General features: G+C 44.4%; 5 protein-coding genes across 5 annotated transcripts; 2 read left to right on the forward strand and 3 right to left on the reverse strand.

Moving 5' to 3' along the window:
- The first annotated feature begins 1107 nt into the window (after positions 1 to 1107).
- On the forward strand, positions 1108 to 25558 carry lmtk2 (lemur tyrosine kinase 2). Its single transcript, XM_084571068.1, has 14 exons — positions 1108 to 1903; positions 9651 to 9784; positions 9995 to 10148; positions 10393 to 10469; positions 11085 to 11203; positions 11453 to 11540; positions 15180 to 15310; positions 17803 to 17887; positions 18770 to 18891; positions 19471 to 19620; positions 19715 to 22751; positions 22837 to 22969; positions 23050 to 23308; positions 23409 to 25558. Exons 1-14 carry the CDS (start codon positions 1801 to 1803, stop codon positions 23428 to 23430), a joined length of 4614 nt encoding a protein of 1537 aa, XP_084427194.1. The 5' UTR covers positions 1108 to 1800; the 3' UTR covers positions 23431 to 25558.
- A 197-nt stretch (positions 25559 to 25755) lies between these two features.
- tecpr1b (tectonin beta-propeller repeat containing 1b) lies at positions 25756 to 36853 on the reverse strand. The gene is made up of 24 exons (XM_084571232.1): positions 36316 to 36853; positions 36043 to 36225; positions 35817 to 35939; positions 35602 to 35724; positions 34728 to 34902; positions 33989 to 34089; positions 33791 to 33892; positions 32548 to 32675; positions 31855 to 32468; positions 31441 to 31562; positions 31171 to 31326; positions 30933 to 31082; positions 30662 to 30819; positions 30350 to 30477; positions 29583 to 29676; positions 29387 to 29483; positions 29233 to 29312; positions 29092 to 29148; positions 28838 to 29012; positions 28609 to 28744; positions 28400 to 28492; positions 28215 to 28321; positions 27953 to 28072; positions 25756 to 27036 (listed from the first exon to the last, which is right to left on the reverse strand). The coding sequence occupies exons 1-24, from the start codon at positions 36538 to 36540 to the stop codon at positions 26896 to 26898; spliced, it is 3588 nt and encodes a 1195-aa protein (XP_084427358.1). The 5' UTR covers positions 36541 to 36853; the 3' UTR covers positions 25756 to 26895.
- A 3873-nt stretch (positions 36854 to 40726) lies between these two features.
- Positions 40727 to 46877, forward strand: bri3 (brain protein I3). Its single transcript, XM_084570560.1, has 3 exons — positions 40727 to 41531; positions 42895 to 43003; positions 45568 to 46877. The coding sequence occupies exons 1-3, from the start codon at positions 41378 to 41380 to the stop codon at positions 45698 to 45700; spliced, it is 396 nt and encodes a 131-aa protein (XP_084426686.1). The 5' UTR covers positions 40727 to 41377; the 3' UTR covers positions 45701 to 46877.
- A 47-nt stretch (positions 46878 to 46924) lies between these two features.
- baiap2l1b (BAR/IMD domain containing adaptor protein 2 like 1b) lies at positions 46925 to 74736 on the reverse strand. The gene is made up of 14 exons (XM_084570559.1): positions 74404 to 74736; positions 71645 to 71720; positions 71359 to 71445; positions 65494 to 65555; positions 64047 to 64118; positions 63183 to 63317; positions 58869 to 59021; positions 58441 to 58596; positions 57857 to 57971; positions 57052 to 57262; positions 53871 to 53933; positions 52765 to 52993; positions 47976 to 48022; positions 46925 to 47871 (listed from the first exon to the last, which is right to left on the reverse strand). The coding sequence occupies exons 1-14, from the start codon at positions 74452 to 74454 to the stop codon at positions 47799 to 47801; spliced, it is 1530 nt and encodes a 509-aa protein (XP_084426685.1). The 5' UTR covers positions 74455 to 74736; the 3' UTR covers positions 46925 to 47798.
- A 16802-nt stretch (positions 74737 to 91538) lies between these two features.
- nptx2a (neuronal pentraxin 2a) lies at positions 91539 to 102631 on the reverse strand (the record flags this gene model as incomplete). Its single annotated transcript, XM_084570088.1, has 5 exons — positions 91539 to 91766; positions 92349 to 92528; positions 97396 to 97640; positions 100275 to 100524; positions 102182 to 102631. 5 exons carry the CDS (start codon positions 102629 to 102631, stop codon positions 91539 to 91541), a joined length of 1353 nt encoding a protein of 450 aa, XP_084426214.1.
- Positions 102632 to 144179: the final 41548 nt, after the last annotated feature.

Here is a 144179-nt window from a genome sequence, read left to right on the forward strand (position 1 = left end):
GGCTGGAAGGAACTTTAGACCATTCCTCACCACTCAACGGTGTCAGTTATGATATGTTGGTGGGTTTTTCCTCGCATGAAGTGCTCACTTCAGGTCTTTCCACAACATTTCTATAGGATTGAGGCCAGGACTTTGACTTGGCAAGGCCAAAGCAATAATTTAGTTCTTCTTTAACTATTCTTTTGTAGAATGACTTGTGTTCTTAGAGTCGCTGTCTTGCTGCATGACCCAGTTTCTCTTACGCTTCAGCTTGATTACAGGTGTCCTGATGTTTTCTTTTAGAAATGGTTGGTATCATTCAGAATTGAAACTGCCCTGGCCCATGCTCCACTGACAGGATGAGGTACTGATTCTGAAATGCAGTGTAGTTTTGTCTCCAAACATGACGCCTCTGAACCAGATAATTCTACTTTGGTCTCATCTGTCCACAAAACTTTTCCCCAACAGTCATCTGACTTGTCCACATGGTGTTTAGCAAACAGCACATGGGCAGAAAAGTTCTTTTTTGGAGAGCAGTGGCTTTGTCCTTGCATCTCTGCCATGCACGCCATGGATGTTCTCCAGTCGTCTTAAATCTCCTCCACTTGTTTACAATCCATCTAACTGTGGATTTGTGGGTTCCACACTCTTCAGAGATGGTTTTGTGACTTTTACTGGGGTCAGAAAGCTAATTTGTACATGTGATCATACACTTTCACAAACATCTGCCGTGGCGACCAGACTGTGACAAATCTGTGATTTAAAAAACAAACAAAACAAAAACAGGGCACTGAACGACACCTGAGTCTCACTGCTTCAATTAGAAACAGATGGACATAACTTATAATCCGAGAGGTGCACTTACTTTTAGACCTCACGGATATATAATACGTAATTTACCTGAATGAACAAATACACACATTACAGTACACATTATAGAATATTATTTTAGTTTCATTTGTTTAATTGGGTTCTCTTTGTCTAAATTCAGGGCTTGTTTAAAAAAAATCCGCTGCTGTTTAAAATTATTTTACAAAGAAATGTAGAAAATGCTGATGGGAGCAAATACTTTTGTTTACTGAAGCCTGCGTCAGGGCATCAGGGTCCACCTGTAAAACCGGTAGTTTACGGTTAGCAGTAAATCCAGGGGAGAAAAAAAAGGACTTTATATAGGCGGGCCGTTAAGTTACTGATTCTTTCATAATCAGTATTGCGTGCCTCACATGGTTGTCGAGAAGGCTGGATGTGAAAAGCCGTCTTCAGCTTTGATACAAATCACAGGCTTCACATGACTGATAATAAAGCTGGAAGCTGATTGGCCGCGAGAGTTCGACGTGAAGGCATCCTCCGCCGCCATTGGCCCAAGTGTTTGTCAGTCATTTCAAGTTTCACGCCCCATTTCTCGATGTGACGTTTTACAGGAACATGGCGCTTTGGAGGAGAGGGGTATCCTGATAGTCAGGGCTGTTGATTAAATCCACTGTAGCCATGCTCATTTAAATAACGTCAGGGTACACACGCCAAATATGAACGGTCGCGAAAGGTGAACGCTCCCTTCGTCTCCATGGACACCGGAACACCACATTCCGTAGCTGTGTTTGCTGTCGTCAGCTGAAACTGTTAGCATCGGTATGCTAGCCGTAGCTAGTTAGCTGGGGGATAGCTAGTCGCTAAACCGACAGAAATATGCTATTCTTATGTAGCCAGCGTAGACGCTAGACGGTTTATCAATGATTAAAACACATTACTCGGCATCAAACCAACAACCTGCTTAAGACGACGATTTCGGTTTGCTAAGATTTCGGTGGCTCAGCGAGGAGGATGGAAAGCCGCCATGGATCTGTTTTGTTGCTGGCCAGTGCGATTTTTCTGTCGGCGTTGTGGCTGTCTGAAGGTGCCCCTCTTCAGTATCACCAAAGAACAGGTGAGACAACTGACTGCGAGTTGAAACACAGCCAAGCGACTGGTCACTCGCTCACTGTGCGTGTAGAAATATAGCGGCTGATTCTGTTAGCTTAGGTTTGCTAGAATGGGTAGCCGATGCTAATAGAAGCTAAAAGCTAACAACACCACCAGTGTTGTTGTATCTCCTGTTGACCTGTGAAGATTGCTGTCAGTGTGAGGGTGCTCGTTTGTTTGGTCACAGAAACCCCAAAGATAACACATTTGTTTTTTGGCAGTATCTGAAAGTAACTGTATGTCATTGTCACGGCTCCTCTTCACAGTCAGACATAAACAGACCTTTCCTCCTGCCCTGTCTAGTCAGATTGATATTTAACACCTGGTAACAGTGAGGTGTTAATATTAAACATCTTACTAGAGCTTCAGTCGGACTGAGATGATAACATTTCAGTAGGGTTACTCAAGTTATTGACCCGTAACCAAGTTTATGGCACAATATAGAGAGGATGTTGTCCTACCAGCATGGAAAGAAGACTCTCTGAACTTTGATTAATGTGTATTATATTTTCCCTACATCACATGTTTTCGTCGCAGATGTGATCTTGTGATTATATGAAGATTATATGAATACTGTTTGACATTTTGTTGTGATGAGAACATTTCATATTTTGATAAAGATACGCTTGTTCTGGACAGAGTTAAAGAAACGTAATGACGTTGACTCTTATCAATGTGACTTTTGAGAAATATGTGTTCTTAGCAGCTTGATAGACAGAACGTTTAGGGAATTGTATGATAAACTACTGACCAATCATCAGCGGATAAATCGGTTGTAAAAATAATCTTTGTTGCAACCCCGGTGATGTGGCTGATTTCAGTCCACTTGTAGGTACGTAGGGGTTTTGCCATTTTCCATATTCCTGCCGCTCAGTCTCGGTGTGTAACACATTCCAGTCTTATCAACATCAGTCAATGATTAGCAACAGTGTTGTTTGCTTAATCATAGTACAGCATACAGGAAAGTAGTGCTGCAATATAAGCCCACTTTTTATGCTTTTATTACGTGGCAACCTGCTCTTCGCCCCACTTTCGTAGTATTCGTTTACCAGCCCGTACAAATGTGGCACACGCATTCTTGATTGTTAAGTTTGAAGTTAATTATTGTGGGTGAGATCACGCATAGAAGAAAAATACCCGTGGTAGTCACTTGCAGAACCAGTCTTGAAGTGACTCGTGCTCTGTTTACGTACATCAGCTATGGGTAAATGTAGACTGTTACAGTTTAACGCAACTGCGAGTGGAGTAGCCAGGCGACGTTGGCATGTTTTGTCTCTTAGTCAGAGTGGACAGTGGTCTTTCATTACTCAGTAATTCAATGACTACTAGCATCCTGAGCAGTTTATCATTCATGCTGCTCTCGTAGGGACAAGGCTCTGTGTTCTGTGACACAACATTAAAACCACCAGCCTGGGAAGTGAATACATTGGTGATCTCATTAAGATGTAATGTTCTTTTGGGGAAATCTGGGTCTGTTTATGTGGTTGTTACGGCAGTGGACAGGGGTCAGCATGAGCACCCTGACTGGTCTGCAGTCCTGTGTGTTTGGACACCTTTCTGTTAGAACCAACATTTTAGCAATTTGAGCTACAGTAGCTCGTCTGTTGGATCAGGCCACCTGGGCTGGCCTTTGCTACCTAAATGCTGAGCCTTGGCCGCCCGTTCGCCGGTTGGACCACATTCGACAGCTACTGACCACAGGAGCTGCAGTTTCAGAGACACTCTGACCCTGTCATCCAGGCATCAAAATCTGTCCCCTTTCGCTCAAATTTCTCCACTTGTCCATTTTTTCCTAACACATCAGTTCAGAAGATGAACTGTTTACCTTGCTGCCTACAATATATCCCACGCACTGACAGCTGACATGATAACAAGGTAATCGCTTGACCATGTGATTATGGGTGACCTGTTCTGATTAGAGATTTTATTGTAACCGTTTGCAGGGATGCAAAGCGAAATTACAGGGATGCATTTGCATGCTCCCAAACTAAAAAAATAAATAGTAGTTATGTCCACTGTTTAGAGATGTAGCAGAAGAAGAGATGTTCTTTTATTAACATCACAGGATAAAGTCAACCGACGACGTTTTGTTCGCTTTTACAAATGATTTGCTGTTCTGTCTCACACCGAAACTCGTCATGTCACCTGAAGTTTACCCCACATGGGACTAACATGCACAAAATGACATGGTTATTAAGTGCTAATATTTCCCTAAACAAGGTATTATCAAAGATTTACACAGCTTCTCTCAGTGCCATGGAAAATTCCTTCCAATCAGGGAAGTTTGTTTCAAATTAGGTAGTTCAGAGACATTTTTGTTGTGACAGGGCTGCTGTTCTAATCGTTTTCTGAATACTAGTGACCATGTGAATGTACCTGCTGTTAATCAATATTGTTTTAAAAAGTTGAAGTGCATGAATCTAATATGGACCTTTACAAGACACAGATGGCCGCTGGTAGTGGCTGAGATACCTGGGCTTTTATTTGAGTGCAGACAAATCTCAGACTAACCCAGGCACATCTCCCAGACATTGCCGCTTGTCAATACATACATCCACCGCTGAGTGAAATGTTCAAAAAAATGGGGTCAGGTCCTCCTCTACGTAAGTGCCTACTGAATTATGCAGTGCGCAGCTGAAATAAAGCGTGGCAGCTCCCTGCCATATTGGTCCCAAAAAACAAGTGGAGTCATTTGTTGGGCCTGCCAAGTCATAATATGAACCCATGACTCAAATACAGCCTGACTGGGGAGAACTGATCCCATGGAGCGCTGCCGTGACCCAGCTCCTGTTTGTTTCTATCTGACTCCTGCTGCTGCTTCCTCTCTGGGAGTCCTGCGCTGCCTGGAACCCCGTTGCCCCGCTGATAGAGATGGAGGGTGTTTATATCAAAAAGCAGCCTGCAATTACAGCCAAATGTTTTTCACAGGATTGTTGTGAAATTAAACTCAGAAATTGTAAGGGGCAGAAATATTTGGTGCCTCACATTACATATTTTGCAGCCATATGAAACGGGACATTATGATTAGTTTGCTTTTAATTTTTGGGAAATTGTAGCCGATTAAGTGTATCTTATAAAATCTTTGTATTTCACATTAGGATGGTCAGATTCCAAGGGTTATGATTCATGGTATCTGTTTGAGAAATGTCATTTTCTCATGGTGTAGTGGAAAGCCCAGTGGATTCCCTGCCTCAGTATGGGACTGTGATAACACTGACCTGGTTGGGATGGGGGTGTAGGGTGCTGGGCTGTTGGCTGACATTAGAACAGGCCTATAAACGCATGCAGTGGAGTTTTTTTTTTTTTTTTTGCATTAAATTTATGGACATTTGTCTGTGAACTGTGCGGTATCAGCAGCTCGGTTTAACTGCCCCCACCTGACAAATTGCCGTGTTTGTTTGGCACACCGCAGGTCTTTGTTTGCCCTGCTAATGTACTTTGACACTGTTCTCTCCTATCAGACGCCGTTAACATCTGTAGATTGCTTGTTTTGTTCGTTACTGCTCTGATATTTTTGGATGTGTCGTTCGGCTTTTCAAGCTAATCGGCGCCTGATAAGTCTCTCCTTGTATTTTTAATCATATCGCACTTTTTAAAGCTGTTCTCTGTGGTGACTTTCCCACACTGATGCGCCAGTAACCAGCAATGATTATTTTCCAGAGCTTAAGAGGAGAGCAACTGGGACAGTGTAGCTTACATCAGCTAGGTGTGGGAGTTGTGGAAGTAACCAGGGTTCTATGATCACCATCTCTGGTGGTCTGGAAGAATAAAACATGATCTGGTTGCCCCAAGACATTCCTGATGCTTTGCGGAAAATCTTGCGATTCATTAACGAGCTTAAAGACAAACGTTTCCATTTGTTTTTTGTAATTCTTCTCAATGCCAAAAGGGAAAGCCAAAGGTTCCTAGCTGTACCTTTTTATATACAACTTAGTATTGTGTAGTCTGTGTCCTTGATCTAACACACACACTACAGAGAGACTTTTGTTTTATGTATGAGCTGGGTTCAGTTATGAGGAGAAATTCTTTTGTCATCTTCCTCATTCAAATTTCATGCGCTCAGAGGTTTTGACCGATTCTTGTTGGAGAGAGTCAGTCACGCTGGACTGTTGGAGTCGTCCTCTTGGGCCTTTCATTTACATCTGAACCACAAACGCTCAGACTTAGCGAAGCCCTTTCGTCTTTCATGATAAATGACATGCTAAAAAGCTGTTGTTAACACAAATGGCCATTTATAACTACATCCACTAGGCCTAGTTAATCTTTAATTCCTCTTCTCATCAATATTTCACTGCGGACGGTTTCTCCGTTGCAGTCTTTTAGCTCAGCGGAGAGGTTTGTAGAAGCAATCCAGGAGAAACCCGTCGTCTGTGATTATGCTGGCCTTCGTGGCGTTGCGAACTTGTTTTACATCACCGTAATTGACCTTTGGCTAAGCCCCGCCCTAGAATGTAGATTGACCAGTCACAGCCAAGAGAGCTCCCACAGGGGTCCGACACTTTTTCCACAGCGCTCCATTGACTTTAACGCAGGCGTCTCATATTTTCGGTCTCGGCAGGCTATACTGTCGGTATATATCCAGCATCCAGGGTATGGATAAGCCCAATGATGTGCGCGCAAAACCCTGTGGAGCTAACCAAAACATCACCGTTACAGCTTAAGTTGCATAGTTGTTGATACGCTAGCACACGCTGAAGAAATACAACGTTATACGTGCGTAACGTTAGTCCGTTTGCTTCGTAATAACGATTATAGAAGTGAATAGAGACGTACCCAGCTTTGCATGAACAGTGTTGCTCCAGAAGAGAATGTCGGACGTAGCAACAGTAACTAAGGGGGGCGGGGCTTAGCCAAAGGTCAATTATCTTTTGACTTTCCTTAAAATAAAGTTCAGTTAGACCGAGTGGGAGTTGCAGCGGCGCACAACAAACACAAACCAGTTTTGGGCTCACAGTTCAGTATATTCTGTGTAGCAGGGGAAAATATCAAAGAAGCAGACATCAGTGGGGGAAAAAAAGATCTAATGCAAAGAGAACAGCCATCTTAAGTCATTTTGTCACTATTGGCTTGGTGTTCCTTGATACTGAAATAAACCTTGATCGTGGCTGAGGCTTTTCATCATGTGTAATGTTCCCCATGGAGTTAAAATAATAGCTGCTCTGTGCCCTCTTCTCTCCTGATGTGCTGTGCTATCAAGATACTAGTGGGAAGGTTATTGCTCAGCTCTTGCCCCTTTACCTCTGGTTTGTTTGAAGGGAATATTTTATTTATATACATGTTTGTGTGGTCGGTTAAAGCTACAGTTTGGAACTTTTGTCTTCCCCTTCTGGCTGAGGAGATAATTACACAAACACGGTCAACCGGTGTCAATGACCCATGCCTGTGTCCTACTATGGTCCCTCTGTCCCTTCTTTCAATGCGCTCCAGTGAGATAAAGCCACAACAGTGGTGATCTGTGTTTGTTCTCCATCGATTGCTTTCTTGTTCAAGACTGTTATCCTTCCTCTGAACAGCAAGTTTTGTTTTCTGGAGCGTCTGAAATGTCTTGAATGCACGACTCTCCGTGGATCTTGAATTCACAGAACCTTTGTTACTTTTGTAACCTCGTGTTTTTACACTGGTTTGTACCGTAGTTTCTGTTGGCCACTCAGAAGCTCTGGCAAACATTGGTTGGTTCACAAGGGCTTAAGTGACACATCAGCATGACAGTGCAAGAATCTTTTTTAGATCTATCTCCTCTGCGCAGCACAAGGAATGTCTTTTGATTATATTTTATTGGTGCTGCATTTGTTATCGGTTTAGTTCTTTATCAGTTTTTGTGCCCTGGGAGCGAGCTGCAGCAACGGTGAAATGAAAATGAGAGTATTTGTTGAGTTTTTATTTAGATTCACATGGGAATTGGTGCTGAGATGAAACATTCCTCGATTCCCATCCCTGCACAGCAAAGGCTATTGAAATCAGTGAAAATTACATGTGTAGATGTAGAGCGAAAGATACATTTTCCTTTTATTTGACATTGTGAGTTCAGACCATTCGTGTTGTGGCCATACTCAAAACCTGGACCGAATACAGGACACCTAGATGTGGATTGGTATTCTGTATGTACAGTATTCAGCAGACATTTCGATAGGAGACTTGGCAAGTGTATAGTCCTGTTGCGGAGTGGCAGACAGGTTGTGCCTGACAAGCCACAACCAGTGGGAGACAGAATAAACACAGGAAGGAGAATAGGGAGGAGGAGTGTGCCACAGAAGTTCTTCGTATTATTTCGGTACACTCTCATTCACTCACACACGCAATGACATTGCGAAATGTGTCGTAGTAGGCTGATGTGTACATTTATGACAATACTATAAAATGTAGTGCAAATACAAAGTAACTGACGTGAAATGCTTCATCATCTTACTGCACTCAGTCCTGTCCACTTGCCACTTTCAAGACTGATTGACGGTTGCAATTGACATTTTATCCCGTTTCAAATTAACCGAACAAGGAAGGAACCTTTGCGGCTTCTTCACTTTGACCGTTCCGCCCCCGGCAGAACAATAACTCAAATAAATAAACGCATTCAGCAAGTGCTGTGAAAACAAAAGTGATATCCGTAAAAGATGACTCGAGCTGCAGGGAGGAAGTGACTTTAACGTCGTCTGACTGTTCGCTCGCAGCAGCGGTGATGACGAGAGGTGCGGCGACCGGCAGTCGTACCTTTCAAAATGAGCAGGTAGAAATGAGCCGTGACATTTGGAAAGCGGGGTGGACATGTGGTGGTGGAGGAACATCGTGATGGACTCTCAACGTTTTTTTGCCAGAATAACTGTGAACATGACGGGTGTCTTTTTTAATACATAGGCAAGGTGGTTTAGTGGTGTCTGTCTTTTGTAGGTTGATGTGATGTGTAGACCTTTGTTTGACACCGCACAACCAGATTTGTGTCTGAGCTTCTAGTTGTGTTCACATGTTGTGTAAATACGGATCTGACACCACAATTCTATCTCCTGTGTACTTTATTTATGTTACACACCTGAATATTCTGGGATAAACTGGGCCCCTGGACTATTTTGGGTGTGACACAATCTTCAGTACAGAAGATATTGTGCTAAATTGGACCTCAGATGCGCTAAAAACAGACAGCTCTTGTTGTATACGTGCTGTTCTGTGTTTGTGCGGTGAGTGAACGGCAGCTGAGCTGAGCGGGCCAGTGGGCGGGACTCAAGGCGCCTGTCAGCCCTGACACTTGAACTGCTGGGCCAGCAGCATCCTCACTAGAGCAGACCCACACCTGCTGTCACCGCTACTGCACCATCAGCCTCTAATTGGCCCGTGGACACCCCCACAACTGTCTCTCCGAATGGCTGATTAAGGATAGAAGTTGGTCGTGGTGGTTTGTGGATTGTCATGTCAGGTTTTCCAGAAATTGCAAACCTCAAAAAAAACAAACAAATTTTTATATGATTAAATTATTGTATGTCTTTAACAACTTGGTGTTTGTTTCCACTGCAGAGAAGCATCAAGCTCAAGAGGTTGCATCATAAGACCACCGTGCAGTTTATTTTTGTTCTTAAGCTTTGTTGTGGGTGGATTTAGAAGAATAAATAACACGGCTGTCAGGCACCATCCTTTATTCCCTCCTAAATTATTCTTGAATTTGTGAATCGGAGCCCCGAATGTGAATGATTCAGCACATTTCCTCTTGTGTTTTTTTGTCGTTTCAGGTGGAAGCACAGGGGACACTTTGTCTGTGTCTCTCTACCTGTCCCTGGTGGTGTCATTGACGGTCCTTGTGGCCTTGGTGGTGTTGCTAGTGAACTGTGTGACCTGCTGCAAGGAAAGGGAGATCAACTTCAAGGTGAGAATTGTGGCCGGCAGGAAGCCAGACGGACGGTCGCAGCTTCACAGCGTGACCTGATGAATACGCAGCGGTCGGACGGATCGTTCTGGGCTGCCTCTCAATTTAGTTTCCATTGTAAAAGATATGCACTACACACATTTGCTACGCTATCTTGGCACTGCTGTTGTGATCTCAGTATTATCATGCTTACCATTTGTGGTGTCTTAGGAGTTCGAAGACCACTTTGAAGATGAGATCGACTTCACCCCGCCAGCAGAGGACACTCCTTCTATGCAGTCGCCAGCCGAGGTGTACACCCTCGCTGTCTCTCCTGTGGCCCTGCCCGGACCCCCACACCTTGAACCTCCGGCTCGAATCTCAGGTCAGATACAACATGTACACATAAACAAACATCGCCTGTAATGTGCTTAAAGACACAAACAACATCCTGTATTACAATATAGCTTAGCTATTTAACCAGCAGCACTGAAACAGATCTGCTCTTTGACAGTCCCATTGGCCATAACGTCCGTGATAGCAAATAAGGCCTTTCTTTTTTTCTCATGGATTGGAGTCATTGTGGCAACAGACTCTTAATTAACATTGTTTTGTGTTTGGTGTCGCAGACGGATCCACAGGAGTCCAGGTAGCACGTCACAGCCTGAGTTACATCCAGGAGATTGGCAATGGGTGGTTTGGCCAGGTGAGATTGATCTTCAACATTAATGCTGTATTATGTGTAGTGCTGACCGTATGGCATATGTTTATTCTTTATTCTGAAACCCCCCAAACCCTACACCCTTGCACACAGCTTTGCGATTGGTCATAATATTGCAGGGAATTTGGATTTCGAGAAATCAGGAAATTAATAATGGAGCCTCAGCAGTGAGTGTGGGCACTGGCGTTTATTGCTGTTTTGTGTTTCATGTACCAGTGTACATGTATATGAATGATCATATTTGATTGAACATCTAGGCCACGCGTAGAAATCAATTCTTTAATGTACACACTGAGAAGGCTGCTCCCAGACGCCTCAGAAGGAGAAGGATCTGTGTGTGGGTAACATAACTGCAATTGGCCTCAGACTATCTTGTCTAACAGGTCTCGGCTCGATTTATTTGGTCTGGAACGGAGTGCGCTTGTTGTGTTCACGCCGGCTGAAATGAAACCACCTAGGTGTGAAATCACTTTCAAAGAAAGAATGTTGTGATCTGGGCCACTGACCGCACAGATGACAACCTAAAATGTTGATGCAATCTCATCCTTCCCCTTTTTGTTTGTTTTGTGCTTAGTCTAATGCGTTCTTTGGTGTCATCAGGTTCTTCTGAGTGAAATCTACACAGACCCTGGTGGAGCCAGAGTGGTGGTGAAAGAGTTGAAAGCTAATGCAAGTGCCAAGGAGCAGAATGACTTCCTGCAGCAGGGCGATCCGTACAGGTAAGCACAGGTTTCTTTTGTTTTTCTCATCGTTCAATTTCCCTCAGTTCATTTTAAAACACGATTGAATGGGAAGATAGAGACGGAGTGAATGTGGTGAACAAAAATAGCCGTGACATCCCTGTCATGTCAGCAGCACCCTCTACCTTTCCATTCACACACTACATCAGACAAAATCTCATCTAAAGTTTTTCTCTCATACACACTTAAACACAAAATCAAAAACCTGTTATGCTGCTTTGTTTTCAGAGTGCTGCAGCACCCAAACATCCTCCAGTGCCTCGGACAGTGTGTCGAGGCCATTCCCTTCCTGCTTGTTTTCGAGTACTGTGAAATGGTGAGTGAGCACGTGCCACACAGTTAACCGTGTGTGAATACGCAAAGAGTAGTTGAATTTGACGCTGTTATTGTTAATAATTCATGGGAGTCAGCTTGATCTCTTATGAATAAATGTGAAATCTGTCATTTTGAAACATTGTGCAGTTTTTTTTTTCTTTTGTTTTCCAGTGTCCTGTGATTTGGAAATGGTTGTACTACTTGGCATTTAGCACCTACTCACATAATTGGCTTCAATTAATTGAGAAGTCAGCAAAGTGGCTCTAGTCTGACAGCTCCCAGATATTTGGGGCAGTTGTCCGTTCCTCTTGTATATCGTAGGCGACTCTCCTCATCTACCATCTGGATTGAAAGCTTACTCTCTCAAACTCAAATGAACCCTTCACTTTATCTTAATATAGTGAAGTCACTCACACTCCCATGAGGACAGCTGATTTACTCTCTGTTTATCTTCATATATTCTGTGTGGGCCGGGCCCCGACTGAGAGGGAGCTCCCTCCCTCCCCTCCCTCCCCTCCCTCCCTCTCCTTCGCCTCCTTTCTCCACTTCTCTCCTGCAGCCGGAGTCGCGTAGTTACTCTAAGCCTGGGACTTCTCACATTCCCACCTCGCCCAGTAAAGCAACAGGCTCCATTTACGCTCCTTTGGTGTTGGCTCCACCAGTTGCTGTGTTTGTGCATTTTTATGGTCAGCACCTTGTGTTTGTTGGCGGCTGTCAAGTGGTCACTAAAGTAAACTAATGTGTTCCTGAAGAAGCCCAGTGCCAGTAATTAATGCAAAACAGTGTTACCACTTTTGTCTGTTTTATTTATCTAAGTAGGATAAACCTTAACTTGTACTTAATGGTTGTGTTGAGGGAAATCTTAATTTTATGTTAGCTCTCAGTTGCCTGGAACATAGAAGTTTACGCATCTTTCATGGGAAAGCGTAAATGAATTTCTGCCGTTAAGAGGATGTAAATGGATTGAGTTACTCCAATCATTTTTCTGACTTGGTAACATATCCCCAGTCCGGCTCTGCTCATCACGCCAGGGCCGGCGTATTGTCAGCTGTCCCGAGCTGGCAGGTGTCCTGGCATTGTGGATTTTCCCAGCCAGCTCCAGTAATGTCTCTGACAGGACATGGAAGTGACTCAAGGTGAATGACTTATCACAAATGCGTGCGAGTCATTAGGGAGGACAGCGCGATGAAGAGCGGGCCCTGTTTGTCGGAGGCGATAATGTGTGAGGGTAGCACAACTTGAGTGATCTCTATGCCCGCCATCCCTCTCTGGATGAATATGAGAGATTCAGCCGTGTAGAATGCTGTCTTGCACAATATGCGTTTCCTTTCTTTAGCGACTTGAAGTTGCTTTGCTTGCACATCGCAGCACCACTAAATAAAAGGCCTCTTGTCTGTGGCTTCGCGCCGCTCGATGCCGTGTCAATCATCTAGTAGATGTCGAAACATGAAACGCGACACCGCAGCTGCGCGGCGGACAAGGTGAATCCCCAAAAAAAAAAAAAAAAACGATATACTGTGACGTTCCCCCCGACAGCCCGTTGATTGATGGCGGTTTTTCCGTCTTGTATCACCCTGACTCGAAACATTTTTGACATCAAAATACATCCAGCAACTGGCGCAAGGGCTGCAGAATGTCACATACCGTCATCTGAGTGACGGCTTCCAGTGCATGGATTCAGTTCAGTTCAATTTTATTTATATAGCGTCAGTAACAATACAAATTGTCTCAAGACGCTTTACAAAACCCGGCCTGAAACCCTCAGAATATTGCTGATCTTCTTCATTTATCACGGTCGTCACAGAGATAATAAGTGTGACTGCTTTTGCTCTTTATTTTATTGACTTGGCATTTTTAAGCTGTATATTAGTGGTCTTGGTATGCCTTCAAGCATCCGAAGCATTTCAGTTCACCTTGTGGCCAAAGTTGCCGTCATACTGTTGGTGTCCTTTTTAATTTCCATAGGCTAATTAGCCTTTTCTAAACTGGCTTTACCAATAGAAGCCGTAATAATTAATATAATCTCCCCACAAAGATGCCCTTTTCTTTAAGCGGCCCACTCACTTTTAGGTAAGCAAGCTAACAGTAATCAGAATGCAGTCTGCCCAGTAGGACAGACTCTTAAAATAGATTTTTATTATTTTTTTTTCCCCCCCCGGATATTTTGATCGTGGAGCGGCTGGACGTGAATCTGGGCGCTCGGAACTTGGCACGTACCTGTCATTCATGGGCCAGACCCAAGCCTTAATTGTTTTGGCCTTTCACAGTTAATGTTATTTCATTAACAGCACTGGATTCCCACAAAGCCCACCCCCGCCCCCTACCCCAGCAACCCACCCACATCCCCCTCCCGGAACCCAAACCTAATCACCTGCTGCTGAACCTTCACAAATAAAGACAGGCATGTGGTGTCGCTTACCATACATTGAATATAGCTCTTCAGTGAAGACCCCTTCCCAGAGCTGTGGATCATTTTTTTTTTTTTTCTCGAGTCGAATGTGGATGAAGCAAACAAATAGTGCTTACGTAAGATGACCGATCTAAGCTGCTTTTGGAGAAATGGCTCGGGGGAAAAGTAAACCCTTTGTACACAGCACCACGGGCTTGCGCGCTCGGTGACTCCATTTGACATTTTTTTCATATTAAGCGACTCGTGGCGTGCGTACAGGGCTTCCTTAGTAGCTCATTCCTCAGGGGAGTTCCATTCTGCTGGCTAAACAGGAATCCCCTTCATTCCCTGTAAACACTGAATATGATCTGAACAGGACATATAACACACATCCCTTTGCTTATGCACTTAGGAAATCACAGTAAAATAAAACCTCAATTATTATTTTTTTATGCACCACATCATGGTGTAATGTCTGGAAGGCTCTACATACAATACACGCTTTGTACTGAAAGCTGTTCAACTGCATTCTGTTGCGTTTTGGTGAATGATAACCACAGGTGTCCACAGAATTTTCCGTCCAGCCCTGGGTTATGAACTTGCCCGCAGCTTAGACCTGTTGTAATTCAAATTTACAGTCTGTTCTGGTTCAGTCCGTCCAAAAAAACAATCTATCTGTAATCTGACGCTTCTGCTCCAGCTTCATTTTCATATACTGACTTCTCACGGCACTGCCATCATGTCACCGGTGTGCTGACCTGCTAGATTCTATCTCGCCCTCATGCGTAAGTTTGTTTATCGCGATGAGGTGTAATTAAAGCTCGAAGCGCCTTGACCTGCTTCCCTCGGGGGGAACCTTTTTATTTTCTACGCTCTTCTCGCCGGCTCCGAAACTCAACCGGATGCGGGGCAAGTTTATCGATCTGAGCGAGAGTTATTTTATTTATAAATCCCAGTGACACAGCAGAGAGGTCCGGTAAACAGCGTTACCCTTATTTGGCTGTGTCACACATCAGCGGGGGGGAGAAGTGCTGAGGAGACAAGAACAGGGGAGTGTGCTGCCTCTGTGTGGCAATCTCTGCAAACTGCAATGTAGTCGCATCACTTGTTCAATTCACAAGTCCCTTCAGTTTCTATAATGCAAAAAAATAAAAAAAGCAGGTTCTGCTGCATTCGTTGAATGTTTATGCTCGATGCTGTTGTGCTAACGGATCTGTGCGTGTGTGTCTGCCTTTGTGTGTCTCTTCGCAGGGAGATTTGCGGGGCTATCTGTCTCAGCAGGACTGGCTGTTCAGAAACGCTGAGTTGCTGCAGCTGCAGAGGATGGCCTGTGAGATTGCTGCCGGTGTCACTCACCTTCACAAACACAACTTCCTGCACAGGTAGCACTTCAGATCTGCAGCACTTAAGCAAGCGCACGGAGTTTTGACCCACTAAGCTAAGCATTGTTTTACTCAGCGCTCAATACAGCTGCTGTTTAGGGTAATGCACGCGCTGTTAGTGACAACCAGACGCAAAAACGTTGTGATTGTGTCATTGAATTGCATCCTCTAGTTGTATTTTTGTTTTAAATGGAGGAAAGTTGCTTTTGTCTCATCACATCCTCTTGTCCCTTCTCTCCTGTCCCATCTCTCTCTTTTGTTTCTGTCTCTCTACCCTGCAAAGTATGTTGGTTTAATATAATTAATCCATTGCTCATAACATGTTCAGGTGTAAACAGGGGTGCAGGTAAACCAGTCAGTTGTTTGGGGGGCCCCTTCCTTTCCAGTATTTTGCGATGACCCCCTCCTCCCCTCTCCACAAGCTTGGGAGGGCCCTTCAGTTCCAGTACTCCGTAACCTCCTCTAGAGGGTTGAATCTTCCTTGTGCTTCAACTTCACCCTCTGTCCCAGTATAATGTAAAAAATTCAACGTATATATTTTTTTCTCCATGAGTATTACCTCATTCTGTTCAGGAACTGTACAGAGCTGGTTCGCTGACACATACCTGGGGATTCCCTGGACCTTTACCATGTTACCTAGGTTACCCACACAGATTGTCTGTTAAATAATATGCTTCTGCAATGAAAATATAAATTTAGAACAGTGCTGCTGCCTTTTACAGACGTCCACCTACATAGTGACCAACTCCATGTGGAGAAATGTTTGCGATCAATGAAAAAAAAAAAAAACTTTTTTGCTGATATATGACAAATAGTAATTTTACTTGGTGTGTACATGTCAAGTGGTATTCACAACGTCATAAACGCTGTGTGATATAAACTTAAAGACACAGGTCTTCTCTAGTGCCGACTGTCCAACCAGTCTCAGGGGTACCAGTGTTCTCCAAAAATGGTGTGTACAGCAGAGAGGCTGCGTTTCATTTTCATTTTTACCCCAGCCAGTACTGGACGTCTGGCTGCCGGGCAGCAGGGGTTCAGTGGGTGTTGGGAACTCAGAGCTTGGGGGTAACATACGATGCTCTGCTCATCAGCTCTATTTTGCATGCTCAGAATAAGCTCACAAGGTTCCAATTACACAGCTCCCATGCATTGCCACAGTGTCAGCTGTCCGCTGCCAGAGGGATATGATGATTCTGCTCTTTGCATGTAAAAGGATAGCCTCATATTGGGCGTTGTGTTTTAATCCCTGTTACAACTCAAAGGCAGCTCTGCCAGCTTCGCTCGGCGCTGAGCAATTTATTTTACAGTCGTAAAAATATTTCCGTGGCACCTTTAACTCAGAAAAATGTGAAAGAAAGGTAACGCTGAGTATGGCCACGCGTTTGGCAGACGCGCGTGAGAGGCTGGTGAGGGTTCGGCGGCACAGACACAAAACCCTGGGAGCCGTGTGGGCTGATATCCAAGCCTGAAACCTCAGCTCTGTGGTGCAAGGGTGAGAACAGACCGGCAAAACGGCAAAACACATACTGTACTGTGTTCCATTAATATGTTTTAATCAGAAACTGTGGAAAGAAGTGTCTTACGCAGCAGTGTACGGTGACAGGTCTTCAAGATAAGTCAACATTCAAAACAGTCAACATGAAAAGTACACACATCGTTTTAATGATTCTTGAATGGACAAAGTAGTTTTGAGGAGTAGTTTCCATTTCCTCTTAATCAAAGAAACTGTGTGCAAGCTGCGCAAACGTCTTATGGTATGAGAATGATCACCCCCACGTGCCGTGCATTAGCCTTGTAGGGTTAAGATGTTGGGCTTGTTTCCCTACTGCTGTGGTACTGTATGTCAGGCCGTCAGCCAACTGCAGAGGACGGGAGACAGGGGGGTTTAAAATACATCTCCATTTATCTTACACGGGTTTCAGTGGGTCTGACAGCAGCTGGGCCGCGCTCACACAAGACCACTGGTGTCAGCAGCTTTTGTCGCTGGGTGGGTAAAAAGGACTTGGAGCTTGTGCAAAGGGAATGCCGCGAGGCCACGGAGCAACCAAAGTCCGCTTCTTTATTCACAATGCGTGCTTAATGCGCAGACGGAGCCTCGGGGATTCGTGACGCCCCCTCCTGGCAGACTAACAGAACATTTGCGTAGCCTGTGTTACCCCTCTAGAAACCATATCCTGCTGCTGCATGCACAAGTCAGGAATAGCCCCTGTATGGGGCTTGTTGCAATGTGAAGAGCAGAAACAAATGACAAGGCCCTTGTGCTAATTTCCTGTTGATGCTTTATCATTTGTTGTCCTTGCCAGACTCTCCTTGTGAGTCTTGAGTGGTAATCGTAGCTTTTGAGCTAAAACAAACAAACAAATGAGATGGTGGTATCCTTTATGACTTTAATAAAACTGGTTTTGTATACCTTTACCTTTAACTTCATCAGCTGAATATTTTCATATATCCAAATATATCTCACCCTGATGTTTTGGTCAATTCTCTCACAGTGATTTGGCTCTGAGGAACTGCTACCTGACTGCAGATCTTACAGTCAAAGTGGGAGACTATGGAATTGGACCCTACAGATACAAAGTAAGCAAACACCTCATTTTTAGATTTTTCTCGATGTAATTATTACCGTAATAACCTGCATAGTCTTGTCGCCAGGGGCTGGTTACACAAAGACGCAGGACGCAACCAGTGACGGTTCTGCGGCTGGTAAACCGTGTGAAAACATGCACACAACAAAGTGGCTCTTCAAAATCTGGCTGCCCAGTGGTGCAGCTGTTTCCTCTCACAGCGAGATGGTTCTTTAAAATCACTCAGAGTCTGTTCAAAGTACAGTATGCCAGGAATAACACTGTAAAAACTACTTCGTCCAACGTCTCTGTTGCACAGTTAAGTACAACAGTCAATGATAATGTTGATTACAATCAAAAAGACAGTGACTGAAGAGTCTCTTGTTGAAGTTTTGGGAACCTTGAGGTGTTCTCTGGGTCCTCACGTTTCTTTTTACCATTCAGGACTCGTATTTATATGTCCTTCTTAAGACGGTTAAAACTATTCCACTTTACAGATCCGATGTCTGGCTAGTTTGATCAGCCACAGTCAGAGTGTATCATTGTGCAACCAGCCCCAGATCATATGTCAGAAGATAAATAATTTTCATCAACCGTAAATTTCCCTGAAGAATTAAGATCATCCTCTGGTGTAACTTGACATGCTGCATATGTCTCAAGGCAGTTCTGTCTGCTGCATTCCTTAAATACTGCTGATCTGTGTGTTTGCCTGTCTGAATGTAATGCTCGTAAGATAAGGTCACCCAGCGAGTCTATTTCTGTGAAGAAAAGGGGGAGGCACTGCACCGCCTCAGCGAGAGCTAATAAACAGACAAATTTCCCTCCGCTGTAGTTTGTTTTTAATTAGGCCACGTTTCCGCAGTTATTTGCAGCATTTCTTCCCGTGTCCCTTTAGGAGGATTACATCATCACGGAGGATGATGTGTTCGCGCCCCTGCGCTGGTTGGCCCCCGAGCTGGTGGGTGAGCGTCACGGGGGTGTAATTACCATGGAGCAAACCAAGCCCAGCAATGTGTGGTAGGTACCACGTTTCAGCCCTGCACTGGCACTGGAGGCCAACGATAAAACCCCATAACGCATATTGAGTGCGTGTGAACCTGGATAATAGATATTCTAGGTCAGGTCCTGTAACTAAAATAAACACTTGTAAAATAACTAAAGTATCACATTAATGAGCCCATCTCTTTCCTGAGAAACAAGCCCTAATAACAGAACTTGTAAATTCTGGACACTGGAAACGACTCTGGCACTTCACCAGCTAAACGTCTCTCCACACTGTAAAGCCTTTACAAGCTCCTACCTAAATGTAGGGCTGATTCCCCTAATGCTTTCCAAACATAAGCTGTAGAGTTACATAAGGTAGAGCTATTTACAAGAACCTCATTTCCCCCCTAAAAAATGAATACGTTTATAAAATTTCAGCAGACCAAATGATAAAATTCTGAGTCTCGTTTCTGAGCTTGGATTTTCATAACAACGCACTGGTGAGGTTTTACGATTTTTCTTTCAAGCAAGCCACTGTAAGGTCATTTTCTGAACTATGATCCCTCCTGCAGTCAATTGTAACAACCTTTCCTTCTCGTCACCTGTCCGTAGGGCCTTGGGGGTGACTTTGTGGGAGCTCTTTGAAAATGCCGCTCAGCCGTATCCACATTTTTCTGACCGGGAGGTTCTCAATCACGTGATCAAGGAGCAACAAGTCAAGCTTTTCAAGCCGCAACTGGAGCTTCCTTATTCTGACAGATGGTAAGGCTTTGGAACATGGGTTCAAAAAGTTATTTGGCTATTAAAATGGATATTGTCTAAAAAAAAGAGATGTCGGTTTTCCCCGTACCTGCAGGTTTGAGGTCTTGCAGTTCTGTTGGCTGTCTCCTGACAAGCGGGCCACGGCAGAGGAAGTCCACCGTTTGCTCATATATCTGCGCATGCAAGGCCAAAAGGACATAGAGGAAGACTTCGAGCAACGCTGGGATGCGCTCAAGCCTAACCCGTCCACGCGGCAGACCACTATTAGCCACTCCTCTTTCCCAATCTTGGAACAGTTTGCCGATGATGCCCTGCGACAAGAGATCGATGAAGTTCTTACCGTCACTGAAACGAGCAAAGGACTGAGCTTTGAGTATGTTTGGGAGGCGGCCAAGCACGACCACTACGATGGTAACCACGGACGCTCGGGCATCGACACAACGCTGAACTACCACAGCATGTTCTTTCCTGTTTCCAGGGAAGACATCCAGGCCCACTTCCCCGATCCTTTAACCAGAGCAGCAGGGGCAGAAAGTCGTAACACTCCTTCAGGAATTCCTGGGATTGTACCAGTATTTGATGCTCAAAAGCCATCTAGTGGGAACGAATATTATATACAACTAGAAGAACAAGGGGAGAGCACGATTGGGGAAGATGGGAATAGAGGACAAGACCTGGGCTTCGGTTCAAGCCGGCAAGACTTTGTTGTTCTCCAAGATGTCCGTCTGGACGAGTCCAGCACAGACGCCGACTTTTTCCACCAAAGTATTGACTCAAAGGACTCGTATTTACCAGACAGCCACATCTGGTCTTCCCTTGAAAACGACAGTCCATACCACGCCAACATTTTCACCGACAGTGGATCAAAGCAAGAGGACTCTCCTGCCTGGAGACAGGGTTTCATGGAGCTACCGGAGCGCAATGGCAACCCCTTCCATGAAAGTGCACCTTCAGACGTCCAAGAGGTGAACACGAATCAAAGCTACGGGGATTCTTTTTTAGGGGAGCCCAGTAACTCGCCGGTTCCTGTGAAAGTGGAGGGGCAGAACGCGGACGGGAACAGTCTTCTGAATTCTGAGAAACTAGCTGATAACTTTGTGTTTCTCAAAGACCACAACCTGATGAAAGAAGGCTCTAGTTTCTTAACTGCACAGCAGAACTTTCTTTCACCTGGTATGGTCCACGAGCCTGAAGACACATTCAGAATGAATTCTTGGGACAAGCTTGACACCTTAGGCAGCTTAAACGCTACAGATAGTTATTTAAAACCTGCAGCAAGTAGCACATTCTCAAAATATGAACTCTTGGACTCTCCAAGTCCTACCTTGGGAGAGTTCCGCCAGTCTCCGGTAGAAAATGAAACACTGGTGCCTTCCATTACAGTGGTCGCAGAAGACAACGCAAGCAACCAGCCGACCATTAGGAATAGCTCTTCCACCGACGACCTCGTTCTGCTGCAATCCTCAGACAGAGGTGTAGACTCTGGTTTTGATTCTACCTCGGAGAGGTTTGAGGTTGGCGTTGGTAAAACCGATGGCCACACCGCTGCATTTTCTGACGGTGCCACTACAGACTCATGGTGCACAGATGCCAAAATTCCCAGCATTGAAGACGACACTGGAGCTTCAAAGGATAGTGCTCACCCCACAGGAGGTGAAACGTCTGAAAAATTGTCTCCAGATAATGGACACAATGATGACCTAACAAGTAATGATCTGCTGAGCGAGCTGATTGAGGACGCAGATATAGAACTAGAAACCACTCTGTCTGATCACGAAGAGTCGTTCATGGACGCTAATGGACCTACGGTTGTTAGATCTTCTCTCTTGGTTTCTGGTCCGTCTTTGGACCAGATCAGCCAGGACAGCTTACTGGAAGACAGCATGTCCACCACCGTCCCAACAGTAGACAATTCCGCTGAGACGCCAGACTCTTTAGACTCCCTCGACATACACAGGCTTGGGGAACACGGGGAGGACCTGAGTGCTCAAATAGCCCAACACAAACTCCAGCCTCCTTACAAGATATCAGACAGCGGGTACGAGACTGAGAACCTGGAGTCCCCCGAGTGGAACTCTCAGCCAAACGTCCAAGACAGCTCCCCCGTAAAAAATGGCACGAGCGTTACCAAAGAGCAAGAAGAGACGGACGAGCTCTCATCTGCGACAAGTCTGGTTCCACCAACGATCGTTATCTCTGAAGTAGAGGGTGCGCGGGAAAATCTCAACGGGGATCCCAGCGAAGACCAGGAACCGGAGGATGCGGCTCCGGCCGAGGAACCATGTATGGGCAGTAATTACAGAGACTCTGCCTACTTCTCCGACAATGAATCGGAACTTGATAAGAAGGCTGAGGAAGCGCCTGCGGAAGGTTCTGTTGAAGTGACGTGGCTGAGGGACTCCGCTGACGACGCTAGTGGGGCAACTGGAGGTCCAACACGGGAAGTTTCCAAGGAGAAGGATATTGAGTCTTTATTTTCTCAGCAAGAAGCACAGGCTGAGGTCGGGCCAACACCTGGGGCTCATGTTGTGGACCTACCTCAAGAGGCTTATTCAGACGTCGCAGAGAAACGAGAGAGCGAGGTGACGGAGTCCGCCGAGAGCCGCAGCGAAGGAGGAGATAAATCAGAGCTTTTCAAGAGCGCGACATTTCCTGATCAGCTGAGCCCAGCAGAAGATCCACAGACCTCAGCGCTTCCTCCCGCCGCCCCGTCAAAGCCGGAGAACGCGGTCCACGCCAAACTGGTCAGGACTTACGCCAGCGACGGCCATAAAATAAAAGAGCCGGACATGGAGGGGCGTTACCTGGGGAGGCGGGACGGCTCGGCTCTGGACGGACAGGAAGACGGCGTGGACGCGGACGAGGAGGACGAGAACAGCGACGACTCCGACGACGACATCCGCGCCTATCAGCTGCACAGCTCCAGCTCGGACAGCGAGGACGAAGTCGTGCACCCGGTGCCGCTCATCGTCTCAGATGACACCAGCGCGAAGAACCTGAAGAGCCTGCTGAAACCCACAAACCTCAACGTGGAGGGATCATCTTCCCCGTTTTCTGGGAGGCGCAGTGCAGACAACTCCAGAAGAGCTGTGTCTTTCTTTGACGACGTCACCGTCTTCCTGTTTGACCAGGTACAGTATCACTCTATAGTCAGTATCATTGTAGTTTTATAGGTGTAGCTTTCTTCTAATCAAATTCTGATGTGTGTTCATTTAGGAGACTCCCACCAAGGAACTGGGTGACCATTCCTCAGGCTCAGACAGTCAGGTCCCGGAGTTCAGCAGCCGTGTTCCAACTGCCAGCTACCTGAACCGCTTCACCAACTCTGAAAGCTCAACAGATGAAGAAGGTAACGTCCACGAGCCGCTCCGCGCGCACAGCCGCTAGAAATGCTCCGTGCCGTCTGACTCGTTTTTTCATGTCTTCCAGGCGGCGGATTCGAGTGGGACGACGACTTCTCCTCCCCTGCAGCTGCCTTCCTGTCCAAGACGGACAAAGACCCCGTATCTAAGGCAATGTCCTCCTCTCCGGCATCGAGCTTTTCCTCTCCGACCCCTGCGGTGGCTCGCGCGCTGGAGACCAGCTGGACCAGCTCCTCCAACTACTCCCGTTTCTCCATCTCACCGGCCAGCATCGCTAGCTTCTCGCTTACGCATCTTACCGACTCTGACATCGAACAAGGAGGCAAGTTGAGCAGCGTGACCGCATGTGCTCTCGGGATATTAGTTCACTGTGTCATGTTTTAGCAGCCTTAACCCTCTTCTTCCTCTTTTCTTCACACCAGGAAGCAGTGATGGAGAAAAAGACTAGCGTGGCGCGCGAAGACGTCCTTCATCATCCCACGACTGAGAAACGAAGCCGCGCTCAAATTTTTTTCGGGGAAGGAACGGCGGGTGCGGGCGACGCGACTTGTGTTGGCAAACCGCGGCTGCTTCTCTCAGGCAGGGCCGTTCCCCGCGGCCGAGAAAACGGACATTCAGCGAATAAGACGGACGAGGCCCCTGCCCCGGTCCGAGCCCTCACACCTCAAACTCCACTTTAAGTTCAGTGCAATTAAAATTCGGAAACAAACGAGAGCTGATTGCTTTAAAGACTCGTCACGTGCATTCCAGGTGTTCGGCTGCTTCTTCTTCTTTGTCAGGACGTTTGCTTCAACCCCCTAAAAAAACACTTTATTATTATTATTATCAACACACTAAGCGGGCGAACGTATCACTACAGCCAAACAGGAATAAGCTCTTTGATTTCAGCAGAACTAAAACTGAAAATCTTTTTTGCTTCATGTTGTGCGATTATTTCTGTGGTTGCCTTCGTTGGAAGATTTTTTTTTTTGTTTTGTTTTTGCGTAACTTCTTGCTGTGTGATGTGTTTAATCCCAATCTCCTAATCGGAGAGAAACTATGTGCTGTAGCAGCTTTTGGATAAAATGGTATGTGACTGTGACACCATCCGAGCATAGGATGTTTGGAAAACTAACAATCCCTCATCTACGGAGGCAGCACTCTCTATATATTCCTTTATTTATGCGTGAAAGGAGCATTTACGGCGTTTTTTTTTTTTTTTTTTTTTTGAGACATCTTATTAAAGATGGCGGGTGTTAATCTGACAAGGATTGTTTTATCAGTCCTTCACGTGGGTGATTCAACTGTAAGACAGTTGCGAGGAAAATCCAGCTATTGCTTTTTGTAAACCTTTTAATCCTCTGAAAATGTGCAGGAGGCTGCTCGAACGTTTTCATCTCAGCTGCTAGTCACTGGGTCTACCACTAAGGAAAATTTCAAATCGCACATTTAAGTGATTTTTTTTCTTCTTTTTTTTCTGTAAAAAGCCGAAGATTTTATTTTTAAAAGACGTCGCGACGACGAGGAATACGCCAGGAGTCGTTGGTGAAAGAAACGTGCAATTAATTTCGCCGATCGGTTCGGTCCGTGGGACGGCGTGGTGGTCAGGTCGGGGACTTTCAGCCTCACAAGAACTCACTACTAGAACAAAAAAAAAGAAAAGAAGAAACCTGCTGCTTTTATAAAGTGTCATGGAAAGAGTTGTTTGCCTTTTTTATTTTGTGTCAAATTTAAATTTAATTATCAAGTTAGTTCAGATGGCATTTGTTTTCCTCTTAAACCACCCTCGTCTGGTTGAAATTGAGGATTCTATTAACGTATCGTATCGTATCGTATCGTACGATACGATATGATACGATACGATGCATTAATCGTATCGTATCGTATCCGATACGATACTATTAATGCATCGTATCGTTCGTCCCTGTGGCTGCAGGAGGTCGGTTTGGGATGTGTTTATTATGATCAATTCCTGCAAATGCTTTTCCCTCTGATGTACAGAATCCATTTATATGAAACTGTAGCTGATACAGTTGCCGAACAGATCTTTACTTTTAAAAATATTCTGCCACCGACGAGCAGACGAACAGCTGCACTTCACCTGTAGTAGACGTCCATCTCACCTGCCCCCCCCCACACACAAGGCACTGTACCTTTGTTAACCTCTGTTGAAAAAAAACCAGCAGCCTGTGCTTCAGTTAAACTTGAACATCTATTTAAGGAAATCTTGTTTTATTTGACTACAGTATACATTTGCTTAATCTTGCACATTTGAAAAATGTAACTTAATGTTTGAACTGTACTGATGTATATAAATGTTAATTTTTTTTTTTTTTTTCGTCTGTAAATGGGAAATGATGTAACTGAGTTATAGGTATGAGGTTTCATTTTGTAACTTAAATCGGAGGAACATATCACGGTCGTCGGCTAAAAGCGGTTAAATTAAGACACACGGAGCGGATGTGAATTCATCCTGTCCTTTAAGACTTGTAGATTTAAAAACAAAAAAAATATTTTTACTTGATATTGATCATGCTTAGTGTAATTGAATGAAATGTTTATAATTACACTGTTTAATATGAAAATAAATGCAAATGAACTTCTAGTCGAGGAGGTGGTGGTGCGTTTAAGTTTTACAGGGCTGCTCCTGCGAGACGAGAGCAGGAAACTGAGGACAGAACGCGCAAGGGCTCAACAAGACTGGACAACAGAGATAATAGGTTTACAAATCTACTGTGAAATGACACCAGAATGACATACGGTGGTATTTTTAGACTTTTATTTCACATTTCAATGCCCTTGTAAGATGAATGTCCGGCCCGTGGCGACATTCAGACCTGCTGCAGTGTCAACAGTCGCAGTCATAGCAGTTCTACGGAAGGGGGGGGTGCAATACTAACAGGAAGGAAGAACTGTGTTTACTTTTATTGCAGGATGACCGGCAGGTATTATCTGCTGATAGAGAGAAGAGCAACGTGCACTCACTCGCCAGCTCATTAGGCGTCCTGATATAACGGCCCCGCTCTAAATGTCAGCTTTGTGAATTAAAAATAATGGAGAGAGATGCTGATTCAGCCGTGGTTTGTTGTTTCTATTATTTTGACACCCCCATTTTAATCAGCGGGCTGGGCTAAATAATAGAAACACCAGTTAAATAATCTCCTTTCTGAAGCTTAAGATTTAATGCAGGACTGTTACATCAGAATGCATTTGTTCTCCCTAATGTTTTGTACCTAATGTTTTGGCCAGTGAGTGCATATTATTTTTGTTGGTCCTTTTTTAAGAAGTATCCAATATCAGAAAGGCTTTTTGTATCAATACGGGCCAAAAAAAAAAAAAAAACACTTCATTGCAAACACGTAAGAGGCCAAAATAATAAATAGAGAAACTGAATAAATAAATAAAAATAAATAAATGAAATTCCATGCAAATGTATGACAGGCAAATCAGATGAGATTACTACAAACCACTACAACGCGGGCTACAGTGGACCTGTGTGTTTGAACTTCGTTTGGTGACCGAGCCTTAGCCCTTCGTCAGGATCCCACCCTCGGAGGTTTTCACAGGATACTTTATGTAAGAATAAAAGCTGTTGCTAGCCACCCAGAAGCCGAGTAAGAGCAAACACATGCACTCACTTTTTTTGAGTTTTTTTTTTTTATTTGTGCCATGAAGATCTACCCTTTCTGTTTTGAATACTGGCGTAAAATCTGCCTGGGGAACAAACCAGGGAGTAACGTTCGTCCATCGAACAAGTGTCGTATCCAGTGTCTAGACTCGAGTGGCGTGATTGTGCATTCCCTTTAACGCGAAGGGACAAGAGCCGTTTGGGAATGGTCTGAGGAGACGGATGTACAGAGAAGGTCCAGGCACGAAGAGGGCTGGGGCTCAGGAGGAGGAAGAGGAGGAGGAGGAAGGGGAGACGGGAGGAACGCTACACGCACACGGCGGTCCCGTTCGCTTGAGTCGGAGGCCGCTGGGGGGCGGGGCTGCGCGAGGGCCCGGCGGGAGCGGGGTGGGCGCCGCGGGGGGCCTCTGCGGAGTTCCCCCTCACGCTGACGTGCTCCCATCCGCCCTGGAAGAGAAGTAGGACAGCATTCACACATGCTGAGCACTAGAGGGCAGCGACTGGGCTGCAACGTGGAAGAAAGTGGACGAGGCACAGTTTGAAATCCTGCTCATAAAAAAAACTAAATTAAATACAGAAAAGAATTAAATAAATAAAGTGGACAATGTGTGATTTAATTAATTAGTTTGCAAGTAACGCCACTAGACGTCTGTCCTGCTCAACAGTGTTGTTCAGTGTGTACGTTGTTATTGAATATTAATCCATTGCTGTTGTATGATGCTTTGTGCTGGCTGTGTTGTCATTACTCCACTGGGCTCCACGACGGACGACCCCGTTCTCTGCCGCCTGACCTACAGCAGCTCACGCGCACTATTTTTTTATTTCACGGAGCCGAAACTCGCTGCTCACTCAGCGCCGGCTGACCCCCTCCTGGCAGGTGTCCCAGCTCGCCCGACGCTCTTTGTGGCCAGTCTTAAGAGTCTTTCTATTCTTGTTTCAGGAATTTTTCACTCACTCTTCCCCGCAGATCGCATCAGCTTCTGAGGTATTTTTAGGCCGTCTTGTATGCGCAGTATGTTTGGGGCCCCCCACCCTCACACACACACACACACAGATACTCAAACGATGTTTAAGTCAGGGGACGGTGAAGGCTCTTCCACAGGCTTGTGCTTCTTGAAGTACTGCATGATGGATCTCGGAGGACAACGGGACTCTAACGCGTACAAAAATGAATAATTTAGGAAATTCTGGGGCCTTTTAAAATAACATCTGACTTGTCTTGTCTGAGGATTTATCGTTAGGTTCCACTATTAGAAGCAAAAGTCACCTATAACAAGGCAGCTGTCCACTAATGATCATTTGTTTCTTTTCTATTATTAATGAAAAGCAAAATGAGAAACTAATATGATGACGAGGGACTCACCCCTATACCATAGTCCCAGGACTGTCCCCTGGGTTGCATGGGTCCCACGCCCAGCCTGTGGCAGACAGCTCCAGGAGTCTCAGCGGGGAAGCCCGGGACCCCATCTGCTACGATCCACACCTAGACAAAAAACACAACAGCGCTGAACTTTCACCGGCCACATCATTGGGTATACCTGTGCATTTACTAGTGGCATCAGGAAATACTATTTTCTAAAGCTCAAATTCACACTCAAGCCACTGGAGGCTGCAGTCATACCGACCTGGTCCAGGGGTCCCACAGAAACCTTGGTGACGTTGTTAGAGATGAGCTCCCAGGAGGAGCCCTGAGGGTAGCTGGGGGTGAGGCCTTGTCTATACCACAGGTTGCCTACGTTACATCAAAAGACAGATTGACATTGAACTCGTTCTCTCTCTTTTTAAGGACACAAATCAAATACCTACTCACCGTTTTCATCCACGGCGAAGACGGACGTCCGCCCGACGGACAGCTGTTTGAGCGTTTGTCTCGGGGGAGAGGGGATGTGGTACCAGCATTCTCCTGCAGAGGGACGAGAGAGAGCTCTGAGAGACACGTCTACAGGATGTTTATTTTCTCTTCCTGCAGCATTCATTTTGACGTTCTGGCTTGGCGATCGCGAGTCGCATCAAACTGACCTGCAGGGTTTTGTGGGGACACCGATCCTCTGTAGAACACCGCTCCGTCCCTGGCGATGGCCCACACCTGATTGGCTCCGCCGATAGATATGGACTTGAAGGGCTGGTCTGTGCCCACGTGGAGCCAAGAGCTGCCCTGCGAGATCACCGGGGTGAGAATTCGTTTTCAGAGATTGTAGATCTTTTCTCTTGCTCAAATATCTGCCGATTGTTTTAGCATCCTTCTCACCGCAGGGTCTTGTGGGCTGACTCCCAGGCGGCACAGGACGTCTCCCTTGTCACTGAGGGCCCAGACGGGAACCTGCTCCATCTTGCTCTGGGCCAAACACGGCATCAGAGAGATGTCACTCAGGCAGATGGGCGGGACCTGGAGCCACGGACTTCTCACTGTGATCTTACACTTCCTGTGGACGTGTCATTGTTAGGAGGCTGTAGAAACCGTGTGCCGCCAACCACCAACCACAGAAATGTAAGTGTGTTTACCTCGTCCATCTTCTGCGCCTCACGAAGTCTTTCATGGTTTTGTGGCCGTGAAACGTCCTGTGGGATGGAGACAAGTCGGACAATTGGCACTACTCCCTCTGTTAGGTTTAGTCAGGATCCTGAGATGTAATCGTTACGTACGTGGGGAAGTCTGCAGCATACTGCCAGCCCTCTTTGTCAGTTCCTCCAGGGACGTTGAAGTCCACGGCCCACTCTGACACCTGAAACAAGGAATGATGGAAAGAACCAAAGAACCAAAAAGAAACGTGCAGGACGGATTTTGGGATCCACTTACCCAGGACCACTGAGGGGAGGGTGGTTGTGTGTTGCCTTTGGTGCACTCCTTTAGTCCGCTCTCGTCGCTCCACATGGGACGGTCTGTAGGAAGTCCTCTGGAAAAGTGAGCCGACAGAAACACATTCTGCTTAAGGAGCCGCGTAAACTGGAATAAACATCGATTTTGAAACGCAAAGCCTTAAAGGTGGACGCACTTGTCGGTATATCCAGTCATAGGGTTCCATCTTTGATTCTCATACACGTGTATGCTCCTGACATCAGTCTGCTGATGCATCTGAACGGCATCTCCTGCAGTAAAACAAACATGGACGAAAAAAAATGAATGAATGAATGCAAGCTAATGAAGGCATCTTTGTGTATGTGTATCCAAAGGCTCTACAGCTGCAACAGACGGCAGAGTTGCAAGCAAATGCCCACCAAACTAGAACTTGTTAGCAAGTAAATAATAAGTGGACTCTTACTTAGCTTGTTAGAGAGTTAATCTCTACAAACTGACCCTTTGTTGAGTCCAGACTTCTTATGTTACTGTTTCTAGGTCAGACAAACTGTAGCAATGTTCCCATAGAAAAACATTGATCACCTATAGAGGTAACTTCGAGGTGAGAAAGCTAAAGCTAGCTAACGTTAGCAGACTTTGAAATAGTTACACGATTACGAGGGCTACAGGTTTTAACACTTTTCTGTTGAACCCCCTACATTGCTATTGTTTGTCTAACCTAGCAACGGTAAAGTAGGAAGTCTGGACTCAACAAAGGATAAGAGTCCTCTGGTTGGATGTTAGCAGACCAATCAAAATACCAACAAATGGTCACCTAGCCCTGATCATTTATTTATATTTCATCGCATTTTTTACTTTCTACTAGCTGGAAAGGACTATTTGGTACATCTCATACATAAAAGAGTCTAGAAAAGTAAACACAGGTGTAGGGAACATGGATAACCATCTACGGGACTTGTTTACCCGGGTTGGGTTGCTGCCCGTAACGCCCGCTGTAGACCCAGGCGGTGCCGTCCCACCCGATGCCCCACACCAGCCCCAGACTGTTAGACTCTACACAGCGCAGGTGGCCGGGGACCTGCCGCCAAAACCTGCAGCACCATACAGCGGAAGCACCCAGCGTTAGCGGTCGTACTGTTAAGCACACATTTTAGCAAACACAGACAAAGTGCAGCCACGCGTGAAACCCTCTTTAACAAGATAATGCAAGAAAGACAATGAACAGAAGTACTAGAGAGCAGCCAGACAGAATCAGCTAGCGGGTATCAGTCTCACATGAGGTCACAGGCCATAGTGTGTGCGGAGGCCTCCAGGGAGAAGGACGGCTCGTGGACCATGACGTCTCCCTTGGACGTGGTGGACCACAGGGCCTGTCTGGATGGGGGACCTGTGATCCCTCGACACTCGCAGCAACAGTCGGACAACAGGCACAACTGAACACACAGGGGGAGAAGAGACAATGAGGGGGGGATGTGTGATTAGCTTTAGCTTGTAAATGATCAGTGAATGCTCTACTTTAGCGTGCTTTCAAAAACAGAAATATTACCCAGTCATTCATGTCCTTTTCAGTTTGAGCTGCCAGGACCAGAGGCCACCTCTCTTTGGTCCTTTCGGCTGTGTACACAGCAAAGGCATAGTGGCAGTCCCTGAGCACCGGAACCAGCACCGTCACTTCATTTATAAACACATGAAGGTACTGCAAGAACCAAGAAACAGCCATGAACTGACCTCGACAAGCAAAAGGAGAATAAAATATGTAATTACACTCTTGGGGCCAAACTAACCTTTTTCTCGTCATACTGTGTGTAATAGACAAAGAATATACTGTCCTTCCGGCCATCAGACCTGGTGGATTGCTCTAGAGCAACACTCACGTCGACCCAGCGCTGCGGTTTCCAATCCCTCCACCAGCGCAGCGTTCCTTTACGCACCCACACCGACTAAACAGGAGAGGGACGGGGCCGGACACGGGACATTTGAGAGAGACAGGAGATATCATCAACCCGAAACAGAGCACAAGATAGCGTGTCAGATAGAAGCGAAGCTGCTCTCACGTTGCTTCTCTCCAGCGGTTTCTTGCTGATCTCGTCCCTGGGTTCCTGCTGCTGCTGCTGCGGCTGCTCGCTCCAGGCTGCTGACTGGACTGGAGTCAGCGACAGGGAGCTGGTGAGAGGACCTGACAGACAGACACACTGTACGAGTCAGACGTTTGGACAAGCGGTCGAAAACACAGAGATAACGAAGACAGTGTGTCTCTACACGCGTAAAAACAGCGCACAGACGCACGGGGTACAACATTCAGACACAGATATACAGATATAAACTGACATTCAACGAAATGAGAGTGAATTTGTGACATGTTGCACTTTCTTTCCCATGAGAAATTCCCATTATTTTAATATACCAACATCTCATCTTATGTTTTTTGATTAAATCTCAGATTCGGTACATCTCAGTTGTGCACGTACCTGTGGAACTAAGCCAGCTGATCTGCGTGCTTGCATCCACATCGCAACCTCCGCCGGAAATCCAAGTCCACACCGGCACGTCCTCTTCCCCGACGCCTTGACCGCTCTCCAGAGTCGCCAGGGCGTAAGTGGCGGCTGCGCTTCCGTCGCCCAGGGAAGGCCCCGCCGCCTGCGCGCTCCGAGCTGCCTCTGCGCCCTCCAGGTCCACGTTCATCCAGGGGACGTCATGCCCCGCGGCCTCGGGCGTGGGGAGTATCGGGGCTGGCCGCGGCTCCTCCGCCTCCTCCTGCGGTACCTCTGTGATGGACGGCTGCGGCGCGGAGGTTCTGTCGCGGTCGGAGACTAAGCTGTTGATGAAGCTGTCGCTGGCGGGGATGAAGGTCTTTGGGGCATCCTGCTGGGGAGCTACTGGGGTGTCTTCTGTATTCTGGGGAGGTGGAGGTGTCTCGGTTCTCCCTAAGGGGACGACAGCGGGAGCTTGTGCCTCTAGGACTGGGGTGTCAGTAGTGCTGCTTTGGGGGTCCGTAGTACCCAACTCTGAGTCTGAATCGGTGCAGCTCAGAACGGAGCCTTGCGAGGCCTCAGTCAGCTGGCCACTGAACTCACAGTCGTTCCTATAAAACAACACAAACACAGAGATAAGGGACAGAAAGAAATGGGAAGATTTAACGCAACTCAGTTATTTATACAGACCTGGGTGCGATAACTTTCTTACTACTACCCCACTGGGCAGAAACAGGGATCCACCCGTTTCCACTCGGTTCAGATGGGGTCACACCCATTCTGAAATACAGACCGCGGTCCTCACCAACCGCCCACACCTAAAGGAAAAAGATATAGAGTATAACATAATGTGCACAGGCACTGTTGTGCGCCACAAATTGGATTTATTTATTCAGCCGTTATATGAATAAAAGCTCAGGAATCAGAAAAGGTTTAAAATAAGGAAGCATGAAGAATGTAATTTGATAAATGTGACAAAATCCTTAATAAATATAGCATAAAATATGATCCAACTTTTAAATCCTTGTCGGGGCGCTAGCAGGACACATGCACTGTTACTTTATAAGGCCATATACTGTAACACTGGCTCCTGCCACCTCACTCGACACATACCCATAATTGCAGCCCTGAAATATGAAATATGGGATATGATGACGACGGCTTGGCCAGCTTCTAATTAGGGAGTCTCCCATATGTCAGGCCAGTAGGAATATAGTCTGGGGATATATAAGGCCGGGCCTGAGGTGCTACTGCGGGGACATTGGCTCGAACTGCCGGCTTTACTCGTGTTACAGGGCAGCAGCGGCAGGGCAGGAGGAGAGGCTAGAGGTAGATGGGCCTGAGGGAGTGGTGGCGCGAGAAGGGTGGGGGGGTGTGTTGGGGTGGGGTGGGGGGGTGAGAGACGGAAGGGGAGGAGGTGTGAGGTATGGGTTTGCAGTGCTAGCAAAGTCTTCAGCAGTGAGACACAGAACAAACTGTTTCTGCCTCGACCCCAGCCCTGATCTGGCTTGTCCTGAAACCAGATCCAACGGGAGGAGAGAGGGAATCAGCTAGAGGTACAGAAGAGGCGTAGAGGAGAAGCTGGCCACAGTGAAGATTAAACCAACTAGTTTAGAAAGCTCAAGTTAAATTGCTACATTTTATTGGCTAAAAGCATATCTTGATCTCCCTTTTGGTGTCAGGTGCAAGTGTTTCACTTTCCCTCTTAAGAAGGAAATGAAGACGACGTCTGTCATTATGAGGAATATTCTTCTTCTCCTCTTCAGCAGATATTATTACATTCATAGCTGAACCCAGATTAAATGCGTTGGTATTTTGGTGCATTAACAGAATAAAGTCAAAAAGCCGACTTATCGCTCATCCACACTGAATTCAGACCTAATCCCAATACCATGTGATTAGATAACGCAACTGTCAACACAAATCTCCTAACCTGGTCATTGAGTCCTATGTCCACCATCATCATCTCCCCTCCTATGCTGATCCAGCCCGAGCCACAGGGGTTGTGGGAGTTCACACCGCGCCTGAACCACACCTTAACGCACACACACACACATGGTCACTGATGTGTTAGCACCACAGCGGGCCGCGGCTATTTGAAGTATTACACGTGTGAGGAGTATTGATTCACCTTGTAGTCCTTGGTGACCACCCAGACCACGCTGACTCCGACGGCCACGTGGAGCGCTTCAACCTCCTTTCCTGGTGATTCCACCTCCATCCACGATGTGCCTGACAGAAGAAGAAAGCGACGTATGTTTACGGATGCAACACAGATTTAACCCAGTCAAGCAAATTATGCTGTAGGGGGATATGGGCTTGGCTTAAGGCTCTTTTGGGGTGCTGAGGGACATAGATGCTGTAACCTACGCACATAGCCAATCAATCTGGCTCGCTCTGTAAAAACACCCTCCAAACACTAGTCGGCGCTGTGTCTTTGCCAGTCGGCTTGATTTTTGTTTACACTTCCTGCCTCATTGTCAACAACTACCAATCACAGCTCTTGCGGTCTGTGTCGCCGCAGCGTGAAGTTACATTTCTGGGGAGGTGCATGTCAGCGACGCCGCTAGGGTCTGCGAATGCTCTGTGCTGTCGCCATAGCTACGGCGTCACATTGATGCAGAAGCCTAAACCGCCTATTACTCAGGGGAATTTAAGACCTTTCTATATACACCTTATAAACTACTGGCACCTTAAGTACTATTTAAAAATAACAAAAGAAACTGATCCTTAAATGGTGCAATCTTACTTTGCCCGACTTAAAGACTCATTCCTCTTCTCTTCAGACTTAAAAAAGCTCATCCATGCTTTTATCTGCATTTTATCTCGAGGACTTTATAGCTTGTTTTTATGGCAAAGTGAATGCTGACCAGTCGGGCTGTCCAGGGTGAGGCCTGTACGAACCAGCAGGTTCCCATCCCACAGCAAAGCCCAGAGCAGGTCTCCGGGTCCAGCTGATAACTGAGCCACCTCCTTGGGCACTTCTACCTCCTCCCAGCTGGAGCCCTCTGGGACGCGAGGATGGATGCCCTCCCTGAACCACACCTGCAGGGTAAAGATAATTAGATCACCGGGGACAGTGTGGAATATTACAGCATATGATACGCTTAAAATAAATACACTTTTCTTTACATACATACATTCGATTTCTTTAATTTTCTAACTTATCTTACCAAGCAAGCGTTGTTATTGTGTTTCGTTTGGTACTGTGTGTCTTTTGTATAACTTTGCATATCGCTCCTCTAATTAAATAGTACATTCAAACAAGGTGTAATAAGATCTGTGGCAGAGGTCACACAATTTTTTTCGTCACTGTCAATAGAGCATCAAACTATAATATTTATAATAAACTTTTAGTTGATGCATCGACTACACCAGAAATATTAGCAGAATTTGGCAGTGTAAATTATATGAGGTCATGCTGCCATCTTGTGGCCAAAAATGAAAAGTAAACCACTGGCTGCAGGAGGAGAGTAACGTTGCAACAGGATCTGGGTTTAATATTACAGTATTTAACAACATTTTTACGTGTGGGATTAAGAATTATGTCTTAATCCCAAAAAATGTAAAAATGTTGAAAAACAGTAAAAATTTAAATTAAAACCAGAGTTGTTGAATGGACCTTCTAACTCTAATTGTAAAGTTGAAATAAGAAAAGTAAATATGGTGCTGGTGGGGAAATGCTCCTGGTGTGAAAGCACATATCTTAACCTGAGCCACATGCTGCATGTGCAGCAGACTGACCTGTCCTTGCTGGGACACGCCCCAGAGGTAGGGATATCTCCCAGACTGGTCGCTCATCTCCCAGCCGCCGCAGCTGATGTCACTGAGCGGCAACGGGGACTTCCTGGGATTGTCCAAAGGGATCTGCAGAAGAAGAGCAGAGGCTTGGATCTTCCGCCTTCACCTACTAATTCTACACTGACTGTGTCACAGATATCCGGAAATACTTTCCGAACCTTTGCCCAAGAACCTTGTGCTGTGTATCGTCTGTAACGGATCCATCGTCTACGACGGACACATGAGTTCCACTTCTTGTCAGGGGAGAAGTTGGCTGGGAAATCAACGGCATACTCCCAACCCTATAGTCCAAGAAGTGAATCAATCAATCAAATTTAAATAACAGCAGAAGAGAGAAATAAGAAATACGTGAGGAGAAGTGGTTCTTATGTGTGTTTTTCTCACCCCAGTCTGGCTGGGTTCTCCTCCACAGCTCTGATCCACATACCAGTCTCCTTCCCACTCCCAGCTACGGGAGGGCAGCTCGAAGCTGTGGAGCGGTTGAGGATTCATCCCGGTCACGTCGCTCCACGGCCAGCGGTCGGTGGGCAGCAGCGTGTCGGTGAAGCCATCCACCGGGTTCCACCTCTGAAAGAGTACACAAGCAGAGCAGAGAGAGCTTCAGTATCAATAACATACAGTGCCTACGTTTTCAGACAACGTGCAACTTGGGCCGACCTGGTTTTCGTAGGTCTCTTCCCGGTAGCGGATGGGGGTCTCACTGGGCATCATATTTAGGTAGATATGGTGGTCACAGCCGACGCCCCAGCAGCGCCCCTTCCCCGCCGAGATGCGCTTCAGCTCCAGCAGCATGTCATCAGCACGCTCCCACCGCTGGCCGGCTGTGGAAAGGCTGTACACTCGGCCGTACACATCCACGGCCCACAGCAGCGTAATGGGCATGGTGGCCTCTGAAGAGAAACGGCAGGACGGCACTCATCTTTCCAAATGGTCTGCTATATATTTTATGACTCAGTGTACTTAAGGCTTAGATGCTGTTATGACTAAAGGCTGCATTTGCATTTTGACTCATTCTGGTGACTGGTGTTTTTCCACTCTGGTAGTTCACATCCTCATAATGAGAGAGAGAACCAGAACCACAGGAAAAAAAAATAAAAAACATCAGAGCTCTGAACTCTCTCCCCGCTTCAAAGACCCACTTACCTCCCCAAACACACACTCACACAGGCACACGCAGATTCAAAGCGTTGCACTTTTGCACTACAATGTACATTCATTGTCCATCCGCTACCTATTACAGCTGGAGTGGAGAGAGCCTTTGACACTGGGTGCACAAAGAGACATACAACCATTCACATTCACATGGCAGATTTAGACTTCCCAATTAACCTAACGTGCATGTCTTTGAAATGTGGGAGAAGAAGATTTCACAAAGGCACAGGGAAAACATGCGAACTCCACACAGAGAGGCGACGGTGCTAACCACTACATCACAATGTCCCACATAATGTAGAGTTCCACTTAATAAGTAAAGTGTTCGTGATATTTAGCACGAAAACACAGTTGAATACCTTGCAAAATAGCATAACCTTCGTGAAAATAAGTTTTAGGATAGGACAGTAATATTATAATGTATTTGTTTTTGTTTGCAAGGTATGATGATGTACATTTCTCAGGAAGAGCGGTGATGTTCCTGGGTCAGTTTGACAATTTGGGCATGTTTAATGATCTAAAAGCATCAGAAACCAAAACAATCCCAGTAAATATTATTTGTATCTCATTATTAATTCCATAACTGACCATTTCAATCAATATTTGTAGTAAAGGGCCTTTTTTTTTTTTTACCTCTCACACAACACGGCTCAGTGAGGATAATTCACTAGTTTTTTTCCTAAATAATGCATGTTAAAACTTTTTAAAATGTACAATGGAAAGACCTACATATAAAATACAATAGTTTTACTTGACATTGATTTTTTTTTAAATTTTATTTTACACTTTTTAAAATGCAAATATCTGAAATGAACCATTTTCATTTGACCAAACCAATCAAGCCGAGCAGAAGTTTCATGCCATAACTTTTCATTTTTTGATTTTTTTTTCTTTAAAATAGGTAAAGTAAATAATCATATGGATATTACCTGATAAATAATAATAGTTAAAAATAATAATAATAATAATAAAAAAAAAGAAAAAAAGAAAAAAAGAAAATGCAATAGTGTTTTAATTTGAAATTTTCTGACCGGAAGTCTTTGGCGGGATGGCTTGACACTTGCTCTGTGGACTGATACTAATCCGCTACAGTATTGACTGTTACTATGCCAAAGCTAACGCTGCCCAGGCCTTCGTTTGTTTGTGTATTTCTTTAATTTAAACAACTAATTGCACCAATTTAATTTAAATAAACAAAACTGCGGCTGTAAATAATGATAAACGCAGTAAATTCCTCTGACATTATTAATAAGGCTCCAGTTTTCTAGGTTGAACTTATATTATGGCTTAACAGGGACTGCAGTGGAGCTTCACGCGCACCCGTACGTCTGCACGCATTCTGGGATCAGACGCACCGCGGTCTCAAACAGCTGCCTACCTGAATGTCGGTATCCGATCCGCGGTTGTCAAGGGAATATCAACAGACGCGTCATGGCATCAGGTGCAACAGCCGATACCTGCCATCCCCCAGGCCAAAGCTAGGACACATTAAAAAAAAAAAAAACAACGTATCAAAATGAGAAGAAGCAGATAACGGCTACATTGTAGCATGATAACAGATATCTGATAAGGACTCGGAGTCTGTGCCGCAAAGTCGGCTATAAGCTGTTTACATCTTCAGGGGGACAGGCGTCTGTCAGCCGGCTCCACAAATGATGAAACCACAAAATATTTACTTACGCGTGGGGCTCTTTCACGAGCAACACTCCCTCTGCCGACAAAAAAAGTAAAGTCATTTACGCACACGGAGAAAAATTAATCCACAGTATTCTGGACCAGGGGAATGTCCTGTCCAACTCCGAGCCCACAACAGGAAATGGAGGAAGCGCCGCTCTGATTGGCTGAAACTCGGCAGGGGTGAGGGAATATCGTCCTCCCATTGGTCGAACCCAGGATTTTTTTTTTTCTCTCCCCTTCCCGACGTCCTCTGCTAATTAACGCGCATATTTCAATAATTTATTCAGCGCCGTCAGTATTAATTATTGAAACGCAGGGATGGTCTTACTTGTTTGGCCACAGTTCGGAATATTATACCACGGGGTTAAAGACCAAGAGATATCCTTTGTTTAACTTCTATGGTAGCCTATATGTAGGGCTGCCGTTGAAACAGCAAAGGGAATTTAGTTTGTGCACAAGCAAAGGTCAAAAGTGGTGTCAAAAATATAAACCAGAATCTACCAAGTTCTAACCTCAATTTAGACTTAGATAAACTTATTGATCCACAAGGGAAATTGCTTGGTCACAGTAGCTTAGTTGCACATACAAAAACACTCTAAGAACCACAAGCAAAAGAAAAAAGAAAATGTAAGTAAAATCTAGTAAAACAAAATAAAAATAGTATAAGAAAAAATGCACAGAATTAGCATATGAACAAATGTACAAGAAATAGAGATTTAAGAATATATACGACTATGTTCTGACCTGTAGGTGGACCAGGGGTACCCAGCTCCAGGTCAGGGTCCCCTCCAGAGGCACAGTGCTACTGACAAACTCTAAACTACAGCAGTGGCAGCGTGCTAAGTTTTCAATGAAACTAGGAGACCTCCCCAAATGGCCCTCGCCTGACACAAATCTGCACGCTCTGTGCCATTATGTGTAATTTGCATGAATCTTTAAAGTAGTTAAAGTGGCGGGGAAATGACTCAGATCCCAGCCGGCATACTAAGACTTTGAATCCATACTATAGGCAGGGCAGCAAAGTTATAAACAGGTCGGCTCCAATGTGAGGAAAAACTCAAGCATTCAAAATGTTATTTAAGTAAAAGTGTAGGAAAGTCAGCAGCATTGTTGATACTGATGCATCAGTGCACAAGTAGCAGTCTGCTGCTCCGAGTGCACACACCACACACACTACGGTGTGAACGAATGGATGGGTCAGATGCATAAAAAGATAAAAAGAAGATCAATAAAGTATAAATTATTATTGTTTTATTAAGAAAACACGCTTTTAAAACTTCATCTGTGACATTTATATTGAATGCAGTTAATCTTTTATATCTTATTTTTCCCCTGTCAAGCTCAGGAGCTGCACCGGCCACTTTATGCAACACTGGACTCACCTCAGTCAGTTTTATATTTATTGACTTTTTTTTTATTATTATTTTTTAAATCTCAGATGTTTATATTTCTAGTTTAGCGTTTAACTTGTTGCACCGTGGGTCTTAAAGTAGGCCTAATGCAATTTCAATCCTCTGTGTGTGCTGCACAATTGACAATAAAGCAGATTTTGACTTTTTGACTTTGAGAAATAAACAAAACGCGAGCAAATAATAATAAAAGAAGTCTTCATGAATTTGCCAACACTGACAGCTCTGCAAACACTCACTCACAAAGCAGGCAAATACAGAAACCATGCAAGCGGTGAAACCAGGGGTGTAGATCCGATGTCAGGATTGGGGGGGACACAAAAGTGATTTTTGTTTTTTGTCGGTATGCAACTCATACCATGGCACCATACCAATCATTTCTTTTTAGATGTGAATGTAAAATGTGAAGAATGTGAAGTCTGAAAATACATTTGTTCAATTTCGAATAATTTTTATTGGGGGGGACAATTCATGTTTTTCACAGATTGGGGGGGACATGTCCCCCCCATCCCCCCCGGGATCTGCACCCATGGGTGAAACCAACGGAAATGTTTCCACAAAAAGTTTGTCAGTCTGCAAATAAATTGTGTATATGTATTCAATAGCTAAAAGAATTAATAAAAATAAAATAAATATATATATAGCCTATATATTCTAATTCGCTTGTGTCTAATTTATTTACATGTATATTATGAAATTGCAGTGCGCTGAGCTCTCTCGGCCACCGTACTTTTGACGTTTTGTTCTTTCAACCCGAACATTACGCAACATTAAACACTATTCCTAACGGCAGCTGTGATGTAGCTCACAGTGTAGACATATTTAGGCTCAAACTCGGTGTCCGTGGACCAATGCATGTGATAGCACTGATTGCATCTTGGACATGTTATCATTAAAATCAAACCGGCACTTGAACGCAGCCTGTGACCGCGTCCCTCTTGTGATCATCACGCTGCGCTGCGCTGCATTTGCTCTGCAGTTGCTCTACAGAGGTTCACTGTCTCTTTAAGAAGCCTTTCACTGCGCAGAGGCGCTACAGCAGCTCATCACATGATGCCTCTCTTGTGACAATCCAGACAGAAAGGAAAAGCCTCTCTGACTTCCAGCTGAGTTACAAGGTGCTGCGATGACACATGATTGTTGTTTTGGTGCCACGGGACCAACTTCAAGGCGGAAAATGGAGTTAAGTTAACGACTACCAGACAGACGCAAGAGCATTCCTATCTTTTAAAGTGGACGTTGGGTGGAGATTTGGGGTTGTTGCGCCGCCGGGGACAAAGTTGGCGCATGGAGAGGGACGAAGTTTCATTTTTGCGCAGCGTATTTTCTTTGTTTTTGTCGCCACTGCGTGCCAGCCAGATTCGCACCGCCTTCCTGGTAGCGAAAGAGGAGTAGACCGAGTTCAGTTTGGGTCATTTATTGTCGCTGGGGACCTGAGAGCAGATAACCGGACAAGTTGAGGACGCACGACGTCGGGTGAGATGGTGGACAGCAAACCTATTCTTCACGACAGACCTCCCGCCTACAACGCCGTCCCGGCGGCTTATGATTACGGCCCGCAGCAGCCTCACCCGCACGGCTATGGGGCCATCCCACCGGCGGCCCCGCCGCCCTATCCGTACCCCGACGGCCAAGGCGAGTAGCCCCGTTTTACCAACATTTACTAGAAAGTGAAGTTACCTAACGGGAAGAGAGGAGTCACTCTTGCCAACTTCCGTCTTTCCTTTAAAGGGAATCTTCCCCGTTATAGTTCAGAATATTGTAGCCCTCTAACAGGCGCATGTTTAAACTATCCTGACTTTAGGTACAACCGTGAAAGGATAATTAGTTTAGTTTATCAGGCGCTTCAAGGTTGCGCATGCGCCGTGTGTCAGTACAATGTCTGTTTATGACCTTTTTTTTTTTTTTTTGCATACATTTAGACTGTGTGTCAAAGGTACAACTATGATAAGTGATCCATAAATACAGAGTAAACCTTAGTCACATGATAAAGTTACAGTGTCAGCTTATCGTTCATTAGCTGACACTGTTTTCATAGGAAGCAAATGTAAAATGTTAATGTTGAAGTTGTGCTGTTAATGCAGGAGCTTTGCAACATAACTTGCAAGCCCTCGTCTTGAGCCGTGTCCCTGCTTCAAGTGAGCCATGAGGCAGCGAGGGCCTCGAGGAAGTCCCAGAACGAGCTCTCGTTTCTTGTAATTGCATGTGATTTCCTGTCTGCCAAACCGCAGCCCCTTTTGGTCTCTCCTCGGTAGATTTCAGTCACTGCACCTGAATGAGGTGGTGATCAAAACACAGCGGCGGAGGTGCACTGCTACAGTTCAGTGTTGGGTTTTCAGTCACCCGATTGGGAGTCGCCTGACTGGGAGGTGCAGCAGGTGTTTGTGATGGCTCCTGCGGACGCAAGCTTAGTCATGGTACCAAAGTTCAGTGGGCCACAGGAACACAGCAAGAGAAGTAGGCAAGTGGTCAAAAGGTCAATGAGGCTGGTGACGTAGACTGTAGACTATCAACATGCTCATTATAATTCATCATAAACTACTGATTGACCTTTTCCAGCTATTTTATATTTGTTGTAACTCTTTTATCAGATTCTGTTAATCTATTAATCATCCCAGTTTCTTTACACCTGACATTCATGCCATCCTAAATGCACATAGGCTAGTGTGGGAACTCCGCATTTGGATGTCATTACGGGGCGTGTTTCAACCGATACGGAAGAGAAATAAATACCAATCACAGGCATTTTGTTGTGACCCAGTTCACCGTATCAATCTTCAGGCGACTACACCCTTGTTTAATCTTGTGTCAGATCTTCAACAGACCAACTTTCACCTACAAAAAAAATAAAAGTGTAACGTGGTGATGTACGTATTTTTAGATGATACTTGTAATTTGAAGTTTACGTCCCTGTTTTTTTTTTTTTTTTGTTGCTGACTACTTCCCCTCACAAAGCAGTAAATTGTAACGCGTGCCGTCTCCTCGTTCGATCCTGCAGGGTTCCCGTCGGCCCAGATGGCCCCTGCTGTTTCCCAGCAGCCCTACCCTGGGACTTACACCATCATCCAGCCTTCTGTAGTGGTGGTGGGAGGCTGTCCTGCTTGCAGGTGAGGACACACACACACACACACACGCACACACAAAAACATACTGGACTGTGATTGATGGAGGGCTAATATAATATAATGTGTCAGGGTAGTGACAAACAAGCACAATCAGTCTTTAAGCACAAAGGTCAAATGTTGATACTGGAGCTTTACATCCAGGAAGAAGGCAGCAAAGCATCCCAATAGCCAGATTAGCACGTGGTGGATAGCATGTGTGTCCCATGTGATCGCTGCGATTATCCACAGCATCGAAAACAGTTTCCTCTGAGGCCTAACCGACTTTTTTTGTCTACATGCTGTTTCACAAGCGCATCCTTATCGCCCCGGCGTACTGTACGTGGCCCCGTCAGGCCCGCGGTCTGACATAATGCTAAGCATGACTTTGTGTTTTGGGAAAAAGGGCACTTTCGCATTAGTTTCACAGCAATGAGTCAACGTCCTGTCAGTCAGATGATTTTCAGCCTCAGACATGTGACGGCGGCCGAAGGTGGCTGCGGGACACGGTTCACGTGGGTGTCAAGCGGGAAGAAGATGTCTCTCTGTGTGTGTCCTTTTTCCTGCAGATTCAGCAGGTTTGTTTATTTCTGCGTGGTGGATGCATATAAAAAAGGGGGCAGTTGGGGTTTGAATGGGGGTAAGCATGTGACGTTGTGTCATCAAACTGAGCTAGAATATGAGTCTGGTAACATGTAATTGGGATTTTACGGCGCGCTTGAGACGATTGTTACTTTTCTGTCCATCGTCGCCCAGACCATTAGATTGGCTCTGCAGATTTTTTCGGAAGTTCGGGCTGGCTTCCGGTCCAGCGAGGCGCCTGTATTTTCTCTAAATCGTCTCCGCAGTTAGTCATTCGGCTTGAATGTGATATAGTCACAAACATAAAACATCAGACTCATTCACACCGGACTTTCATTTCTTCTTTTTGTTCTTATCTGTTGGTAACGTTAGCACAGTCACTCTGCTAAAAGTAGACAAGATGGGGACACTTTGTGAGAATGGTGCAGTTTGCTTTGAACGCCTACGGTTTGGTAAAGGTTTCGTAAAAGCTGACACAATTTCGGTCGGCATTTGCATTATCTGTCTCGCTCGGGTCAGTGACAGCAGCAGTTTCGGTCACCAGCGTACAGATAAGTTGTGCAAACATGGATTGGCGTCCTGTCGTCACACGCCAAACCTGCACAGTTTGAGTCCAAACGCTTTTGTTTAGTCATAAGTTTAGGGAAATGCGTCGCTGCAGATTGATTGGGATCATTTCTAATTAACTAACCGCCCCATATAATCCACAGCTCCGTGACACGCTTGGGTAAAATGAGATTGAGTGTTTTCAAAAGTAGCTCTTCATAGCTTTGGTTAATTCCCTCTCGTCGGGGCCTCCTGCAGATTTGCTGGCCACGCTGGGCCAGACTGCGGGCTGCAGTCATGAGACCGTGGTTAACGCTTCGCTTGCTGTCACTTTCGGTTAAAGCCGCCCTGAGAACGGCGTCCGAAACGAGCCGCTCCAAGTTATGACCGACGACTGGTGTGAAATCAAGAACGCGAGCCAGATGCTTGGCATTATTCGCATCCGGAATTGTAGCATCTGTAGGAGCTTTGGGAAGATCTTGGGCCAGTTCATTGAGACCACCTGGTTGGATCCTCTTTTTTTTATTCTTCACGGGACAGATCAGCCCACTCAAGTAGGCTGTAGCATTTTAACAATACCCACTTGATACACCATCACCCCTCCAGGATGGCGTGGATCAGGATGGATCCGTGATTTTATGTCCCTTACACCAAATTCTGAACCTACCACCCAAATGTCTTACAGAAGAACGGGAGACTCTGATCATCTGTCGTCCAATTTTGGTGAACCGTTGGTAGCCAGAGTTCCTAGCTCACTTGATATTTTCTCTTTTTCAGACCATTCTCTGATTGAAAATCCCAGTAGACGGTAGCGGTTTGGCACCAACAATCATGCCACGTTCAAAGTCACTTATATCGCCTTTTTTTTTTTTTCACATTCCGATGCTCAGTTTGAGCTTCAGCGGATCCTCTGTTGCTACCACGCGACCGTCACGTCGTTAGATATTTGCATCAGGGACGTCCCGGGGACGATCGAGGCTTTTTGTTTTGTCCTTTTTTGCGTGTGACGAGGCAAACGTGTGACAAGAATGCGACTAAGCAGGTCAGGTGTGAACCAGGAAGAGATTACGGTTGTATAGTTTTATAATGCAGGTTATCAGAGCTGTGAGTATTTAGGTTAGCTGGTTATTTATTTTGTTCAAACTATCCAACTCTAAGCTTTTTTTTTTTGTGATAAGAGCATAATACTATAGTTTCTTCACTGTTGTTGTTTGTTTTGCACGATTAAGAAAACATTGTTGTGTTAGAAGTAATCTAGAGGTAGATTTTTACAGAGCTATTTAAAGCTACAGGCCTATTTTGGATCGATTTCAAAGTTCATTATACTTAGTAATACTAACTGCACTGTGCAATCTAGGAAAACATAACGCTCGACATAAGTCCCACAGAAGAGAATAGACAGCACACAAAATAATCAAACACAACTCTCCTGTGTGTTGCAGAGTGGGCGTCCTGGAAGACGACTTCACCTGCCTGGGGATCCTGTGTGCCATCTTCTTCTTCCCCCTGGGCATCCTCTTCTGCTTCGCACTGCGCCAGAGAAGGTGTCCCAACTGCGGCGCCACCTTCGGCTAGAAAAAAAAGGACCAAACCGCGGGCCCCGCGCTTCTACTCCCCCCACACGCACACACACACACACACGATCCCAACAGTTTCTGTCTTTTATTTAGTCATGTTTTCCTAACATTACACATTGCTGTTGCCATCCCGTCACGTGCGGCGTATGATCTCGATATCAACACGGATTATGACGTTTTTCTTTCTTTTTTTATTATTAGAGGCACGTGTAGGATTACTATTTTCACCTCGATAGTAGAGGATGTGTTCTAGCATACGTTGAGTGTCCAGCTGTTGTCAGTGCCTTCACTACATGCTGAGTGATCATCATTTCTTCTATAGATTCCTTCTCGTTTTGTCCGAATTAACCGAGGCACCTATAGATATTTGCCAGAGGTTTATTTTCCTCTTTTTGTATTCGCTGGCACACTGCTAAGTTTTTGGTTATAATCATATTTAGTAACATTGCACCCAGAAATCACTGATGAATTTGCTTTTTCTTATTTTTTTTTTAATTATTTTTTTTGCCTCACCTGGACTAACAACACATGAAACGTGTTTAGAAGAAGCTGGAGCTGTTCCAGCCGCGACAGTGGACTCGCGGCGGACAGAAAGCCCGCGGCGCTCTGCCTCGCCCTGTTCGCGTTTCTTCTTGGGGCCATATTTGCACTGACCGTTCTGTCTGATGATAATTCTGCCGGGTTGTGCTGTCCCAGGGCCAATGCAGACCTCAGGTACACATAATCTGAAATGCCCTCGACTTTGCAGCCTCGAACACTGTCCCGACGCCGGACTTTCTCCTCCAGCTCGGAGGACGCGTGCTGAGCAAAAAAAAAAAAGCCGAAGATTTCTCTCAATAATGTGCGGATTTTTATCCTAAGTAACGATACTCTGTGACAAGTCAACCTGCCCACATCCCCCCCCTCCTCCTCCCAGTCCTCCCAGCCAGACAATCAGTCGAGAATGTCTACGTCCCTGTGTCTGCAGTATCTCCATGTCTTCCATAAGAGCAAGATGTTATAAAACTGTCCACAGGAGAAGAAAAGGAGATGAAACTGAGTGGGAGGGATTTAAAAAAATAAATAAATAAAATAAAATAAAATCTTCTTGCTTTAGAAAACACACTACGCACGCTTATGATCGGGGTTCTTTCTTTTTATATGAGTTACTGTAATTAAATTGAATGCTACTTATGCTTTTGACTGCTTGTGTTTTTTTTTTTAAACACTCAAAGTGAGCACAGATTGCTTGGTGAGACCGTCAAAATAAATGAAGAAATAAATCTTTATTTGTCATACAGCAAATGCCATTAAGGGTGTAAGGCCAAAGAATGAAAGCACAAATGATTGCACTGTCAATATAAAGACGAGGTGGTCGTAACAACTCATATCCACAGTGGGAAGAATGCAACAGGTGAGTCGTATTTTACAGCAGGAATGTCATTAAGGTACAAGTCCTGTCGCCACGCTACAAAAAAAATGAACTTCGATAGCAAAGGACAATATATCTGTTGTGCAAATGTATATATACAGGAGGACAAAGGTCACCATCGTCTCACAGCAACTAACCGCAATCTTTGTCGACACAGAGCAGAAACGTTAGCGCTAGGACCTGGAGGTGAAATGCAGAGGTCCTCTACAGAACTTTCTCCTACTGTTCTATGGCAACAGAAAAGATTTCCAACAGTCATTTTTGACGATGAACGCGCAACATCGACGGCATAAATACATTCAAATATTTTCATTTTTATTCATCCCTTTTCTCAAGTGCAGGTAAAAATGTGGGCATTTAGGGTTTAGATCTCACCACCACAGACGGAGGGACAAAACAGACATAGAAAACACACACACACATATGTGTATATATATATGTGTATCATATCATAAATATATAAGCATCTGTTCAGAAAATAAAATGGTCCCAAAATACTTAAGTAGCAGTAAGGGGATCCCAGATTCAAATGGCATTTATTTTCATCATTTCTGGCCAAGGTTTCTTTCTTTTTCTTTTTTTATTTCCATCCATACCAGAAGAAGCTGGTGGACGCTCAGGGCTGAACATCCTGGCTCGATTACACAAGACGCCTGTGGGAGCGGAGGGGGTCGGTGGAGACGGATCAGATGGCCGGCGCGGAGCGGTCGTTGGTGACGGTCGGACGTAGCCTGACTGTGGCGAATGGGTTCCCTCCTCTGTGGAAGTGAAACGCAACAGCAGCACAGCACATGAGCGCATGTCTTGATGGAGAGAAGAGGAAATGTTTCTTTTGTTTTTTAAGTTTGTGTGTGAGACTTACGCGAGGAAGGCAGGTGGAGGTCTTGAGATTCCATTAGACTGAACTGACTGTGGAGAAATAAAGAGAGGAGTTACACCGTCACATCTGAGTCACAAGACCAACACTGTAATACAGTTTGTCACACAGAGCGAAACCATGACACATGCACTAGGATTTACTCACATCCCAACTGTTGCCATGGTTAGAGTATTCACTGTTATATATTAGAATACATTTGTTTTCTCTTGTGTTCCTAATGAATCTGGCAAGTGAGTGTGTTTGATAAGCACTACTTCAACACACAACCATGTGCTAGGCTGCCGGAGAACTGGACACGCTGGATGAATGGATGGGCCGAAGTGTGGGAGAACAATGTGCCGTGTCTTATCATGAGACAGCGCGTGGAACCTGGATCTTCTTGAAATTCAAGTCTGCCCCAGGGTCAGTCAGACTCTGGCTTTGTGTGTGCCACCGTGTCTGAACAGAACAGGCACTCGGGTCACCACGGAGGACTTCCACACATACCCCGCAGTTTGCTCGAGGCATTGGCTATTTTTAATAGAAAAGGGAACTTCCATTTAAAGACTGATATAAACTCACTTGCCAGTTAATTAGATGCGCTAGTGTAAATTAATCCATTCTAATATAAACAATCCTGTACAGAAGCTTAAAATATAACAGAGAGCTGTTGATTCAACTGTGTTTTCACAGTGGCTGAATAACCACAACAAAATAACATGCGCTGCCTTTGATTGAAAGTGTCCTGCAGCCGGCAACATGCAGTACCTCAGAGACTCCACAAGAGGTCAGGACTGCATTTAGTAAACAGAAGGCCTGATAGCGTCAGTGTATTTCCAGTCCATCTGAACTGCGACTATAGTGTCATTTCCTGCGGGATCAACAGATTATGAATCACACAGAAACAATCGTGACTGAAAAAGGGCACACCTTTTTATTTACATGGACGAGCGTCAGTTCTTATCTAACAACTTTACGTGTTAATCAAACGTCAGCTGCAGTTATAGCCAGTAAACACCACGTGGTCAACAGGCTAGCTCAGCCTTCATCTCAATCTGTTGCTTAAATCAGAGTATCGATACGGAAGGATTACTTTCCCTTCCCTTTTTACTGATACTCGACATAGAGGTCAAATACTTTCTCTGTAGATCAGTCTCACTCTTTTTGCGTGCCCATATCCGTTTCTGTCCTCTAAATAATCATTCCAGTCATTATTATATTCTTCACACAAAGCACCAAACCAGTGAGGGTGCATTTTTTCTCTCATGGTGACAGAACATTCCTGACTAACCCCACCTACCCAGGCTCTACTATGCATCTGTCGCCTAATCTAATCTACACCGACCTGCGTCGCTGAGCAAAAAGGCTTCACTGACACAGATTCCAGTCGGTTCGATGACACCAAGGAAGCGAAAGAACGTGGAAATGGCATTTAATGCCCACTGGCGGAATTAACCGTAAAAATAAAGAGTTTGCACCTATCAGTGCAGAAACAACACAGTTCTTTCCCACTCGCCCATATCTATTCACAGCTAATTACCAACGAACGGATGCAGCGTGCATCATTACAGCAATAATGTTTGCGAGCGCTGCAGCCACACATGACTAAACGAACCCAACACACCAACGCACAGCCTCAGCCACCCACTCGCACCGAGCATGAACCACAGTATTATAATCTTCAGCAGCGGCAGAAAACTTTTTTTCCCACACGCAAGTCTATTCTGGGATCCGTGTGTGTGTGTCTCTGTTTTTAAAAAGAGAGCTGTGTTTGGTAGTCTCCAGCATGGAATAAAGATCCCCGGAAGTGCCCCTGATTTATTTTGGAAACGGAGGGAGGGACAGAGTGGGGGAGAAATGTAAAGAGATGGAGAGACAAGAGTTCAGAAGTTGAGATAAAGAGACAAAGAGACAAACAGACTGAAAGAATGAAGCGAGCGACGAAGAGGGAAGGCAGGTATCGGTTTCACCAGAGTGGAATTCCACCATAATACCGAGCTAGAGGTCGAGACGTGTGTGCCGGATGTAGACTGAGGGACCCGACGGTGGACACACACACTGATACATGCTAATAGCTGGCCCGACTACTGTATGCCTGCCTGTGGCTGTGGACCAAGTGAGTGGTAAATAATGAATACAGGAAGGCCATCTCACAATTAAACCTCTGCCTGACTCAGACGTAACAAACTGCCAGATCATTTTATTTGTGTAACTTCTCTGCTTCCTCTCGCTGGATGTTATGATTAGATACTGACGTTGGAAAGATGCTAAAATAAACAAATCGTGTGAAGTAAACCGATCAGGCATAACATTATGATCACCTTCCTAATATTGTGTAGGTCTCCCTTGTGCCTCTAAAACAGTTCTGCGATTCATCAGAGAATGGACATGGGCCTTCTGAGGGTGTCCTGTAGTGTCTGGGTACAGAATCTTGTTAGTGGGGGCCTTTGGGTGCTATGGGTTGAGGGGAGGGGCCTCTGTGAATCATCCCACAGACAGTCAGTTTGGGATCTAGGGAATTTGGAGGCCAGGTCAACACCTTGTGCTGTTTTTTATGTTTTGTTTTTAGTTGTTCCTAAACAGTTTGTGTGTGTCTGTGTCAGGCTGCATCCTGCTGGGGATGGCTGCTGCAATCAAGGAGTGTCATTGCCATGGGGTGGTGGTGGTGGTGGTGGCGGTGCTAAATCAAAGCACTGGTGTAGGTGGTTACAGTTTTTGGTGGTGAGTGAAGCAATCGATGACTATATTATCTGGTATTTCCAGTAGAGCATGTGCACGTCACTGTGTTTTGCAAGCTCGCACGTAATCAAGGCAAGCAGTGTGATGCACCGCGGCGAGCGTGTAGATACGTGCAAATGTTGTGTGTGAGCGAGAGAGGGCACGAGCATTTGACCCTTGTATACCGCAACTCATTTACATCCACCCAGCAGTGTCAAACTAAAAAGCTTTTGTAGAGAGCAAGCAAAACCTTAGCAGAGACTTTGCATGGCATGCAAATTTAAGAGCATTCGTAGCTGCAGGAATGGGAGACGGCTGACATAATAATATTGTTTAACTAAAGTTTTGTTTGTCACCTTGTGGACTGTCACCCGGTCTGACCTAGACCACGTTCTCATGTCCATATCCCAGAGTCACTCTCTCTCACTGAAGCACTCCCTACTTGAGACCCATTATCAGTACACCGGGGGATTATTGTAACAATAACAATCTTCACAGCTGTGCTCTACCCAGCCCGAGGCTTCATCCTTTACAACCACATGACAATGATCGCTGAGATAACAAGACGGATTTTAGAGTACAGATGGCAGGATAACCTTTACAAACCCTATTTGTTTTATTTAAGTCCTCAAAACACTGTTTTCTCCATCAGTCTTAATCTAATGTGCGTCTCCAGTGTTTGTTTAAGTGTAATTAGAGTTATAAAACCATCCATCTGCTTATGATTACTGCTCTTGTTTAGGCCCAGTATAGTATCACTGAGAGGTAGAGGATATGTGAAATTCCCTCAAGGATCAACACCTAAAATAATAGCAATTAAGTCGATATTTAAAACATTTTTGGTTGTTGATTTTTTTTTAAGTAAGTATACTGCTACCTCATCTTCCAAAGAGAATATGAGACTCAAGTATATACAGTCCCCGGGCCAGTTCATTAGGTATATGTAATCAACTTCTCATCAATACAAATATGTATTTAACCAGTCACGTGGCAGCAGCTCGGTTCGTTTATGCACGTAGATGTGGTCAAGATCTTTACAAGTTCAAACCGAGGATCAGAATGGGGAAGAAATGTGACTTTGAATGTGGTTGTTGGTGCTAGACAGGAGTATCACAGAAACTGCTGATCTACAGGGATTTTCACGTTTGGAAAAACGTCTCCCGGTCTGATGAGTCTTGTTTTTTGTGGCGCTGGTGGTGTAATGGTGTGAGGGAGATTTTCTTGTACACCTAGTACAAGTTGGGTATCATTTAAATTTCCACACCTGGGCATTGCTGGTGGCCATGTCCATCCCTTTGTGAACGCAGAGTATTCAAACTCTGCCGGCAATGTCATGTCACGAAGCTTAAATCGTTTCAAATTGGTTTCTTGAACATTCCAGGGAGTTCACCGCCCTCATTTGGTCTCCACAGTCACCAAATCTCCTTTGGGACATAGTGGAATTGGAGATTTACATGATGGATGTGCAGCCAACAAATCTGCAGCAACTGTGTGATGCTATCATGTCAATACGGACCAGACTGTTTCTGTGACCCAGTGTTAGCAAGGTGTACCCCTAACTGGCAAGAAAGTAAACCAGCACCCAAACTACACCCAGTGAACACTTGTCAGTCTGTGCCTTTACCAACAGCAGACTGTCCCTGTCCCGGTGTCCCAATAATTGATTTTTATTGTCTATGTCAGCTGACACTGAGAGTGCATCAAGACTGTGGTCAGGTTTCCAGGGCAGACATATAAAGCGCATCTGACACCACCAACACAGTCATCAACAGTCAAGATAAGGCCGCACAGCCGAGGGTACAGTAGCCATGCAGCAGCAGGTATCAGGTGAGTCGTAGCCTCGCGATGCCAGTTGTGTCACGACACCATGACGGGGGTGTACCAGCACAGCAGTAACGTCTGGCACAACACGACACCTTAAACTGTTCTGGGCTGAAGATATGTAACACAACAACCATCTTTAACTGCTAAACTGCGCGAGGCATAACATTTTACACATCGCTTCAACGCTTCCAAAAACTGTGAGAAAATCAGATGAATTCACATGAAGTAAACATCCGGCCCACTGACTGACCGTGCTGTTATCAGACAAAGTGGACGAGGCCGCAGAGGGTGTGGGGGAGTGCCGGTGGTGGTTATTTGTGGTGACGGTGCTTTTGGACGAGATGTTGTTCTTGAGGGAGTTGCGCTGCGGGGTGTTGCAGTAGTCCGCCGGGGGGAGCACCATGGTCGCCTCGTCCGTCTCCGTGTCCTGATGGTGGAGGTTGACTACACTTCTACTGCGGTACGGGGTGGCAGGCTCGCTGTAGAGGAAGGGAAGGAAGAGGAGAGGTGGCATGAGGAGCGAGACGGGACAGATAATAAAATACAGTAATAGAAGGAAAAGGCTACATAATCACGCTGATTAAAAGACCTGACATGAGTCTCCTGGCATGTGTACATGTGCCTTAGTTTTCATCTTCAAGGGATGTTGAGTTTAGAATTACAACTTAGACAAAGGTTAATTATAAAGCTGACGTTAGGCTCATAAGGATGACGTTAAAATTAAGGTTAATGGGGTCACTGGAAGTTCCTCAAAAAGGACAAAAGGACAAGGATGTGCTTCAGCATTGTTGTGTCCCCCGGCGCTGGTTATACTTTAAACTTAATGTTTCCGTAACTGATGGTGGTTGGCCGGCAGCCTCTCTGTGGGAGGTGCAGCAAATTAAGATCTAATAAATGAATCCGACAGGGATTAGACTCTTTGAAGAAAGGCCCGGGGTCGACTCTTTCAAACTTCCCCCTCCCTCTCATCAGCGGCAAAATCTATTCATCAGCACACAACAACATCCTGTTTCCTGATATTTTGCTGGGCTTGCATGAAAATGCTGGATTAATTTCAAAAACAAGCACCGAGGGCTACGTAGAATCCATACAATCAAAATATAAGTTAGTTTTCATGAGGGACTATGTATCCTAATAAATATTTTATATAGCTAAATGTTAAAGGAGGATGAAGTCAGAATGCGACTTGAGGACACCAGGAATCAAAGGTTGAGGAAGGGGAGAGTCCCGATAGGATTAAAAAGGTTATCACTCAGGCAGGAGTAACTAGAGGAAACACTGCCAACAATACAGCTGGCCGCAACATGAAACCTCCTTGTGTGTGCGTGCGCTAGCTGCAGTGTGGAGTCTCCTTACCTGTTGTTATTCACGAGTGGCTCGGAGAATGCACGGCAGTACGATGAAGGGAACCAGCCCCTCCTGAAACACAGAAACAAAGAAGCTAAGTTGGGGATGATTCCATCTGTGGTCCCTATCAGCTCTCGCTGCGCAGCTGAAAGCCTCTCAGAGTGACTGGTGAAGAGCTGCTCTCCGTTCATCTCTTACACAGAAACCAGATGAAAAAGATAAGGAGGCCCTTGCAGATGATTTTGCTTTTTCCCACACTGAGAATTGTTGAGATATAGAAAAGTGCAGAGCTCTTGTTGTATGTACAGAATAAAAGCCTGTTACAACTATGGGAGCAAAGATGATGCTTCTGATGATGCCTCTGATTTGAAAAGGGAGTTCGTCAGCAGGTAGTTGTGTCTGGTAACACATCATTTTATTTCATTATGGGTCACGTTTTCACCGATAAAGGGGGAAAAATACCTCTACACACAATTGGATAGTCCAACAACCATTTTTGTTGCAAACAAATTCAACTCTGAAGTGCTTATGTGACATGGATGACTAGTTGCCGTTACTCTACTGTCCATTACTACTTAATCCAAATGATCTGGGCCAGTGGATCTTTGCCAGAGCATAATCAGTTCCAGACGAAGCAGCACCAGACCAAATTTCCGCAGCAGCAGGTTTGTCAAACTTGATTCCAGGCTAGATTTTCTTTGTATTAAATGATTTCATCTTGAACAACAAATCTTCCCCCATGCCTGTTACAGACAAGGTATTTTCCATCTTTTCTAAAGGGGTTAAAGAAAATGAATGACTTTTTCCAGTTATCTTGAACCTGTTGAGCTGAGACACTCAATTTGGATAAATCTCTGTGCTGGTTTAATAAATTAGTCAATGTCTCTGCCAGACTTCAGAGATCTGAGGTTTATGTGACCTCAATAAGAAAAATGAAACCATTTGTTTCTCCACCCACACACACACACACACACACACACCAAAACAAACTTGAATGATGTGATGGCACAGGTAAATTGAAGCTACCAGCTATTTCTCACCTTGATTAGGTCATGCACTGCAACTGTCAAGGTCTGGAGAAAAACTGAGTAACACCTACTGTAGCTCATATCACAAGCTCAGGCCAAGGACTGTGTGTCTTTGTGCGGTCACAGTTAAGACTGTTCATAATCAGTATGAAGTCAAGTCGGTCTCTCCCTCTTTGTGGATAAATGCAAATATTTGTACATGTGGCTCAGAGAACAGGCCTTTGTGTACCTGTGATAAAAAAAGACTCTCAAGAGCCATGGAAATACACTTCTCTCAGTCACACTAATACTAATGACTGCATTTGTTTATTTAGGGAATGGTTTCTACTAAAAACACAGCACAGGTGTTACCGTTGGCCACTGAACAGGTTCACGGAAACAACCTGGCACTCAAGCTCAAGGGCAACATGACAAATTACAAGTTCTTTCCCATGCTGACTGTTCTCGGACGAGAAAGCACAACACTGTTTGAACGCTGCTTGGATTATAAGAGAACAGAACCAAATATATGTTGTTAATAAAAAAGGTTAACATAATTAAGATGTCCCTGTTTGCCATACTTTATGTTGTTGTGCTATATTATCTATATTCAGTGCATTTTTCACAGATTATATCTCAGACTTGTTGACATTCAATGCTTCATTAACAGTAGTCAATTAACGGAGTCTAAATGAGTCTAGGTTCCGGCTGCACCAGACGAATGAAAAAGAGTACGGGGTAAGCCCTACATACCATCTAAAACGACAACTAGGCGCAGCTTAGCCGAGTGAAGTACATAAATGTCCACGCTGACACGAGCTACAGCAGTGGCAGGTTGCCATGGCTGTCACGTTGCTATGGTTACTTACTTTAACTTACACTTGCAGTGAGAAATTGATTACAAGCTAAAGAAACGAAAATTAAATTAAAGAAAACAAATGACTGAGCTCTACAGTGAGTATATTCGTCATCGCCATCGCTTGACACGCGCTCAGTGCTCTCTCATACCCACAGCATGACTCATACCCACAGCACCGATGCCTCAGTTTGTTTCAGTCTGCGTCGCACACAACGCACTCTTACTGAAACAGAACCTCTCATAAGTTCTGTCTCCACGTACTGTATATATTTAGTCTTTATAGGCATTACGCATTTTGGCGCAACAGGAATTACTTCCATGCAAGTCTTAAAATGCATTTTACACCCAGTCTGCTCTCACTACCAGGTGTATGTCCAGCTGGTGCAACTGGCCCCAGGTGTTGCCAGGTGAGTTGCTGCGATACACTATCAATCCTGATGGAAGACAAAGGGAGAAAAGCAGTGGCTTTGATGTATTACACAGACTGCAAATGCATCTAAGCCAAATCTCCTGCGGGACATGACGCTGGATGCTGTGCTCTCATAATCCTGATGATACTCCCTTTTTAAGCCTCCAGGCAATTCAGCTCGGCCCTCATGCAGCCGATAGGCCGCGAGAACAAAGTTTCACTTTGCGGCAGCCTCGCTTTTGAAAGCAATTCCAAAATGATTCCTTTTGCCCTTGAGCAGTGCTTTGGACGTATTTGCCAGGTAATTTCCCGCAATAGCAATAAGGATCAAACTTGATGAATGATTAAAATTCAAAAACACACTTCCAATGGCTTCAGATCAAATCCTTGTTAAAGAAGTCAGACATCAGAGACCTGGGGAGAGAGCTTGCTTGGTGCCAGTCTGTGTGGTGGAGCAGGTGGTACTCTAAATTTCTCCCTCTGCCTCTCTCCAGTCTGCTATCATACATCCCACCCTCAGGCCATACTTTACTTTGATTTCCTTATCACTGAGCTTTCCAGCTCAGGCAGCACTTGACAAGCCTAGAGATGTGTGTGTGTGCACATACGTACACGGTGAGCCTAACAATCAGGCTAGGGACTATCTGGCCAGTTAAGAGAGTGCAGTCGTGTTAATCACCTGACTCCTAGAGGATGAAGAACCGTGGCATCTTTGAATCTTTAAAACACCTGATCATTGCCTTGTTATCAGTAAATTCAAATACACAGTAAGACGTAATGGCCTGAGATACAGCTTGATTGTGAGTGTGTGCGTCATAAATTCAATAATGACCAGTGCAGTGTGTGCACATCCCTCCCCACCTTGCATGATTGATTACAGTTCAGATATCAAATATTTGTTCTAGTGTTACTCACTTTCCATTCTTCTCCAGCTCACCGTACATCCATCCATCCCTCTCGTCAGGTATGAGCAGGACTATGACATCTCCCTCGTCAAAGCTGAGCAGTGTGCTGTTGTTGCCGGCATTGTGAGGAAAGATGGTGCGCACGCGAGGCCTCTTCACTATATGGTTGAGGCCTGTGGCCACAGACACAGACCTGGCGAGGCTGCTGTCCTCACCGTGGTCTGTGGGTACAAATAGAAATAAATGAAGTGAAACAGCGAGTGTAGACAAGACGATAAATCTAGTGCTAACAGGGCTGGAAAGCAGACTCTCTAAACCTTGTAAACTGACTTCATCAGAACTGTTATTTATTATATTTTTATTTTAGGCCGCTTTTTCCATTTTCCCAGTCTCACAGTCTGGTTAGTGCAGTGACAATATTGTGTGTAAGGATGCTTTATTTATGCAGAACAAACTGAGATCTGATCACAAGTGGCCTCTCGAACTGCATCTGAATGCCAGTTGTGAACTGACGTAATGAAAGCAGTTCACTAGTTATCGGATCACCTAAGACTTAATGTCAGCTGTGAACAGGGCCAAAGGCATCAGCCTGTGTTGGTGTTTTTGGCAGGTATGTTGACCAAAATGAATTCATTAGAAGATTGCAAAGTGCAACTGTAGCAAAAGAAAAAATAGCTAACTACCCAATTCAAACACAAGTCAGTCAAGAACAGAAGGTTCTTACTTGGCACTCCCTGCATCGGAAAGCTTGACGTCACAACGGCACAGAAGGACGTGCCAAACGAAAATCGATGCCAAACGAAATGCCATAATACCTGTGCTGTTGTTGATAGAAGCTGTTCCACTGGTAGTGTTGTTCTCCTGAGTGAACATATTAGCCAGAGGGCTGGTCTGAGCCTTCACAGTCGGGGGCTGGGGAGTACCCATGTTCTGCCAGAGGAAAATAAAACAGGAACTTCAGCAAACTGGCAAATATGTAAATGTACCACCAGGACTGGTATTTAAATATATCAAAATAGTAGCAGTGGTGACAGCCTCAAAAAATGATCCAAGACACTTATATACGACAATGCTACATCATGCTTAATAAGTCTTTTCTAATTTAAACATACATTACACTTACTAGAGTTGCAGAGAAACAGGATTTAATATTAATTTCACAATATCTGTCTTTACATAACACATGAGGTACAATTCACTTTGTAACCTTATCATTGTCCTATAGAGCAAAGCGCTGACATCTTCACACTAGGCAGTATAATTATTAGGTTTCCATCATTCACTGAAGAGATATTGTTTTCTACCACGGCACTTCAATAAAACAGAAATGAACTACAGTATGAAACATTTCTAACGTGTCAGCAAGTCTCTGATTGCCCCTTTAACCCTCCCATCGTACCAAACTGTGTCGTGACGGGGAGGGTGAGGGCAGCGGCGGGATGGCCACCGCCGTGCGCAGTCCCTCTATCATTGACAATACGGTCTCTGGCATGTTGGTGGCGTCGTTGCACTGGTCCTGCCAGGTGCTGATTTTTGGTGTCAGTATGTCTCTGGCCTATCCAGCAGCCGTGAAAATGAGAAAAGACGTTAAAATAATTCTCAAGCCCGCATTTCTATCACTATGGTAACAAGGCACACTGAGGCTCAGGAATGAGTTGAAATGTTGTGTCCTCTTTAAAATATAATTCAAGGTCAGTAACACATCTTGGCAATACATTAGGATTGGCTTTTTGCATTTCTATAACAGCAGTGCCACATAGCAGGTAATAGTGTTTGATCAAGGTGAGAGTTGTTTCTGGTGTAAGAAGACGCTGGAGTGTGTTGTACCTTCTCATGGAAGGCGGCGAACTGGTAGGAGAACATGCAGTGTTTGTCCACGAGGAAACAGAAGCGCCTCTTCTCCTCCAGCAGAGCCTCCTTACAGCCGTCTGCGATGAACGACTGCATGTCTTTCTGTCGGCTTGTCAAGGTTTCCAGACACTGAAACCATAAACAGGCAATTTTGACATCAAACACCGATTGTGTATCAACCCGTAAGTCTATGCACAGCTTCAAACGATATAAAAAATAAAGTAAATTTGCACTGGTCAGAATCAAAAGGTTTGGTTGAGCGCTGCCTTGTAAACTACAGTCACCATTAGATCATCCCATCGCCTTATCTTGCCAAGCATATGCAGCAATCTAGCCCCTTTCATTGCTGATCTGAACACAAACCCAACAAGGGAAATTGGCGTGAAAGGAGCAGGGTTCGTTTCTGAATATCCTAATCTCTCCTGTGCAGGGGAACAGGTATTGTTAGTTAACGGTATTGTCAGCCTGTGCTGCATCGGGTGGTTGGTGAAAGGACCAAGCAACAAGACGATGAGGAGACAACAGTCATAGGAAGGGTCTGTCTTATCTTCCCTGGCAGCCTGGGAATTACGGATGTTTAAAAGCAGGCTGGGATGACGTGCTACTGAGGCTACTGTGCATGTATGTGAAAGCGCATGAGCATTACTGTATGTTAAAATGACTATTGCCATTTCTGGTCAAATAGCTTCCACACAGAGGCGTGGTAAACTAAACAGTCAGAAAACAAATGAGCAAACCAGATTCTCTTAATGTCGTCCTATCCCCCTGATTTTTTGAGAAAGCTACTTGGGAGATCCGTATCTCGTAATCCTCAGCCAACTGGTTGAAACTGACACGCCTGTAACGGCTAATAATACAGTAGCACACACCCTCTCTATTCAGCTCTTACAACCATCTTAGACTAATAAATATGACTGATGGCTTATTTACCAGGAAGCTGTGGTAGGTTAAGTGCAGAGAGCACAAATATCCGCTTTGTAAAGAGTTTTCTTACTTTGCCAAGATACACTTTATACACATTTAATATCTACATTATTATACAGTGTATTCAGCCTTTTTATTCAGCATGGGTTAATTATTTCTGTGTGTGTGTAACAAGCAAAAAATACAAGATCTGTGTATAGATCTATAAGGAGTGATGGTATCATCTTTGTCTAGACAGTGTGGTCTGTCTGCCTAAGCAAATGAGAATCTGTCTGACTGAATGTCTCTGCCAAAAAAGTATGCATGAATCTATCTATTCATATTTGTTATTTCTCAATACACCGTGGTGTGATAACAGGGTTACCTTTGTGGCTACGCGGCAATAAACAAGCAGATGCAAATTTATGAAGCAAAAACGCACACCTACACGAATAACAGCAGAAACACAAGCTCTTCTTGTTACCGCTCATTCATTCTGCCTTCCCCTCTCCTTTCCTGCCTCTGTGTAATCAAATGATCATTATAAGGGAATGTTTTACTGCACTGTTGTCAACTCCCAAATAATTTGAATCCGGTAAGAACTCGCCGGACAATAAAAAGGATATGTAATTTACAAGAACAACATTGACACGCTGTCTTAACTGGACGTGGTGTTACTCCAGGTTGTCTACTGTGAAAGTCCGCTGGTGTTTTGAGTCGTTTGCATAGAAGCTACACTGTGTACGAAAGAAGAGCAGCCTTTTTTTCATGCATGCTAATTCCCCTGTCTCACAACAATGAATCTAACCTGGACTGAATACAATTAAGGTAATTACAGACAAAGAGAAAAAAGACCTTAAGTGTAAGTGGGCGGCACGATTTCTACCAACAAGTGGATGCGGGGGGGGGGGGGGGGGGGGGGGGAAAGGGTGAGGTGGCTTGGGGAGTGAGAAAAGCTATTTCGACACACATACACCCTCTAGATCACTTTACATCTGTCAACACTGCAGTGAGCCTGTTGCCACGGACAACTTATGTTTACCGAGAACTATAGGTAAGCGAGAGTGAGGGATGGCAACAGGGAGATAAGAAAAGAACAAACTACAAGCTTGAGTCTCACTGTTCCCTCATTGACATGCAGAGACAAAGGGGCTCGTGCAGAAACATTTTCTTAATTATTTGTATGCGATTGTTGTTATTAGCATGGGAAACCTAAACACGAAATAAGGGATAGGTGAAGCGCCATGTGCATACACTCTGGCACATGGCCAACATCAGGAGAGATGCCAACAAAATAAGACAGCGACGCACTGTTAAAATAAAAAACAAACCAAAAAAAAACAGCAATGGCAAAACATTTGTCACGCTATTAATGTATTAATGTCAGCAGAGGTACACGCTGTTACTGAAAATAGAAGCACACAAGCCAAACTCTGCAGCAGCATGCGGAAGACAGGTGGAGAAGACACACCCAATATTGCCCAAGGGTTTTATACACTTGATGTAATTAGGATTAATTGAACTATATTATTTCTTTATCTTACATATTTATTAATCCAGTCTTTAGAATAATATGATATTCATTCTAAGCTCCTCAAATGTGAAACATTTGCTTCCTGCGTGAGGCTCAATGGTCCCTACTGTATGTCAATCTTGTTTACTTGTAGAAAGTAAAACTTGTTGTAAACTTGGATCATTTGATAATTGTGTCTGTAAGCTCCTGTTCCTAGGGTTCTGACACCCGCCTCTAAATCCTAATACCTGACTTTATATCAGATATGTGAGCGGCGAGAGAAAACTCATGACCTTCTAGGGAGGGAGGGGGAGGAAGAGAAAATAGGAAAAGGGAGCAGGGTGTTGAGAACAGAAGCATAAAAGAAACACAAGAGAATAATTAAGCATGAGAGGAAGCAATTTCCAAGGAGCAACGGGGGAGAGTTCCCCATATTTCGTAATCATGTTAATACACATAACTTGCAGTTATGCAAAATTCCATTGTAACTGTATGTGCAGCAAACGTAGGCAGCAACTAACTTTCTTTCTCTTAAGCGTTATCATATAATATGTATTATAAAAATTTTATTGACCAAAAACGTTTGCATGAGAAATGGCTGATAAAAGTAGCTGATTATAAAACAGTTTTAATGCTAATAATAGCATTTTTCTTGTCAAATAATGGATTACTCAACTATCTGCTTCAGCTCTGGTTCATAGTATACTTAAACTAAAAGTACAAGCTCTTTAATTCATGTTTATATAACCTGTGATAATGTCTGTTGTTTTAACTCCTGTCTGTTTTTGTTATTATTAAGTAAGTAGTTTAGCAATGATAAATCAAGTGAATCTATAATATAGGGTTGTGGTAATGCACTCATTGCGTGTCATGTGTAATGCTTTCCTGGAAGTCACTCTCTCTCTCTCCCACTTTAACTGTGTTTGTGCAGTCGGCCCAATCCGGTAGAGGAGACCGTGTTGACAGAATATACAAAACCTAAAATATGCACACAAACACACATAAACCTAGGTGTGCAGGCTGTCTGACTGGATCAAAGGTAGGCAGGTTATGAAAGATCAGAGACTGTACCTCAGATTAAAGTCACTGGCTGTGTTCGTTCTGCACGATCACGGTTTGGGTGTGGTGACACCATGTAATAACATCTTAACCTGCTATATGGAGCGAATCTCTTGTGTTAACAATGATTAGAATAAAACACTGAAAGTGGCTACAAGGCTTTTTTAAACTGTGATGATTTGAATTCATTGACAGTGTCCTCTAAAAAAACAACCAAATGAGTTCAAAGCTTATTAAAATGTGCACGGCCGCTTGGAACAGCTTAAACTCTTCATTAAAGAAACATATCTCAAGGTTCAAATCAAATGGATTAATACTTCCTCTTGTGTTTTTGTGAATGATACTGTTAAGCTTTCAGTGGTGCCATTAGGTGTGGAGAGGGTGTAGCACTTCTAAGCATGTGCAGATATTTGCACAGCTTCTGTAGCAGTTTATATCGAGCAAGTCTGGGGAAGTTTTTGTATTCATTTTTAAATGTTTACCTTCCTGTCTGTGCATGTGTTTGGTGACATGTGTAAGTGAGCGCGTGGGTAGGGAAAGGTCCTGCAACAAAGGGTTGCATGCGAATATATGTATGGAGCCGGCAAAAAAAACCCCAACAACAAACAAAGATCTTTCCTTGCATGAGTGCACAAACCAGACACTTCACACACTGTCCCCAACTACTGTTACACTGGCTTTGACACGGCGCGTCTCAGGTGTCAACGTTTGTGAATGAATGAGTGTGTCTGTGTGCACATGAACACGGCGCTGTCAAAGAAAGAGCATCTGTGTTTGGTGTGTCGCGTCCGTAGGCGTTTCTGTGTCCAGCTCACCTCGCTTTCCCTGCTCTCGTACTTGTTGGCATTCTTGCCTTGGCTCTTCCTCCTCAGCTTCTTCAGGTCTGACTGGGACCTCTCCAGCGAATCTTGTTTCATCTTGTGCTCCATCTGGTACCTCTTATACGTGGCCTGGATCAGAGGAATGATTCATGTCAGTGCTGGAACACCAACCTGATATTTGTCGGAAGCCTTTTATGTGGCAGAGCTCAAGAGCCAGTTTGTACTTTTAGAAGAACTTGCTGTATAATCTGAATGGTGTAAAAGCTGGCATACCTCAGGTTGCAGTATATGTCGGATACAATAAAAGTCTGTATATGGAAGCTCACATTTCACATCATAAAGTTTGTGGCCTGGTTTACAGAGTAAATCATTCCTAAAACATGCTATTGCTACTATTATTACTATTGGAGATACGTATAATTATTAGACTTGATTATATTTTTTACTTATATAAAAACATTAAAGTAAACTGATTCCCCTTAGACGGAAACATGATGCGTTGCTGTAAAATGGAACCTTCTTTGTGTTGGATGTTGTGCTGCAGAAATAACTCTGTGGCATGAATTAATTACTATGACTGCAGCCCTGATATTGCTATACAGGATGAGATAATAAAAATGTTAATAAAACTTACTTGTTATTCAGTATTCACAGTTTACCACCCTACATACTCTTTATGCATCTTGCTCTGTATTTGTGCTTCTCTGTAATTCCTGGTAGGCAGGAAAAACACAGAGATAACAACACATACTTGTATGTCTGCTCACAAGGGGGTGGATGGAGTGCTGCTGCCATGTAATGTCTTACATGCGTGCCCACTGTCGTTCAAGCTCACACGCATACACTGCAACTACTCACTGTCATGTATTTGACATCCATCTCAGTCTTCTTCTCCAGCTCGGTTATTATCTCCCTGTGGAACCTCTTAAACTTCAGGTGAGGAGGAGGAGGAGGAGGAGGAGGAGGAGGAACAAGAGAGAGGAGAGGGGAGGAAGACACACTGGTGATTATAAACTTGATGGGAGGATGGAGAGCTATAGTTTGTCAGCTTTGCTGTCAGCGGCAAACTGGGAAAATGCTGCAAGTCTCGAAGAGAAGAAGGAGAGTGATCATTTAGAGTGTACTGGTGCGTGTGTGCGGGGGTGATAGCCAAGTCCAAGGTTGCGCTTATGAATGAGTCAGAAACAAAGCGTGGGAATGCCCACAGTCTTCTCACTTTCTCCCTTTCTCTCCGGCTCTTTCTCATTAGTGTGAGGGTGTCAAAGCGCTACCCTCATGGCAGCCTACTTGCGATGCAGCGTCTATGCCCGCAGATCAGTGATTTGGAAGACCCGATTATTGAACGCACGAAGATGACCATGAACGCCATGTGTTACACATACATAGCACACAGTCGTCAAAGTCACTGAGAGGTTTTTTTTTTGTCCCCATAATTTTCTCTGACCTGAACTGATGCAGTGACTCACAAACCGGAGTCCATTAACAAGTCAAACCACCCACTGATGCTGTTAGCAACACTGTCTCAGAGGAGTGCCTCGCAACTTTTATACCCCAAAGTTCAGATTTAAGAGATTATTTTTGTTTGTTTATCCGAACGCAAATCTCAGGCAATATTAAAATGAAAATAGCCACGGGCTTCCCATGTCGTGATCTTCTAAAAGTTCTCAGACAATATAAATGTGTTTAATAATATGTGATGAAACAACAGACATGAATTGCTTAGTGCATGGACAACAAGTAGTCATTTTAAAATGAAAACGTCAAACCTGCAGCTTTTCCTACCCCATGTCTTAACAACCTGAATCTCTTTCATTTTCTAACCCTTTGACAACATGGCTCCGTTAACTTCCACTGAGCATTTGTAAAGTTTATAGCTTAAGTACTTGAGAACACGACAAAACAGAAACAGAAAATAGTCTTTATTTGCAACCCTACAATGGTGTCCACCCATTATAAGCTTGTACTTAATGGAGCAAACTGTAACAGCTCCAGCTGGTAGTTTTCCAGGGCATGTTAAGACCTGTCCATATTTTCAGCATGGAAATAAACACACAGGCGCTGCTACTATCCAAACCTGTTAGTTTCCCTTCCTCATCTAGCCACTTTATATTTAGTTTGTATATGATTATAACGTTGTCATAGCTAGGAGAAGGAGAAACTGCCACTATATAGTTTCTTAGTGAACTGATGCTTAGTTTGTGTTTGTCTGGAAATATGGCGAGGCAAAGAAATTACAATGCAATGAAATGACGCGTGTACTCTCAGGAAGCAAGTGTGCGACAGCAGAAACACATGTAGCACTCACATTATCCTCCAGCTCAGCTTGAACCTTTCTGTGCACCTCTGAGATTTCCATCAGTACTACACCTGTCAGACAGAAAAAAACAAGGGAGGGAGAAAGATAAATGTACAGTTTAATGTCAGTTGTCACACAGGCAAACAGTAATCCAATGATATTGTCTATATTTCCTTTTTTTTCTTGGAATTACTGATGTACTGAAAAGAAAAGCATGTCCTAAACATAACTGCAAAAACCATCAAACGTCACAACCTACAGATGTGACAAAAGGATTTCCTTAATGGCATGAAAAGAAACTATATGCTTGTGGCTGAACCAGAAAAACTGGACCACCCGCTGTTCGGTTAATCAAAAAGAGCTCAGATGGCAGGCAGCCACAAATTGTAACATTCTGTCTTTGCACGTTGCTCAGAAAGCAATCAAATTAGGATTATGGACGAAAATCATTTTGTGGAAGTTTTTAATTAAATATCCAACTGACCTCCCCCTATATAGTACACAGTGAACTTAGACTGTCTCCTAAACGAAACATAAAAACGTAGTCAGCCAAACACTCGTCCAAGGCACATGGTGTAAAGTGCATATGCTCAAGCACTGTCCACAGCCTGTCTCTCTGTCTTATGGTGCTTTGCTTTTATGGGAATTGATCTATCCACACAGCGACATCTCTTAGAGGACCCCAATAGTTCCTCCTGTGTCAGCAGAAGAAAAAGTTGGTATACTGGGCGAAGAACTCAGATGTTTTGTACTGTAAATAGCATCCAAGGGAAAGTCATGGCAGGCACAGGTTGTAACATAAACCCTTCAGGACTGTGCATGCACGAAAGCATAAATATACTCACAGAACCTGGAGTTACAGAAAGGTAACCAAGATTTTCAACAATTTTGATTTGTTATACTGTAAACCACAAACAGTATAAACAGTACACGTATTTTTGTCCACCGTAGTCTCAGGCTACTAATTCAGCAGACAAACACAAATATTCAGCATCTAGACTCTGCAGTATTACACTGTGCTAAGAGCAGTAACACTACAATGAGCCCAATAATCTTCAAGCTGTCTCGTGTCTGTCTCTAGCATACTGCCTGTAACTGGGATAGTGCTGCTCACAGACTTAAAAGGCCTCACCATGTGTGTGTTTGGCTGGTGCAGTGTTTTGATAATCACCATTTTTAACACCCCTCAGATGACTCGTAGTCTCGGTGAAACAACGTGTGTACACTGTGAAATTTGTCCGGGCCAATGATTTGACTAACTTGTCAACGCATGGGCGGAGGGTTACTTCATGACTGGAAGGAAATGAGGACGAGTGATAAGAAAATCAACAATGCTAAATAGTTGATAAAGTTCACCTCGTTGGAACCGTGGAAGAACATGGAAGAACATGGCAGATAACTTTCGGGCACTGGATTCTGTGTTCTACATACAAAAGAAGGATGCAGAACAGAAAGCCGAGACTGCGTTATACGTCACTATCCGGCACAAGATATGTCCCATGGGCACATATTTCCCATGAAGTAGTGGACAACAAATGCAGCTGTACTGTACAAAGTGTGTTAATAATGGTGTAAGGGGTTCAGAGCACACAAAAAGAAGCCCTGGGACATCACAGAAGTCATCTGTAGGCTGGTTGAATAAACCATCATGATATACTGTATTTATTTGTTAAGGTTTGCAGATGCCGTTGACCTGTACTGCAACACATGGAACTATATGAAAAGGAGCCATCTACACAATCCACACAACAGGGTTCTCAGGAGGAAACCCATCCGTCTTTACTAAGATAGAATTCCTTGAGTGATGGGGCCTCAAGTGGGAGGAAAGTCCAGCTCCCTTTTGTCAACTGCGTTTTGACGTGTGAAAATGTACTACACAAATACTTGACAGCTGGCTGCTGGCTGTCGGATGTATCAGTATGACCTGTGCATTTATCAGTATGTAAACACTGCCCTTCCCTGCTCTGTCGTTCCACGCCTTGTCTGCCCCACCTTGCCTTAGGGTGACACTGGCTGTTGCAGTTCAAACAGTTGGGCAGATAAAGGCCATCAGATCATCCCCGTAAATCTGGCCATTGACAGAGCAGAACAAAAGAGGCTGGGGGGGGGGGGGGGGAGGGACCAAGTTAAGGTGGTAGGGGAGAACCATAACTGTGTTAAGGGTATAGAGGGGTATAGTCAAGCAAGAAAGTGTATATTAATCATAAAGAAAAAAGATTAGGAGTGTCTTTGACAGCCGGATGTATCAATATATGCTCTCGTCAGTACTTGTGTTTGTGGGGACTTGTGAACTGTCATCAGCAGATGCCCAAGTACCATTTCAATTCAAAGTATGCATGTGAGCAAGTAGTCCAAATGATCAGATGTTTCCAGGTATCCCAGATACCAGTATTTATATGGTATCTCCAGTACCATATTTAGGAGATACCAGTCTATTGATAAATGGGCAATGTCTGAAAAACCTGATCTGAGAATTCTCTATTACAATAACAACTTAAAAAATGTTAGCAGGGGTAATATTGAGCCAAATACCAGACAGACTGGCTTATTTGCACGACACATTAGTTGAATCAGAAACGTCTTCCTTTATCTGAACAGTGGCTTTATTGAAAATGTTATGAAAATTTGACTGAGGTTATAAAAATACCTTAGCTGCTATAACGTCATGGGTATCAGCAGCCGTTCACTCTCATTTGTTTACTGTTGTCACAGTCTGCACACATAATGTTGCCGGGCAACAGGTGTGCTCAGTTGAGCAAGACGCGAGGGCAAAAGTGTGTCACGATGAGGATAACGGCAGAATCAATGCGCCACCATTAGCTAACAAAACCACGCCGCGATAAACCCACACAACGCAGACAAGCTGCCTGCAGCCCTGTTTGCCTGAGCAGTAAATAGGTCTGGACTCAAGGCTGGCCACAGACAGCTCTGAGGAGCAGCGCTCACTGTTAAACGCTTAGCATCTAACAGTTCAACAAGCTTGAAGCACAAACATGACAAAAAGGCTTGTCATTCTAACAAAATCAGCAGAAACTTAAAGTAACTCATAGATGGCATCTCTTGTGTTTTTGTGTTAGCATATGCTGCCGATGAACACAACCAACCAAGTGATTTAAATCAGTTATTCTCCTCTGGTTAGGTGCAAACAAACGATCAAATAAATATTTTATGTTGTGTACCTTCATCCTATGAGGGAAACATGTTATTGATCATTTTCTTTCACAAGTTTAGATTCTATACACAATCAGGCTGATCTGTGTGTGCATTTGCAGAAAGGCAGAGCAGCACTCTGTGAACAATGAGCACCTGATTGCGACCGATTTAACGTGTTATCAAGCACCATTCTTGAGCCATTAGCGCTGTGGTGTACATTGAACAGTGGTAATGAGTAGAATGAGTAAAGAAAAATGAAGAAAATATAGTAGTATGTCAAAGGGAGTTAAATAAACAGCACTGGACCTGTGTAAATACAGAAAATTCCCTCCCCCCCCTCTTTATGCTGATTTTGAACACAACGTTTTGCTGAAAGCATGCAAAGAGGCCCACACTTCTTCCGCTGTTTTTGACTGTAGACAAAATAATCCTGGCATCAGCGAGAGCCACCTGACACACCATGCAAACATGTTTGGATTATATAAACTGGGCCTGATGCCATTAGAGCTCTGGCCATTGTGTGTTGGTGTTCGTGAGGCATCTATAAAGCCCTTTATTGCTGTTAAAGGAGAATATTAAATTATCTCTGGACAATAAAACACTGCAAGAGTCATTGTGTCTAACAGGCCGATAAAATACGTGTCACGGTTCCCTGAGGAACAATATTTTTTTTTTCAGCATCAGCTTCACCTCATATAGTGGACAGAAGATGTAACGAATGAATAAAACAAGATTTAATCCAATAGTGCGCGTACATGCTGGTTTTTCTCACTGTGTTTCTTGCTCAACCAGAGAAGTCAGATCTCTGAAGGGTTTAATGAAATCAATGACATTTGAACTCTTGCAGAGGATGATGAAAAATGAACTAACAAGGAAGGAGGCAGGAGGACGAGGAACACTGGTCTTCCAGTGCCTCTCAAGGGTATCTGGTTTCCGGCTATGTGTCACTGGAGCTCGGGTTTCTGACAGCGCAGCTTCACGACGTCCACAAAGAGCCTCCCGCTGAAGATGTGGCGACTTCCTTGTTCAATGCACAACATCCCATTTTTGTTGTAAGACACACTTCTTCATTATCATACTTCATGCACAGTCTGAATTATAGATCCTGAAAGCTCCTAATGACACAAGTAGAGCACTCTGACTGGCCGTGGAGACGTGGAGTACGGACTCTTGTTACAATGCATTTAGGTTTACAGGCCTTGTTCATTAGATTAGATGAGAGTGTTTGTGGTGTGTGTTTAATCACCCCGTGCTCTACATAATCTGACTCAGACTGAACTGATCTGTCATGAGACCACACCGACTGTGCCTTGATCTGTGTCTCTAATACAGGGATTAGTGGGCACTGGAGTGCATCCACATGTCAGAGGTGAGTGTGAGTCAGTCGGGACGTAATGACTTCACCCAACAAAAAGCTGTTTTGTAATGAAATGGCGTGTCTGTGTTTTAGCACGTCCTGCTTTCATTTTTATTTTAAAAACGGGGGGACTTGTCTGATCAATTTTGGAAATTGAAACAGGTGATAATTACTGGCTAAAATGTAATTACTTAAATGGACACTGATTATAATCAGGAGTTTGTTTGTGTCCCTCCCCTCATTTCCTTACTTCCTATAACAGGAAGCATCACCAGATACGATTTAGTGCTCCGATTCCCGTCCTCTATCAGCAGCCACCAGCAACAACGTCTGGATGCAACCGGACATAAAATCTGTTCTGATTTTCAGACTAAAAGAGAAAGCGCAACCCCCTCAGATTGTACACACTTTACAGCCAACCAGTGATGAACTAGGGCTGCCACTAAAGGTGATTGTCGAAAATCACAACCTCTTAAACCACCAGAGAATGAAATAAAAGCATTTTTCACTTTACTATCATGTAAAACAAGTTAGAATTAGACAATTCCCATATTCAAGAATCCAGAAAATTTACTTAGTTTTATTATTTTTTTCTTAACAAATGTCTTGTGTTTGCAACTAACTTAACTGGAACTTTTTCCACCACGTCCAAACAGATGGAAATCGGATGTGTTGATTTCTAGTCATATAATTTATGACAATAATTCAACATACAGCCATCTGGTCAGTGTACACCGGTCAGTGTTTCATATTTGGGGAGGGAGTGTGACTTTAACTGTGCTGCGGGAAACTGACACCAGCACAACAACAGGTGGCACTTTCCCATTGTGCCGCTGAATTTAATTAGCAGTTTTGCAACTTATCAGCAGGGGAGAGGAGAGACATACAGTGGTTAAATCAAAGTGTGCCACTAGTGACAGTGAGTTAGGATGCCCAGACATCTTTGGACTGCAAATTAGCTTGTGGGAACTGAAGCCTGGGGAGTTGGCTAGGAACAAACAGAGGACCAAAACAAACCGTGTGCCAGTAGAGTCCCAGGCCTACCACACTTACAAAACATCATCTTGGGATTAATCTGATGTGTTTTAGCAACAGTATACCCTGAGCTGTGTATTTCAGTGATGAAGATTAGACCTTGCATTACCATATAATGCACAAGTTAGTTAGTTGCGGTTTGTCTTAAAATCTTCATTAAAAAAACACCATTTAGGTCCACAGACCACCCTGGAAACCCAACAATTTGAAACTCAAAAGGTAAAGACAGGAAAATGATTGCAGGAAAAAGGGAATAACTCGACAGTCTGCAGATTTCCAACAGTTAATCCCCGTAGAGAGCCAGAGCACAGGGCAACATGGAAACTTACCCAATTCTCTGGAGACAGGAGAAGCTCCAGCATTCTCCCCAATCTTAGACACTGCATCAAAATACAACTTTCCTGCCATGGTCATTGCTGGGAAAATGATAAAATGGTCATTAATGTTTGCCAGAGTTTGTCCCTATTGTTAGTTGAAGACCACAGAATGACAGCCTGTATGAATATTGTCTAATCTTTTTCCTTCAACTTTCCAGTTAGCTATTTTTCTAAACTCTTACTGTGAATGTTTTTTTCTTTTGTTATTATTACTGTAATAAAAAAAAAAAAAGCTCACCAGTCACTGATTTCTCATAGCTCTTGCCCAGGTTCACCAGGTTCCTCAGTCCTGGGTTGAACTGTTCCATGACATTCTGTGCAGTCAGGGACAAAAAAAGAAGGAGACGTAGTGACGTTAAATGTGAGAAAGGACAGATACATAGAGCCATGCTGAACTTAGCTGACGCTCCGTTAATCTATAACCTTAAGGCACAAATTCAACAACATGCCAAGAAAGCACACACTGTCTGACAGATATGGGCAAAAACAAACTAAGATGACAAATTAATGTAAAAATGAGAGGAAAAAAATCAGTCCTTAATCAACGTTACATAGTGGTACGATCATTCGTAATCATGTCTTAGACTTGATTATAGGCACTTCTCTCCATGTCTGTAATTATGTAAATTACTGCACTCCACTATCCGTGTCATGACCCCGTGATGCCTGTAAGATATAAGGTCCACGCAAGCCTAGAAATGATATAACTTCAGTAAACAACCTTAGGAAGCACCCATGGTGAACTATGTCTCATGAGCCGTACAATGATCAACCACTTCTGTTTGCTTTGTCAATAAGTGACACAGAAAGCTTCAGGTAATAACAGTGGCATCCATAACGGTATACACGAGAAATGACATCTACGATTCTCCAATTGATGGACTCACTATAAACTTGTCGTTAAATTTGTAGCGTGTATTAACACAGCTCTGTGCATCGAACCTCTCATTCTGTCAACGCTAGCCTTTCGCAATTCATAAAACATTTACACGGTAAACTTCCATTTCAAAAATCCATGCGCAAAACAACACAGCTTGGCCCTAACCTGCACCGCACTACTCAGTTGGACTTCTGGGAGCCTTGCGTTGCTTTTGTAGCGGTGAACCAGAGGTGATGGTTGCAGAGCAGCTTGCTGTATAATCTTACCACACAAAACACACAGCCAGCTAAATTATTAAACCTGGAGTCTTTTTCCTGCATTTCACCACACCAGTGAGCTGCGGGGGCTGCACCGAGAGAAGGCACGTGGATAAAAAAGCGGTTTAAGAGGGCTAAATGCCTGTGAGAAACGCTATCTTTCATATTCTCTGCCACTTTATACGCATCTTCAGCGTGCCACCTGGGGAGCGCAGCATTCGGCGCACGATAAGCGACGACTCTTGGTAGGTTCTGGTGAAGGCGGTGACCCACATCTAGTTAAATATTTTCTTTTTATTGGATAGGTTTCTCTTTTTAACCCAATGAAATCACAGAACTAAAAAAAAGCCACTTATTAAACTTCTTTTGCAGGGCACTTGTCCAACTAAAGCACCTAATCATCTACAGGAAATAAATGGATGGCCCAGACACATGGTACAATAAAGAACAATTACCGACACTTATCAAGCGAAGCAGCACTTCACTGAGGAAACAGCACACCTTGGGTGGGGCTATTTTTTTCAGTAGTTACGGGTCCTTTAAAATCCTGTAAATTCATCAGGTGCTGATTAACTGCATTAAACTCCTTAAACAAACAATGTAGTCTCAGACAAATCTAAGACAGGCGAACAAACCACTTCAGATGTACACCGATCAGGCATGACATTATGACCATCTTCCTAATATTGTGCAGGTCTCTATTGAGCCTCCAAAACAGTTGTGACTCATCAGAGAATGGACATGGGCCTTCTGGGGGTGTCCTGTGGTGTCTGGCAGCAGAATGTTGTTAGTGGGGGGCCTTTGGGTCCTGTGGGTTGAGGGGAGGGTCCTCTGTGGATCAGGCTTGCTCCAGTGCATCCCACAGATACTTGATCAGTTGGGGATCTAGTGAATTTGGAGGCCAGGTCAACACCCTGTGCTGTTTTTCATGTTTTTTTGAGTTATTATTTCTTTTTCCCGTTCCTAACACAGGACTGGATCCTGCTGGGGATGGCTGCTGCCCAGGTGGGCGGCGCACGTCTAAGTAACATCTACAACATGAAAGCCAGGTCCAAAAGTTTCCCAGCAGAATATTTTAAATTGTCACAAGACGGTCAACGTCATTTACTTTTCCCGTCTAATGTTGTGGCTGATGGGCGTACGCGCAATGCCGGTTCATTAGGTACGCTGTTGAAAATGAATGCATTCTAACGGCCCTGCACTAGATCTTAGCTTCATGCCCCGTTATAAGGTTCGGTTTATGTTGACAAAGCATAAAACAGGCGGTCATGTGAGAGGTTGCAGGTTCTGTAACGTATGATTGCCACTGGGTAGTCCAACCATATGATCATTTTGGAGGCTGTCATGTGTGGTGGCTACCGAATTTAACACAAATAGTGTATTTCAGTTATACTGTGTTATTTAGCCTCTGAATAAAAGAGGATTGCCAGATGAATAGGTACGACACAGTACAATTCAATAGTACTGAAAACCACAGCCTGCAGAATGCAAACACAGTTGGATCAACAGCTCTCTCTGTCATTTTAACCATATCCAGAACAGCAAATGACTCTTAGATTTAATGAAGGGTAATTATGTTTGAACATAGGTTTTCAAGAGTGTACATAATGGACTGGCAAGGGAGTACAGAGCTAGGCTACATGAATGAGTGAGTAACTTACTTTATCATAATACGTATGACTCAGTATACTGTGTTTTATTAGCAAAAACAACAATACAATTAGAGTTTAATACGACTAATTAATAACAAAGAGTATTTGGAAGTTGACTGGTAAAAGTAACAGTGCACTGGCTTTATAAAAAACCCCAGCCGTGGTCCCACCTGTTGTGCTCCCAGCTTCCTATCAGACCTGTACCCACCTTGTATGTACTTTCAGTCAGCTTGTTCACCTCCTCCACGCTCCTCGACATGTTTGTATGAATTCCTTCGCAACAACCGACAAAATGAAAATATATTTTTATCCTTTTTTTTTTTTAAATAAAATAAAATAAAACAAACAAAAAAAAAACCCAAAACTTAATTTGACAAAAAAACTACACGGACGCCAACCGGCCAAAAAAACTACAAACGAACAAAATTCCTCATAGCCAGCAGGAGACGCAGGGCGCGCGCATAGCAACTGCAAAAAAAAAAAAAAAAAAGGAAGAAGAAAACCGAAAGGAGAAAAAGGAGAAAAGTAACTCCCTGCTATCTGTAGCTGCTGCCGCTGTGCGTGTGAGCACAAAAAGCTGAGCTGTCAAACTTGTTATAGGTGGTTAGTTCGCAGAAGAGGAGGAGAAGGGGGAGGAGGCCCGTGGAGGGAGGTAGGGAAAGGTGAGCAAGGTGTCGTGTCGACTGGAGCAAATGACACTTCCCGTTGGCCTTCATTTCACATTAAAACTCTGTCTCCTTTAAAAATAACAAAAACAAAAATAACATCAAAGTGAAATCTATTAACCTGATAGGTTAAGTTTCTATTCGTCTTTTATTGTTTATTATTTCCATACAACCATGTCTATTTATAAGTAATGAAGCGAAATTATTTTCTGCGAAGCTTTTATTTTGAAGGTATTGTTGCGGGATTGCTCTGGATATTTCTGGCTTGACAATGTTTGCAGATCGCTGGAGAAGCTGGACAATTGACTAAATACAAGAGGCGGGCGCTCCCTGGAGGCAACTATACCACACTGTAAAACTTAAATGCACACTTTTTAATAGTTGAGGTATGGCTTGAGGGTAAATAATTCATTTGGGAAGTTATCACTGCAGATTTTTTATTTTATTTTGTTGTTATTGTTATTGTTCTTTTCTTTTTCTTTTTTGTTTGTGTCCTCTTATAATCTGTCAATTTCTTCACTGCTTTTGATCCCCCGATTCACCCTGGAGCACTAGAGTTTTGTGCCTCCATCAGTTTTTGCTCTCAGCGTTACAGACTTCAGCTCACGCTGCAGAACTCCGCAGCTCTAATGCAACCTGACGCCTTAGACAAGTCAACAGCCACGTCCCTCTTTGAATAGAGGAGTGATTATTCCACTTGAATTCTGTATCCCCCTATGGAGCATTATGCAAAGCAGTTGTTGTATTTATAATGCTTTCTTTGACAAATAACAGCAGCGCAGCAAGTTTTGGGATTTGCCACTAGATGTCCCTCACTGTCAGCTGATTTCTCTCCAGAGCTGAGAGAAGTTTCATAACCTTTAAGACACTAAACCAACACGTATACATGACATGCATGTTGATCACTAGCATTCCTTGCGATTCTGCAGTGACATTTTGAATATTTACCCTTTTTCTTTTTACCCTTTTTGACATGATCAGTGCCAGTAAATAACCACAGCGGGTTGTTCATATAGTTACACAGGCCTCACACTTTCTGTAATATTTGAACATCAGACAGGTCAAACAAAGCAACAGCAAATGTGCGTATCAATTGCGGGAGCAAGTAAGGCAAGCCCCTTCTTTGTAAATGTCATTCGATTTTAAGATTTTAGAAAAATCCCCTCAGCCTGGTGGGGTAGCTGAATGTGAAATGAGATTGGGCCCTCAGACTCTGAACACATATTACTGCTTTTAACCCTCAAAGTGTTGTTAAGCGACACATACAATGTAATTAGTCTCTCAAGGCATCTGTAGTCGTATTCTATTTTTTATAGCAGTGTGGCAAGTCCAACAAGGCAGAGGGGGACTTGGTTTGGAAACAACAACACCCACTTGGCAGAAAACTACTCCATCTGAACGCTGGCACCTGGTGGTGGAGGTGGTGCGCCACAAGGAGGAAGCAGACAGGCATGTCAGAGCTGTGTCCCAAGCCAAGCAAGGCCTCTGGATGAGGTGGGACGGCGTGGAGAGTAGGAGAATAACATGGAGCGAGCTGTGGAGTCCAACAGGCTAAGCTTCGTCTTCAGGGCCACATATGATGTCTTGCCCTCTCCAACCAACCTACATCTCTGGTATGGGGAGGACCCAGCCTGTGATGCCCGAGAAACCCTCAAACACATCCTGGTGGGTTGCAAGACCAGCCTTACCCAAGGTAGGACCGGGGCTGGAATGTTAAGGTGCGTCCAGTGGAGGTGGGCATTGAAGCCAGTTAAAGGCTACTACAGGAGGCTGGAATCAAAGGAAAGGCCCAACGCAAGACCATCAAGGAGATCGCCAATGTCGCCAAAAGAAGCAGTCACTGGCTGTGGCTGAAGTGGAAGGTGACGGTTTGAGCTGCCGGGGGGCCACGTGGATGTCGGAGCTGTTAGGTTGACAGCAGCTCACTTCTGCTGTACGCTTCCAACCTGTTCTGACACCACATAAGTCACATCAGCCCTGCTGAGAGGGGCAGTCACTAGTCAGAAGGGCACAGTTTGGGCTGTTGAGTGGCCCCATGGTGCCTGATCAGCCTGTGGTGGGCTTGTGTCTCGTGGATAAAAGGCCGAAACACCTGGTGACACCGAGGTACACAACTGATGATGTGTCGTGCTGGCGTGCAGTCACCTAAAGGCCTGACCCGACTCCACCCAAGAGATCATCTCCCAATCCAACCCCACCCAAGAGGACATCTCAAACTCCATAAGTACTGTGCTGTTCATCAAAGGGATTCTAACATCCAGTCCCATTAAGCATTAATCTCTCTTTATCTCCTGCATTGTGGCCGATTTGACAACCTCCCTCTGAGTCATGTACCTGTAGGCAAGAATCAATAGCAAGGGAATGTAAAGCTAAATAAAGCAGCATGAGGATAACTTAGAACCAGTCGGTCGCATTTCTGAGGGACCGAAACTTCAGGCTATTGCTAAGAGACGTGAGTCAATAAATGTGGCTTTTATGTAAGGAAATAAACTACAGAATTATCAGCGTAGATCACAGAGGACACTGAATAACCTGAAGCTTAGACATCAGACTTAGAATCATTTCCTTTTTTGACTCAGAGCCTTCAGAAAGTAGTCACACAGTGTAATGTTCTGCCATTTGGATTGTGGATATGCTCATTTTTGGAAAAACCTCCTGTAATTGCAGACGCTATCTCATTAAAAAATGAGTGTACCTGTTAGAAACACACTTAATAACACCCCAGCCAGCCACCATGCACAATTTTTTTACTTCAACTAATCTTGAACCCTGTCAAACTGTCAACCAATATGAAAAAAAGGGAGATGTTATTAGTACTGGCTTGGGAGCAAGTGAAATTGAAGAGAGAGAAAGAGAAAAAATAAATAGCAAAACATGCTGAAGCACAAAATAAAACAGTATATTAACATAATTGAACAGTTTAGGACTATAACAGTTTATCTGCTGAAGTTCTCCGTGTACCGCACTCTCTGCCAGTGTTGCCCAGGCTATTTGTGACCTGTGACCCGTTGCCTTTATTGTTCATGCGCTCTCAAGGGCGCCTCTTCATCGGTCGTGACGGAATACCTAAGTGCGCCAGGGCATTCAGAAGACGCAGCCTGCTTATGCTGTGCCTGCAAGGCCGCCTCCTTTGCAGACGTGCCACAGTTTTCCTGTTGCTGTGGAGCGCTGCTTCTCGGAAGCGCTGTGTAGACAATGGGGATGGTTTAAGAGTTTGCTTTGTGCCCTTGAAGATGGGACACGATTTTGGTGCTCACAGCCCTGCAAGTCTAATAAGCAGTGTTTGCACATTGGTTTTAACCCTCATTCTGAAAAAGTCGTGATTTAATTTCACTTTTTCTTTCTCGTCTTTATTGACGTCACTCATACTGCTCTTAAAATAGTGCAAGGATAGAATAAAGCTAACGAACAAGAGGATACAGAACTCCTGGTTGTACTCATCAGTTTAAACCAACACCAGTGTGTGCACGAAGACTGATGGAGGTGCAATGCTGGAACTCATTACTTTCACCAAGCAAGGCCATAAATCTAGCCCTAATCTGATGGGCGGACCGAGGACCTGAAACCAAATGGCTAATTCTTGTATACAACAGCAGACACTGGTTGTACACAGTTTAACAGAACAACTGAACCAGGAAATCCCTTTAGCTTCACAGTGCTCACTGGTAAACTCCAGGTACCGAGCTTTGACGGGAACATTTGGAAACAGAAACTGGGATTGAAACAGATTTTAGGTTGCACTAAATGAAATTATTCACAGAAACCTTTTCTCTGTTTCTGTAAGACATTAATCTTAAATCTAAATGAAAGCCAAATGGATGCTGTGCTGGCGCCCGGAGGAGGCTGGAAGTAGTGGAGCGAGAGAAAAACTTCATATATAAAATATTTCATGCAGACAATAGATTTTTAAAAGAATATATTTATGCGGGGTCAAAACTGTTTCGCTCTTTAAAACTCTATTTTCAAAAGGCTGCCGACAGGCCAAATGTCTATTTTGTCATTCCTCAGGGGTGGAGGCATACTCTTCAACTCATTCTCATTCTGAAATGATAAGAACAAAGGTTTGAAATTTTTATTCGTATGAGGAGAGGCTGCTGCTTCACTGATCCGCTGAGTCATCTGTTCAGGTATTCTTCAATGTTATTCCGGGAAAGATGGGGACAGATTTGATGTGGAGGATGAAACGGAGATACTTGTAAAAGCTGCAAATTGCAGATAGTATACGTTTAACTTGTGTCCAGTAACATTAAAGGGAATTACCATTTTTTACAACCTGGAACTTATGTCTGGCATAAAATACGATCGTTTACTCACCCACATAACTTTGGTGTCATTTGGAGTCATTCGGACGATATTTAGATACGCGTATATCCATATAGTGGGAGTGACTGGGGCACCGAAACGCGGACTCTAAATAACGCATTATGAGCTGCGAAACTCGTTCATTTCACCAATATTTTGTTATGATACGCAAGCACTCCGCATCCTCCTTTCAGCGAGCTCCTCCTCCGTATGCTCTGGCTCAAAACGGTAAGGACGTCATTCATAAACAAAGTTGTCGTCCACAACCTCAGAACTGGAAAAATATTCAGCCATTTAGCAAATTAAAGGTAAACAAGCCGTGCGAGGTGCGCGCGGCGCTCAGAGATGACATCATCCAGGTCAGAGGTTAGTAGGTCAATCTACAGATGATGATAACAAGTAACTCTGGACTCAACGGGGAATAGCACTAGAGTATCATAACAAAATATTGGTGAAATGAACGAGTTTCACGGCAGTGTTTCGGTGCCCCAGTCACTCCCACTATATGGATATACACGGATCTAAATATCGTCCGAACGACTCCAAATGACACCAAAGTTATATCCCAGAAATAAGGTCCAGGTTGTAAAAAACGGTAATTCCCTTTTAAAGGTGAGTTAAACGTTCACTAATGTTTCCTAGGAGCAAGAGTTAAGTCTGCGTTGACCTTGTAAATGGGCAAAATGAGTCAGGCGAGTACTTTTAGTTTGGTTTTGAGAAATTATCTCACACCACAGAAACATACAACCTCAAATACACCAGTAAACAGGCCCGGGCACTCGAGGGTACGCAGCTGCGAGTATTTGTTCCCGATGATATTGCGGTCAGCAGTGTGTGAAAATTTAATAAAAGAGTCGATGTCAGGCGCCGTGTCTCACTGGATCAGCATGGGTGAAACCGAGGTCCCCTGCCATATGCAGTGTGAGCTGCCCGTGCTTCACGGACACCACAAAACATTCACAAAAAGTAAACAGAGCAGCCATTGACGAGAAACGGCCCTTTTATCCACTACAGCGCCGTTTTTTACAGTGTAAATCCTTTAGTTGGACCGCTGGACATTTTGGTGTTTGATATTTACAATGACTTGCAGTTCAACCCAATTTAAACGGGGAACTTCAATCAGCAAATGTCATAGAGAAAATCAAACGATTGGTAATGAATAATATTAAACAACGATTCAACAAACAGGTCATGAAACCATGAATGGGACAAATAAACATACAGAATTGTTGCCTGGAGGCTTGTGCTGGGTCTGGATTCCATTCCAAGTATAGCGAACACTTCCTGTTTTGAAACCCAACTCCATGCCTGATGGCAGCAGGCATTAACATCAACATTGATCCTATAATCATTGTGTTTATGCTGAACTCCTCGCGGAATCCAGGCTTTTTTTTTTTTTTTTATCATCACACCAAACACCTCAAAGCTGCAAAAAGCTTGTAATGCGGCGCCGAGACATCTCGCCTACGAATCTTGTCTGAATGAGACAAGAGCTGTCATTTTTAGCTACAAAGCACTGCGCTAGGGGACCTTGATTCAGTGAGTTTGAAGCCACTTCACAAAAACACAAACGCACACACACAGTTGCACACACTAATTGCTGTCTCTGTCATCTTGATGCCTTCTCTAAATACTCAAGGTTTGTATCTGGGTTAATTACACCTTCCTAATCCCTCTGAATCTACGACGCAGTTCGAATCTGCCTTTATGTCAGACAAGGGAAGCTTTGCACTGTTTCAGTAATATTATAAGCCTGCCTTTTAAAGTGTCAAATTTCGCTTCCAGTAAATATGGCAACATAGGGCACAGGCAGCCCATGCTTTATTATTATGCATCGTTATTTACATAATTTACCATATAAATAGGAGATTAATTTACATCTGTTGGGTGGTTGTGTCTTCCTGAGGTGCATCCTTAATTACTTGCGACTTATCATAAACTGTAGCCAAGAAGTAGTGTAGCCACGATATCTAATTCATAGTTCAACTGCGTCAATCTACTGACAGAATAAAGACTAATCAGGCTTTTTTGTTGGCAGAAGCTAAAGGGTGTTTAAAGGCGTGCATGCCTGTGCATGTTTCTGTCGCTGTTGAAACAGGAGTCTAAAACTCACCATTGACTGGGTACATATTTATACAGGCTTTAAACCCCCCCACCCTTGGAGGGCACTGGAAAGGCAGTGGAAATAATGCAACGACCTCCAGCCTTTTGAGGAGGGTATTAAACATACCTTGGAAGACGTGGCGGAGATTTAAAGCTATAACAGCATTTAGCATTCTAATCATTTTCTAATCAAATTCCTAAAAAGCTATGCACCCCCAGTCAAAAAAGTAGCAAAGTGACATTGATCACTTCCGGATCCTATGCCACAGGCTACTCCTGCCGTGTAATACACCTACCCCAATAGCTTATGTGCTGGTAAGTGAGGCTAGCTTTTTCCACCTATTTCAAGTCTTTATGCTAAGCTACCTTACAGCAAGGTGTATCTCTACATTTTCTGGACGGCCTTGACACCAAGAGGCTAAAATATTCTCTTTGACTGTGCCACCAGCTGGGCCAGCGCCATAGAGTGGCATTCCTTGCAAGTACATACCCCATAGACTGTTAAAAGATGGAAAACGGACCTGCTCCTCAAAAGTGAAGCCAAAGCAAGTAGAGCTCCCCCTGGTGACTTCCTGCAGCACAGGCCACAAGCTCCACCCCCTCCATGTTAGTGGATGGGGCTTGGGCCGTCAAGAACCAGTCAAATAATTTTCTTTTTCAAGGATAGTTTCTCTCTTTTTATATAGTTAATAGAATCCTGATACATGTTCAAGTGTCAGTTTTTCTAATAAGTTTAATTTTAGTTTCAGGATGTAACCTCAAGATGACTTCCAGTTGCCATGCCAACCGCTCAGTAAAGTGGTCCCGTAGCACCGGGAGAGTTGGAAAAAATACATAAATAAATAAATACAATCCAATGTAATTGTATAATCCAACATTTCCTTGCAATTGGTGGTGGTAGATCAGAGTGCAGTGTTAATAAAAAAAAAATGAGGGCAAGTCCGGTGGAAGTGTAAGCGGGTCATCATTAACGCCACACCGCGTGGCTCCGCTCTCGGACCGTAGGGCCTACTGCGCAGACACCGGCTCCAAACTCACAAGATGGAGTTGCACGTATCCGCAGGAAAATAGCCTCAGTTTGGCCAATACAAGGAAGTGGGGATGTGTTCTCCATATTTATATACAGTCTATGATTTACCCCTGCTCGTAAGTGACACATTCATCTTTGTGCATAGATGGATCACAACCGGAGCCCAGAACGCTGTCAGCGAGAAAAAAAAGGATCGCTTTAGTTGTTCATAGTCTTGCGAGGAATGACTTGTATAGGCCTAGCTTGCTATAAATTATGCAAAATTTACTGCAGTTAATGCGGACAACCTTGAAACTCTTGTGGGGCATTGGCACAATGAGTCAGTCTAAAATCTTATTGTAATCAATCATTGCCACCGTAACTCAAGTGAACAAGGGGCTCATTGGCACAAACCAAGCCTCGATCCACCCTAATATCTCCTCCAGCTGTGCACATCAAAGGCATTTCACTGTCTCCTTAACAGAATATATGGCCACTTGATTATAATCAGATCACCTGCTTTCCATGATGCATTTTTCATCAAAAACCGAATTGGGCATCAAGAAACAAGGCACGATCAAATATGCAGTCCTTCCCCTCGGATTTAGTGTACTGCTCTTGGACTTTTTTGTCTCACTTTGTGATTCATGCTTGTTTGCAGAAAAAATTCATTAGCAGTGCACGGCTCAGGGAAGTTTGAAACTAAGGCAGCGTGCAAGCACAGCCGAAGATCCCACAGTGACAAACAACTTGCGGAGTGGGAGCACGCATCACACGCTAATCCAGTCCATCCGCTCATTAAAAAGGCAGGCTGTGTTTAAACAAGCATGCACCCGCAAACATTTGTGTTCTCCAGGTCCACTTTTCCGTTAAGCACACGTGAAGATGCCGTGCATCTGGTTCACCCTTACCCAGCAGACCTCTCAGCCACGTGGGGTCGCCTGCGGGAGCATATGGTCAACGTGATGATGCTGACCCTGGAAGTGCTGCTGTTTATATTGGTTTCCTTGGTTTAATCGCATCATAAACATTCACCTCACACTACTCTTTGACACACAGATGATTTATTTTTTTTATTCATGGTCTCCAGTGGTCTGCGTATCCGCAGCTCTCCCTCGGTTGCAAAAGCTCAGACATCTAGCTCCCGTTTCGCTTTTCAACCCCATCTGTCTCATCAACCCGTTGCATTTTGTCTGGCTTTTGTTCAGAGTAATGTCATAAACCAGAGTTCACCGCTTGATCCAAAGTGGGACGGGCTTGTGTTCAGCCGCTGGGAACAGGAAGTTTGTGTTCATAAATAGCGGACAAGCCAGATTTATAAATAGAACCTGCGCGGATTTGTGCTACGTCCACAAAAAAAATAAATAAATAAAAAGGCTTTATGATTTTTTGTCCCCAGATCCCTTTCCTGATGAAAGCCACATGATCTACTAATGTCAGTAGAGAGCAGGGGCTTAATGACGCCAACAGGAGTGCATGTATGCGCGCACACATGCTCTCTCGGCTAGCTGAAGGGAGGACGGGCTCATCTCTCGGGTAGGAAATGTTGGTTGGTGGTGATTTTGTTAGCAGCGGTGGAATGATCTAGATAATACACTTATCCGAGGCCCCTCTGGGGGTAGGCAAGCCACTGACATCTGATTAGATTCCATGAAGATAAAAGGATCACAGGGTGTCACATGTCTAGTTTATTACTGGGTGACTTTGGGAATCCTTCCCATGAATCAACATCAGATAATAAAGCGTTGACTAGCTGTATTTAATCTCCAGGCAAGGGGCGCTGATTGGTTTATCATACTTGTGTTTCCATCTTGAGTGACGGCGCTGAAAATGAGGCGGCTTTTAGTTTCACATCTGCCCGACTCAGATTATAGTCCGTTCCCACCATATAAAACAATGTAATATTCTTATTACGTTCATAATTCTATTATGTGATCCTGGAAACATCGAAGAATATGCAAATTTTAGATAGACTGATGTCCGTGTCAATGAATTAAAAATGTACTCTTGATTTGCTTTCCTTTTGGTCGTCTGACACACTGCTCTGCTAGCTAAATTAACTAATATTAGCTGGCAAGGAAGGAACAAACTCAATAATGTGACGCAAGTGGAAGTTATTTTATTCAAATGTCTCTCCCCATAGGCTAGACCAGCAGCATTCAGTCAGCTTTATAGTGGAATCTTCATTATCTACTCCACTTACCACCGTTTAGCTTCCTGCTCTCCTATTCCTCTTTCTTTTTCTTTCTTTTTTTCCCCGCTCCCAGAGGGATATAACTTCTTTTTTATTTTCAATTGGACTCCCTTGTCACACTTAACTACTTTCTCAAGTACTTTCTCAACAACTTCCCTTTTTCAAGAGTCGACACACGACGAGGATCGAGCGTGCTGTGTTAACTCGTGTGGGGGCCCTTTTGGGAGGTTTTCCTACTGTCGCTGAAAACTTAGCACATTGCCACTGTTGTAGTTTGAGGTTTGTCAGCCCTAGGGGGCCGCCTCGGTGTCAGTAACTGTCTTTTGTTGAGTAAAAACCTAGAACTTTGGATGGTACGATGGAGCTTGGATTTTCTAATTTTTTCCCATTACCCGGCTGTGGTTAGCTTGAAGAGGTTTAGGGAGGGTTTAGTTCATCAACATTTTTGCAACATCCAAAAATGTAATCCAGTCACAGATATGTTTCCTTAAAAATCGTGATATGCATGCATAGACTGTATATAAATATGGACAACACATCCCCACTTCCTTCCATTGGCCAAGCTGATGCTAGTTCAGGGATACGGGCAGAGCCATCTTGCGAGTTTGGAGCCAGAGTCTGCGCAGTACTGCCCAGAGTGTAGCCATGCAGTGCTGCGTTATTGATGATCCGCCCACACTTCCGCCGGACTCGCGTTTTTGTTTGATTCATTCTGCGCTCTGCTCTGTCTCCACCAGTCACAAAGAAATCTTGGCTTATACGCTGCACTCATTCATTTTTTTTATTTCTTTTTTTTAATTCTCATGGTCCTATGGGACTGCTTCACAGAGCGGTTGGCATGGCAACTTATGGTCCCCATGATGTCATATCCTGTCTTTATAGCATTAAATAACTAACAAAGCCACCAGGGGGAGCTCTACTTGCTTTGGCTTTGGTACCTCTGAGGAGCTGTTCTGTCGTCCATCTTTATTTACAGTCTATGTATGCGCCTAACTAACCCACTAAATCACTCATCAACAAAGACATTATGGTGAAACCATATTATGTTGAGATGCACTGTAACAGTAGCTTTATGTTTAGTGTCCAGCAGAGACACTGTCTGCTTTTTTAACAGCTGAACCAGGAAAACTCATTGAGCCAGTTGCTGCGCTGAAACAAGCACACAGCTGAAGGTCACAACAAGTGTGTGGCGCCTCTGGCGCCATGGGCTACAGACGTCACTGCCCTCTGGACTGAGCTGTACGTAACACTGTGCATCACTCTGTCTCGAAAGGCAGTAAACTCCACACACGGAAATTTAAAAGACCATACGGTGCAACACCAACACCAAGGCCCAACTTATACAAGGAACTCTAATGACATTTGGAAACAATCGGCATTATATTTTGTCACAAAGAAAATAAAAGATAGATAGGCACAGGTTATTTCACAGCCAGTGGTTTTATATGTCGCAGAGGAACGCATGTGCTTCAGAGAAAATGGAACAGCTCTATCACTGGGGCCTCATAAGAGATTTCTAGCTGCTTTCCTTCTTGTTGCGAGACAGACAGGCAGACAAATGTACAAAACTTTGCAGTCAACGCAGGTGCTAGAAAGTGTGATTTAAAGAAACCCCGGGAGAGAGTTCAGATCTCATCTTTGCTGTCAGAGAAAGAATATATACGTATATATATAATGCAGATATATATATTCCAGATTATTATTCCATTTTCTTCCAGCAATTTTTATGTGCAAATAGTTTGGGCAGAAATATGTTATATCATCCTCAGGAGCAATGAGCAAAGCGTGAAATTAGACAACCCATTTAGAATAAACCATGCACAGGTTAAACATTTTGTATTCCGGCTGTGGGTCTAGCTTCGCCCCAAGCGTTATAATCTGAGCATGAAGAGGTGTCAGATTTATACATTTCCTCCGTACTCGAAAATGCCGCGTATTGCTCAACAGAATAAAGACGAATTAATATTTCTCTCCAGCATCCGCGGGCTTTTTGATCTTGAGAGAGGGGGCATTGCAAACTGTCGTACAGCAGCTGTTTCCTCTCCTGTGCTGATTAATTTGCTCATCCCGCCCTCGAATCATCCCTCCCTTCGCTCGCATTGCCCCCAAAACAACATTTAAGATGCTCTCCTATGTCTGCCGAGGATAAATAAGTAAAAAAAGTCTGAAAAGGTGGGGCAGAGATGTGAAATCAATTTTAAAATGACTTAAAGGGGAACTATCGTTTTTTCGAACCTGTACCTTATTTCTGGAATAAAATACAATCGTTTACTCACCCATATAACTTTGGTGTCCTTTGGAGTCCTTTGGAAGATATTTAGCTCCAGCAGAGTGCCATGTATATCCATATAATGGGAGTGACTGGGGCACCGAAACGCAGCCTCTAAATAACACATTATCTGCCGCAAAACTTGTTCATTTCACCAATATTTTGTTATGATATGCTAGTGCTATTCCCGTTGAGTCCAGAGTTACCTGTTATCATCTAGCACTAGCATATCATAACAAAATTGGTGAAATGAACAAGTTTTGCGGCAGATAATGTGTTATTTAGAGGCTGCGTTTCGGTGCCCCAGTCACTCCCACTATATGGATATACGCGGCACTCCGCTGGAGCTAAATATCTTCTGAAGAACTCCAAATGTTATATGGGTGAGTAAACGTATTATATGCCAGAAATAAGGTCCAGGTTGTAAAAAAACGGTAGTTCCCCTTTAATACTGCTAATAGTAATCTCACAATAACTAATTTAGGGGAGGAATGGCTTTTGTTTCAGACAGCCAAAAAAAAATGGAGAGTACTTTTGCGTGTCATAAAAAGATGGCTGCCAAAGAAACAGAGATGAGAACAGAGTGTAATGGTTTTGATGCATAATTTCATCAAGGCAGCGATACAGGCTGAAGGGGGATTTGTGGGTCTCGTTAATAGTCTGTGACATCCAAGAAAACAGCAGTTTTCGAATGCCTCGGAGAGCCTCGCCTTCTGCGCGGGCCTTTATTCCATCTTGCTTTAATTACCAAGCCAAAGGACTTCTCGAGTCACAATTTTGAAACTTGTTTTTCTCGCAGCCTTTACGGACTCGCTCGCTCTACGGCGCTCCGCGGGGACGCTGCGTGTGAGAGGGTGCTGGGATCATTTTAATTCTTGCCCACGCCCAGCCCCTCCACCCCCTGCGGATATCTGCGTGCATCCAGTGACAATCAAATGCGTTCGGAGAGATCTGATTTTAATTATGAGTTTTCTCACATTTATATACAACCCCGGGCAATGTTGGAAGAAGCCACATGATCTGCAGAATAATTTACGGACGTGAGATAGAGAAAAGTGCCAAATAATTATTCGCCGCGACTCCAGTCCAGTCAAAAGCGGTCCGCTAAACACGCGAGCTGTTGACAACGCTGAATTGCTCATTTGCTTTCGGTGACGAAGCGTCATCGTGACATCTGCGGCAGCTGCCAAGATCATTTCTCCGCAAGCCCTTCTGGATTTTTGCTGTTTAGAAAACTCCCTTTCACCCCACTCCACTCACTGCGGCGGGAGAAAAACTCAATAACTGCAACAAATCCATGACCTGACATACAAACACACACATACACACACATTGTTTATCCTGTTGAATCATACCACTGTGTGTGAGAGAAAGAGCTGATGATATCTGTAAAATTGGAAGGCGATGTTTTCGAGTTCAAGGCTCATATCAGTTCGGATTTTATTAGTGTTTGTTTCCCCTCGCCGTCCATTACAAGCAGCCTTAGCGCTAGCTCATTTTTCTCCAGTATGTGGGTTTGCCCTTTCTACGTTTATGGTGTAGCGGACTAGAAAAGAGTTTGAGGTTATTGGTTCGCTTCCCGGGTGACCTCACCCCGTCCGCGGCTGCTCCACGGTCCACGGCGCGCACACTGGGATGCAAGGAATTTGTTAAATGCAACAAATTCCTCGTGCGTGTGTGTGAGAATATATACTGCACACTGCAAATAAAGCTGATTTGATCTGACATGGCGGCGGTGGAAACAGTTTGCAACAGTGACAGGAGAAAATGAGCTTCTGCAATATCGTCTGACTCACAGACGATCATTTGCATCACGCGATGTGTATTTTTTTCCCAACCCCACTGGCCGCAAAGCAGCAAAGCAGCTTGGTTTGAGTGTTGCGCTCTCAAAACAGACATTTCTGTGTAGAACTGCTGAAGTTTCTCTTTAAGAGTGGGCCTGCTGCGAATAAATGAAGGTAAGCGATTCTTCAGATGTTAATTTTTTTTTTTTTTTTCGTAAGTAAGTCGCACCCTGGTGCAGTTTTGTGTTCTTATGTTCTTCACGCTTCAGAAAAAAATAAAAATAAAAGTCTACAATCCATGTTTTACACAAACTAGTGTATTCATCATTTATTTAAAGTTGAATCGTTTACTTGAATAATTAAACCGTACCGTAGAACATCAGGATGCGCAGTGTTACAGCAGCGATGCATCGACAGAGATAAAGAATGTGCTAAAAAAAACATAACATGACATAACGCACACGTATTTCACGTTGTCTGCTGCAGGCCTTGCATTGTTGCTCTATTACAAAAAAAAAATAAAGTACAAGAAAAAAGAACAAAAAACAACACAGGGGCCTGGTGCGTCACCACCAGAGCACTGGCAGCAGCATCGACTCACAGCATCGAGGAGAATGCAGAAGGCTCACAGTGTCCTACATTGTAGCGGCTCCCATAATCCCACACGGGCGGATTTTTTCATTTGCACCTGGACGTCTGCCAGCCCAGAGGATTTCCCTCCCGCTGACAACATTTCATTGCCCAGATGAGAGGACGCATCCTTCCACGTGTATCATGGCCAGCCCTATAAAGTGATATGGCTACCGACTGGAGAAACACCTACATGTCAAAATGTTAAAAAGAACGCAACTGAAATCGGAGCGATACAGTAAAACGAAAACAGGTTTGTTAATCTCCAGCAATTTTTTTTTTTCCCTTATTAAGAAACATCACTGACGACCCTTCCAGCAGAGTCACACTACACTTCGACGTCACCACTAATGCAGTGCAATGATGTTTTATCAGAACATGCTTCACACGGCTGTTTTGTAGCTGGGACTTTCTTTTATCGGGGTGCAAAAGGACATTCAAGTGCACGGCAGAAGAGTGCAAAAACCTAAACAGGCGCCGCCGCCGCGCGCCAACGACGGCGGCAAACATTTGCCTCCCGTCGTCTGCGCTGCGCAGTGAGCTCGAAATTTTGGACCGCCCATAAGCAAAAGCACATATGGTTCTCGCGAAAAAAGGCCATACACAATTTAAACAAAGCGATATTAGTACCTCTGCTTCTTCTTCTTCTTCTTTTTTTTTTACACAGCGTGCTGCTAATGGACATAAATCATGAGCAGAAAAAAGCAAGAAAAACACACCTTCTACAGGAAAACAGATCCTTTGACTTTACATTTAAACATTGTTAACGAAGACACTCAAAAGAGGGACGACCGCGGCGTGTCGACAGGTTCGTAGTTTCGCGTGTGCGCCGTCACTTTTGCGACATTCTGTGCTGTCCAGTTAGCTACTGCATCATAGTTAGTTTTTTTTTTTAGTTTTTTTTTACCAAATGTAGATAGAAGCGTTTAATGGCTTTTTTTTTTTATTATTTTATGTAAGCGTCTGTTCTGTGAGGAGAGTCCACAAGAGGAAAGGAAAGAACAAAGGTTCCAAAGCTGATGTCTTTTTTTGTCTCCGTTTGCGTCCTCGTGAGAATTAATTGAAAACAAACGCCACTGAAACAAACGTCCACCACAACATTAAGAAATGACATTAATTACGCTGCGAAAAGGCGTCGCCCTGCGCTGCCAAAACCCATCCAGCTCCATCAGATCAATTCTTTTATATATATATTTTTTAAATACATAACATATCCATGGATCAAAACTTCTTTTTTTCTGTCAGCTTGAGGCAATTAAGACCAAACTCCTTCTGATATTGATATTCATATACGTCCGCAGAGTGCTGCTCTCATTTGACTTTCCCTCTGCATCTCAATATTTTATCAGCTGTGACACACTTAGCGTAGTAGAAACCCCGGCGGGCCGGGGCTGCTCACCGCCACACTCATTCACAATCGCACGTAATTACTACCCAGATGAGGAATTAGGGATTGTCCTTGAAGGTCAAACCTAGCCCCTGCCCTCTCTGAGCCCCTCAGCTGGCGTCCACGGTTCTGTAGAGTCGCCAGTCCTGGGCAGCTGTCCGACATTGCTATTAACCTGAGCAGAGCCGGCCCCATCCATAAAGCTGTTTGGGATATGGCAGCTGCTCAAGGGGCAGCGAGGTATTAAGCATAGATTTACAAGAATGAAAATGTCCCTCCCTCCCTCATAATCTCTGATCTTTTTACACGCAAGACAAGCCATACGTGCACGGGCATACGCACGCCGTCCTTCTTACGTAACGTCGCCAGCACTCTGTGCATCGGCGGACAACATGCGCTGCCGCTTCTGAGCTGACTTCCACTCTTTGCTCGGGCTCATGCATAATGTTTAGACAGTCTGCCCGCGCTGGAAAGCCTCAAAATAATCAACAGCGGAGGGTTGCTCATGTCCACTTTGAACTCCACCTCATTTCACTGCACCTCCGCGTCTCGTTGCTCTTCAAACAGCGGGTGAGCTTCACAGCGCGTAGCACCCAGAAATAGTACATCAAAAGCCTGTTGGCGCGCACATTCACTACAAATACAGTGCAGCATTGTCATTAGAAGGAATGCAACCAAGAAGAGCTGTTTTCAAAGCAAAGTCAAATGACAGCTCATCCACTGAAAACATTAAACGACAGCAGGTCATGTATTGCAGCAGACTGATGCAACATTAAATCTTCTTCAGATGAAGGAACTAATTTGAAGTCTCCTGTAAATGTCTGCAGAGCTCAAATTGAACTTGTGAGTCCAGTAAACATGGTGGAGTCTGACTGCACAGCCAGGCCACATAAATATGCGAAAATGTTTCCCCTCGCCTTTGGAGTTCGACAGAAGCAACAAACAGTCCTCAGCTTCTCGATCCCAGCGGCTCAGACTAAGATTCCTCACGTCGGCTCCCTTAGGAATCGAAAGCGCGATCTTCGCAGATTTCCAGGGGGGCTTTACTCGCGCCGCCGAACACCTCCACGTTAGCGTCGATCCAAGGGACCACGTTGCCCGGCATGTAAGCCGAGCAGTTGGCCAGACCCACAATGTCCACGGGCCTGAGCACTCGGTCCCACATGTTGAACTGGCTCAGCTCGCCCACAAAGGCCTGGGTGGCGTCGAAGCGGCCTCCGACAACATCCTTCAGAGAGGGAAAAAAAAAAAACAGATTCAATCATTTATATGAGTTAAAGGAACTAAATAGATAATATAAAAAGGAATCAATTCTGTTTGATTTCCATCAAACTGCCACGCTGTTTTTTTTTTTCTTCCACTTTAAAATATCCATAAATGTCATGCAGTCTCCAATATTGTGCAATCTGCAGCAATCTCCCCTCGAGTGTATGACGGAAACATAAAGCAGCATAACCACCTTAGGCTCCGACCTAATGCAGTATGACTTAATGGCTCTCTGTGGACATTAAACATTTGCCAATGTACATTTTTAAAGTATATTTGTGGCGCTGTTATGGACCTAACCACTAGCACAACCCGCTAACACAGCTCCCATGGGTGTGATGGTACAGTTTAGAAGGAGATGGATGAGGTAATACTGTGAGCCAGGATAGCGTGAGAAGGAGCCTGTCTGCCTCCTCTCTCCTGCCCCCTGCTCTGTGCCTCTGGCGCTGAGCTTGGGGGAGAATACACACAGGGATCTTGCTAACACACGGAAAAACAGACAGACGCACACGTGACACCGCCTAAGCTTCTCTATCAGCCTCACCTGCTCCTGGCCCAGGATGATCACCCCTCCAGGTTTAATTGGGTGCCAGGGGGCCAGGTTGTCCCCGGTGCCCAGACGCTCGCCGTCCTGGTAAGCCTCCCAGAAACCATCTCTGGTCGTCCAGGTGATGCATATGTGGTGCCAGCGCCCGTCACTCACTGACAGAGGGAGCTGGGCCACCTGTTGGGGAGTCGAGTGGATAGGGTGAGTGACACAAGGGCGAGTTGACAGGGCAACGCGCAAGGGCGCAGGGAATGTAAGGTATGAGGGAGGCAACATGACAAAACAAGGATCCCAATTAGAAGGGTTAGGCCTTCAAAGAGACAAGCCTCTGCAGAGAATTCTCCACTGCGACATATAAAATTTAGATTACCCAGGTGACATCAAGGGATAGAGCATCCTTCAAAGCAGTCGGATAGCTACCAGCGAAACAGTGTCCTCGCACGCTTTGGCGCTTTGTTCGGGGATCAAAGAAAAACAACCGGTTGTTCTAGCATCCGGTGACGTCGCGGCCCTCTGAGGATACGGCGCGGCTCCTGAGATAGGGAATGCGTGCTGTAACTCATTAGCCCTTTTTCTCACGAGCCTACAAAATTACTTCACACTCAGATATTGCTGCAGAACATCCCTAGATAAAAAAAAAAAATAAATTAAGCGGAAAAGATGGGAAGAGTCACTGAAAATAAATGTAGAGTCACACGCAATTATGGAAGCAATCGACCTTGTTAAGGATGCCAGGTGGTACGTTTTTGTTCTGGGACTACGGGGAACAGTGGAAGTAAAAAAAAAAAGAAGTCTCTCTGAGCTGTTTGGGCTCTCTGAGCAATTTAAAGAAATGGGATTTTAAAATTATATATACTGTATATACTTATGACATAAATAGACACACACCCGTCAGTTCATTAGGTACACCTTCCTTCCTAGTACCAGATTTCTTCGTAGCTGCTTAATTCCTTGCGGCACTGATTCAACAAGGTGCTCGAGACATTCCTTAGAGAGTTTGGTACATATTGACATGGCAGCATCGAGCAGTTGCTGCAGATGTGTTGGTTGCACGTCCATGATGATGAAACCAGTTTTGGCTTTGGGACATGGAGCAGCATCCTGCCGGAAGTAGCCGATAGAGTACGTGTACACTGTGGTCATGAAGGCATGGACATGGTCAGCAACAGTTCTCAAGAAGGCTCAGTTGGTACAACGTGGACCAAAGTGTGCCTAGAAACTATACCCCGCCCCATTACACCACCACCACTGCCTGAACTGTTGATACAAGTCAGGATGGATCCGCGCTTTCTTGTTTTTTACGCCAAATTCTGACCCTACCATCCGAATGTTGTGTAAGAAATCAAGACTCACTGGTTCAGTCAACGTCTTTCCAATCTTCTGTTGTCCAGTTTTGGTGAGACCTTATGAATTGTAGCTTCAGATCCCTCTTCTTTGCTGACAGGGGTTGAACTCGGCCTGGTCTTCTGCTGCCGTAGCCCATCTCCTTCAAGGTTCAACGTTTTGTAGCATCAGAGGTGCTCGGTTGTAGCATCAAGCAGCTGCTGCGGATGTGTTGGTTGCACATCCATGATGATCCCAAAGGAGCTCTATCGGATTGAGACGTGGTGACTGTGGAGACCATTTGAGTACAATGAACTCATTGTCACGTTCAAGAAACCAGTTTTGGCTTTGCGACATGGAGCAGCATCCTGCTGGAAGTAGCCGATAGAGTACGGGTATACTGTGGTCGTGAAGGCATGGACATGGTCAGCAAGGATTCTTAACAAGGCTCAGTTGGTACTAAGTGGACCAAAGTGTGCCTAGAAAGTATACCCCACCCCATTACACCACCACCACTGCCTGAACTGTTGATACAAGTCAGGATGGATCCACGCTTTCTTGTTTTTTACACCAAATTCTGACCCTGCCAACCGAATGTCATGTAAGAAATCAAGGTTCATCAACTCAACTCAATCAGCATCTTTCCAATCTTCTGTTGTCCAGTTTTGGTGAGACCTCATGAATTGTAGCTTCAGATTCCTGTTCTCAGCTGACAGGGGTTGAACTCGGCCTGGTCTTCTGCTGCCGGAGCCCATCTTCTTCAAGGTTCAGCGTTTTGTAGCATCAGAGGTGCTCGGTTGTAGCATCAAGCAGTTGCTGCAGATGTGTTGGTTGCACATCCATGATGATCCCAAAGGAGCTCTATCGGATTGAGACGTGGTGACTGTGGAGACCATTTGAGTACAGTGAACTCATTGTCACGTTCAAGAGACCATGTTTGGCTTTGCGACTTGGAGCAGCATCCTGCCAGAAGTAGCCGATAGACTACGGGTATATTGTGGTCATGAAGGCATGGACATGGTCAGCAACAGTTCTCAAGAAGGCTCAGTTGGTACAAAGTGGACCAAAGTGTGCCTAGAAAATATACCCCGCCCCATTACACCACCACCACTGCCTGAACTGTTGATACAAGTCAGGATGGATCCATGCTGTCTTGTTTTATACGCCAAATTTTGACCCTGCCATCCGAATGTTGTGTAAGAAATCAAGACTCATCAGTCCAATCAATGTCTTTCCAATCTTCTGTTGGTGAGACCTTATGAATTGTAGCTTCAGATCCCTCTTCTTTGCTGACAGGGGCTGCACTCCGCCTGGTCTTCTGCTGCCGTAGCCCATCCTCTTCAAGGTTCAACGTTTTGTACGATCAGAGGTGCTCGGTTGTGTTTATTTCAGTTACTGTATCAGTTCTGTATCAGCTCAAACCAGTCCGGCCATCCTCCTCTGACCTCTGGCATCAGCGAGGCATTTTCACCCGGAGAAATTTTCTCTTTTTCAGCATTCACCATTCTCTGTAAACTCCTAGACACGGTTGTGTGTGAAATTCCCTGCAGATCAGCAGTTTCTGAAATGCTCAGACCAGATTGTCTGGCATCGACAACCACGTCAGAATCACTTGAATCATCTGTATTCCAAATTCTGACGCTCGGTTTGAACTGCAGCAGATTGTCTTGACCGTGTCTACATGCCTAAAGGCGCAGAGCTGCAGCCACATGATCAGCTAATTAGATATTTGCAGATGCACAGAATGAACTGGCTGGCGAGTGCATACAAATATATAAATAACTTAATGTTAAATAAATATTCTGCAACAACTGAGATTTAACTGCGCTGATTTTGTATTTTTTTTTTGTACACAAAGAGCTTAATACACACCGCATCCACAGGGCATACTACGACTGCATGACTCACTCGCCTTCTTTTAAATGACTATAAATGATCTCATTCTCAAAGAAAAAAAAAAGGTGCAATTTTAGGCCAGTGGGAGATTAAGTATTTTATGATTACATAATAAAGTACTTATTCTCCAACCGGCCGGTACATGGCATACCTAAGAGGAATGCAAGTGTCTGCAGCTGCATTTGTGCTTTTCATGCTAAGAAATGTCACATTGGAAAAAAGGTAAGGGGTTTAACGGACTTTCTTTCTACACCTCTGAAAGCCATTGATAGGTTTCTGCAGGTAGGTGTAAAATGTCTTGGTAATGGGAGAAGAAAAAAAGTCCTAAAATCTCCTGTGGGCAGTGACAAAAGTAGCGGTGTCATTGTATTGTAGTGTCAAAAAACAAGAACCGCATGCATTTTGAACACCGTTTTGGGAAATGACGCAACAGCTGATTATTAAAGGCATCAGATTCCATGTGCATACGGGTCAAAAGACTCAACTGAATGCATAAGTCGCAGATTAAACTCCGGGCAGTCCAATTTGAATGAAAGATCCACCTAAGCATTCGGGGAAAAACACTGGGAGATATCGACAGTGCCTCCTGAACAAAGAGACGATGTATCCTGATGAAGATGCCGCTTCTGAACAACAAAGATACCCTCCCTGCATCGGCACGTTAATGCACACAACGCTGCACTTTTTTTTAATACTGTCGAGGCAGCTTTCTGCTTCCTTCTCAGTATGCAGCCAAATGAACAGCATAAACAATGTGCCCCAGCGGACCCTGTTATCACTGCGAACAAGTTCAACACATGGATGTGCCGCTGCACATAAGGCTATCCTATCCGCCCAGCTTTGACTTACTTTCCCCCCATCTCGCTCTCTTTCTCAGTTTCCATCTTGTTCTTTCATATTTTTTTCTTTCTGGCATCGTCTGATCTTTCTCCTCATTTCCCTCTCTTTCTTAACGTTGCTCCATCACCTCCGAGGCTCTGCGGCTGCTTCCATTTCCAACTCCTCTTCCACTCTTTTTTTTTTTTTCTTCCCCTCTCACACTCTTACCCTTTTCTCCCACCATCTTTCTCTCATCTGTCTGACTTGAACGCATGTATAATGCATGGTGAGGGGGAAAAACTGCGGGGAGACCTGCCTGTGCCAATAACGCCAAGTGTAAACAAGACAGTGGGAATAAACAAAAAAAAAAAAAAAACACGTCTCAAGTGCAGAAAATTTTTACCCCAAAATGCTCACGGTGCTGCGGAAGCAACTGTGCGATCATGAAACAAAAATCTATGACTACGGAGATATAGAGTTATATAACAATTCCAATCCTTTTAAAATTAAATGACATAAAATATTCATTTATGTCTGTTAAAATCTGGTAGCTTGGATGCTCACAGCAGGTGACTGTGCACCTACAGCACTGTACACATGCAGAATGCAAATAAGACAATGACTTCAAAACAGCACGCACCAGCACTGCACGCTCTCTAATGAATTCCTCGTATTCTTGGGCACGTGTGGGATGTGGGTCAGCGATATTAAATGTTTATAAGGTGCAAAATTAAATATTCAGAGCTGATGGTCAGTGAATTCCTCCCCAGCCGTATCGTTATTGTACACACATGGACACGGAGTGATTCACCGCACGCAGAAACAGACAGATGCGAGTGTATTCATTCATTATTTGTGTTTCAGCAGCGCCGTTGCCAATATAATACCGTGCGTTTACTTCCATCATTAGAGGCAGTTGCATTGACGGGCAAATAATAGAGGACACTTTGCTCTTCATCGCTCCTCTCTGCTATCAGCAAATGATTGACGCTCATTGTAGACGTACCTTATCATTAACTAGTAGCTCAATTGGGTTGGTTCCCCATTCGATGAGGACTATCTCATTGGCCTGGCCAGGTACGCCGTAGGAAAACGGGGTTCCTATGCCGGGAGTGGCGCTGGACTTGAGCCACATGCACACGGTGAAGGCGTACATCTCCGGGAGGCTCTTCTTGATGCGTCCGTACAGGTAGTTGGTACGAAGAGGGAGGGATACCTTGAAATCCTCGGGTGACTTGAAGGCGTTGTTAGCTGTTGATATGAAACACACGCGGTTAGGTGTAGGAAGAGGTTGATGGTGCAGGTCGTGCAAAGGTACGATGGCTGCTTACACGTAAGAGAAAGTAAAAAGGGATTGGGTAACGGCAATGGTTGCCAGCGGCGATGGTAACTATGGTAGCTTTCTTTAGCTAGGTACACTGTCATCTAGGAAAACTAAAATGATGCTACTGTATGTAGTCTCAAGACAAGTAGACCATAACTGGGTTAGTGCAGAGAAACCTAGCATGCTAACTTAGCACCATTTCCCATTAGCAATAGCCCAGGCTGAGCTCAAATGCCAAAAAGGTGAGTACAAGTGATTTAAAATTCATCGTGAGGAGAACATGTCTGTACCAACACGAGGCTTGTTGTAGGTACAGAGGAAGGGTTTGAGGGGAACTACTGTTTTTTTACAACCTGAACCATATTTCTGGCATAAAATACAATCGTTTCCTCACCCATATAACTTTTGTGTGATTTGTAGTCTTTCGGGAGATTTAGATCAGCGTATATCCATATAGTGGGAGTGACTGGGGCACCGAAACGCAGCCTCTAAATAATACATTATATGCCGCGAAAACTGTAATTTGCTACTGCTATGGTTCATACACAACCTCAGAAATGGAAAATATTCAGCCACGTTGCAAAAAAATAGCAGTAGCGAATTACAGGTAAGCCAGCCGACCGGCGCTCAGAGATGACATCATCCAGGTCAGAAGACATCATCCAGTGTCTGTAGGTCAATCTACAGACCCCGGATGATGACAGCAGGTAACTCCTGACTCAATGCGGAATAGCACTAGCGTAACATAACAAAATATTGGTGAAATTAACGAGTTTCGCGGCAGATAATGCGTTATTTAGAGGCTGTGTTTCGGTGCCCCAGTCACTCCCACTATATGGATATATGACAACAAATGACACCAAAGTTATATGGGTGAATAAACAATCGTATTTTATGCCAGAAAAAAGGTCCAGGTTGTAAAAAACAGTAGTTCCCCTTAAGGTTCCATTATCTGGAACTTTTCGCACATTTTTTATTTTTTTTTGTGAAACTATTGGCTAGAGTCAAGGAAACAAAGTAAGAAAATCACAAAAATCAAATCATCCTCTTGGCCCCACAACAACAGTTATATGACATGCCAAGTATGTCATGTGATTGCTGAGGTACCTACAGGACCAGAGGAGCAACCCAACAACAGAATGACTGACAGACAAATAATGTGGTTGCTAACCATAAAAGTAAAAATGCCACCATCATAATAGCTACAAATACAGAACTTAGGGTACTACTATTACTAGTTTCAGGCTTGCATGGTGGCTGACTTAATGCATCTGAGATTATACATTATCACATGTGGATTTCCTTCACGTGTAAAAGAAAGACTCTTAATAAATGAATGAACAAAGGACTGGGTAACCATGGATGCCGGATCATACGCGTTCAAGAAAGACAGAGAGGCAGCAGCTTACTGAACATTTTTTGGGAGAAAATGAAACAGGAGAAAAAAGAAAAAAGCAGCTGTGAAAACCACACACATATATTACTTTGCAGGGGGGATTTGCACAAAGGAAGCACACTGAATATTTTAATGGGATTGAAGCGCGGGTTTTTATCTGTGTTGAGCAGAGTATTTGAGGCTCGACTAACTGTTAAAAACACAATAGCCCCGGATATACGGTGCAGCCGTAACACTGAATTAGACATAAATGGGCTGTGTTGTGTGAGCTTTAGTGGTGTTTTGCCCGTTTGAACCGCTCTGACCCGCAGCTCAACACAGCAACAGAGCAGGGAAAACACAATATACTAAAGGAAAAGCATGGCCCCCTGCCATCAGCTCTTCATCAGTCCTCGGGTTTGCACTTAAATTCTCGATTCCAGCGTACTGACTCTACTCCTGCTGTAAGGCCAGTGCAGAGGCACAGCTGGGACATCTTACAAAGTCCTTAAAGCGCTACCAGTGGAGGAAAAACCTTCACATAAACAGTCAAAGAGCAACACCACAAACTCCAGCCTCAAAACTCTCTCTTTACAATCGAACCGACACCTTTCTGGCACAGGGTTGACATAAATTGGACAAAATAACTCTCACAAAGGCAGCATCCATTACCATAGTTACTGATCACACTGTACATTGTGTTACTCCAGCCACCTTCGTTGTGAGTGTGCCTTAGCTGTTCCCTACCCAGAGCTAACCCTCGTATCCGCCACTGACCTAATGAGCTCTGCCTTAGCGGACACGAGGCCAAAGGAAGTGTCTTCTAAATCTTCTAAAGTAATTCTCCTTTGGGCTTGAGATATTTTATGTTATTTTGACGTCTACCATCAAAGCGATAGCCTGAAGTCTGGACACTCTCCAATATTTCTTAAACTAATTAAGGATTCAGTGTAGCTTTCCAAGCCATATTTTCAACACCGGGAGCTTCTACGAGAATGACTCTGAGAAAAGGAAAAGAAAATCAGGTTGCAAGATTTATACTTGCATCATCACAAATTTGCACATGGGATTGTCTAATTAGTGCTAAATCCGGCAGACAAAAAAAAAGAAAAAGAAAAAGAAAAAGAAAAAGGTCTGGCAGAAATGTGGCCGGTATATATTTCACGGCACCCATTGAATCTCTTACTTTTCTCCAGCTCTGTGATCCGCTCCAGGAGGGAATTGAGCGCGTTCTCTGTGCGTTGGCGGTGGGCCGCCGTTTCGTTGTAGAGCTGGCTCTTCTCCTCCTCCAGCTCGGCCACCTTCCGGAGGAGCTGGGTCTCCAGCGCCCCCAGACGTTGCCGGAGCAGCTCCCGGAGCTCCGGTGGCAGGGGAGTCAGGGCCGAGACACCTCCGGAAGCTGACACGTTTGTGCTGGGGAGACGCAAACTCTGCTGCTGGGATGCAGATAGATAGATAGACAGATAGATAGATAGATAGATAGATAGATAGATAGATAGATAGACAGACAGATAGATAGATAGATAGATAGATAGACAGATAGATAGATAGATAGATAGATAGATAATGGCACAGAATATAATCCAGTTAATCCTCCAGTCCATAAAGACCTAGATTTGCAGTAGATGGCTCAGTTCCATTGTTTTTTTTTTATATAGCAATATCAAAATGAAGACAGTGTCCCTGTGCTGGACTCTGATTGACAACCTGCCAAACTCTCACGGCTGGCCTGGGTATTAAAAGTACACCCGGTGTGATAAGAGGCCCATGCTTGGTACACTGATGCACTGCAAAGTAAACTGGGATTATAATACCAAAAAGCTTTGCTTGTGTTTCCCCGCTGTCTGGTTCACTTAGGAACCGAGACACTCTGGGACACGCCCGCGTTTATTTGCCGTCCCCTGACACACAGTGGTGCCATCTGAACAGGTCTCTGGCAATCCGACACTGTGGCGGCGAAGTCTGAGGCAAGCTATCACATGGCCCTGATGTGTGCATGCAGCTTCGGTCGCTGGTCGAGTCGCCCCAGCTCCGGCGACACCTGCCTTGCAGCAGTCATTACGTAAAGCAGATGCGGATCAATAGATATGTGATTAAAATGCAATATAATATGTATCCTCACAGCTGCGGCGTACCCTTGATTTGATCAGGGCATTAAAGCTTCCAATCAAGGAGAGGAGAGAAGCTGGGTGGGGAGGGAATAGAGAGATGGATGGGATTGGCAATGCAGCATAGTGGCATATAAAAATAACCTTGAATTGGAAAACTGTATTGTGACTGCGATGGTATCAGGGCTGTCAGGTGGTGAGGACTGTTGACGTGGCATGTGAGATAAATGTTGATCAAATATGTGTTGCCGGGGCTTACACAAATACATCAACATCCTGCTGCATGTAACAGACCTCACAATAAGTGACCTCAGCATCAGATGAATGTGATCCCTGAGCCTTGTGGATTTAATGCAGGCAGGGGGAGTGGGGCTGGTGGGGATGCAAAGCTTTCAGGTGGATGAGGGCGAGCACGACTAAGCCATTAACCGTTTGATTTAATTTAAAATCCCCCTCAACGCTTCATCGCAGGTGAAATCTGGGGGAATTAATATCATCAGCTGCTATGAATAATTAGTCACATGGCTGAGAAAATAAAAGTGTATGTGGAACACATACGCGCTGTACTCATTAATTATTCAGGGTTGAGTTGCAAATCCCTGCACCACATGCGTGATTACACCTTTGACAAGATTTTTTCTTTTCTTTTTGTTGTTCATTTCTTATTGATGACTCGCGCCCAGTTGGCTTCACCCTCGGAGTTGTCAGTTAATGATTAAAAACGCACTGATGTGACATGCTTATTACGTGACCCTTTGATCTCCCCATTCCCCCGAGAGGTCTCCTGAAGCGCGGAGTGCTTTCAGACGAGCAGTCCTCCACTCCACAGTAAAGGCGTGAGTGGTGAAAGGGCTGCGAGGCATTGCTGATGGTGCGTAAAGCTTGGAGCAAATATACGATCCGGCTGATTATGTTCATGCGCGTTGGGAAATTCTTGGTTTGGTGGAGACCTTTACGCACAGTCTGCATGTTTGTGCAACCTTACCTCCAAGTTCTCCAGCCGACCCTTCAGACTCTGCATGGTCTTGCCCAGTTGATCTATAGTGTCGCCGGGGTCCCGGGGCAAGTCCCCCATGGTGTTCTTGCCGTACTCCTTCCGTCTGGAGCCCTGACCCCGGGACTTGCCCTGCGACGACTCTTCGGCCGCCGCCTCGCAGCGCGCCAGCTTGGAGTTGAGCTCCTTGATGGTTCCCTGCTGGCTCACGATGGTCTCCTTCTGCTGCAGGATGGTCTCCCGGAGCTGGATGATCGTGTTCCGCAGCTCGTCCTCCACGGGGCTGCTGCTCTGGACGCGGTTCCCCGTCGGACCGTAGCCGCATCCGGGCTCTGCGCCCGGAGGGATGGCGTTACACACGAAGCGGCTACCTGTAGCGTCCTGGCTTCGCGCCGTGCGTCCACTGACCAGAAACAAGAGCCCAACTACTAAAGAAAGCATTCCGGCTAGATAGGATGCACAAATATATACGGAAAGCAAAGGCTCCTAAATTATAAATTAACGCATGAAAGTCCCCCGTAAAGATAATCAACTTCTTTCAACCACAGCTCATTAATTCAAGTTGTCGCGGACATTTCTCTAGACTTCCAAGGTGAATTAAAAACGCTCAAACTTATTTTCTGGTGTAAACATGGCAAAACCAAACCAGAATCCGCAGTGAAAACGTTATACATCCACCAACCACATGGTCGGTCCTCTTTCAAAAAGAAATTCTCCAATAAATCTAAACGCTTTCAGCAGGTGGAAACTCGGCAGATTCAAACCTGAATTTGATAATTCCTTCAGTTGGAGAGAAAAAAAAAATGTTGGTATGGTATCTTTAAAAGAAAGAAAGAAAAAAAAAGAATGAAAGAAAAATCCACGGATGTTGCAGGCAACACAGTTTTGTCCGTCTTGCCTCTCTGGTTGGTTGGACTGTCAGTGAGTGGTGCTGAAAAGACAGCGACGCTGCTCAGTCAGATTATTATGGGGGAGATGCGCACTGGCGCTTCCGTTTATCATGTGTGCGCTCGGGCTTATTCAGCCTCAGCCTGCGTCATCAGTGAGTCCCAGCGGGTCGGAGTCATGCTGTGAGCGTGTCTCATTGACTTTTCGTGACCCGTTTAAACGCGCCGAACCCTAAAGATGGCAAACAAAACGCACACTTCGCACCTCGCACACTGGTGGTGGTGTCTGTAGGGCTATATGATGGCACAGTGACTCTAATTGTCTTCCTTATTCAAGGATGACAATGTCTGATGTAGCTATTAATCTAAACACGTGTGATAACAGATGTTTGGACCTTGTATTTGAGAAATGTTGCCCTTTCTGAGCCACAATTTTTCATTAGTTTGAGGAACTTTTTTTTCAGGGTGCACTTGACCTAAGGCCAAACTTCAAGGATGAGTGGATGTGTTTTAAATTGTTGGTTTGATGGTGTGTGCTGAACTAAACAAACCCCTTGATGTGTAACATTTTCAGATATCTTTCTGTAAACATACTAATTTTAACTTTAAATGTTGGCCACAACATTAAAACCACTGACAGGAGAAGTGAATAACATTGACCATCTCGTGACAATACAATGTTCTGCTGGGAAAGTTTTGGACCTGGCTTTCGTGTGGATGTGACTTAGACATGCAGCACCCACCTAGACCAGACCTGGCACCCCCACCCCATAGCAATGACACTCCTTAATGGCAGCAGCCATCCCCAGCAGGATGCAGCCTGACACAGGCACACACACAAAAACGGTTTAGGAACAACTCAAAAAAACATGAAGAACATCTCAAGGTGTTGACTTGGCCACCAAATTCACTATATCCCAAACTGATCAAGTATCTGTGGGATGCACTGGAACAAGCCTGATCCACAGAGGACCCTCCCCTCAACCCATAGGACCCAAAAGCCCCCACTAACAACATCCTGTTGCAAGGCACCACAGGACACCCTCAGAAGGTCCATGTCCATTCTCTGATGAGTCACAACTGTTTTGGAGGCACAATGGAGACCTACACTATATTAGGATGGTCATAATGTTATGCCTGATCGGTGTATGTGTATTTGTGATCCCGGCCATCTACTGAGAATCACCTTTGCTTGTTTTAATCTGTCTGGCAGGAGGTAATCCTATCACGTGAAAAACAAATGCTCTGTTTGTGGCTGTGTCTCTTTTTTTTGCTGGGCCAAAATCTACCCCCTCTAGAGACGGAGACGCAGCAGACAAAAACTTCAAACTATGCCACGAGCCTTTTCTAAAATTCAAATCCAATCTCTGTAAACAAAAATCTCACCCGGATATCTATTTCCTGTGCGGAAATATGTCACACCTTCAAACACGACTGTGATCTCAGAACCTTTTCGGGATGCGATCTCTTCTCAAAATAACCCAAAGTGAAAGAACAGCATTAGGTAAAATGAGAAAAAAAAAAAAGTTTCTGCAGCCAAGTACACAGCAGAGCTATGCCGTCGCGTGTGCGACAGTGCTTTAAAAATCAGCAGAGGAAGCCTTGACTGCTGCAACCATTTGAAGCCATTAGCTTATTTCCCAGTGTCAGACACTGAAGATTATCGCAGCAGGTTCTTGTTTGGAGCTTCCTTCATGTTTTGTCAGACTAAAACAAGGCAGCAGATGTCTGTCAGTTATCCGGTAAGAATTGCAGAATATGAAAAACTTCAAAGCCAGACGTCGGCTCAGTTTTGAATCGAGCTCTGCGCAGCTGTTATCAAGCCCTGAGACATCTTTTTTTTCCAACCCCGCCACATGATCAGTCTTTATATCCTCAAGATACTTCCCATGAAGCCTAAAGCAGTTGGACGGTGACATCTCATGCCGGATGCTGTCTTAACGTGGCGCGCGGTATTACCAAGCTGCCCGTCACAGATGTCACCTCCTATCTGTTCGCAGGCCCTAATAGCTAAACGTCAGCCGGCATTAATGCACCTCTCTGTGTACAATGGGCACATGACGCCAGTGCTGACAGCGAACGGCTGGGGAAGGCACCGCCAAGGAAAGCTGTTTCCAATATGACAGGTCCCCCGGGTGGGGGGAAAGGGACAGACAATCACCATGGCAACTTCATGATCTCCCCCGACTGCCCCCTCCAACCCGGATCCCTCCGCAACCCCCGGCGTTCTCGGTGAGGAAAAAGCTGGCAGAGGTGAAGTGGGAGTGGTGGAGACTGAGGGGAGATGACAACTCGCACTTCAAAGTTGACGGGATGAAGTTATTTCCTTTCATGTTGCAACTGGTGAACGCTGGGATGAGGGAACGTTACTTTTTTAAGCGCTTCAGCGAGGGTTAAGAAGTCAGCAGGGATTGAGTTCTTATCCTAAGTGAGATTTCCCATCTAAATTAATACATGTCAGAACTGGGTTGCTTTGCCTGCATGAGCTGATCGCAGATTCTGTCCAGACGCTGGTTTGCACACGAGTGTCCGGAAATGTTCGCTGCATGCAATACGGTATGAGACTCAAACAAAGAGCACATTTCCTAACATTTTGCTGAGACTCCTTTTATGGCAAAACTAGGAAGTGTTCGCCGAGGTCAGTACGGAGGATGTAGTCAGAGGGCATCTAAAATGCCAAGGATGCGTTAAATGTCACGTTTCTTGTCACAATGTTCGGCTGTGGATGTTACTTAGACATGTACCACCCACAGAGGCCCCTCTCCTCAACCCATAGGACCCAAAGGCCCCCACTAACAACATTCTGTTCCCAGACACCACAGGACACCCTCAGAAGGCCCGTGTCCATTCCCTGATGCATCTCAGAACTGTTTTGGAGGCACAAGGGAGACCTAGACAATATTAGGAAGGTGGTCATAATGTTATGCCTGATAGCTGTATATTAGACAATATATAGGATTCGATCAATACAGCTTGTGGTGTTAGTATGCCACATAGCAACATGTAGGAATCAAGGTTCTTGCTGATGTAATTTAACCATCAGTTGCCCTCATGAACAGCTGCTTTTAACAGCTTTGCTTTTGGATGTATCAAGTACCTTTAAGGAGCATAATTCATCCCCACACCTCACCCTCTGCACTCATTCTCACTCACCACATGACATTTCCCCTTCTCTATATTCCACCTGTTGAGCGTGCTCCCAGCGCAACGGATGCCCGAGCGCGCGGGGGCTGACTCCGACCGCTCCGCTCACCCTGAATGACACAGCCCGGCGGCTGTTTGGTCGCTCATCCGCTCACACTGTCCTAAAAACAGCCAGCGCATCTTCCTGTGTTCTCACCACCCCTCCACCTGCTGCTGGCCGGCTACCTGCTCGGGCAGCGCGCTCGCGGCCGACGGCCCCCGTGAATCAGAGTCCAGGCACAGCTGTCAGCTGTGCCAAACAACTCCTACACGAGGGGAAATCACACACACACACGAGCACATGCATTGTACGCATGAAGGCAGGCACGTGAAAGCATGCACGACTGACACAAACGACACATTGGCATGTGAGATCTGCTGGTCAGATTTTGTGATGGGGATCACGTACTGGTGTATTAAAAGACAGTATGTAATAGAATATATTGTGCGAAGGTGTCCTAGAATACACAGGTATGTAACGTCAAGACGCATAAAGCATAGATCTGAGATTAAAAGGCTAAACATAAAGAAACAGATATGGCTGCTACACTCACAGGACAACTTTCTATAATAAGGCGATTTGTTTAAACTGTCAACACAATCCCTTTTTTCCCCCCTTGTTCTGTTGCACAGCTCATTTGCTCGTGTAGCATTTCATAAGCGAGCTCATCTGCCATAAGTAATGTCGATGGAGGATGAATTTGTGGGGGAATAATCATGTTTGCGCCGCCGCGCGCACTTATCCAGTCGCTGCATTCACTTCTCATATCGGCTGTCGGCTCCCAGAGCCATTTCGAGGCAGAGGGATATTATGAGCTGATGTCTTGGCTTTGTTTGCCTGGTGGTTGCGTGCTTGGCAATATGCTGCTGTCTGCTTCACTGGCCCGGCTTGCAGATCTGCTTGTAGGCGATGTCTTGGCTTCGGGCTGCCTGATAATCTCTCCTCTGGTGCTACTGCTGCTGCTGTCTACCCACCTATGCGTTTGCACCCATAATAATTGCATAACAATTGTTTGGCGCTGTGCTTTTTTGGTGTTAAGGCGTTTCTTTGTGTGGGGTTTATCTTGGTTGAGGTTGGGAAATAATCCTGGTTGAAGAACACCAGTGTTGATTTTTGGAAGCAAACGGGAAGCAAACACTGGTTTCCCGTGTGGGGAACTTTGCAAAAATGTCCAAACTAGACTTGGTCCTGGACACGCTGCTCTGGTGGCTAAGCTAGCTAATGTTAGCAGTCAAAAAAAACCCCAAAAAGAACAAATGAAAAACTGTTATGCAGGTGGAATTTATTTTATTCAAATGACCGCCTCAGGGAGTTATCCTCCTTGTCATGGGGAACTTAGCACATTGCCACTGCTGACGGTTGAAGCTTGTCAGCCCTCGGGGGGGCCTACCTGTTGACAAGCTGCACCACTTCTCAGTCTGTGGAGTTTCAGGCTCTGTAATAACTTTACTCTACACCCACGACACAAAATTAGAGTATGTTGCTGCTGGGCTTTTGCTGGAATGACTGATTCATGAGTTTTGTCTTGGGAGGAAACCACCAAATACAGTGTAGTTTGACTACTGAATTTCACACACTAGCTAGAATTTTTGTTGTTTGTTCTTGAGATGTACACCAGGCGTAACATTAGAACCACCTTCCTAATATTGTGTAGGTCTCCCTTGTGCCCCCAGAACAGTTGGGACTCATCAGGGAATGGACATGGGCCTTCTGAGGGTGTCCTGTGGTGTCTGGCAACAGAATGTTGTTAGTGGGGGGCCTTCGGGGTCCTATGGGTTGAGGGGAGGGGCCTCTGTGGATGAGGCTTGTTTCAGTGTATCCCACAGATGCTTGATCAGTTTGGGATCTAGGGAATTTGGAGGCCAGGTCAACACCTTGTGCTGTTTCATAATGTTTTTTTGAGTTGTTCCTAAACCGTTTTTAGGTGTGTGCCGGCTGGGGATGGCTGCTGCCATCAAGGAGTGTCATTGCTATGGGGTGGGGGTGCCTGGTCTGGTCTAGGTGGGTGGTACAAGTAACATCCCCTCGAATGCCAGGTCCAGAAGTTTCCCAGCAGAACATTACGTAGTCACAATTTGTTATTTACTTCTCCTGCCAGTGGTTTTAATGTTGTGGCTGATCGGTGTACATCTTAGTTGCTTAGCAGAGAAATGGCCACATAATGGTTTGCACTGCCAGCCCACGCATTGTGGATTAGACATAATGGCTGGTGTCACGCTTTGTATAAAATGCAATTTTGGGGGCAAGTTTGTTGTCATTCTCCAGTCTCCTCCTGAGGCCGCAGCACTTGATTACTGAGTCAAAACTCACAGCGTGTATTTTCTTTCTTTTTTTTGTGTGCTTACTCCAGTACAGATTTGTAACACAGACATGCGCCCAACTCATGAGCAGTGTTTTGAAATGAACTAGCGGGGGAGGACGCGGCACAGAAACCAAACAGGGTGATCTTTGCTCCCTCTAATTTCAGTGCTCGGGGACACGTTCAAGTGTAATTTGATCATTATTTCCCCGCACGTGCGTCGTCGCCGGCCTTCCATGCGGCTATAATGCGATATATATGACAGCGGCCTTCAAAAGAAGAAAAAAAAATGAGAGATTGATTGACTTTGTTCTAAAGACGGCCGATTCTTTTGATGTCAGGAGTGGCACTGAACGGAGATAGTCAAGAGAACCATCCAGTTCAAATTGAAAAGAACTTAATCTCTGTCTGTCTTGTTATCAAACTGTTGAAGTGCTTACCTTAGAAAAGAGAGGATGAAGACATGGGAAAGAAGGGTTATTAGAGACATGGTGACTTATGTTAAGCTCTGCCATGGCTCAGGCCTTAATGCACGGCCATGTGACATAATACCATGTCCTGAGATGTTGTGGGAAGTCGCTAACCGCACTGGAACATATACTTTTTCACACAGATCTATATAAGAGCATTCTGCTTTTGTAATTATTTATCGTGCGCGCCTCAAGGCTTGCGGCGCTATTGAACAGATGTGTCCTTTACATTCTAAAGAGCTCCGCCATCGTTCTGAGCGATACGCCGCATTGCTCTCAAGGCTCCGGGTGTTGCATCACGTCGAAGCGCAATAAGGTCCAATTCCCAGTTTTCCTCCTCCTAACACACAGGATCTTAATGACTTGTCTGTAAATGAAAACAAATAGGGTGGCTCACAGGTTGCCATTATGTAAGTCGCACGCTGCCATAGGGAATGACCGCCCACAGACACCACATGGTGCACCATCAGCGCCCGGCCATAAGACTGAGTCAGTGTTTGTGTGCGCGTGTGTTTCTCGCACATGTGTATTCGTATGTGTACGAGTGTGAGCTTTACAGATAATTAAAAAACAAAAACAGTGGACAAGTATTTCAGAAGGAAATAAATGAAACTGCTCCGGTTTGCTGCAGGATCTGCCAGGGAATTTTCTTTCCATACTTCAATTGTTGAGCAAAATAAAATCCATTCAGCTCTCACAGACGGAGCCCAAAGCACAATAACAATAGTTCTACTGGTGAGAGGGTTTTATCTCTTTCTTTTTCTTAATAACTGTCCAGTGTTTGCAGGGCTGTTTGAGGAGTGTGTTGCACGGCCCAGGAGAATTTACCGGCCTCATCCTCTAGCTATGTGATCAGGAACTCTTAAATAAAAAAAATAAAAAATGAAAATGAATTAACCTCCAAAGCAAGAGCAGACCTTCCCCTGAGTGTGTAAGGAAGATGCATGAGCAATACAAACAATCAGACTACTGCAGACCGAGACTACTGTTTCACCAGTGCTATTATCACAGCCTTAAACAACTAGGACTGTTAAGCCTGATTTCTAAGAGCTGGAGTTATGATTATTGTCTGACAATGAAAGGATCTTATCTACCGTTTTCCCCATGGTCAGTCATTCATGCATCCTGTATGCAGTCGCTTTGGAGCGTATACAGACTCCTTTACTGTTCACGCATTTGATTGTGCATTGTGTAGATTTACTTGAAAGACCTGTCAATTTATTAATAATCCATAATGACAAGTTGAAAAGTTTTGCAAATTAATTAATGTTAAAAGAAAGAAAGAAAGAAAAAATGTTCAAATCCTAGTATTTCAGTGTTTTATAGAGGCATTGTTGGCAACAGTTAAAGTTTCATGTGTTCTTGGGTAATTCTCTGCAAGCTTTATACGCCTGGATTTGGATTTTTTTTTTATTTTTTTTATCCGATTCTTGGAATAAACTCTCGAGCTCTGTCAAATTGCATGTCTGGGATTTCGTTGGGCCACTCAAGGGCAGCCAAAGGCTTGTAATAGACTTACCAATGCAGCTTTGGCTGTACGTTTCAAGTCATTGTCGTGCCAATGTGTCAGCTGTCACGGCCGTCTCAGAAATGGTTTTCTTCAGGCTGCATTCACCCTCTCCTCACATCTAACCAGTCTCTGCTTCTGAGAAGAAACCCGCAGCGTGATGCTGCCACTGCCGTGCTTCACTGTGGGGATGGCATTTCACAGGTGATGATCAATGAACAAATATTGTTGGAGCTGGTTCACCAACTCAAAGCGGGCGTCTTTTACCGTCGATGGTAAAACATTTAACATTTTAAGCTTGGTGGCACAGTGGCATGGTGGTCAGCACTGATGCCTCACAGCGAGAAGGCCTTTCTTTTTGGAGTTTGCACGTTCTTAATGTGTCTGTGTGGGTTCTCTCCAGGTACTCCGACCGTCCAAAGACATGTTCGTTGGGTTCATTGGTGACTCTAAATTGGCCGTAGGTGTGCATGTGAGTGTTAATGGTTGTCTGTCTCTCTGTGTTAGCCCTGTGATACACTGGCGACCTGTCCAGGGTGTATCCTGACAGCTGAGATAGGCTCCAGCCCTCCCCCGCGGCCCTTCACAGGACAGGACCATGTATCATGCACTTGCTCACAGTTTTAGCGTAGAGGTCCGCAGAGTTTTTTGGAAGTCATAGCTTTGTTTGTCCACACTTGCAATGTGAATTGTGAGACCTTATATACACAGGTGTGTGCCTTTTCAAAACTAAACACACCAATGCATGCGGTTAGCCACTTGTTGGACAATAATTTTAACTTTTTATTGCCAAAATACCCATTAAAAATGACTAATCATTTTAAAGAGACATTTCTAACTATATTACTTTGAATAAAAAACATGCAATTGCTACTTTCACGCTCTCATTTTCCTTTGAAGACAATGACCAGGTCTGCTCAGTACAGCCCAGTGGTGTGTGTATGGCTGGAATGCGGCCAAAGAAAGTGTTCTGGTGAAGCAGGACCCAAAGGCAGGACACAGAGGGGGGCCGAACGATGAAACAAAAATAACTGCAGGGCATCCAAGAACACAAATCTAAAAACAGGTGAAGACCAAAACCGAGATGAACACGAGGAAGCATGAGGAACTTAACGGTAGGGTAACATGACAGAGGACTTAACAGGAGGTGACAGAACAGCAAGTCATGACGAAGGACAAATGGAGAAGCAGGGTTATATATATGCACTCACACACGGGCTGACGGAATAATGGGAGACAGGTGAGACCGATGGGGGAGGGGCATGCAGACAAAAAGTGCAAGGCATGACAGGTGAGGGGAATCATGGCGGCAGGAACAAACGAAGCCTTTTTTGTTTCATATAAATTTGCAACCAAATTCTCTAAAGACCTGTATTCCATGTACTTTCTGTGGGTTTACATTGAGAATGAATGGGGAGCAACATGCAATATAAAGACAATAACCAGTGCAGTGGACTGTAGTGGACTGTAATGACAATGGCAGTGGAGTTTGGGGAAACAGTCATTCCTGTTTAAAATTCTCCGCAGAGCTCTGGGACCCACCCCAAATAACTGACCATTCAGCGGGATCTCGAAAGGTCTGCTGCTGTCTCATAATATCATGACTGCAGGTGCTGTCTGCCAACTGTGGCTGTTTTTGATTAGAATCGGGCCACGGGGGACAGAACGCGCCAAGGTCCAGCTGCAGCGAGCCGTGCCCGGGCTTGGAAAGGGGAGGTGAGGGGTGGGGGGGGGCTGTGGTGGCGGTGTACGGACGTACGGGCCTGGCAGCGCCCCGCACCCGGGGGACACGTGAGATTGAGACCGGACCTTCTGGATGCGTGGGCTTGCCAGATGTTGTCCGGACTGAATGTAGAACCGCCTGGCGAAGAGAAAGACAGCAGCCGTGCCTTTGTCGTGGCTTCAAATGAGCTTCGTTTGCTGGACCACCAGCTGCCTGGGTTTATGAGTCTTGGGTTTTCTTTCTCATCAGAAGGATGAATAACTGGGGAAAATGTATTTGTCTGTTTACTGCTCAAACATACGGAGTAGTACTGAATCAGTGCAGCTTATCAAACCCACAAAATAGAAAAGCACGCAAGAGGAATATCTTACACAACTGTGCCAGACTTCTCAACTTTCCATGATGATAGATTGTGTAATTCTTGCCACAGGGCTCAGGAGTCACAGGAGGCTGCAAGTGCCACGTCATGTCAAACAGGATGCAAGCCCGAGATCCGAGATCACAGTTCTCAGCTTGCAAGTAAAAAGGTCAAGATCTTACCACGAAACGTCATCGTCGTGATCCTGAAGTAATCCTGTCATGGAAAGTTTCACAGTGCAGACATGTTGCTGCAGAGGAAGATGATTTTTTATTTTTCTTTATAAATCATTCAGCGGCTTGTGGTCGTATGGAAAGCTAAATCCACGAAGGAATTAACAGCAGCGCCGCAATGTTCTGCTGTATATTCTGTATGTATAAATTCACTGCCTGCCCCAATCCCCACTTGTGTTTTATAGGTGTGTTTTCACCTATATACAGTATAAATATGCAGTATAGGTGCAAATGCACAAAAGAAGAGAGATGCCCTTGGGCTCAGTCAACCTCTGTGTTAACAGTAACTTATTCTTTGAATCCCGACTCTCTCAGTTCTATTATACCATCTTGCGTGCGACACCATTTATATGTATCTATTGTGCGATCATGTTCGTTTCATGCATATATGCTGCCAAATGCCTTTTCCGGATACATATATGGATGTGTTTTCTTAATTTTTGTTTCTCTGCCTGTCCGACCTTAAAGGGGAACTACTGTTTTTTACAACCTGAACCTTATTTCTCGTACAAAATACGATTGTTTACTCACCCATATAACTTCGGTGTAATTTGTATTCCTTCGGGAGATATTTAGATCTGCTTATATCCATGTAGTGGGAGTGACTGGGGCACCGAAACGTAGCCTCGAAGTGGCGCAGGGAATAGCACTAGTGTACGATAACAAAATACTGGTGAAATGAACGATTTTCGCGACAGATAATGCGTTATTTAGAGGCTGCGTTTCGGTGCCCCAATCACTCCCACTATATGGATATGTGCTGATCTAATTATCTCCCGAAGGAATACGAATTACACAAAAGTTATATGGGTGAGTAAACGACCGTATTTTATGCCAGAAATAAGGTCCAGGTTGTACAAAACAGTAGTTCCCCTTTAACCCTTCATTTTTGCAAGAAGGTTACGGAAATGCACAGATTATTGTGTTCATACACTTGTTGTTTTTCCACCACCAAACAAACCACATGAAAGACTACGGAAAAATTTACATTTTGCGCATTTACTTTCGACATTTAAAACCCCTGGCCCTTTCCGTTGGGGCCCTTCCTTGATTGTTTCTGTTGTGGGTGATCAATTTATGCAACTCTGCGCACACGTCAAGGCATTTTTGACTGACTTGCCGCCTCCACCGTGTTCATCACATTTGGATGCGTTTCAGCAGCCGGTGCTTTATCTTAGCTTTATAGAAAACAGCAACTGTTCAGGTTTCGTCAGCAGAAAATCAAAGTCAGTAAAATAAGCTTTTGAATAACCTGGATTTTGTATCAGTTCAGATTAGGCTCAGTATATTATTCAAGCGGACTTGTGCCAAATGCCATACTTATGTGCTTTTATGGGTTTCCTGGACTGTTGCCTTTGGATGCTTTGTCCGCCCCTAAAAACATGCAGCAGAACCACCCTAAACCAGCCCCTCTTAAACAAATGTCCACTTTCAAAACAGTTGATATGTTGTTTTCTTTAATTTGAATGCGTGTAAAGTTTCCTTTTAGTTGCTGTTAGCTTTCCGTGTCTCAACGTTTGGAGTGAGGCTGACCTTTGACCTCAAAGATGTAGCTGTTATCACGGAGCTCATGCTTCTGTTCGATGTCCATTACTGAACAAGCGGAGCAGGAGCATATAAGGGTATTAGCTTCAGGCTGAAGTAGGCAACAAGTTAAATCTCAGCGGGGTGCAGCTGCGTTCTGCCTTTCTGGGTTTAATATTTACAGAGTGGTGGTGCTGTATTTCTTGCACTGAGAGCTGTGGGTTTTTCTTGCACCACACGATCTAACACAACTCTATGTGCACACGTGACCCATCAGGTAATGACGTTTCAAGTATCTGCTCCTTATGCTTGCTCAACGTCATATTGTCTCGTTTTGCTGGAGTCTGTCACTATCCATCGTTGGGATCTGAGACTATGTCAGCGGTCCTATGCGGGGTTCGTCTCTCTCAGCGTTTGCTTTGGTGCCGCTGATCAATAGGTCCGGTGCTGAACACAAACGCACCCGTTGTCGTGTTTCTTTTTAATCCACCAAACTCCCACTCTTTGTATTTCTGTCACACGCGTATTTATGGTTATTTAGTCAGCCGTGGAATGCAAGACCAGATATCTAGCCTGCAGAATTTCAGCTGCAGCCTCTGTTTGTTTTGAAAAGTCAATACTGAGCGTGCCGTAAAAACTCCCAATACTTCCTCTCCTGGCACCTGCAATAAAACGGCCACTTATCATCTGTCTCTCAGTACATCGGAGTATGTTGCTCCCATCGTCTCCAGTTTTTAGTCACACTGCCAGACATAAGCAAAGGTGGTTTCGGTATTTTGTCGTTGCCACACTGCTCTACAATATTAATTCTTGTTCTTAATATTCATGCAATGTCTATTTTTCCAGCTGCACTCATTTAGAACCTAAGCCTTAGCCATCGTAGCACGCAAACGTGGGTTATGCTTGTTCATCACAGAACACTGCAGAGGGTATTTCTAATTTTAACACCGTGTAAAAGTGGCCAGATATAACATGGTGACAAGATGCTGACTGCACACTTTCAGCAAATGTCACCGTTGCCAGCTAATGGCTACATGATAGAACAGGACCACCAAAGAGCTCTACAGCTACAGTCATTTTTTGTTGCTGTTATTCTTACTTGAGTATTTCTAAGCTCATTTTTTCCCACTACATTTTAAGTAGATAACCAGACAATAGTATTATAATGAGCCGTATCAGTTCAGTTCATGCAGTGACAACAACAATCTATACCTTCCTCAAGGCAGAGTTGGAAACAACTGAGCAACCACTATGGCCATAACGGAGTTGATTTAGAACAAAGAAACCTTGAGAGAAGGGAGAATTTGCATAAAGCATAATGCAGAATATACTCGGATACACGCAGCATTCATTATATACAGCACTTGAAACAAATATGGTTACATAATACATGTACTCTCAGCGGTGCCTGATTCCCGCGAGCTGGTGAAGACAGCAAGAAACCTCAACCAGGCCTTCATCATTGGTTGGGCCTTGCACGACTATGTCATCCAGAACGTCCAAAGCCAAGCTGGCGTAGTGAAAAACCCCAACATGTATCACAAAGACTGCGAGGTCGTGGCTGCTTGGGAGTCGTGGAACCCGTTGGGAGCCCTAGCGAAGGTAATGTTTGATTCTGAGTGGGTATTTCCCAGGGATTACAGCTTTATCCGCAGCCCCGAGACTGTCTGTGACACTTTCCTGCGACCCTTTGTCACAGACTGGTGTCTCTGGGCTCATATAATTTCTCCAGACCACACTTCCTACTGAATGTTACCGTTGCTAGGTGAGACAAGCAATAGCAATACGGGGCTCCGTACCCAGAGAAAAGCTTTAAAACATGTAGACTAAGTTAGCACTGAAACTCGAAATTGGCAATAGCGTACAGTTGACAAGGAAGGGTACAGAGGAAGAAACAACCATGCATAAAAACTGACACCTGGGGAAAAGGCTAGTAATCTTGTCAATATCTCCTAATGTTGTTAGCGCTCGCTGTGTCTCTTCCACGTTCCCTCTAGACTTCTCTAACCTAGCAACCGTAACACAGGAAGTCGGGACTTGATAAACGGTTCACAACAGGCCAATCAAAAGGACAACAAAGAGTCAGTTGTGTCCAGCCGCCCCTCGAGCTCAGCGGTGATATTGTCATGCAGGGCGATGGGCAGGCGGTGCAGGGCTTGGATTACTGTGCAGACCTCAGGGTTAAGGCTCAGGGCTTGCGGTTAAAGACATTTGGACGGCGCAGACGGCCGAACAGAAAAGGCGAGCGCCGTTGCCGAGGCAGGCCCGTGGGCGGGATCGTGCAACCTGCACGGCCCCTGATGGAGAACATCAGTCATGAGTCTGGACAGAATCAAATAAGGGAATTGTTCTGGCTTATCATGCTGAATGGCAGTCATATCTTTTTAGTGTTCAATAACGCCATGTTAGAGAGGAATAAAAACAACACAGACGTGGTTTAATATAAGACAGCTTGCTCTGTTAACACAAAAAATAAAAATAAAAACAGGAAGGAGAACAGGAAGGGTGCAACAATTTGTCTCTCTGATCGGTTCTTTGCTAGCTAATAGTCTAATAGTGTGTAGTATCATAGGGTTTCACGCTGATCCCCATCACTGGAACGGTTGATGCAAGCCTAGCAGAAGTAGTAGACTGATGTCTTTGGATGGAAAATGCAGCATTTGGTTATGATTTTTATTTATTTATTTATTTCTTTTACTCACAAACAGATGCACGCTGATTCACTGGTATGCAAAGAGCGTTTTGCCGTGTCTGTTTTGGTGCTCCCTGCACATGATTTAATTCCACTGATTAAATTGTGTATTGAAGCGTGCACATGCTCGTGGGTGAAACTTCACAAGACGCAGCCATCTGACACTTGATAATGTAACGTGTGCGTTTGGCGGTAAACAGCTTGAATTTCGTCGGGCTAACTCCGTGTTCCTGGCAATCTCCTGCTGTTATTGCAGTTAATGAGATGTTACTAAGTATTCGGCTAATGAAGGTATTATAACTAACCTCGGGTTCAGGAACCACATAACTCCTCATGTCATTACATTTCCCGCACTTGTCTGTAAAGGTGTGTGTTGACTCTTACTCTCTGCTCGTGTAAATTCTTAAGCTCCCCATCCTTGTATTTCCACCACTTCCCCTTCCCTCTTTCATTACAGGAACCAGGGGGTCAAGGAGCCCCAAGCTTCCTTGAGTCTCACCCGCAGGTTTCCTTTGCATCTGAAGACCACAATCCATCTCTGCATCCCACCCCCCTCATCCCCTCTATCCAACTCCCTCCGGTCCTGTCTTCCGATAAGCCTCCGGGGATCAGTGAAGGCATGGTCTTTGTTGGTAAATGAAACCGGAGAAGCTGGAATTTCTCCATTCCTGGATGTTTTCATGGATTTTCTTAACGTATAATTGCATGTGTGCACAAGTTTCCCTTGCTGAATTGAAACAGAATAATTCATACTTCTTACCATAATATGGTAATGGGCTCACACACTTGTTTACGATTCAGTGGTAGTTTTAAGAGTTATTTTATTTAGTTCTATTACTTAAATAGGCACAGCTCTATGAGATTCAGGCACCTACAACCACAAGAATATTTTTGATTTTTAATTTCTTTGAGTATTTAGTGTTAGGAGCACTGCATGAAAAAATGAAAATGAAAAAATATTGATTTGTGTTTCTCTGAAAGGCTGTTGATTAGTCGTAATAAATAATTCAGTAAACGTCCAAACGAGCAATCCGATCTTTATTTTTAAATCCGCACGTAGGCGATCCCAATTTTCCGAGTGACCGACTGAAAAGGTGCCGTAATTCCACTATGGCCTAGTTTCGTTTTCCTGTTCACACCACCACCACCTCAAATACTGCAGTTCCTGGAGCTGTCACTGGATTTGTCGACAGGTTCTGCGGTTACAAACTCGGCTATGAAGCATCCCTGTTACTGTTTTTTGACAAGCAGGTCCATGAAATGGTAAAAAAATAAAAATTGTTACCAGTTGAACTGAGTTTTATGAATTTCACTGTGAAATGCTTTGTTTCAGACACAGGATATTTACTCCTCTCTCCTCAAGCGAGCCCAGATTGCCCCATTGCCTCACACTGAATGTCTATCAATAGTGTGATATTCCTTTGAAAGTTGCAGAAACTTCTGTTCCCTGAAGGCCTCTGGCTTCCTCTGTCTCCTCCATGGTGAGTGAACCCCTTTCCTTTCTTGCCCCTTCACCCACTCCACCACACCCACAAACACACACGCTTTCCCCTCTCCCTTTGCGTCCACAGGCGGGGAGAGGATTTTGGCGACACCCCGATTTAAAAACAGCTGGCCGTGTGAGACTAATGGAGCAGAATGTATTCCAGAAATCAGATGACAAAGCCGTGGCACAGATGCGCCTCCACTTGTTAATTTGTCTGAGCACGCTTGCGGTCCAGAACCCGGGCAGAGATAGTGACCAATTAGTTTACACGAGTATATCAGGGAAATCGTGGCAGATTGTAATGCCAGTCACACTGTCCTGAGGTGGGATTGATGTTTTGTGTTTTTTTTAATGAGAATATCAAAAGGTTTATCAAACGCTCTGGTAAAACGAAATGCCTGTGTCATTTTGTGGCTTTGTTTCAGCCCAAGGACGAACAATCTGCAGAATTTCCACGCGTCAAATGAGCTCCAAAGAAACCAAAGAACTTTAATAACACCCATTCCAGTTTGAAAACATCCAAGGCCTAGGTGCAAACTCGACAATTTTCCAACGATACCCAAGGACGATTTGCACCTCGAGATCCATTCACGGGTTCAGATTTGATCAGCTTTTAACTATTTCTCCGTCAAAACAAAACAAGAATGTCTGCGGCAGAGACCAGCCGATCGCGGTGCTGAGGACTGGATCTGTGGCTCAGTCCTGGTGTATTTCTGAAGCTCAGTGTCATTTTTTTTCATCACGCTTTTAATCTGCCCCACTCTCAAGCACAACCTCCAAATCGCAAACATTGTATTCCAAATGAAATCCAACATTACATGGAACCAACGCTGAGAGAGTAATCATGCCTGCCGTACCTTTATTTTACTTTAGTGATACACATCCTACTTCCATTTCTCTTGTTGCCTGTGTGTTTTAAAATCTATCTCACAATTTTGGACATTCAGATGATGCATTTTAAAGCTCACCCAGGACTTGTGTCTACGGTGATTGATGGGATTTTAAACCCTTGTGAGCTGAGAGGTAGTTTGAGATCCCTAAGCAGCGATTGCGGCTACGCCTTCGAGGTGAATAAGGATGATGAGCAGCCTGTATGAAAAATGCAGCAAACTCATAACGCTTGTGGGAATCGCACCTTGAACTACCCGCTGCTTTTAGTCAGAGTTATGCTTTCCTTCTCTGTATCCTGCATTTGTATTTCGTGCTGGAAAACACATTCGTTAAGCGCGACACTGTCTCGTTGCTCCTGCTCCCTGCGCTCAAGTGATTTTCCAAAACCCATCAAACATGAATCCGCGATCCAGCTTGAATTATTCAGAATTTATCTGCAAAACTCTGCATCATATTTTACTTAAATCACACCAATTTTTCTATCCTGTTTGTTACAGATTACAGTTTTTGCATTCTCTCTTCCAGCAGCTCTTTCACCCCCCTTCCCAGGCTGAGTGCAACCAAATCCGTATTGTCTGAATAGAATTTGCAGAGTTAGCCGGCGTAAAATAACACCCACCGCCTCCGAATGCCACGGTGCTATAGCATTCTTTTTGTCCTCCCGGTCTCTCCCTTGCTCTCCACATCCACCATCAGATATTCTTTTATAGCGGTCTCGGAGGGGAACGAGGAGGGAGGCTGAGCGCCGAGCGCTGACCCACACTGAATGCAGACATTCTCCTCTCTACCCTGCTCTAATTCCTAATTTTACCCACCGTTGTCAGTGTGAACACACAGCTGAAAGCATTCGCACTCTCCAACCTGTCGCTGCTTTTTTGTTCGCCAAAACATTCGCCGCGCAACAAAACAACGGCGCTGGTTTTTCTTTGTCTGGATCACCTGTTTGAACCTGAGGAACCGGCGATGTGAGTGCCCTGATTATGCATACAGTGAGGGTGTCTTTATTTTTTTTTATCCCCGCATCTTAGGAATTCATAAAATTGCATAAATGGACCCCAATCAGTCCTTGACCACCTGCCTGATTATCAACGGCAATTGAAGTGCCCTCCTAGAGCTTCTTTCATATTAATTCAGGCCCCATATCTGAGCAGATGGGCCTTCAAAATTTAAATTTTTTTGCCTACCCTCTTGACATCTCCTTGCTTTCTGCAGGTTGCGTTACACCATATCTCAAACAGCCTGCAAAAATGTCTCTAATTGAAGGCTTTGATACGGAGCAATAAAAACACACGTACGCCGCTGAAGGTACCGCTTCTTCACATATCAGTGTAAAGCGTGCTTTATATTTTCTCCAGCGGTGTTGCTAACTTGACGGGATGTCCACTTTATGTTTATTTAATGACTCGCTGATGGCGACTTTCGGGGAGCTCCTCAGAAAGACAGATGCAGCCCGTGAATGGATTGAAATAATGAGGTCAGAGGAAAAAACGGGGCAGATCATCACCATTGGGCCATTTGAGGCTTATTTGCTGAATGCCTCGCAGCAACAGAGACAGTGATTATGAGGTAAGTTTGTTATCGTGTGTGGCAGCCCCTGTTGCTGCCCCAGCTGCATTACGAGCTCTATGCCAGAAAAAAAAAATAAAAATGCTCCACAGTGTCGATATCTGTGCAGACACTGATCTGGCTAACAGATGTAGTGGTGTATCCCTGCACCGCTATATCCCTTCTGTCTTCTACCTTATTCTTAATAAACCGCACACACACCAAACAGCCACAACATTAAAAACACCTTCCTAATATTGTGTAGGTCTCCCTTGTGCCTCCAAAACAGTTGTGACTCATCAGAGAATGGACATGGGCCTTTTGAGGGTGTCCTGTGGTGTCTGGCAACAGGATGTCGTTAGTGGGGGCCTTTGGGTCCTATGGGCTGAGGGGAGGGGCCTCTGTGGATCAGGCTTGTTCCAGTGCATCCCGCAGATACATGATCCAGTTTGGGATCGAGGGAATTTGGAGGCCAGGTCAACACCTTGTGCTGCTTTTCATGTTTCTAAATGTGTGTGTGCCTGTGTCGGGCTGCATCCCGCTGGGGATGGCTGCTGCCATCAAGGAGCGTCCTTGCCACGGGGTTGGGGTGCCTGGTCTTGTCTAGGTGGGTGCTACATGTCTATGTAACATCCACATGAATACAACATTGTATTGGCCCAAAATGGTCAATGTTATTCACTTCTCCTGCCAGTGGTTTTAATGTTGTGGCTAATCGATGTATGTATCGATAACCTAGATAAGTGATGCACACGAACCTGGCCATCCATATGATGTAAAAGAAAATGTGATACTTCTTCAGCCTAGTTCAGATGCTAACGTGCCAATTATAGGTACTTTCGCCGCTGACTGGTCAGGGGCTGCTGCATAAAAAACAAAGTGTTTGTTCTGTGGGGGTTGTGCTGACCTGTCGACTAGTCAGTTTTACTGCTCACTCATCAAAAAAGGCATCCGCTAACGTTAGCAGAGGAACGGTCCAAATCCTCTCAACAGCAGTCAGTTAACGACTTCCCCAAATGTCCTGCGGTAACAGAGGGAAGGAGGCCGCACATCAACAATTTGCTGGTGAATTTCATTGTGAAAGCTATTAGACCTTTAACTGCAGTACACAGAGAAGGCTTCAGAGAAATACTGCATTTAAAAAAAAAAATAATAATAATAAAATCTGGCTACAGTATCTTATCTTACAACAAGCTGTGGAGTACTTTTAAATGCTATTGATGGTGCCGAGTTGCAGCCTGTTTTTATACAGGCTGTACATATCAGCAGCGCACAGTATTTAGCGTATGAGTTATCTGTTCTCAGCAGGTATGTATTCAGATCAAGAATATAGATTTCATTGTTGCAAAGTATTACTTTCTACTGTGTTTTTATTAATGATGTCATCAGAGACTAGTTGGGGTCAGCTTGGCTTTCAGCGCATAACAGTCAACTTTAACAACTCTGAGGCTGTGCAACCCTGTAGTGTCCTGAAACCTTTTCTTTCACCGGCATTAACTTTTTAAAGGGGAACTACTGATTTTTACAAGCTGGACCTTATTTCTGGTATAAAATACGATCATTTACTCACCCGTAACTTCTGTGTCATTTGTAGTCAATCGGGAGATATTTAGATCTGCGTATATCCATATAGTGGGAGTGACTGGGGCACTGAAACACAGCCTCTAAATAACGCATTATTTTTCAGATTTTTCCAATTCTGAGGTTGTGGACGAACAATAGCAGTAGCAAATTACAGGTAAACAAGCCGACCGTCGAGGGTGCACACAGTGTTCAGAGATGACATCATCCAGGTCAGAAGACATGGGTCAATCTATAGACTCCGGATGATGATAACAGGTAACTCCGGACTCAACGGGGAATAGCACTAGCGTGTCATAACAAAATATTGGTGAAATGAACGAGTTTCGTGGCAGATAATGCGTTATTTAGAGTTTGCGTTTCAGTGCCCCAGTCACTCCCACTATATGGATATATGCTGATCTAAATATCTCCCGATGACACAAAAGTTATATGGGTGAGTAAACAATCGTATTTTATGCCAGAAATAAGGTCCAGGTTTTAAAAAACAGTAGTTCCCCTTTAAGCAGTCTGAGCTTCAACTCTGTTGGGTCAATCCAAACGGGCCAGGCTTTGCTTCCCACATGCATTGGTGTGCCTTGGCTGCCCATGACGGTGTCAGCGAGTCACCGCTTTTCCTTCCTTGGACCACTTTAGATACTGACCCCGGGCAGACTGGGGAACAGGAGCTGCAGTTTTGGAGACCTTCTGACCCTGTCAAAGTAGCTCAGAGCTTTCACATGTGTCATGCTTGAATGGTTCACTTTATTTTCTCTAACATACATGCAGATGATCAGCCTTTTGGATTAAACCAACCACCAGCAACGGCAGAGACTGCTCTCTTCAATTCTGAAAATCCGATCATCATATTCTAGTGAGGTTGGAGAACTTTTCTGGTAACTCCCTGCCACAGTGACTGACTGTCTTCGTCTCTGAACTCTATTTTTTTTTTTCTTCCCTCAGTGTGTGTCATTCGTGTATTCCCGACTGGGTGTAGTGGTGCGTATCTTGCAGTTTGACGCGTGAACTTAAAGGGAGAACTTCTTCTGCGACTTAACACTGAGTCACCGTGCCTGTGTGTATTCACCGCGCGTACGTGCATACGTGTGTATTTGATGTTCTTGCCGGCTGTGAGGACGGCTGGGTATCATTGTCTCCGGCTGCTGCGGGAAAGGCTTATGTGGTTCCACATCCACTGTGGGCTGACAGAAGGGACTACTGTATGACAAGCCATTGATGTCTGGGTGATCCAAGAGGACACTATCTGCTCCGTCTCTCTCTCTCACGCTGTGTGTGCACGTGCAAGCAAGAAAGAACAAATGAATTTGTAAAAAGCATATTAGTTAGTGAGATCTGTGTCACAACTTCTGTTTAATTGTACTATATTTCTTTCATAATTCATTTCAGTCCTCACATGAAATCCTGTAAGAAAGACAGGAGGAGAAGATGGCCACCCAACTGTTGCCACAATCTGAGGACATAAGAGGACACTCTTACACACAACGGATAAATTCACTTGCATACTCCCACTCATGTAAATAACACGGTACAAGCCCACTCGAACGAGCAGGTGTGCAAGACTTGGAAAAAACTATAAAACTGAAGGGTTCCTGAAGTGGAGCTGACTAAGTAGTTTAACCTCTTGACGCAAAGTTTTTTTTCTCAGGAACAAAAAGTTAAACTTGTGAGAGGAGCAGTGAAGGAAAAAAAAAGTATTTTTAGATTTAGTGTACCCGCACCCGAGAGCTCCAGCTCCGAAGCGGTGGAGCACAGCAACGCAAGCCTTTACAGGAGGGGAGGAAATAAAGAGAAAGAAAATCACTGCGAGGTAGTACGCTCTCAGCGTGGTCGAGAATGAGCTCAGGATTTAAACACGCGGCCGCTGCAATAAGTTGAAGGGAGTGAAGGAGGAATGACAATTGTGGGACAACTAACTGATAATAAAGAGAGGACGGACGACCTTTATTGGTGGAAGGTTTCTCAGTTTCACGCTAAAGTAGTGAGAATGTTGCTCTAAATTGCCTTCGCTTTGAGCAATTTCCCTTCGCCTGAGAACGTTTGCCATGACAGATATGAAGCTGAACGTTTTATTAATGAATCCGGTAAGATTAACAGTGCACCTGTTTTATTAAAGTGTATCACGGTGAGTCCATTATACAAGGCTCCCGAAACAGAAGCAACAAAATGCAATTCAGCCGTCATACATTTTCACTTTCTATACATTTTTTCGCGCCCGCGACATGTCAAAATGCCTTCTAGGAAAAATTGCTCGGAATGGAGGCGCCCTTCAAACTAATACGTTGATTAACTTTGACTACATCTACCTGTTTGATTGACAGCACCGGCTGTTTCTGCCCTTCAGCTAATAATACAGCATATTGCATTCACGTTGCATGGGTATTCGGTTTGGAAAATGATCCGCCGCATCTGTGCTGTCATTATTGTCCCAGTTTAGTAATTTCATGTCTTTATAATGATCACTGCATGATCAAATCACGAGTGATTGACCTGAGTATCGCTTATGCTAGTGAGTGAACTCCTGTTAGCGGAGTTAATTTGTAAAATTACACATTTGGAAACGTAGATAATGGAGCCAAGAGCGAATATTTGGCATCAGTTCAGCCACCAGTGCAAAGTGGCAGCGCCGACACAACGGCGGCAAATAGTGTGTATGATTAGCGTGGCTGGAGCGATCAGACAGTGGTTAGGAAAACACTGGCCAAAGAGAGTGGCCTCAGCCAAATTATATAAATCTACAAATCTCATTCCAAGTCAATGCTGAAGGGTCATCTGCTTGATTAACATGGTCTAAAAATACACCAGTCAGAGGCCTGACACTCTAACCGTTCTGTTTAAATAATGGTTCAGTTAAAGCATTCGGCTATTAGACCTCCAGGGTTCTCCGTCTACACTATTATTCACATACATCTGCCATTAAAGCTAAACCACATATTTCACTGTTAGACTAAAATGTGCAGTTGTAACAGGAAGAGGGTCTTTAATTGGACACCATTAACGGAAGTATGCTGTTGTTGGATCGATGCAGCGTAGGGCTCGCAATTTGGCCGAAACACTTAAAAATGAGCACCAAAGAGTCCGAGCTTTGTTGCATTATTAATGGACCCACAGAGACCAGATAGGGATGGTGTAAAAGGTGGTTATAAAGCTATAAAGACGGGGAGAAAGGCTAAAGCCCTAGCCTCAAAAGGCTAGGGCATTAGCCTAACCCCAGAAATGTAACAATGCATCACGGTGAGGCAGACCGCAAGAGCTGTGATTGGTAGTAGTGTATATCCTTTTAGTATTCCCGGCTTTTTGGTTGTTTTGGATCAATACAGATGGAACACATTGAGGACAGGTTAACTGAAGAGGTTTGGTTTGGCGATACCAACATTTGTATGACGTGACTTCGACAAAATTTCGGCAAAAATATCAGTCGCCATTGTTAAATGTGAAGCAGGAAGCAGAAAGAAAAATTGACCCGACTGGCAAAAAAAAGACACAGCGCCGACTAGTCTAGACTAGTCTTGGGGCCAAGACTGACAAGCGCAGAAATATAAACGGCTTGCACCGGCATAGGCTACAAGCGTAGGTTACACCGTCCAAGTCCCGCAGAGGTATTTGGGTTCCTTCCACACATTAAACCAACTCCCTTTCTGTGTGTCTGTCTGTCTGAGCCCGACCGGCAAGCCTTACAGCCTGCGCCACCCAGACGAGGAGTACCTGAAGCGAGGAGCTATTTAAACACCCTGTAAATTATTCAGAAACATCAGCGGTGTGTGCTCAACAAACTCTAAAACTGATTGTAGCTGAACTTTTTGCATCTGGTCTAATGCTTTTTTTTTTTTTTTTTTTTTTCTGTCAGTTCGCGCACCACACAGAGAGAAGTATAAGACAGTGGGAAAATCTCAGAGAGAGAGAGAGACTGTAAGATTGAGAGATTAATTTGTCATTAGAAACCATACAGTTGTTTGTAGTTATCTCCAGCCTAGATAGTGTAATCCTATCAGGCTTGAGGCGCAAGATTGAAAGAAATAATGCATAGGCTGAGATACAGTGTGAGCTCTATTGATCTCCTACAGTGAACAATGGTTCACAGGGTGGAAACTGTATGAGAAGGGTGGTTTTCCTGCCAGTGGGTGAGATCCCACCACCGCCTTGCAAGCCAGTCATCACGTCCCGAAGATATTCTGGGACGTGGCAGTCATTTGCCAGATCATCAATATCTTAAAACACTCGCAGCCCGATGAGCTGCATGCGCAACATTCGTACAACCTCGATGCCTCCTTTGCCTTTGTTCTCTGACCCAGTTTGCTTCTTGCTCCATCCGCTCGGCGTCACACTTCCAGACTCACCCGAGGGGTGCCATCCCCTCCGGCCTGTAATCCTCATCCACACAGGGTGCAAACAATAACGCTCAAATCTAATTCCTCTTTATTTCCCTTGAGTGCGGTATTGAGCCTGATATTTAATAAAAAAAGATTTAGTTTCCTCAATCAAAAAACCGATGTCTTGATCCTTAAGCTGCGTTCATTCAGTCTTACACCTCCTCGGATTGTCAGCGCTGTTGCTCAATGTTGGTCTGCGGTGAATCGGGAGGTTTTTATTGCTGCGGTATATCACAAAGTAAAGCTCATTGGATCTTATGTGGGTGGCTTTCAAAACTCAAAATTGAACAAAACACAAAGGAGACACTAAAGTACAGCGTCAGTGCAGGTCTATGAAGTTGTATTTTACTCTGTGGACATGTCTATTTCTTGCTGCATGAGTCACAAGTAGGAGTATCATTTTTTTTTTTTGGTAAAAAACAAAAGAAAAGTTCTGTGACGTGACTTTTTAATCGAGATAGAGTCGGACTTGGCAGAGTTTTATCTCCGTCTCACCACGGCACTGCGGGCTGACATCGAGCTCCAGCTGTCAGAGGAGTTCAGGGGAAATACATTCACTCCACACATCACACACATCCATCCCCCTGCCATCCAACCTTCTCTTTCTCTCTGTGTCAGATTCAAATACTGTCTAGAGGAAGGCTTGCAGCAGTGTTAGAAACCCGAAGTCGGCTCCGGCAAAGCCATGAAAAATTAATGTGTTTTTGTATTGTGCTCTAGGGGAGGCTATCAAACCACCTTCTAAAGACACTAAAACAGCTTCCTCTTTGTAGAACTAAGACAGCTGGTTCCAAAAAATCTCACAGAGAGGAGGGCCCTCAAACCCTGAAAAGATGAAGAGTGAATCTGGTGCTCCCTCTGTTTTATTAATGGCAGTGAAGTTTAGCTGCAAAGGCTGAAATTACCAAGGATTCTCTGTCACATATTGCAGGATGAGTCCAAAATGTCATTTTGCTGGATGAAAGATAATTTCTTGGAGTGCAACGTCACATATGTTCAGAAATGTAACAAGAACTGCATTTTAGCTGAACAAAGGGTCAAGCCAACGAGAAGACGGACCAACCAGACCGGACATGGCCGCCGATCAATAGTCTATTCCCACTAGGACCCAGATGTATAAACAATGAATATGCAGAAAGCACTTGCTGCCTCCTACACACAAAACTAAAGCTGATCATGCAGCTAGAATTGGCACATCGTGTGCACTCACCACGGGTTTACACAGCTTCCTAGATTAAGTTGGGGGGGATACGAGGTGGCGACAAGAAATAAAGTGATAGAACAGTAACTAAATCTTTGGTGATTGGTCAGTGTGCACGGCGCAATCCTCCAGGAAACGTGTCATGAAAATGGTTTAGCAAAATGTTATGGTACTGGGTGTGGATAAAGCACATTTTCTGCTATTTCATTCAGTTTTCTTTCTCCTTAGTTCCTGTTCAACTTTCAAAATATACCTTGACCCGTGTCTTTGTTAGCTCCACTTCCTGCCCTTGTGATTGCTTTCTCCCCAGTGTCTTGTAATCCTTGACGTCTTTGCGTATGTAAAGCTCTCCCTAGCTGTTTCTCAGTATGTGTTCTTGTCTGTGCTTGTATTCTTGTGGACTTGTGCGACGTCTTCAGTCGCAGTCAGAGTTCCAACTCAAAGCATGGATATGAAAAAGTGCAGTCCGAATGTCTCGATATGTTCCTGCTCTGCCTGTTTTATTGACGATGCATCAGTATGGGCTTGGTACAACCAGTAATCCAGAATGCATTTCATGGACATCACCAAATACGCTACTGTTCCTGATCCTCACTTCCTGTATTCTTCAGCCATATTCCTTCTGCCATGTCTGTTGCACTCATGGTTTGTGCTTTGTTAAATTTTTTGTTGCACTTTGTGTGCAGCCCTGGTTTGATCCTTAGGTTTTTGCCTACTCTGAGTTTTTGGCAGCCTTCACATGTTTCCCATGCTTTTGGGTGATTCTATTGTTCTTTTGTTAAAAGCTTGCTTTTGGTTCCCTCAAACCTGCCTCGGGTGCTCTTCATTTGGGCCCAACCCCTCTGTTTGACCTGAAACGTAACAAAAGGTCTGTGCAAGGCTGAAATTTACAGACATAGACATTTTCTTCATGCACTTTTGTTCTGGTTGCTTTCTTGGCTTCTTTCTGTCTTGCAATGATGTGAAAAGTTAGAAGTATTTCAATTCTGGGATTCTTTCTTGCCTCGAACATTTTTCTTGAGCATAATGTGCCCAACTACTGTACATATCATATAGTTATCATATCAACATATACACAACTATAACACAAAATTGGCCCGTTTGCCCAAATAATATTGGTCAAACCCCCCCCCCCCCCAAAAACAGACTGGTGACACTGTCAGATCAGTTGCTCGCATATTTCCTGAAGATTGATTTTGAAGCACGTCTTGGAAAAGAGGTGAAGCGTGGACCACAACTTTAAAAGCCCTTTCCACATCAATTTGTAGTTGGCAGTTGTTCACTAGCTGTGTGTTTCTTACCCAGTATTTTCCAACTACCAAACGTTTCTGTGGAACAGGCAGAAGAAAAAATGTTAGTAATGTATGGACAGAGCTAGGTCTCCAACCCCCAGCATGGTGGATGTGGTGGTAGGAACCAAAGTTATGGGTTCCCTCTACATTCCCCATAAACTAGTTACTTAGTTTGCTGCTTGTGGAAAATGATTTGTCACCATGTGCAGTTTTTCACCTAATAGCCATCATTTTTAGGATTTAGGACTCCACCCAAAACATAAAACAATGACTTTTTAGGTGAGATATATTGAGGACATGTGCAGCAATATCACTCATTTCCTAAAGCCTAGATTCAGTAGACCACGACCTAATTTTTTTTATAAATAGTGACTGCCTGTGTGATCCACTGGTTTCAGATTTAATTTTAATACCGTTCATTGCCTTACTCTAATTGGATGTCACTTTCCCTAATGAAAAGGCATTTTGTAAATTCGGCATGAGATTCGGGTCAGCGAGAGCAAGAGTGCGTGGGAGACGAGTAAGCGGCTGCTACGTGGAATGAAGAAAATTTCCAAAAAAGTGCGAAATCGCTGCTTCACGGTCTGACAAAACATAACACACGCGCTGAATAACTGCTCCTGAGTGGTGTGTCATGTTAGCGCGCTGCTGCAGTTGTGCGGAAATGTAAAGGGAGCGCGGTGATGAAACATCTCTGCTGGCGTGTAAATGTAGTCTGACATGAAAAAAGGGAACATTGTTTCAAAGAGCGGCACCAGGGAGGATTGGATGCAGTATTTGTACGTGTTACAAATCATTTCTCTCAAAGCAACGCAAAGGAGACGGCAGAACTCATATCTGCGGCCACGTGAAGACGGGTAACGATCCCTTGCAAATTCACACGCTTAGTATTAAACCTCTGACTAGTGTTGTCAATATTTGAGCTCCCCTGCTGCAGCTGGGTACTTGGAAAGAGTGCACATTGTGTGTGAGGCTGCAAATAAACTGAATGCTGTTTTCTGGTGAGCAGCAAAAAATAACAGAACTGAATAGTCAAATGCAAATTAAGAAGAAGATGCAAATAAATTTGCAGTTCAAAGAAATTGGTAAACCTAATTGCTTCCATGGTTTCATGAAAACACAACAGAAGAACTGTTAGGGCTTGCTGAACCTGGTACATTACGCAAACTATTTCTGTATACATTAATCAGAGACTCATGCAGTAAGTCTATAGTCATTTCTTACAAGTTATACAAGAAGTTAGACACAAGAAGACATTCTGGTTTTTGCTTCAGACTGTAAACAGCTGTTTCAGTCCTTGACTTCAATAAATCTTTTTTTAAATACGGGTCAAAAGTTTTGAAATGTATCATTGTTTTGAGAAATTTAAACCAAACTTGCTAAACTGGTCGAGTCACGTGCATTATTTGATCTACAGATGTTTCCAAAGGCATTGGCATCAAGGGCTTTGAAACTAAAGTGAGTCAACGCCCCATCACATCCCACTCCAGACCTTCCGTGATGCACCTAGCCTTCCAGCTCCGTGCAAAACCACTAAAGACCGTCTTCAAGGCCGTAGAGTCACTTTTTGTGTGGAGGTCTGGATAGAGAAATGCCAGGACGTTACTAATGAACACAAGTAGCGATGCCTGCGGAGCGCGCCTTTTCATGGCAGCTCAACCAACTGATTAGAAATTCCTTTTCTGCATTTGAAGCCAATCAAAGTAGCTGACAGAGCTTAATCACTTGATACATCCTTTCATTTCTCAAGCATTTCTTGTTCGGTTTACATGTTTGGTTTTCAATTACGCGCGGGGCGAGTATTACTCTTGGGCGCGCGGAAATGAAAAAAATAAAGTCTGTATCACCGCTCAGGAGCGCGACGTGGAGAAGCGAACAAACAAATGCGGTCTCTTGATGTTTGGCACGTGCGGGGATAATAGCTCATTATAGGGCTACAGCCTGTGAATGAAAGCTTATGGTGATCATGATAAGACATCATTTGCCTTAATTAGAGAATGCGCATTCATCTTCCACTGTGTTCTCTGCTCACACTGGAGTCTCTTTGGGGATTCTCCTACTCTCTTAATTCCTCCCGTCTGCCTCTTTTATCTGTCGTAAGACGATGTAAGAGAAGAGGTGCACATTGTAATACACCCCCAGTAATACATTTCTTCGTATTAAAAGAGCCAAGTAGTTGTGCCATGAAGATGGCTTAATAATTTGGAATACTATTTTCCCTGCAAGATACTCTGATCAGCATAACATTATGACCACTCTTAATATTGTGTTGGTCTCCCTTGTGCCTTCAAAATTGTTCTGACTCGTCAGGGAATGGACATGGGCCTTTTGAGGGTGTCCTGTGGTGTCTGGCAAGTGGGGGGCTTTGCGTCCTATGGGTTGAGGGGAGGGACCTCTGTGGATCAGGCTTGTTCCAGTGCATCCCACAGATACTTGATCAGTTTGGGATCTAGTGAATTTGGAAGCCAGGTCAACACCTTGTGCTCTTCTTCATGTTTTTTTGAGTTGTTCCTAAACCGTTTTTGTGTGTATGCCTGTGTCATACTGCATCCTGCTGGGGATGGCTGCTGCCATCAAGGAGTGTCATTGCTATGAGGTTGGGGTTCCTGGTCTGGTCCAGGTGGGTGGTCCATGTCTAAGTAAGATCCACATGAATGCCAGGTCCAAAAGTTTCCCAGCAGAACATTGTATTGTCCCAAGATGGTCAATGTAATTTACTTCTCCTGTCAGTAGTCCTAGTTATGCGTGATTGGTGTAGACTGGACGGAAAATTGTTTTTCTTAATTGTTGAAATGTCCTTAAGTAAGAAATCTCTTTATCTTCATTAAGCCCAGATTAATAGCCAATGTATAACATTAAAATTTCAGGCGACTATGTCCGTATTTTCACAACAGACAACAAAAAAGTCTATAAGGAGATGCAACAGCGGACGGTTTAAGCGTTCTGGGTCTTGAAGCTGGGCTGTAAGAGCCAGTAATCTCAGAGGTGGGAAATACGCCCACGGGTGGGAAAAGCGGCATCTGGAAACACAGGAAATGTTAAGTGACAGGACTAAAACCCCACATGACCATAATAGCTAGGTCACAAAAACATGACCCAGATAGCCGCATCAGGAGTCACACCTGCGATTCTTCACGTCTCTCCAATAATTTCCTCGCTTGTTTTCCCTTCTGCTTTTTTTAATGCAATGTATTATGAAGTCAACGGAAGCTGTTGTACCAGTCTCTGTTTCGTTTCCATCCTCTTCCCCATGAGATCCCGTGAAATGGTGCATTCAGTGCTCTCTCATCTGGCAAAATAATCTAAATTATATTCTGCGTGGGCTGCACTATTAATTTCAAATCTTATAGTGTGTGCATTTGAGACTAGAGAGGAAGATCACTCTCTCCTCAAGTGTGAGATGCAACTTGATTTCAGAATAGCTTGGGCATTTAAAACTCTTGTAGCCTGAACCCATTTTAAGAGTTAATGGTTTCGAATTCTGTAAACCTTTTGCAATAAACTGCCCAGTGTCAGGATTTATCTGCTCATGGGTTGCTCTCTGTCTGCAACTGATGTGAAGTGATTGGACAGTCGTTGCTGGTAGGTAGGGAGGATGGACTGAAGAAAATACTATTCACAATCAAGAGGCATCCCTAGTCCCTCGGCCCCGCTTCATATTATTGCGCATAATTATCAACTCATATTCTATTACTGAACCTACAATAAGTGTTCACTCGAGGGATGGATTTGTACCATTTTGGGAATTTAACAAAAATCATGTTTTTTAATAGAAGGATCAGTTTAAATGACTTCCAGCCCATCCGTTGTGCACAAACACCCAGTGACTTTTTAAATAGAGGTTAGCAGAAGTTCAGTCACGGCACCTATTTTATTACTCTGTGTTGTTAATTCATTCTTTTACTTACCGTGTCAGATTTGTAAAGAAAATAGCTTGATTGTGGAAAACTATAATGATGATTATTCTGTGTTATAACTAGTCATAACCTTAAACTTAATCTTAACCCTAACCCTAGCCCTAGAACTATTCTAGCCATAACCCTAGCACTAACCCCAACCCTAGCCCTAACAATAACCCTTATCCTAGTCCGAAATAACAAGTATAAATGAGACTAACACCTGCGCCAGTTCTTTTACATATACATACATTTTCAGTCCCCTAACCAATTAAGCTATTCCTCTTGTGAGTCTGAGTATTGCAATAAGGGTAATAAAGATGTTTCAATTATCAATCGACCAGGAACCCTTTAGTTCATGCATAAAGTAGCTTTGGGAGGAATTATATGTAAAACTTTCATAGCAATGCATCTAATACAACAGAAAAACAAGGTAATAAAAAAACTGAATTTTAATTTGTAAATACCAAATCAGTGGAGAAGAAGGTTGGTGACTGCTTGTGCGTCCTTGGAATCACAGCTAGCTGATGTGGCTGTGTCAGAAAGTGAGGCAGTCTCAATGGTGAGGCAGGATCACGATTATGTGTTGGAGGTCGATAAGCAAGAGGACAGCGGTGACCTTGTTGGCGAAAAGGGAACTGAAAGAAACATTTAAATGACAGTCTTTGGCGTGGGAATTCTTGAAAGGTAATTCAAAGAAGCAGGTCTCTAAACCGTAGCCTTTATACCACGTTGGTGGTGTCAAGGTCTGATCTCTGTAGACACGCCGGTTCGCCAGGGGTCAAAGCTTATCCATGGGAATGTGGCTATTGTCTGCTTTTATGGTGACTTTAAAGCAACTTCAAAAGAAACTGAATTAAGTAATCTCGGCGAGTAGCCAAGAATTTGTAGCCTTGATGCAGAAAACTGACATCAAGTAAAACAAAGAGTGCATTGATGTATTGAACTATTTCAAAAGCAATTTAAAAATACACATACTGTACACAAATGATCAGAATTAAGTTATAGCTGAATGAAAACATTAAGAAGCGGAGGAGAGAGCAGAAGGAGGAAAAATGGTTAACCCTCCTGTCACCTTCAAATTCAACACCTTTTATCCATGGGGACATATATATTTGACCCCAGCAATTTAAACCTCCAGAAAATTATTAGAATCAAAATTCTTACCCAAGTTTAAGTGCGAGATAGAGTATGAAAAACTGTTTCCGTTATCAAGAATAATTACACCTATTACGTCCGGGGCCATCGTCAGTGTCAGGAGCCCAAAGGCTTGCTACAGCTTCGCCTTTTGACTAATACACTACTGCCAAAATGACCTACCTAATGTGGGCTTGCAAACTGGTCACATCCAAGTCTATCCAAATGTACCCATATACTTACCCCCCTATAAATTTGTCATCCTTTCTCATTGATGGTATTATGGAGAGCTCAAATGCTGATTTGATGTCTTGGACATGGCTGACACTATATCTGTTGGGGCCTAGAACCATTTTGATGACATTAGCAGCGGTAAGTCTAGCCTGTTATTCTAGTCGGGAGCCGGACCATGATATCTTCCCATATGGACTGGTGGTTGAGAGACAATAGGAGGGTCAACACTGAGGGTCCCATTCTCACCAGAGGAGGATGTCTCATTAACAGGGTCCTCCTCAACAACCTCCTCTGTCCCAGAGACAATCTCAAACTGTGAGAGAGAAACAGCAGAAAGATAGAGAACACATAGCACCAAGAGAAATTCGGAAGGTTTAGAAGGCTGCTGTGGAAGCTTTTATATGTTGCTTCACCTCTGTGTTGAGTGAACTATCGATATCTTGCCAGGAACTGTATTTTCCTGCATCCACAGCATGATAGGTTAGGGCCCTAAAGCTTTCTGAAGATTATAAAATTGCATGTTATAGTGACCTCAATATCATCCAAAACAACCATATTTCTGTGTGGAGCTCCACGTTCTTTTTGAAGAAAACACCTGCCATGCCACGCTCTTTAGGTTTCCTGGTTTTACAGGGGGATTGTATGATCTCAAACCTGCACTCCATCCTCAATCACATCCAATCTCTGTCCTCTTCAAAAAGAGTCCCAAAATGAGCCACATGAGTCACTAGACTTAATTCCAGATGATCCCTCCAGTGATGTCAGATTACCATAAACTCAAGTCTAAATATATTAAATTCTTTCTTCTGCATTGAATTCTGTTGCGTGCACGCCTCCATGTATCTTGGTTTCGCAGGATCAGCTGAGCCACACGTGCATTAATGTAATAATTATAAGGCATGGGTCATGATGACAAACCCACAGAGAGGTGGGGAGGTGTTTACCGTCTTTCAGTTTGTCGTTTTGATTTACTGGCTGACTTCTGTGTTTTGGGTTCGCACAGCTCCCGTAATCCTAGTTCCCAGCACCACGAGGCAGCAGTTTTGTCCTTTGGCAAAAAAAATAACTCTACTCAGCACAGAAACAGCCGACTAACAGATGGTGACTGCAGTAGAGCATTTAAAGAGATATTTAAGATATTTCCCTCAGGAGTTAAAGACCAAAATAGAGCCAAAAGCCAAATAACACAAAGGAAATATTTAAAACAATTCTTACTGTTGCTCCATGTCTTGATTATTTACAGTAGGCAACTTTTGAAATGTTAATGGTTTTAGTTGTAATCAAAATCCTTTTAGATTTGTGATGTAGGCTTGGACAGAATATCCCATAAACTGTGAGGCAATGTAAACACACGCGTGCGTCCTAGCCAGCCCATCTCGTGTCTCAACTACTGAAGTAAACACAATGTGTTTGACCTTCATTTGTAGCTTCACAGAAAACGGTCTTAATGCTTTCTTAACTAAGTAGTGATACAAAGTTTGTCTTGGCCTGTCACTGCCCACCAGGAAAAACAATTTCAAGTTTTATTCAAATTCCCCAAAGTTACATTAAAAGTTACATATTTAGCAAGAAAACTGACAAATTATTTTGACTAACAAAATTATTTTGACAAAGAAAACTCCCCACCTCTGTAGCCTGAGCACCGCCATTACTGAATATGGGCAGAACTCAAGGCTCTCGCTGAAAGTAAAATATCCCTTACTCATTCGTTTTATGTCAACACCAAGCACGAAAGGTGTAATGTAATTGCTAATGGTCCTATTCAAACAACACTCCCACTTCAGGGCCGCTGCTGTATTAACACGAGGTTAAAACGGCGTCTCTGAACAGAAAGAACCGCCGCGCAGCGTTGTCACAGTACATCGTTCTACTGCGGGGAAACAGATTAATCAAATTAAAAAGCAAATGCTGTTCACAAAATGTGTTTGCAAAGTAAGCAAGCAACGTGTGGGCCTACAGTGTAAGGAATAAAAGCCTTGTGTGAATGGTAACGTGATAAAAGAGGGAAAAAAAATGATCAATTTATTTTTTTTGCAACTAAGCCGCCCTGGGGCAAATTAGTCATATTTTTTATTAGCATATTATTTGCATTTACAAAGATGGCAAAATGTTCTACAGTATAAGCTCTTGCATAAATAGATTACTGATTCTAAAGAGACCGTGCATTTGCTTATAATTAACAGAATACAACAATCAGCCGCAAGTTTATGACCTGGTTATAATGAAGTGTGAAATGAATGACACTGATTATGTCATTATTATGGCACCTGTTGCTGGGTGGGATATATTACGTAGCAAGACATCAAAGTTGTTAAAAGCATGAAAAATGACTTTGACGTGGGCCAGTTTGTGATGACTAGATGACTAGTCAGGACATCTCCAAAACTGCAGCTCTTGTGGAGTGTTCCAAGTCTGTAGTGGTTATGGGCATGCTACGCTCATGTAGGGACCGTAGGCTGTGAATCAGTGTTGTCTGATCCCTCAAACAAGCTAGTGTGGCTGTAACTGCTGTCAAAGCTAATCCTGGTTCTGATAGTAAGATGTTAGTACACACAGTGTAGCATGGTTTGCTTGTTTGGGGACGATAAGCAACAGACCGATTAGGGATCCCATGCTAAGCTGTGTGCAATCTCAAAAGCATGTACAATGGACACGAGTATCAGAAGTTGACCACGGAGCAATGGAAGAAGGTCACCTGTCCTGATACACCATCCAGTATAGCTAGAATAATGCTTTTTTTCGTAATATTCTGACACCAGCATTCAATACAGTGCAGTGCAACAGCAATACGTAACTGTGGTATTGTTAAGCCCAAAGACTGACCATGGATTTCTTGTATGTTAAAATGCCAGAGATCTTGAGGCGATGCCATACGAAAGTGAAGTGAAGACGGAAAAGCATTTACCAAAAGTGTGTCTCTTCAACGGAGTTTGATCTTCAAGTGTCTCATCTGCTGAGTGCCATCCTCTTACAAAAAATGAAATTGAAAGGGAGGGATATTGAATCCCTGAGTGCGCTCTGCCCGAGCCGAGGGCTTGGCAAACACATTGGTTTCGAAAACATCCCAAAATGTGGTTAAGGAGCGTCCGTGAATATTCCCAGCCCTCCGGGTCGGGAGTCGGCGCAGGTGTAGAACGTTACGTCTCTCCTTGGATGGCCACCGGTCATTGTTGCCAGATATACGATAATTAACGTATTTATAGGTTATATTTAGGTCCTGTACGATATAATATTTGACTGACGATGAATAAAGCAGTTGTTTCATTCAAGTGGCCAAGCGTCAGTGTTTATTCCCCAGGTTATTGAAGTTCCATGCACACAGAATACCTATGCACTGTCCTAGTGTGTGATGTTTTTCCCAAGTTGTTTTAGTACCTATGATCGTTTGGGTCAAAATACGTTAATTTTAAAGTGACAGTACGATACTTCTTCATTTCCCATCGGGCTACACTGCCACTGGTGGAAATACTGCTGGTTCTCTACCACAAAAACACCACAGTGTAACCAGTACGACATGGCCAATTCAAGAAATTTATTACGGTGCAAAATCTGTTTTGGAAGATTTCAATCCCTCACAGTATTATTTCTCAAGTAAACACCTTTGCCTTGATTACATTACACATTGATTGCAGGAGAAAGAGAAAGGAGGGCTCGGTTAGGACAAAGGCCCTACTTTATTGCTAACATTTTGTCACCATCATTACCGAAGCACGCTTGGATGCAGCCCTGATTAGTCAGAACACTTTGTCTTCCCTCCAGGACACATAAAAGCTGAGGTGGATTAATCATTCATGTTAAAGGTGCTACAGCCCTGAGTAACCAGGCAGCAGTGGCGGCGAATGAAAACCCCAGGACTTCTAGTGTTTGTTTGAAAGTCTGCCTTCACTGTCCTGTCTTCCCACCGAGCTGAAATATTGATTCGCTTTTTGTTTATGCATCCCCTTCACAGCCGTATTACTAACCAGTGAGCTGCTCCTCAGAGCCCTCATAAAACTTAATAGCTTCTTCTGGGTACTGCAAATAATTTTCCATATGGAATCATTTTAATCTCTTCAACAGTTTCTTATATCCACATGGCGAGCTCGATACACCGGCGAATATACAAAAGGGCGGAGAGACAGTTTGTGGTAATAGCTTGGTCTACTACAGCCACTCACTTTTTCGCCTAAGCTTACAAGGACACAGGACAAAGGGAAACATGTGCCGACGGTCTCGTCTTGAGTGAGAGAAAGAGGAGAAGGTAGCTGCTGCCTCTGTCTCCCCAGCTGTGAACAGACAGCTCTTTAGCATGCACGGCGTTCGCTTGGCCTCTTTACATTTTGTGTAGTCTGCTTCCTCATGCATCGCTGCTGTGTTTTTTTTTTTTTTTTGGTTGTTTCAGGCTCTGAGATTCATTCCACCCGATGCTCAAAATAAAAATAAAAATAAAAATAAAAGAGATGTCACCGAGCCCTTGCAACCGCTAAACTGCAAATACGAATTTACATGCGACTGGACGCCCTCCCCCCCCCCATCCGCCGCGAAAAAGTTTTGTGTGTTGTGCGGGTTATGAAAAGATCCCAAGCGGTCGGAAGGAAAAAAGGGGGTTGCTGAAAGATTCATAGAACCTTCGTTCAACAGGCGTTTCCATGGCAACACAACAGTCTCTGGCTAAAAGAACCAAAGGCCTCAATGCAGACGCAGTTCCACCGCCTCAAAGACCCTTTGATTTCTGTGTACACAGAGAGGAGCGTGCACACAAACACACACACACACGGCTCATTTCTTTTTCATTTTTTCTCCTCCTTTTATTTGTGTGTGTTTTAATGTCGCGTCATGATATTTCTACGCTCGTTCTGTTGCCCCCCTCCCACCCCCGAGTTTTAATCTCAGTCTTCTCTGCTAATAAACGCTTGACTTGATTTCCAGCAACTCACGGGCAAACAGTGTTTTCCTCGTTTGAATTCAGCGAACGAGTTTAAACAGATTTACACGGCTGATTGGACGCATTTGCTTCGATGCGGCGTATTCAGGCGAATTGATTTCAAAATGTCCACCATTTTTTGTCCTCCCTCTCGCACAGAGGAGAAAAACACACTTTCCTCCACCATGTGGGTGATTTGATTAAATTACAGGCAGTGGGACTGTGTGGAGGCCAGCAGTTCTTTTTGGACATATCTGAGTTGAGGGACGGTTTTATTTTCATGTTCATCCTCATTCGTCTTTCCTCAATTATCCCTTTGCTTTCTGAAGGCTGAGGTACCAACCCGCCCACCCACATGTAAGGTACCCTCATCTCATAAATAAAGCATCCTCTTAAGTGAAACAGTTTAGTGCACAAGCAAGACAAGGAAGTGGAGTTATTATAGCAGAATCTCACCAGCCTCCAGCAAAGAACCGGGTGAGGTCCCTCCGCATCTCTGCCGTACGCTCAGTCGCGTAGACAGACAAGGGGGTGGTGGGGGGGGGGGGGGGGGGTGACACTGCATCCTGAATAATAAACTGCTAAATATGTCTTTGTCCCGTCAGGCGAGGCAGTGAAATACTTAATGAAGTAATAAGATGCCCTGCATTATTCAAGAATGTGGAAACAAGTGAGCTGAAATGGACACCAGCTACTCGCTCCTCTCTCTCTCTCAATAAATACAGTCATTTTATTGTGGCTAATTCTTAAAGGGGATCATTTATGACTGCCTTTAACAGCAACAGTGTGTTGACAGAGTTGTCAGGTCTCTCTCCCGAAGAAGGATTTGCCTTCCGACGTCCATAAAGATGTGAAAGGCGGATGGTAGCTTTCTTAACAGTCTCCCGCGTGCATTCCGTTCGTCCTTCCTCGAAGCTCGAGTCCTGCGCGTAGAGACGGCGGAGAGCAAGGCCGGGGAAGCAGTTGATAAAATCCAGAAAGAAGTGTAGATAATAACAAGGTCGTAGTGTTTTGCTTTGTTTTACACCGGGCACGTCTTTATATTGTGCAAACCATCTGCACTGTCTGTGAAGGTTCTCAGTCATTCAGGTATCCATCCATGAAACAAAGCTGAAGTACAGGCAGCTGGGCTTATCGGCTCTCTTGAAGACATGTCACCGCTCATCCAAGGATCTTATTCAGTCCTAAGCTCTCCCAACCAGTTCATTTACAACTGAACAAGCTGCTCGGATGAGTGGAAACATTTTCGAGAAACCGTAGTCCAGTTGTCCTTGTTCCAGCTTTTTCTTTTTAAGCCAACTGCATTCTTGCACATCGTGATTGGCTGCTTTGAGCAGAAAGAGCTGCTGCCTGTACAAACTGTACTTTGTTGTTTTTTTTAAATGTTACTGTTCATCGCTTTGTTGAATTTTGTGTGAAGGCCACTCAGCCCAAAGAGCCTTCGAGCGAAGCTCAACTAATCAAACTTCATACACACCACTCCACTCCTGGCAAAGCAGTTCACTCACACACACACACACACACACCCGTTCACCTGGGTTCACACGGCTCTGCTTTTATCGTCGGCGCAACGCAACCATCCTAATTCTCACCGGAGAGATTAAGAGATTACAGATCTGTCTCACTCCGTGCGTATATGTGTGTGCGCGTGTGAGTGTGTGTGTCTGTTCCTGTGCCTGTGTGCGTGGGTGGGGCAACACTTGGTGGTAGGAGCTTTCAATTCTGTTTTCAGTTTGTGTTGTACAAACACGTACACTGTGGATATGTTCATATTTACAAATGGCAATAAATATGACTCTGATTCTCCGATCGCCACCTTCCTAATACTGTATAGGTCTCCCTTGTGCCTATAAAACAGTTGTAACTCATCAGAGAATGGACATGGGCCTTCTGTGGGAGTCTTTCCGGATGTCCTTTTGTTAGTGGGGGCCTTTGGGTCACAAAGGTTGAGGGGAGTGGATCAGGCTTGTTCCAGTGCATCCCACAGATACTTGATCAGTTTGGGATCTAGTGAATTTGGAGGCCAGGTCAACACCTTGGGCTGTTTTTCACGTTTTTTTTTTTGAGTGTGCACCTGCGTCAGGCTTCATCCTGCTGGGGATGGCTGCTGACATCAATGAGTGTCATTGATATGGGGCGGGAGTACCTGGTTTGGTGTAGGTGGGTGGTACATGTCTAAGTAACATCCACATGAATGCCAGGTCCAAAAGTTTCCCATGTTGGTCAGTGTCAATCACATCCTGTCAGTGTTCATAATGTTATGCCTGATCGGTGCACGCGAGAAACACTGCAAAGGGAGATAAACTGACCATCTGTTGAAAACCCACGTAATAAGGACTGAACGCATTTTCTAATCTGACACAAATGTCTCCTGTATGTATCTACATACCATTTTCTGGCAACGTCTCCCTGAATGTCTGTGCGTGCATCCCTTGTTCAGAAATGTTGCAATCGTGACAACGGGACAACGGGTGATGACGCTGTTGCAGGAGGGCAGACGTAACGAGACGAAAATATCACAAAAGCCCAAGGACATGTAAAGTGATAGAACTCTCTTCAAAGCTCTTTGTGTCTGACATGAGAACGAGTTTTTATTTGGGAAGAGAAAAAACAGATAGGCTCGATCGAGACCCTGAGAGAAGTCTAGGCTTGCAGTGACCCCTGCTGTCGACTCCCACATATTGCAGGTATGTTGTTTCTGAGCAGGATTACACGGCTGCAGACAGCTGGACTCCTTAAACAGCGGCAGGTTTTATTATACAGCCGCTTTGGCATTTTGAATTGCACATGTTTGCAGCTTTTATATGGTTTTAAACTGCTTCATATAAGTTATTTAGTTACATATTTACTGTAACTGCTTGTATCGTTGCTGCAAGGTATTAGTGTGTGGTCAAAAGTTAGCAAAAAGTCAACAGCGTTTAAGAAATCTTAAAATAATCTTAAAATAATCTGTATTTTACAATTTACACAATGGAAAAAACGGCAAACCAGGATTTGGGGATTTACATGGTGCAAACATTTGAGCACTAAGCTCTCAGGACAGCTGGTGACGCCTAAAAGAAATGACTCATTTCAGATTTAGATATTATTCACCTAATGCATTTTATGATTGCCGTGCAAATACAAGACCTTTTGGAGAAGTACTTTACTATAATTTTCTGATATTAACCCATAAGTAGTTGCATTTTGGAAGTTTAAAGAGAAATGTGCACTTTATGTGACAGAAATATTTCAATCTGAATGCGCTGCAAACAGAAGAAAGCTCCCCTTATGAAACTTCTGTATCTCTGTCACGTCCTTTCTTTCGACCATCTTTCCTCTCCTACAAGAACTCACCTCCTCTTTGTCCTATCAATTACTTTTCCTTTTATTCCTCTCTTCCAATCTCCCCTTTCGACTCCTGTTTTCTGAAACTGCCACTTCCCCCCCCTATAACCACGCTCTCCCTTCCCTGGCTCTCTCTTTCTCTCTCCTGAAGCCTGTCTCGCGCCGAGGGCCGTGCCAATTAATGGCTGTCATGTTTTCTCCCTGGCGGAGCCGCCGTAAGTGGTGCAGACAATTTGTATTACAGAGGGCCCATCTCATGCATCGGTGAACTGGCTGATGGGGCCCGCCTGCGCTAATAGGCAGCGAACGCGGAGGCCACAGACCTCGAGCACTCCTCGGCTGGGAAGGCTTAAGTTGCTGCTGGCTGAACGCGGTATTCAAGACCCGACGGGAACTACGAGAAGTCTTCACAAAGCAGCGGGTATTTGCAAGTACAAGCGGGACCCGCGCACGCAAACGGTGATCCCAAACGGCCACACGTGCACATTTTCAGTCACGTGTTTCCTGTTTTCTCTCGCTCGTTTTCTCTCGTTCACTGCAGGCCTTTCTCTGTGCTGCCTCGTCCCACTCAGACTTCTGTAATTGGATGAAGCACTAGACATCACCTCTCATTACTTAAAGTGACAGGGCCTTTCTCAGCAGCTTTGTGGGAGGACAACGAGCAAGACAAAGGAGAGCATGGGTTGCGGCTCTGGGCATGCGTTTGCTTGAGTGTATCATTGCTAAAATGTCAAAGTGTGTCAGATTCTGCAAATGCGCGGTGAAAGGTTGGAAAAAATATTAGTTTTTAACCCTTTGTGGCCTCGTCTTCACGTGACATTAAATGTGGGAATTGTCTTTGGACCCTTTGCCATATAAACAACGCTTGTATAATAATGTTTTTTTTTTTTTTTTCCTGGAAGCAATAAGGTAATACACGTGAACAGATGCAAAATGTTAGTCACATAGTGTTTCTAGACAGACCCATCAAGGCCGCGTGATTGTCCCTATATTGCTCATTTATTTGTTTACGAGTGAATCTCTGTCTGGTCCCCTCCGTCTGGTCCCCTCTGCTGGTCGCGGAGACTTCTGCAGCAGGGCTTCATGGGAAAGGTCAGCCGATCTGCATAATTTCCTATTACTAGTAATGTGGGAAGCGACTGGATTCAGGCAGGCGGCAAGTGAGATGGCCCGGTTTCTTATTTCGCGTGCCGCTAAATGAATTATCTCTCACCACGTCGTGCGCGTCTGGCGGGTGAATGGAAACGCTACA

This window comes from Chelon labrosus (genome assembly GCF_963514085.1).
Source record: "Chelon labrosus genome assembly, chromosome: 21".
Lineage (NCBI taxonomy): Eukaryota > Metazoa > Chordata > Actinopteri > Mugiliformes > Mugilidae > Chelon > Chelon labrosus.

Coding starts and splice junctions, on each gene's coding strand:
- bri3 (XM_084570560.1), top strand. CDS start 41,378: ATGGTGGACAGCAAACCTATTCTTCACGACAGACCTCCCGCCTACAAC. Junction 41,532..42,894: donor TCCGTACCCCGACGGCCAAG/GCGAGTAGCCCC, acceptor TCGATCCTGCAG/GGTTCCCGTCGGCCCAGATG. Junction 43,004..45,567: donor GGAGGCTGTCCTGCTTGCAG/GTGAGGACACAC, acceptor TGTGTGTTGCAG/AGTGGGCGTCCTGGAAGACG.
- tecpr1b (XM_084571232.1), bottom strand. CDS start 36,540: ATGCCCATTACGCTGCTGTGGGCCGTGGATGTGTACGGCCGAGTGTAC. Junction 34,090..34,727: donor CACCCTGGACAGCCCGACTG/GTCAGCATTCAC, acceptor TTCTTCTGTCAG/GCACATCGTGGATGGAGGTG. Junction 29,013..29,091: donor AGGCGCAGAAGATGGACGAG/GTAAACACACTT, acceptor ACACGTCCACAG/GAAGTGTAAGATCACAGTGA.
- lmtk2 (XM_084571068.1), top strand. CDS start 1,801: ATGGAAAGCCGCCATGGATCTGTTTTGTTGCTGGCCAGTGCGATTTTT. Junction 1,904..9,650: donor TCAGTATCACCAAAGAACAG/GTGAGACAACTG, acceptor TTGTCGTTTCAG/GTGGAAGCACAGGGGACACT. Junction 9,785..9,994: donor AAAGGGAGATCAACTTCAAG/GTGAGAATTGTG, acceptor GTGGTGTCTTAG/GAGTTCGAAGACCACTTTGA.
- baiap2l1b (XM_084570559.1), bottom strand. CDS start 74,454: ATGTCGAGGAGCGTGGAGGAGGTGAACAAGCTGACTGAAAGTACATAC. Junction 58,597..58,868: donor TCGCCGCCTTCCATGAGAAG/GTACAACACACT, acceptor GCTGCTGGATAG/GCCAGAGACATACTGACACC. Junction 53,934..57,051: donor GAGCTGGAGAAGAATGGAAA/GTGAGTAACACT, acceptor TCTGTGTTTCAG/GAGGGGCTGGTTCCCTTCAT.